General features: G+C 42.8%; 5 protein-coding genes across 12 annotated transcripts in view; 4 read left to right on the top strand and 1 right to left on the bottom strand.

Moving 5' to 3' along the window:
* Window positions 1–29,888, top strand: part of nhsl2 (NHS-like 2) — a 75,715-nt gene extending 45,827 nt beyond the window's left edge. For 3 of the 7 annotated variants that reach the window (XM_063187454.1, XM_063187459.1, XM_063187455.1), the window contains exons 2-7: window positions 11,359–11,511; window positions 18,292–18,440; window positions 19,324–19,513; window positions 21,868–24,519; window positions 25,124–25,265; window positions 25,841–29,888. In XM_063187454.1, coding sequence (XP_063043524.1) covers window positions 11,359–11,511; window positions 18,292–18,440; window positions 19,324–19,513; window positions 21,868–24,519; window positions 25,124–25,265; window positions 25,841–26,156 — 3,602 coding nt within the window. In that variant the 3' untranslated portion in view covers window positions 26,157–29,888. Of the gene's footprint in view, window positions 1–2,520; window positions 2,793–11,355; window positions 11,512–18,291; window positions 18,441–19,323; window positions 19,514–21,867; window positions 24,520–25,123; window positions 25,266–25,840 lie in introns of those variants that run through there. The other 4 variants (XM_063187453.1, XM_063187458.1, XM_063187457.1 and 1 more) reach the window with 3 other exon arrangements.
* A 2,518-nt stretch (window positions 29,889–32,406) lies between these two features.
* On the top strand, window positions 32,407–75,500 carry arhgap36 (Rho GTPase activating protein 36). 2 transcript variants are annotated; one of them, XM_063187448.1, is made up of 13 exons: window positions 32,407–32,766; window positions 51,317–51,473; window positions 55,449–55,517; window positions 59,116–59,402; window positions 62,554–62,785; window positions 64,408–64,463; window positions 65,099–65,249; window positions 66,089–66,237; window positions 67,529–67,693; window positions 68,128–68,216; window positions 69,311–69,507; window positions 69,866–70,236; window positions 74,400–75,500. In XM_063187448.1, exons 1-13 carry the CDS (start codon window positions 32,719–32,721, stop codon window positions 74,457–74,459), a joined length of 2,031 nt encoding a protein of 676 aa, XP_063043518.1. In that variant the 5' UTR covers window positions 32,407–32,718; the 3' UTR covers window positions 74,460–75,500. The 2 variants fall into 2 exon arrangements, with proteins under 2 accessions (XP_063043518.1, XP_063043519.1); XM_063187449.1 differs by lacking the exon at window positions 32,407–32,766 and adding an exon at window positions 42,380–42,707.
* A 2,704-nt stretch (window positions 75,501–78,204) lies between these two features.
* On the bottom strand, window positions 78,205–94,410 carry usp12b (ubiquitin specific peptidase 12b). The gene is made up of 9 exons (XM_063187450.1): window positions 94,178–94,410; window positions 90,601–90,681; window positions 90,136–90,349; window positions 86,559–86,839; window positions 84,584–84,660; window positions 83,146–83,229; window positions 81,475–81,672; window positions 80,870–80,948; window positions 78,205–78,566 (listed from the first exon to the last, which is right to left on the bottom strand). Exons 1-9 carry the CDS (start codon window positions 94,223–94,225, stop codon window positions 78,465–78,467), a joined length of 1,164 nt encoding a protein of 387 aa, XP_063043520.1. The 5' UTR covers window positions 94,226–94,410; the 3' UTR covers window positions 78,205–78,464.
* A 61-nt stretch (window positions 94,411–94,471) lies between these two features.
* rasl11a (RAS-like, family 11, member A) lies at window positions 94,472–99,700 on the top strand. The gene is made up of 4 exons (XM_063187451.1): window positions 94,472–95,279; window positions 96,023–96,079; window positions 96,372–96,454; window positions 97,259–99,700. Exons 1-4 carry the CDS (start codon window positions 95,159–95,161, stop codon window positions 97,727–97,729), a joined length of 732 nt encoding a protein of 243 aa, XP_063043521.1. The 5' UTR covers window positions 94,472–95,158; the 3' UTR covers window positions 97,730–99,700.
* A 7,380-nt stretch (window positions 99,701–107,080) lies between these two features.
* On the top strand, window positions 107,081–125,576 carry gc2 (guanylyl cyclase 2). The gene is made up of 18 exons (XM_063187634.1): window positions 107,081–107,960; window positions 113,683–113,984; window positions 114,180–114,534; window positions 114,639–114,810; window positions 115,481–115,577; window positions 115,771–115,905; window positions 116,054–116,134; window positions 116,282–116,458; window positions 116,949–117,105; window positions 117,812–117,961; window positions 118,340–118,491; window positions 118,747–118,910; window positions 120,145–120,337; window positions 121,324–121,498; window positions 121,976–122,074; window positions 122,460–122,554; window positions 123,025–123,107; window positions 125,449–125,576. Exons 1-18 carry the CDS (start codon window positions 107,216–107,218, stop codon window positions 125,567–125,569), a joined length of 3,453 nt encoding a protein of 1,150 aa, XP_063043704.1. The 5' UTR covers window positions 107,081–107,215; the 3' UTR covers window positions 125,570–125,576.
* The last annotated feature ends 6,924 nt before the right edge of the window (window positions 125,577–132,500 follow it).

The raw sequence follows: 132,500 nt of genomic DNA, 5'->3' as shown, positions 1-132,500 counted from the left end.
TGTATTCATATTTTCACTTTCAACTTCTTTGTCAAAAAATGGCACCCTTGTGTTCCTGTTTCATGTTTAGACAGATTAGTAAGAAGAATGTGGACACAGGATTAGCTTTGTCTTTTCATCAAGAATTCCTGGTTTTAACCGTCGCAACACCTCAGAGGAGGACAGCCTACCAGAGTAAACCCTGCCACATACAGTAGTTGAATGATTTCCTCCCAAAATGACAGAGAAATTGCTTGTCAATGCATAGAAGAGTATGCACGTAGCAGGACTTGTCTTTTCATTGTGCAGTGTATGGAATTGTTGGTCTTAGCTGTTGCAACTACTCAGAAGTGAACAACCTACCACAGAGTAAGATACTAAAACACCAACAATTTGGTTGTCACTGGTAATCAAGCAGGAAATCCAAGACTTGAACCAGCTATAACTGAAGTTAAGTTTGACTCTTATTTCTAAGCTACCGCGGAGTAAAGTCTGATTTCTCGAATTAGAGAAATCAGTTATGATACGTGTACAGGCGGACACAAAAGGGTCTCTACGGTAGCAGGGCTGGTGATTACAGAAGCAGCCAGAGCCTCCTCTGCAATCCCCTGTGCCCCCCTACAGATGGTTGCCATGCAAGCCGGATCGCAGGCAGGGGATACTACTGGGTGTGCCCCGACCTCTTGGGTCTTTCTCTATCAGTGCACAAGCTTGGTCTGACTAACTGGGTGCACTGGGGGTTGAGGTAAGGTTGTCTCCCCGCCCTCGGCACGTATCAGGCACATTGTAGCTAGCCACCTTTTCCATAGTTCTTTGTCTGGCCATTTTGGTTTCTTCTCTCACTCTCTGTCCACTATCATGTCTATTTTCTATAAATGTTGTAATATACGTAGTACTACTGTTGGCATGTTGTAATACAGTCTACAGTATACAGTATACAGTATCTCGGGCTCCGAGATGAGATGACACAAGGGGTGTGCGGTATAGAAGGGGGTATGGCAGAGGGGGGCACACCTGGGACGCCAGGTGTTGCTGTTGAACCCCCTTGAGGTGTTGTGGGCCTGTCAACGAAACTCCTGAGATGGCGGGCGCCAACCTGACAACCCCAATAACACCCTTACCCCCTACCCACCCTGTGATGAATATCAGCCCCACCCACCTTTCTAAGGTAAAGAAGGACTGTAACACCTAGTCCCAGGTATGCGGTCAGGCACAAGCTTGGCTCAAGGAGGAGGATGTCCCTGTCATGCAGAGCCCAAGGCACTTTGGGAAAATAACATCATATTCTGTGTTTTTAAAACTATCAGGACTATCAGTTGGTGGCCAGAGGGTCACATGCGGCCCAGACATGGCCCACATTTGGCCCCAGCTGTAGCAATAAACATTTCAGATTTGATACTGCAGTTCAAAACATTTTATTTGCAAATCTGTGATGTCTTGTACCGTACATTGAACATCCAATGCTGTCAAGTTTAAGGTCAGAAGAACATGTTTAAAAAGTATTATACTTACATGAAGTGCCATTACAATGTATTTGTGATGGCTGAAGATATGCAGACCAACTTAAGCTCTTGGCCCAAATGAAATTAGAATCAAATAACCCTATTATATATGATACATAAGTATGTAGTGGTGAGTATAAATAAAGTCTTAATGGCCACAATTCACAGTGGGTGGAAATTTTTGGTACCTCAGTCCATGAGGAAAAAATTAAGAGAAGATGCGAAGTACAGAATAGCCACTAATAGCAAGTTGTGAAGGATACATTTTTAGCTTACTTTTGGTAGTGTAATCAGTGTGTGAATATGCCTCTGTTAGGTTTCATTCACAATAGGCACTGCACCTTAGTTGGCAAAGTTTTGTTATTTAAAGTTGACCAATTCCCATAATGTGTGTAAGTTACTGCCAGTAAAGTGTATTGTGTAGATAGAGTTTTTATTCAATTCCATTACACTGACACATCTGTTGAATAAACACGGAATGCCCAGTTTGACTTTGAACTCTTGAGTGTGATAGGAGAGCAGGCTTCCTATTGGTTGGTTTTGGTGTTGGGGCAGGAAGGGATAGTGAGTTAAGGAAGGAAAGAGCAGGGCAGCGCTGACAATGGGCTGTTTTTGAAATGTGTGTAAGATAGAGAGTGAATATGTGTGTATGTTTGTAGCTGAGAGAGAGAGAGAGAGAGAGAGAGAGAGAGAGAGAGAGAGAGAGAGAGAGAGAGAGAGAGAGAGAGAGAGAGAGAGAGAGAGAGAGAGAGAGAGAGAGAGAGAGAGAGAGAGAGAGAGAGAGAGAGAGAGAGAGAGAGAGAGAGAGAGAGAGAGAGAGATGGTGGTCCTGCCAGAAAACAGACCCCAAACGCTTCCTGTCTTTCAGCACCAACACATTGGAGGAAGCATGTAGTCTCCTCCTTCAATTCTCTCACTTGCACTCTATATTTCTCTCTCTCTCTCTCTCTCTCTCTCTCTCTCTCTCTCTCTCTCTCTCTCTCTCTCTCTCTCTCTCTCTCTCTCTCTCTCTCTCTCTCTCTCTCCAGTCTTCCCTTTCTCTGCCTCTCCCTCTCTTCACAGTTGTCTGTACAACTTCATTTCCATCAGTGGCATACTTCTTTTCCATTTCCTCTTCTCTTCTTCACTTTCAATGCTCCCTCTCCTCTTGTCTCCTCTCCTCTCGCGGTCCCTCCTTGCCTCCACTCATGCAGTCCTTGCCCACCACACACTCAAGTTTCCAGTAACATTTGGAGTTTTACTCCAGGCTGTGCACTATTGTCCTCGAGTGAATTGGATTTAAAAAGCTGGAGATGTTGAGGAGCATGACAGGTAAGATAAGACAACCAGGGAGCAGTGGGGAGGATCTGCGGTTTTAGCTGCACTTAAGCTTTCAAAATGACTTTTGGACTGGGTTTACAGAAACTTATGTTGAGAAGGAGACAAAAAGCCATCGTCTGATTGTATCATGAACTGCTGAATTTGAACTGGTTTTGGACTGGATATAGGATATTGTGGCTGATTGCAAATTGTGTAGTCATCTGTTGATGAATTGATGATACTGTTAATGTATGCAAAATGTGTTTACGTAGCCTATTGCAAATATGGTATGGCCGTGAAAAATGATGTGGGTACATGAGAAGGGAATGTGTATTTGCCAAAACAAAGGAAAGTTCTCTGCGTAAAACATGTTGAAGTTCAAAATTGTTGAGCTATGAAAGCAAAAGAAAGCCTGTTTAACTGTAATACTTATTTTTCTTTGTGCCCTGTAGTATAGATTTGTAGATGTGAGTGTGTACATGCAAGTAAAGAAGTGACTATGCCGATGAAAGGGGCGATGGGAGTGTTCATGGAATCTTGGCACACCTACGAGAAAATGACCTTGAGGTCACTGGAGGTCATGGTGTGGCACGCACTCAAATACACACACGCACACACACACACGCACACACACACACACACACACACACACACACACACACACACACACACACACACACACACACACACACACACACACACACACACACACACACACACACACACACACACACACACACACACACACACACACACACACACACACACACACACACACACACACACAGTTAAAAGTCTACTGTTAAAAGTTGTTTCATAAGTCTCATCTTTTATCTTTATGACTAGATGTGTTTAGGTTCTGTGTGTGACGGGTGAGCTCACCAGCACTACCTCAGTAGCATTACTCAAAACAAACACAGAAAAAATGTGTCTCTATATCTCTAAAAATAAGTTTCTATATGTCTACTAAATGCATGTGAATTCACTAATTGCAGTGAGAATCAGCTGACAAAATAGTCAGAGCTCACAAACAAAAGACATAACTCTTATTGTTTGAAGCCAAAGTTGTACTCTCCTTTACATACCCTTGACAACACACTCAAAGAGACAGTCATATGGGCAAATTAATACAAGGCGAGTCAGAGGACTCCGAGAGGACCACAACTGGGTTGGCTTAATTACGTATGCGTAATAAATGGGGGAGAAATTAAGCTTCATATAATTTTTATGTAAATGACTTTCTAAATGAAGCCGGCGAGTACTGTCTCTCAGCCCTGACTGTTAGTTCCTGCAGTGTGTGTGTGTGTGTGTGTGTGTGTGTGTGTGTGTGTGTGTGTGTGTGTGTGTGTGTGTGTGTGTGTGTGTGTGTGTGTGTGCGTGTGCGTGCGCGTGCGCGTGCGTGTGTGCATGTGCGCGCGCCGGTGCCTGATTCTCAGTGCTTCATATGTGTCCTCACTTATTTCGCTCATTAGCCTTATCTGTCTGTTGCAGTAAAAGAAAGGCATAAAACTAGAGCGGAGAATAGACATGGTGATTAAATAGCCTATAGGCCTATAGGCTACCAGCTGGCATACAGTATGTGTGCAGTTCCTTGGTCTTGTGGTCCCTTGTATGTTGGCACGTCGAATATATTTCTAAATGTGCTTTGTGTGCAAACACTCGCTCGAAATAGTGATTGTGAACAATGGAGAGAAGGTCATGGTGTTTTGAGATGGTGCACGCGCATGGTGTGGGTAAAACAGAGTTGTTTACTGGTGTGATACCATACGTGTCATTGACTAAATGCGAGCCTTTCCAAGCCTTTAGATGTAGACATTGTGGCTGATGCTTTGCTCGTGTGCTTATTTGAAGTGTGCGTGTGTGTGTGTGCGCGCCTGTGTGTGCGCGTGCGTGCATGTGTGTGTGCGTGTGTGCGTGTGTGCGTGCGTGTGCGTGCGTGTGCGTGTGCGTGTGCGTGTGCGTGTGCGTGTGCGTGTGCGCGCACTACATATTTGTGCATGTGAGTGTGTCTCACTCCTTTTGTGCTGTCAGACCAAATTGCTTTTTCTGTATCTGTCACAAGCTTTGTGCAATCCCTACATGTCTGCTTATTTTTATTTTTCATTTTTTTTATTCCTTTCTGTGTTTATTGGCCAGTAAAAGCGTATTCCATCCTGCCATGTGTATCCCATAGGCCCCCTTTTCAGAGTGATTTTTCTTACCACTTCTGGAAAGAGCACCAGGCCAGTTCCCACAGGATTGTTGTCCAGTATACACTTTGTGTTTGTGATGGCACATTTCCTTATTTTCCAAGTGTGTTTTCTCTTAAAATCCCAATGTTATGTTTACAAGATAACTACACTGTACCACCAGATCATTTCAGCTTTTGCATACTGTGAGAAATCCTATATTAGGTATAGTCATTTATCTGGATAAGGCAAGGGTATAACTTTTCAGAATGTTTCACTTTTGTAACCGTTCACTCCTCTCCTTTTTCGCTGATAGACTCACCTACAGCATTTATGGTACAGATTTCCATGTCAAAGCTTTCTCTTTTCGCCCACCCGTGAAGGACTGAGACGGTGTCAAAAGAAAGAAAGACTTGGCCCAATTGGTCTGTCTTGTAAGTCAGGGGGGAAGTTCATCGGCAGCAGTTTCCTGTCCGTCCTGTCCTCCAGACAATGGGGCCTGGAAGTCATCTGTGGAGGTTTCCCATCCTTATTGCTGCCATTAGGGGAGTCTGGCTGGCATGTGCTCAGAGCAGCTGTGTTTATTTTGGAGAATGTGTGGACTATGTTACCTGGGTCTACCCATAAGCCTACTCCTTGGGATGCTATTTTGCATACAAGTCAGTGTGGCCACCTTATCCATGGTTTTTACCTACCTATAGTTGCATGCAGCAACTCTACTTGGTTACTTCGTCAGTGTGTCGGTCTGTCCATCCTTTGTAAACTGTTTTGTTTTTTGTAGGGCTTGTACGTGTGACTCGCATTAGGTCTGTTGGCCTTTGTCTCTGGTCTCTGTTCAGTAATTTTCACAGATCCCCTAATGGGCTGCGCTACAGCAAGAGTAGGGGTAAGGGGCACATCATCTGAGAATCAAGTTGTGGTTGTGCTAGGGGGTCCGGGGGCATGCTCCCCCGTGAAGACATTTTTGACAAAAACACTGCAAAATGCTGTACTTTGAGATGTCCAGACAGCCTTGCAGCGCCGCTGCTATACACGCCATACCCCTATGCCCAACTACTGTTATGCAGCTGTACCAGATACAGACTCCTCCATTTTTTCCTTCTACCTGACGCCCATACTGTTTCACTGTAATTTGGTTCATTATTTGCGTACCTTAGACCTAAATCAGGCTGAAACAGTGCTTATACTTACTAGACCCTCATGTGTTGATGTGCACCATATTCACCATGACAACAGGGTAGTTGTTGTGAAGCCAGCGATCAATGAATAATAATCAACGGCCTCTTCAAGTTAACACAGCATTCCTTCATTAAAAGTCACAGGGTAGGCTTATTTTTTAAGTGTTATAGCAACAGTATAATCATCCCATTCTTCAGAAGTGCCTCCAGACAAAGCGTTTAGCATAATGTGGCTTTTTCATGGCAAACAGTACCTGCAATACAGGTTTAATTGGTGGAGATTAGCTTCATATGAATGTGCTTTTAAATCATATTCAAGAAGCTTGTGCATGAGATGTGATTTGGGAAACATGACACCTTTGGATCAGCTACATTGAATATGTATACCAGAGAGGGTTGAAGAGTAGAATGTCTTGTATATTCTGCCAACTTGTTGAAGGATTTTACCTCGCCCCTTTGAATTTGTTAAATCAGTCAGACCATGAGGATCTTTGTTATTCTTGAGCTTTTCTCAGACTACACTGTTTACTGTAGTAATGATGCATGTTATTTTTAAAACCTCTGCACATATTTGTTACGCTGTGTTCCTTTGCTGACATGTGACCGATACAGTAGAAGCAGCTGAGTGGATAGTGTAGCCATGGAAGAGAGAGAAACGCAGAAACAGAATGAAAAGTATCAGTGCCATAACTGGGCGATCTCATCATCTCTGGGCCGTCTCCAAGGGCCTCGGTGGATTCATCACATTTTCCAGCGTTAGCCTGCAGCTATGCTGAGGAACCACAGTGGAAGCAGCATGCTGCACACTGCACTGTAAGCACAGCATGCAATATCTGGAGCTGCAGCTGTCTGTGTGTAGTGTTTCAGTGCAGAAGCTTGGTGAAGGTTTTTTTTTTACTGTTTTCTCTGCATAGTTGCTCGCTAGTTACTGATAAGAAGTTGTGTACTGTAAGCACAGAAATGTCTGGAGCTGGAGCTGTTCTCTACGTGTCTCAGCATTTCAACGTACATTAGCTAAGACGACGTTTGGTGAAGCTTTTACATGGTTTTCTCTTGAGCTTGATAGGTCACATTTTACAGATAAGAAAGTCTGTGGCAATTGTTTTAGGCTTTACATGGCTTCTATTGTGCATAGAAGCTCCTACAGTCACACATTAGAAGTTGTGTGTGTCATTTGTTCAAACCTAGGCTGTGACTGTTTTAAAATAGTCAAAAAGTCTGCGCCCTTCCGCGACTTTCTATGGAATGGGTAATAATGAGTCACAGTTCAAATCCCTCTGTCAGATAGAAACCTACAGCACTAGAAGAGACTTTAAAAAACACTCCAGCTCAGGGAAGTGACAGTAAACGCAATGATGAACAACACTTGCTCATCCAGAAAGTGTTTGTCTGTCAGTGTCTTCCCCCCGTTATCAGTGGAAAGAGGAAAAGAGGCTCCCCTTGTTGTGTGCAAGCACTTATTCTCAACAGGGAAGCATGCAGGGAGTAATGCCAGTCAGTGTTTACATAGGCCTACGTAGCCGGCTGCCACAGCTGTCTGCAGACCATTAAGCACTAACCTAATGCGGGTGTCTAATTGGAAACAGTGACACAATGTCAGTGCGGCTGTCAGCCTCCACGTTTCTTCTGTCTTACATATCATTCTTATGTCCCCTACCACCCTTCTTATCGGTCATTTAAATAGGTAAAATGTTGTTTTAGCGTTTATTTTTTTGTGTAAATATCTATCAACATGTAATATTATGTACACTGTACAGGACATACAGAGACTCAACATTAGACTTTACAACTAGATAATGCTACATAGTGTTACTGGTCATATTGCTCAAGTGTAACCGACTTTTCAAACATAAAGTTGCATGTTGTTACACAAATTGTTAGACTGAAACCACCTCCAATATTACAGACGATGAAGTGCAACCCAGAGTTCATGCCACGGAAATAATGCTTCATTTTGCCTTTGGCGTGTGTATTGCTTGTTGCTATCCAGTTGACAGCACACACACACATATCTAAAGTTTCCAAAGGAGAATCTCAAGGTGTTCATCTCAAACATCATCAAACCCGATAGAGGAGGTTTGGTCTGTGCCTTGAAGACAAACACATTTCATGTGAGAATATGTTTTAGGGAATGTTTGTGTGAAAACCATAGTAACTGTTCCAAATTCATGAATCTCTTCTGTTTGTTTTGTTTGAACTACCTAACTGCAGCAGTGCTCTCTCTGCCCACACATTGCTTATGTCAGACAAAATATATATGTGGAGGCTTTATTTCCTCCCATCTGTATCTTAAGGGATTAATCTTAGGGCCATATCCACAATCTTTTTTTTGTTTCCCTTGCTGCTGGATACCTATGGATGTAAAATCTGGAAATCCCTTAACTCCCATCTGGCCATTTGAGTCTTCTGATATTTCAGCATGTGTGGGCCGGGGGGGTCAAGGGAGATGATCAAAATAAATCCACAAAACAAATCCAACAAAAGCCGACATGATTTAATCAGACATCTTAACGTCTTAGCATGTTCAACGCACTCTCTGTTGCTAAACAAAGGCCCTATAGCCTACTGTATCTATATGCTGATCAAATGGGGCCTTTAAACCGTATAGTACTTTGTGAACTTGGAGGGAAGAAGTCAATCTTCCTGAGCTACAGTATTTATGTGATACGTGGATGAATTTGTTGATGTCAGAGATGACATGACACTTATCTGACACGCTTATCCAAAGCAATTTAGAGTTATTTAGGTACAGGGTCACAGTCACTGGAGCAATGTGCAAGTTCTGCTTTGGATTCCTTCAAATGGTAAGGAAATATGAGCCCGCAACCTTCAAAATCCAAACCCAAGTCCCTAACCATTAAGCCAGGCATGGCTTCCCACAAATTGGAGAGAAGTAAATTCATGTGCAAATTCAGCCCCGTCTCCATTTAATTTAGCATAACATTGATTTTGGACGGTTCTGGAAAAAAAAACTGCCTTTTTTAAAGTGTGCTCCTCCACCTCGGAACAAAAAACAATCATCCATGGTGTGATAAGCCATGTTTCTTTAAATAATAATCTTGGAACATGTCCCCGCTCATACTATTCATAACAAAATGGGGAGTATCTGCTACACTATATGAGTCAGCCACACACAAGATTCTTCCAGAGAATCATTCAAAATATTTGAACATTCATGTGACTTTAAACAAATTCCCCTTTCCAGTTCACTTCACTATCCGCCTCCTGGACACAATGTTCACTGTAAGCATTGCTTGATGGTTGTCCTTTTCATCTGCGGCTTCTCAATGTTACGGTTCCTCTCCAAATCATTCTGAGTTACGTAACAGCAAGACAAGCATATTAATTCATGCTTTGGAGCAGTGGTTCTCAACTGGAACAGTCTTGGGACCCACCATTTTCCACTCTCATTCTGTCGCAACCCAATTTTTTTAGCGACACTCAAATGACTGGTTGCATGCTACTATCTCTTGTAAATTGTTGCAGGAAAAGTTGGATGTTTTTTTTGTTTTTTTTTTAGCGAATCAATGAATTACGATTTTTTTACACCACGGCTCCGCGACCCACCCATGACCCCTACGCGACCCACTTTTGGGTCGCGACCCACCAGTTGAGAAACACTGCTTTGGAGAACCGTGGCTGAACTGGTAATTAAATGTACACAGAGAAACCACATGGGGGACGAGAATCCTCCCCAGCCAGCCTGCACACTTTCCCAGCTCTTCCTGTTTCCGCCCCTGTCTTCTCTCTCTCTCTTTCTCTCTCTCTCTCTCTCTCTCTCTCTCTCTCTCTCTCTCTCTCTCTCTCTCTCTCTCTCTCGCTCTCTCGCTGTCTCTCTTTCTTTTTCTTCCTCTTCCTTCTCTCTCTTTCTATCTCTTCCTGTTTCTGCCCCTCTCTTCTCTCTCTCTCTCTCTCTCTCTCTCTCTCTCTCTCTCTCTCTCTCTCTCTCTCTCTCTCTCTCTCTGTCTTCCTTTCTCTCGCTCCTTACCTCCGCTCCATCTCTGTGTTTTGTCTTCCCGCTCTCTTGTGATCTTGCCTGTACCTGCAACAAATGTGGCCATGGTGAAGATAAACTTTTTTGTGTGTGTTTTTTTATTTGTTTTCCAACATTCTTTCCATTTCGCATCTCAGAACAGTGTCTTTAGCACTCTACTAGTCTTCCCTGGTGTTATGCTCCAGGGTAACGCAAAGAAGGATGCCACAGAGGTTTACCTTTGTACATCAAATCCTGTAGCTCCTTAACGTATGCTGCTCCACCAGTGGACCGCTGTTATAGTCACTGAAAAAACTTGATTACCATAGTACTACACACCACTATGACAATGATGAGGGCCTTTGGTAATACATTATGACTTGGCCATTGCCATTATGGAAACAGCTAATTTCTAACAGGGGCTGTGTCTTACGGTCTTAAAACCCCCAAAATATTCAGGGGGCTTGTGTCTCTGAAGTTAAGTATGTCAGTGAGGGTAACCCTGGCTGTGGTGAATTCGCATTTTTTTTACTTTGAGCATTTAATTATTGGAGATTACTGCTCAGATGTCCTATCATCTACGTGCAAATTCTTGCCATTCAAACATACTTTTTAAACCAACAGTAATGCAATGCAATGTCTGATAAAAAGAAATGTCAATTTCCCAAAATTGATATAGCCTACAGTACATACTTTTGCAGCAAAGCTCTTCAGTTGTCCCTGCCTCTGAACTCTGAACACCTCAGGACGGTATTGCCCCCACGTCCGTCTTGGGGAGGAGAAACATGACTGTAGGTGTCAATAAAAAAACCCACATCATGATTTGTCATTTTAAACAGGAATGTGAACTGCACTAACAACAACCTTTCGCTGTGAACTCTCACATCCCGGTGTTAATCTTTTAACTGTAAACATAATTAAGGTCTCATCACTGTTCAATTGGGTAGGCAGCCGCTGCTTTCTCTGGCGTCGTACCGCCACATTCAAAGCGTATCAGTTCGGCATGTGGATGATATGAACAACCCAAACGTTTTGCTTTTATTCATGTGCGGCATCTCTGTGCCCCAATCCCCTCCCTTGTTCCCCCCTTTTCATTTATCTTCTTCTCTCCCTCTCTCTCTCTCTCTCTCCCATTCTCTCTTTTTTGCATCCCTCCATCCTCCTCCCTTCTCCCCTCCCTCTCTCCCTCCCTCTCTTCCCTCCCTCTCTCTCTCCCCTCCCTCGTCTCTCTCTCTCCCGCCTCTCTTCCTTCCTAGCAGCCAACACCAACTTGGACGCGGAGAGCAAGCGAACGGCCCACTTCCAATTGTCATGGCAACAGCATGTGAACGTGTTCGGCTCCTGGAGTAGGCCGGAGTGCGTGCAGGAGCTGCATCAGGAAGCCCAGCTCAACCTGCAGAGTCTCTTGCAAGGTAAAAAAAGACGCTGCTTGTAATATTTACTAATACAGTGTTTACTGTGGCAAGGTGAGAAGAGAGGAGAGGCGTGAGTTTACTGTAACTGTGCTTGTGTGATTGTTCAAGCCATCATGAGGATGGGAAGGGAAGTGAGAGAGTCTCTCTTGCAAGGTAAGAAGAGAGGACAGGGATGCTCTTGATATTGCCACTCTAGTGTTTACTGTTGCACGGTAAGATGCTGGAGGATTTCATTGTTACGGCGTTAGTGTTGCTCTTCAAGCTAACAAAAGCGTGGCGAGGGAAGACCCAGTGGGTTGCAAGGTATGAAGAGAAGAGAGGGATGCTGCTTATGTTACTGCTATAGTGTTCACTATTTGGAGAGAGAGATGGTGTCTGTATGGCTGCTTGGCTGGAGGATTTCACTATGACTGTTGTAGTGTTACTGTTCAAGGGAAGGGGAGAGAGTCTGTTTCAGGAGGAGGAGAGGAGAGAGGGATGCCGTGTTGTAAGAAGCGAGAGATGCTGTTTGGCTTTATAGGGGATTTCACACTACTACTGTTCACTGATTACTGTTCAAGCCGTCAATAGGAAGGCAAGAGTCTTTTGTCAGGTAGGAAGAGCGAGGGGTGCTGCTGGGCTGCTTTCACCATTTCACCATTCTGGGGATTGGGAGAATGTTGTGACAGGTGGGCTAGTGTTTATCATTCAAGCTACCATGGGCAAGGCAAGGGAGGAGAGGACAGAGGAGAGGGGAAGACCAGAGTCTTGCAAGGTAGGAGAGGAGAGGGAGCGTCAGTTGGCTGCTCTGGGAGATTTCGCCGTTCCGAGGAGGGTGGGAATGTTGTGACATATTGGGTAGTGTTATACACGTACTGTTGAAGCCAGCACCAGACAGCTGTCTTCCTCTAGTCTTTAGCCTGGTATGTCGTTGGATGATTCTCTACACGTGCAGCAGTAACGAATCTCGGATGCGAGCCTTTCTGTGTGTGTGTGTGTGTGTGTGTGTGTGTGTGTGTGTGTGTGTGTGTGTGTGTGTGTGTGTGTGTGTGTGTGTGTGTGTGTGTGTGTGTGTGTGTGTGTGCGTGTGCATGTGTGTGAGTGTGTCTTCCTGTGCATTCATGCACGCCTACCCATGCGCTGGCACAGGGCTTGTTGATGTGCTCCGTCTGTAAACGACGCAAGTGTCCTCTCGTGCCTTTTGCTGTCTTTGAGGAGAGCTATTTGTATTCCTGCTCTCCTAGTCGATCTTAGTCTATTTTGCCGCCTCCCTCTCTTTCCATCCTTTTGCTTCCCTCTTTCCCTCTCTCTCTTTCTCTCCCTCCCTCCTTTCCTGCCTCCATCGCTGCCCCTGTGACTCATTCATCCTCATGCCTACCCTTGCATGTGATCTAATAGGTTTCGTCTCCTCTCTTCTGCCTCTCCATCCTTGTCCATACAATTAAACGGATGCATCAATGTAGATGCCCATCGATTGCATGAGCATATTGTTTCCTCGCTTCCTCTTCTGTATTTGTTCCCCTGATCTGTTTGTCTTAGCCTTCTCTACTAGCCGTAGTCCTACACAGCTGATTGATGATGCTGACAGACACAGATACAGGATGGGATGCTATTTGCTGTCCAGCTTGTCTTATCCTACTTCGGTTTTGTGTTTATTTTTGGATGTGTTGTCGTTATGCATGATGTGAGTGCATAGCGACATCGTCAGCGGTCTGTGTGCACTCCATAACCTATAGTGAAGCCCTTGATACTCACCATGAACAGTGTGTACTTTTGTATGGCTACCCTGTCACTATAGGGGGGTCTGTGTGTCTGACTCATTCGGTTGGCTAGTCAACACACACACATAGAGAAAGGCTTGCATCCGAGATTCGCTACTGTTGCACGTGAAGAGAATCATCCGACGACATACCGAGCTAAAGACTAGAGGAAGGCAGCTGTCTGGTGCTGGGTTCAACAGTATAACACTACCCAATATGTTACAACAGAAATCACCCAGAGCAGGCAGCCAAGTGACGCTCCCTCTCCTCTCCTATCTTGCAACAGACTCTGGTCTTCCTCTGTCCTCTCCTCCCTTGCCTTGCCCATGGTGGTAAACACTAGCCCACCTGTCACAACATTCTCCCAATCTCCAGAATGGTGAAATGGTGAAAGCCACCAAGCAGCATCCCTCTTCCTACCTGGCGAAAGACTCTTGCCTTCTTACTGACAGCTTGAACAATAATCAGTGAACAGTTGGTAATAGTGTGAGATCCCCTATAAAGCCAAGCAGCTTCTCTCCTTTATGAGCCCATTGCTCATTCAGTTCAATTGAAATCTAATCGATGAAGACTATTGTGAGAAAGTTGGTTGTTCCCACTAATCAGGATAGGCTTTGCGGTTGGAGTTTCACGGGAGAAGATGAACGCAGCTCACGTATTGATTATGTTGAGAAGCTACACTAACTGTCTGTTAACACTTACCTGCCATTTAGTGATCTGTTGCACAGTATACTGTACTGTAGGCGAGTGTAAATTTAAAAATACAGTAGTCGATTGTTGTCAGGAAGAGAAAAAGTGACATGTCAGCTGTGTTTTACAGACTTGTAAAAGCCCTTTTTGGAGTAAATAAATTTGACATGTGGAAAGACCTAAGAATAAAAAATGAATTCATTGTTATCTGTCTGAGCAATGCCTTCTTGGAAATTGTATTTCGCAGCACATGTGTCTGAGAGCCATACTTTGGTCACAAGCTGTCAAAACAGCTTCATTAAAACTTGGAGTAGAGAAAATCAACTGGTTCACCAGCACAATTACCGTGAGAAATATGTCCCAAGGAATATCACTGTCTGTTGAGAAATTGGTGTCGATGTGCAGAGTGTCGAAGCTGCCATGTTTATGTTAAAAAGTCAGAACTTCAATGGAGGATGTAATATTATACTGAAAGCTAAGACTTGACAATCTCACCACAACACTTAGGGAGTAGGTAGAGACAATTGGCGTGCAAATTAGGGCAAATTACCATCCTGAACTGAGGCATGTGAACGACAATATGGTTTAATACATTTATCAGTGTGCTGAACTGAAAAGGCTTATTCAGTGGTAGAACTCTTTCACTTCAATCTACGGTGGAGTTCCTGAAAAAGAAAAAGCCCATATTTTATTAAGGAACATTTATTGCGTTCGCTTGTATTGTAGTGACTTTGTGATAGACTATTTATCAATTTGAAGCAGGCCCAGGTGAATGTAATTTCTATTAGCTGAGTTCTACTTGAAGATGACTGAAATTCTTTTAAGTGTGATGTAGTAGGTTGCCTTTTTTTCTATTCACAGTGAATGCTCATGATATACCCGCTTACATCCACCTCAAGATGATCAACAAGCAATGTGATTCCTATATGAAGCAGAAATTTGCAATATTTTGCAATTGCGTTACTGGCCCACTTGAGATCAAATTGACTGTATGTGGCCCCTGAACCAAAGTAAGTTTGACACCCCAGGGCGAACCTGTCCACATGCTAGCACAATGATCCCTAGCTGACACGGCTAATGTTGTTACCTGTTCCGCTTTCACCTAATTGTCCTGTGGTTTTTTTTTCTTTCAAGGAACTGTCCACCATTTTTGGAAATATGTTAATTTTACTTCTCCCCTCGATTTAAATAATTTAGTTTTACCTTCGGGTCTGGTGATCACTTTTCTGCATGGATCATTGAATTGGATGATACCAAAAACGTAGTAGCACCAACTGGTCCCATTGGCGCCAACTGGTCCCATTCAGTTCAGTGATACTATACTAAGGAAGTAATATCACTACAAATGGGCACATTTCCAGAAATTGTGGACTGTTCCTTTAATGGTATGGTCTGTCGGGGGGGGAATAGTTTTCCCTGACCACTGAATGAAAAGTGCCATTACTTGCAATAAAAAAGAGCCGATTAGGTTGTGGAAATGTCCAGACAGAGGTGGTGACCCTAGTCACGTCTGTATTGGACCTTGTATATGTGGGCAGCCACGGCCTCTAATGTGGCCGACTGTGGTCTAATGGTTAGGGAGCTGGTCTTGCAATTGAAAGGTTGCAAGTTCGAATGTTGTGGCCAAGGCACCAGGGACTGTAAACCAATACCCTGTAATAACTGTTTGTAGCTTTGGATGAAAGTGTTGACTAAGTGTAATGTGCTGTAATGTAATATGCCTTGCAGTTATTGTCAATGTGTGTGGCCAACTGACCACACAAACTTGGTATGTTTGTACATGCGTAGTTAGCAGCTGGCTTTGCAGTACCTATCTATAATGAATGGTTTCAAGTTTCAACAACGCTCTATGAATGTTTTATTTAGGCAATGTTTTGATCAACTGCTTTTGTTCAGCTTATGTATGATTTTGGCATAGGCTGTAGGAAACCATTTTCAGGACATAAACACTGAAAGGATTGGATAGGCTGTTGTTTTTGTGTATGCATGTGAGGACATAGAGACTATATAGGATACTGTATGCATGCTTCAATGACATTGGAATGGGAGCAGGGCTTTCAATGGTCACGGCACAGTGGAGGCCTTGGGCTGTAGTAGTATGGCAGGGCACAAGAGCATAATGGGCCCTGAGTGAGGAATTCATTCAGGTTAGCTGGTTCTCTGGGTATGGAGTATTTGACCTGACCCAAACACGTTTCATCTTCTACACCCACAAATCAGAAGACTTCAGATTGTACATGTTCAGTGACTATGGGAAAATGGCGTGCAAGACAAATAAGAGCAACAAGCAACCAGCAACACAATCAACTGACCTCAATAGACAAGAAAAGAGGCATTGTAGCACCCCCCCAACCCCCAGCCCTTGTTTCTTAACTAGGGGACACAAGGGAAAGTGACCCAATTTTTCATATGAAGGGGGCCTAGGAGCCCCAGCTTGTTATTATGGATTGGGTGGACTTGCTTGTTTTCATCAGGGACAGTTCAATTTATGAGCCCGTGGGTGCATGTCTAATGAGCAGATTCGGCCCGTCTGGACATTGCTAATGATTGGCTGATTGAAGAAGAAGGGGCGACACTGATTGGTTGTTCTGGGTGGGAGATGTTTGTCTCCAGTTGGTGATCAGCTGACAAACCCCAAGCAAAACAGTTAAAGGGGGGAGGAGGTTGAGGAGGTGTGTCTGAAAATACCTCCACATCGGTACTTTCACAGTTGTCCTGCATGCTTCCCCCTTGCCTTCAAATGCCTTTCTTACCTTGCATCACCTTTGATCCGCTTGTCTCTCCACTGTTGCACTTTGGTAAGTTCAGTCAGTCCAGCTACATTTTAGTCTGATGTTTTGCCTGTTGGTGGTGCCATGTCCAATGTGAGTGAATTGAATTGAGATATGTAGAGCATATCATATTCTACAAGAGTAGGATATTTTCTTACGGTTGCTAAAAATATAAACCAATATTTGGTCAATGCCAACATTTTACCTTAAACATTTAACCACTGATGCTGGATACCATTGCTGTGCATTGTATGTCCTATCTAAGTTTACTCTTCCTGAGAGCTCAGTCTTTTGACTGGAAGAGAAAGTCACCTGGCTGCGAGCGGTACAGAAGGAGCCATTAAAAGTGGATTATGGAGCCCATGGTGTGGAATGCCTTGTCCCGGGCGAGGGGGAGATGCTGTGTTTTTCAAAACAGCTGTTGGCCTTCTCCAGCATGTCCAGTAGTAATAGGAGTAGACCTTCACTCTGTAGGAGAAAGCTCACGTGTCAGTTTTTGGTCAGTTTTTTTTTGTCAAAAGAAATGTTGTTCTGAAGAAATGTAGCTTCTGAAGGAATACAAGTGTGTGTGTGTGTGTGTGTGTGTGTGGGGGGGGTGTCTTGTCTTAAAATCACAAGGGACACTTTGCACACTTTAGTTTAGTGGTGATCTTGGCTGGAAGGCTGGAAATGGATGGAGGCTCAATTTTTTTAAGCCCACAAGCAAAGCAAAAGGAAAGGAACATTGCAAAAACTCAGTCTACCATTCAGCGGGGGCTTAAGAAAGAAGGCAAAACAATGTGCACAGCCTGCCCCCTCTGGGTAACCTGCAGATTATGCCTCAGGCTATTGTTGACTCAAGTGGCATTCCATTTTTCCCCCCTACAACACCCCACCATTGCTAAGCAACTCGAGCAAGTTCACTTCCCCCCACCCCTCTCTCTCTCTCTCTCTCTCTCTCTCTCTCTCTCTCTCTCTCTCTCTCTCTCTCTCTCTCTCTCTCTCTCTCTCTCTCTCTCTCTCTCTCTCTCTCTCTCTCTTGCACTCTCACTCTCTTCAACTGTGGGGTGGGAAGCTTTGAGATGGGAGGGGTAAAAAGAGAGGGGTGTAGGGGGATGTGTCCTAGGGGTCGAACTGAAGGAATGGCTGCAGTATGTGGGATGGGAGTTTATAGAAACGCACTGTTGTGGGAAGAGCTGAGTGAAATGAAACAGTGTTTACCACGGCTATAGGGTAAGTTATATAATGGAGGAAAATATGAAAAATCTGAAAGATGCTTCTGTCAATTGTTTGTGCGATCTTGTGGCGTGTTATTTGTTTTCCATGTGGTATATTCTGTGCTGCACAAAAATTGCTCTCTCGGGGACAAAAGAGTAAACTGAATATCTCGGAATTAGATGTAATGAATTGAAAGAGAGAAGCAGGGCGTGAAATAGCATAACAGATATTAAAGTTGTGTTCTGTAGACCATCTTCTTCAACTCTTTCTTAGTGTTTGTTTTGATCTTCAAGAACTCTTTCTCTGTGTTTGGTTCGATCATCATTATTATTAACTCTTTCTTTCCTTTTGTGTTTTTTTGCGGCTTCTGGTGTGTGCAGACTTTGAGGAGCAGCTGTGTGACAACAGAGTGACAGGCCAGACATTCCGCCACCCCTCGTCTCAGAGCTCCTCAGAGGACGCCTCCTCCACCAGCGCCAGCCGCTCTCCTGCCGTGCTGAACAACAAGAGGCCAGAGTTCATCTTCCTGGTAAACTCTTTTGGGATTGGGAGTGTTTTCTCAAACACTTTCTTATAGTCTCCCATGTTTTATATTGTCTTGTTAACACCAGACCACCTCACTCACAAGTGAGATTGTTTGGAGGCTACCTATGCAAAAATTTTTGTAGGAAAGGTGTTGTTTTACGATTACCCTATGGCTGTTTATTGGGCGTTATTGGGCTCCCTCGCTTAAGTGTACATTTGTTGCCATGTTGTCTTCTTACACATTGAAACGATTGTACAAAGCAGCATGGGATTTCCCTGGCTATATTGTCTTTGCAATTTTAACTTGCTGTGTGTTGGTAAGTTAAAAAATAACATTTGTGGGTTACATGTATGATTTTAACAGTGCACAAGATGAAGACGATATTAAAATATACACTAATCAACACCATGTTGCAAACTTAATGAAATACACTAACATAAAAGCATGGTGTTGAGACACTGTTCTATGACTGTGATGGAGTACCGATCACCAGGGTTGTGGGTGTGTTCGAACCCATGCCTCCAGACCTGACACACATTATTGTACATTGCAGTAAATACAGTATGTAGCTCACACTTGAGTACAACATTCAGCCTTACAGCAGTTTGCGCACGCACGCACGCACGCACGCACGCACGCACGCACGCACGCACGCACACACACACACACACACACACACACACACACACACACACACACACACACACACACACACACACACACACACACACACACACACACACACACACACAGTTAAAGTCCTGTGAATGAGACTTCGAAAAGGTGAACCTGCAAACAGACTCTTTCAAGATATGTGGACCCTTGCAAAACATATCTGTATCTGCTGCTCACCAGACGTGTCTGTGTGTTTTTCTGTTCCCCTCAGCCGGCGAATAAGCAGCTGGGCGAGGATGAGGCGGACTTCATAGGGTCCCACGGTGCCCAAGAGCTCACCCCTGGCTCAGAGCACCCCATCCTGGGCTGGAGCACCTCGCTGGGCCCCCCTGTCGCAGAGAAACCTCGCTGGTGCCTGGGCCGCAGCACTCCCACGCAGCTCCTGCCCATCAACGTGACAGGTGAGGGCACAGAAGATTTGGTCACTCCGATTATGTGTGATTAAGATCATTCTTGCTGTTGTACATGTTAACATATCGTCGACATATTTGGTCAGCCCGATTGTGTGTGATTAACCCATTGATGCCTGAAGCACCTGCAAAAACGCCTGCTGAATGCCTAAACCATTGTTGGGAAAGTTGCCCTCGGTCTGTAAAAATCTAAATATCTTAGCCTCTGATGCACATAAAAACATCAAATAAGTTGCATTTAAACCCTACGACTCTCATCTTGCATTAGAATGTGTTCATTCAGCTGTAACATACCCACATTTTTATTTAAAAAGCTAAAAGCTCTATAGTCTGAATGCAGCCTATATGTGTCTCCAGGCATCAAAAATTAAACAACATATACGAGTCATCAGGCTAAAATGGGTTAATATAATGTTGTACATGTTAACATATTGTTTACATATTTGGTCACACCGATTGTGTGATGAAGATGAGATAACGTGTGTGAAAATATCGTCTGCGTACTGTCAGAGTGAGTTTGCTTAATATTGTCATCATTGTGAGTTGATTAAATAATTTGAAGTGATAATGGTAATTACTAGTGCAGATCGAGAGACCTTCCTTTCAGTGTCTTGTTCATCTGTCAGTTCGTTGTGACAGTCGTGTCATCTGTTAGTTCTGGATAGGACCAAACGTGGTTTGACACAGGAACAGCTCTTGTCGGTCTCATCCTCTCTATGCAGCATTATTCATACATTCCAAAGCTTCAGTCACTTCCGTTCAATGTCTTTCAATCTGTTTTCTTTTTTGATACTGTCATGTTCATTTCCGTCTGCTCTGGTCTCTCTCCTCTCTCTCTCCACACACGCACGCACGCACGCACGCACGCACGCACGCACGCACGCACGCACGCACACACACACACACACACACACACACACACACACACACACACTTCTTCCTGTCCATGTGGCCTCACCATGCTCTTTCCTCCATCCTGTTGACCCACCTGCTCTCTTGTGTGTTCGGCTACTTGTTTCAGTGCATTGTCACAACAGCAGATATCAAACATAATTGATGTCAATAGACCTATAACAAGGCACCTAACGCCACATTGCTTCTGGGATCAATTGTAAGCAATAGTCTGCAGGTCTACCTAAGTAACTGTCAACCGATTGGGGTAAAAGCATCCGCAAAGTGTAATGTAATGTAATGTAAACATAAATAATGTGTAGCTTGGACTTTTCTGGGAAAAACTGATTCCCTGAGCGGTGCCACTCCGCTCCCAGCATGCAACCGTGATGAACAGGTAGCTGTTGCCATGGCAACTTCCAGTTCTTTCTCTTTCTTGTTGGGAAGAGTTGTCAGGCAGGAAAAAAAGAAACTTGGCAAAGAATTAGTGGTGAGCTGAGGTGAATTTTCATGAATGAAAGTGGCACACATTCTGAGATGTGACCGTTGGAGAGGCTCGTTTGGTGCACTGTCAAAAAATATCACAGTGTCAAAGAAAGACGTGCCACAATAGAGAGGGCAAAGGAAATGACAGTGAAAAAGAGAGGTTGGCCTTTTTGTCCCCTGAGAGATCTCATATGGGAGAAGTTTATTGCATACTTAATAGATATGATGTATCTAGCCTTCTCGCTTTCTTGTTTCCTAGTTACCTTTCTTGTTTCCTAGTTCCTACTTCCTAGTTATAGTATTATGTCATTAGAAACATGCGTAAAGAGACATGATCCTTTTATATCATGTGGCGGAACATTTTATTTAGCAAATACAGATTCCTTCCGCAACACTATGTTCCCTTCACTATTCTGAGTACAAAACTGCTACCATAATATTCCTGTTGATCCTATGGATGAGGCATAATTTATACTTTTGTGGTTATGCAGTAATTCATGGAGGGATCTGTTGATTTGCATTTTAATACGGTTCATTCGTTTGGGGAAAAAAGAGATCTTGACATCTGTGCGGTTGCCTAGACATCCCATCAAATTACCGCAGAAGCTATATGTGCATTACTTTGTGGAAATACGCTCAGCTTGATGCTTCTTCATACATACTGTATGTCATTTTAGCATAAAACTATGAAGTGCTCCTTGCATCTAAATGCAGTGATGTTGCGTTATATTGTAGTATAATATGCTGCACCAGACTACTACTATTTCAAGGGAAATTAGTCATCTTTGCTTTCATGAAAATTAGGCTTAAGCAGCAGAATATTGGACAGGTGGAGATGTAGTAGTATCTGTTCCACATTTTATTGCAAGGTCATAGTAGAAGTACATAAAATCTGTGCAGCGTACTGTACTTTCCTGCTTTCCTGCTCCCTCCTCATGTACAATGTATTCTCATGTGATCTCTTACAGATGACGGCAAGATTCTGGCCGTGGACCTGATCCAGGGTGCCTGCTCTCGAGATTCCTCCCAGCCGCGCTCCCTGCAGCCCTGCAGCACTGAGAACCCGGACGAGAACCACATCCCTGTCAGGAAGACCCAGAGTGACCTGGAGCACAGCGTACCTCCCTCACCCAAAACCCTCTCTGGCATGATGGAGCAGGCCACCCTCATGTGCCCCAACACCTCCTGGAACGGACCCAAGGGATCCACCTTCTCCCCGGCCTGGAATAACTCCTACAACTACGCGCTGGCCCCCGGCTCCATGGGCAAGCCGTCCCCCTCCAACGGTGCAGTAGGAGGAGGAGGAGGAGGGCTGGCATGTCCTCCTCAAACAATGTCAGGAGGGAGCTCCAATTCATATTCCAGTTCTTACACGTCCATCAATGAACCGCCCATGCACCAGCACCAGGGGCACGCCAACTGCCATGGCATGGTGAGACGGAGCGAAACAGAGGGCGCTTCATTCGCGCCAGGAAATGGGCACATCGAGCAGGACAGAAAGACGCTACGGCCAAACTCTTTCAAATTTCGCGAGCGTTCTCTTTCTACGCCAACTGACTCTGGGTCCTTTTCCTCAGCTGACAATATGCACTGTTATGCCCAAACAGCTGGCATGGCTCCTCATGAGGGAGAGGCGTACGCCCTCCACTACCCTAGTGGCAGCTCGGAGGACAGCACAAGCACGGACAACATGTCAGTGACAATGGCCCCCGATCTGCTGCCAGACGGGCATTTGCGAATACGGTCGCGTAGCATCTCCCTGAAGAAATCGAAGAAGAAACCGCCCCCACCGGTACGCAGCGTGTCTCTCGCGAAGAGCCTGAGCGAAGCTGGTGGGGGTAGAGAGAGCCAGCACTTCAGAGATGGCCGACCCAAGAGCCTCCACCTTCCGAGGGAACATCTTCAAGAGCCCTTCCACCCAGAGTTCTTCACGGCAGTCAAGGTAAAGCCAGAGGAAGCGATGGGCCGTGCTGAGTACAACACCATAGCCCAAGGCCCAGAGCAGGAACCAGAACTGGCACTTCCACCTGCCCCATGGCAACTGAACGACTGGAAGCCCAATAATGATGCATACCACTCGCTGTCAGGCTCCAGCACAGCAACAGGCACGACAGTGATCGAGTGCATTAAGGTACAAGGCAGCTCAGAGTCACTCGACTCCAGGTCAACATCCCCGTCACACCTCTCCATTGAGGCTGAGGTGAGGGCCTCGCCTCTCAAGCCGCCTGGACTCATGTCTCCATCCAGCGGGTACTCCAGCCAGTCTGAAACGCCCACCCCCACCATTCCACCCACCACCCCAAACGCTGGGCCTGCTTTCCTGGGGTGCAAGATGCGTCCCAAAATCCCAGAGCGAAAGTCTTCGCTGCCGGCCACCTCGCCACAAGACAAGACGAGGTCTCGTCTGTCCTTTGAGCTCCCCAGCAACCAGCTGGATCTGTCGTCCGTCAAGCCCAAGCCCAAAGCGGGGCGTCGTCACTCTGACACTTCCGCCACGAGCAAACCGGGCAAGCAGAGCCCCGGTCAGTCCACGTTGCCCGTAGTTACCCCGAACGAACTGCGTAACATACGCCTACGCTCCGTAAGCCGCTCCGATCTTGAAGACAGCCCTGATGGCGCGTCGGACATCATCGAGGAGGAGCAAGGACGCGATCTCAGCCCCCCGTTTACTCCAGACCCCAAGCCACCCAAACCCCCGGTGGCGGTGAAGCCACCGCTGCCGAAACGCCCCCTCAACCTGATGTTCAAGTCTCCCTCTGCCACACCCTTGGCGTCCGAGTCCCCGCCGGCCTCCCCTGTGGAGCGGCCCGTGCCCATGGGCAACATCTACATGGTGGTGAGGAAGCCCAAACCGAAGAGGCCTCCTCACTCCCCGGTAAGCCCCTTGCCCCCTGCCAACCCAGAGCAGCAGTGCCAGTCCTACTTCCCTCCTCCGCTGCCTGAGTTCGATCTGGAGCATGGCATCCCCATAGAGGAGGAGGACAATCTTCTCTCCCCGGGTAGCCCTGAGAAAGAGCAAGAGAGCAAGAGCAAGACCCTGCCCAGTCACGTCACCATCTCCTGCTTAGCGGAGCTGGATAAGAAGCGTCCCAAAGTGCCGCCGCCGGTTCCCAAGAAGCCCAGCGTCCTGCTGCTACCATCCCCGTCATCCTCCCAACTCAACGGGGTCGCCAACCAGCAGCTGTTCTCTCCCTCCAGCAGCAGTTCGGAGTGTCCACTCCCTGCACCGGAGCCTGTAGCAGAACCCACAGAGGAGGCTCAGCAGGACACGGAGAGCCAAGTAGTCAAGATACCAGAGACTCCTGCCACTCCTGTTGCCCCTATCGCTCCCCTGTCTCCTGTCACTCCTCTGTCTCCTCCCATCACTCCCCTGTCTCCTGTCACCCCTCTGTCTCCTCCCATCACTCCCCTGTCTCCTGTCACCCCTCTGTCTCCTCCCATCACTCCCCTGTCTCCTGTCACACCGCTCACTCCTGTTACACCGCTCACTCCTGTCACGCCGCTAACTCCCATTTCTCCTGTCACTCCTGTCCCTCCTCCTGTCACTGCCGTCACTCCTTCCTCTCCTGTGGATTCGGGTCCTCCTTCAGACCAACCGTCGTCTGCTGAGGCAGTAGCAGGTGAGTTAAAGGTCAACATAATATTTTCACGGACCAGGAGTGCTTTACTGTTTCATAAAATGGCATTAAGAATTAATAGATTAAGTGCTTCAGTTTAAGTCTCTGGGCTGTATTCAAAGCTGATGTAAAACAAACATGGCATGTAACTGCATTATGCTACAAAGTGTTAGGATTTGACAGGATGTCAAACTTTGTTTTACAACTGTTATATCTGGGATTCATATGAGAGAGAGAGAGAGAGAGAGAGAGAGAGAGAGAGAGAGAGAGAGAGAGAGAGAGAGAGAGAGAGAGAGAGAGAGAGAGAGAGGAGAGAGAGAGAGATAGAGAGAGAGAGAGAGAGAGAGGAGAGAGAGAGAGAGAGGAGAGAGAGAGAGAGAGAGAGAGAGAGAGAGAGAGAGAGAGAGAGAGAGAGAGAGAGAGAGAGAGAGAGAGAGAGTGCTATGAATGTAGGCTAATGCATACAACCAACCTGATGTATGACTTGTGGTAGTAACAGAGTTTTCATTTCAATTGAACAACTAAAAAACATTCATGTGGGGCCTTCATAGACTGTGAGGCTGTCAAGGCTGTCAAGGCTGACTAATTGATGTCTCCTTTCCCCCAGAAATTCCAGAACCTGCATTGGAGGGAAGCAGCTCTGGCAAGGACAAGCATGAACTCCACATAACTGAAGAGACAGAGGATGGCGTGTTTGCCCACACATCCACTCCCCACACCACAGAGGACCTCTTCACCATCATTCACAGGTACTGTACAACCTTGAGATTGGAGTTAGTAAAGAAAAGCTAATCTGGACAAGAAGCGCCAGAGCCATTCCTATGCACATACACTACAGTACGTGTCAACCTTGTCACCATCTCTGCAGTACACAATGTACTCTGATTATTTTCCCCGTTTTTGCCCTTTGCAAATCATAACCCTACATGCTGGACCACAGTTGACAAGCTGTAGAGCTGGCTATATAGGAAAAATCTGTTCAATGTGTATCTCTAGGACAGACATAGTATTTGAACATTACCATGCATTTGTTGTATGTTGTCACATCAGAAGTCTCTTCAACTGAGGCCATCTTGTGCTAGCATGCCACTCTGGGCTGGAACCCGTGGCCTACCAGTTCATGCTCCAGTTGGGCATGGGAGGCACTGTACGATACCATGGAGCTAAAGGTCCCGACAGTTAGCTCAGTGCTACAGATACTGTATGGTTCTTCAGGAGGGAGGTTTACTAACGTTTCTCTTGCTGAACTCCGCCAGTTGGCATCCGTTACACCTCTCAGCAGACCAGTGCTAATGCTAATAATATTGTTTTTTTGTTGACGCAGGTCAAAGAGGAAGGTTCTGGGCCGCAAGGAGCCGGTGGACTCGTTCGGCAGTCGTCAGAACCTGGTCTCGCCGGTGAAGAGCAGCAGCAGCGATGTGCGGACACTAACCCTGGGCAGCACGCCCCGGTCGAGTGCTAGGAACGAGAACTTCATGGCCCTGCTGCAGAAGAAGGGCAGCAAGTCCAGCAGCGGAACGCGCGTCTCCGCCATGGAGCTTCTGAAGAGCACAAACCCACTGGCGCGCCGTGTCACGGAATTCTCCCAACCCGAGCCTGACTCTGGCACGGCTAACCCCCCCAAGTCACCCCAGGAGTGAGTGAGTTAGCCAGTAAGCAACCAGGAGGTATTGCTGAATCTGAATTGTCACATTGTGTTTTCATCTACTCTGCTCCGCCGAGAGGAAAGAGAATGATTCAAGAGGATCCTACAACTTCTGGATACTCTCAAATCAGACACCACTATTCACTCATTTTCTAATTCCACCTTCTGAACAAAAATGCTTTAAGTGGTGGTGGAGGTTTTTTTTTGTCTTGAAGAGGGAGCTCTTTGGAATAGGGTTTTTGGAATGGAACTACATACGTTTGTAGGTGTCCTCTTTTCCTCTGGAGAATGTATAGCGGCAAGTCATGAAAAAGTCTTTTTTATGGAGCTGAATACATCTGTGGCGCAATGGGGATGTTTTTGGAACTAAACAGTAAACTTTTAAGGACCAAAATCGCCCAGACATGGCCAAAATCAAAAAAATCAATTTTGTGCCTGCAGGACGGAACAAAATGAAATTATGGAAAAAATGGATTATGCATCTCACACAAAAAGAATCGAGCAAGTTTTCACACATTCCATGAAGTGTGTTAGGGATACAAAGCCTGATGAAACCTTAAAAATAATTCTTCAAAGCACTTTCATTCAAAGGAAAAAACAAAACAGATAACGATATATTATTTTGTCAGATTGAAGAAAACGCCATAGACATGTCTTTTGAATATCAGTACATCTGTATAAAGCTATACATACAGTCAGTATATACTTAAATTATCTAGAGATCTGTTTATTCTAAGAAATTACAAAATGGTTGTGTGTTGTGAGCTTCGTGGCCAATGGAAACTGTGTATTGAAAACAAACTCCTCATACTCTTAAAGCACCCGAATTACACAATATGCAAAACCTGATGAAACTGCTAGCAAAATGGGCCTTCCCATACTGCCAACAGTGGCAACTCAGTAGCATGTGTCTGTGACCTGAACAAAACTTAGCAAGAAAAGCTCAATCTGTACGCATCTGAACTTGAAACTGTGCCCGACTGCCAAGTTAACACTTCAAACAGTGGACCAAGACAGGTTAATCAGGGCTTGAAGTAGGGATAAAAGGGTTTCTGACTAGAGTGAGATGACTAGGATGTTTCCTTGTTTGGACTCTGAAGCGGTCCAAAGACTGTCTGAGAGGGAACTCACTCAGGGGGTTCGCATGTCTCAGGAGACCCAATATGAAGTTAGGTCCAAGTGTGCCACATCTCTCTAAAAATAGAGCGCCTACAATTGAACACACAGAGCAACTTAGGAAGATAGGAGGCAAATCTGACCCCGAATAAGTCAGCTCCGGCCTCGAGTTACGCAACCTACTATTACCCTCTGCCCTTTGCCCCTGCCCCTAACCCCTTACCTCTGACCCGCCCCTCTACCCCCCACCCCCCACCTACACCACCTTTAGACACACATGAATGGTGCATGCTGCCATATTCTTTGTTGCATTCACATACGGCCTCTGGTCTTATTGCTGGAGTTGTGTTGAGTGTTCTGCCTACAGTACTGTACTGTACTGTTGGTACTGGGTCATGCATCAGAATCAGAGCAGCCGATAAGCAATGTTGTGTAGCCTACTCTGCTGATGGGGCATGGGGAAAATAATGATTCCATTCTACATTTTATGCACTCTGTATGCTCAGTTTGTGCAGACAGAACGGGCCAAAGTCATTGACATGTGGAACAGGGTAACTGAGTGTGAGATACATTCATTATAAAAGCAAGAAATGATGCTATTTGTGTATGTTTGTTTAGACACCTGTCATTTCGCATTGAGGGGGAAAATCAGTCTATAGTCATACTCCAGGGAGTGTCAGTCCCCAAAATGGCAGTATTGGACACATAAGCCTATGGTTTGCTCCTGGCTTGTTTCTCTGGGCGGCTGGTCGATGAAATCTGATTGGGCACCTGCTAGAGTTCTGCGTTCGCACTTGCAATCAATCAATTTTCACTATGAACTGTGCTGTGACTTACTCGCAAAAAAAGTCAGAAACCTGTGGTGCTATCAAGTCAGAGCATCACCTGTGGTCCAGGAGACAAAGTTACAGTTTATCCAGTAGACAAAATGATTTGATTGTCTAATAGACAAAACTTATATGACTGTTCACCATGAAAGGAAGAGAGAAATGACAGTGTTAGGAATATTCTGTTACTCCAATTCTACCAGTCACCGCTTTTTACAACATTTGAAGACTTGAAGTAAAATGATGAAAGATTGAAATGCTCTCAGTTCTGTGAAATTGTATGTTCTTTGTTCAGAAAACGACACACAAAACGAACAACACAAAAGCATTTTTTGCCTTGTGATATGGCATGGAGCCCTGTGTTTTAATTGCCTTGGTATTGCACTTCTGTAGGAGTATGCCGAGAAACTCTTGTACTCTCTTTGTAATCACTATTTTCAATGAATCACTATATTGTGTACTCTGTTCTGTACTCGACGTCATCGCCAAACAAACTTTTCCCGGAGTACGGTACATACAGAAAGAAATGAGGAGAGACAGGAGAGGAGGAAGAAAAAAAGAAAGAGAGGGAGAGAGGGATGGATGAAGGATACATAAACTGGGCCTGTTGGACCAGTGAAACTCCTATTGACATGTACATGAACTCTCTTAAAAACTAAACAGTGCTCCAGGCCAAAAAAGAAAATGAAAATGGTCTTATTTCATAATCTTTTTTGCCGACCATGGTTCTGTCGTCATGGTTTTTCACTTTCAGATTAGAAAAATCCATTGGACTGGCTTTGCGTACGCAAATGATGATAATGAGGAAGGATGATGATTGAACAGGGAAGGGAGGGAGGGGGATTGCAATGGTACAGAGAGGCTTTCTGAAGAAGCAGTGTTTCCATGAAACTTAACGTGAGTGTACTGTATGTGGAGTGACCTTGCCTACATATGCAAGCTTCTTCTGTTCAACTCTTCATTTTCCCCATCATTCTTGGCCTCTCTCTCTCTCGCTTTCTCTCTCTCTCTCTCTCTCTCTCTCTCTCTCTCTCTCTCTCTCTCTCTCTCTCTCTCTCTCTCTCTCTCTCTCTCTCTCTCTCTCTCTCTCTCTCTCTCTCTCTCTGTACTCCACAACTGAAGACTCACAGAGATGCATTGAAAAAGACATTTATAATTCCCAATGGGACAGCAGTTGTCCCGCATGACTGTAGCACACAGGAAGGCTAGTTGGAGAAGAGGACAGGAAGGAGAAGAAAGAAGGGGAGAGGACTTAAACAGCAGAGAGAGAGAGAGAGAGAGAGAGAGAGAGAGAGAGAGAGAGAGAGATGGAGCAGTGAAGTCCTCTGTGAACCTTCAGCACCTTTTGAATCAAAGAAAAGGACGAAAGCTTTTCATGGTTTTATGATTGTTATTAAAAAAAGTTATCGAAAACATTCTACAATAAATAATTATATTACATCCACAAATAAAGCATGTATATAGCAATGGCATAGTAAAAAATGGCCCACTTGACAGAATCTATAGAGAAAAGTTTTAACACAGAGATAAATAAATAAAAATTGTACTGAAGAGACGAGTCAGCACAAGGTGCTCTCTTGCTGTGCAATGATCTAACCGATTGCCAAAACAAATAAGCTTTATAGAAGACAAATGTCACCCCCAAGAGTAGACATAGCCTACAGCAATGTTGGGTGGGTTAGTAAAAATATAACTGGGAATTATATTTTTGTTATTTTTATCATTGGAAAAATAAAACATATTTAAAAACTCTACATGTTATTGAATATCTGTCAACAAAAACCGTAAGGAAATATAGCTGTTATAAATATAAACACAGCTATGCCTTGCAAATGTATAAAGATATAAAAAATAAATTATTTTTCATGTGTAATGTCTTTATTTGTCATTTTCTTTCTCTGGACAATGATAACTTCTTCACTCTGCAATTTATTTCCTGTATTCTGCCAGTATCACTTTGGAAACCCTTGACATTGCAGCTCCCAAATTACATAAAGGGAAATGATATGAGGAACATGAAAACCACTTTTCCTTAATAACATTGGAGTTTAGCATACCCCTGCAGTTCAAACTGCCTGGAGGAGAGCAATTTTCGTCTATAAACCAGAGCATAGCATATTATTTATTCCAAAACAATCTTATGTAAGGATTTTCTTTTGAAGTGAAATATGTTGCAACACTGCACCCTACTGGTGAGGTGGTGCCCTATAGCCGTTGCACACACCGTAGAACATTGCAAGCCAGTTAAACGTAAAAACGTAAGTTGCCCTCCTGCTTTAAGTTTGTAAGTGAACTCAACTTGAGAAAGCTGCGAGTTGAGCTAAGCCTGGTCGAGATGAGTTCTTACAGCCGGGCAACTTACCTTTTTGCAATGTTTTGCAGTGCAGTGTGGTCCAACAGGTGACTGCAATGAATGCATCTCAACTTTCTGACATGGGCTCACATTGTTAAAGTTTATTTTATTTTGCATCCATTGACCTCTAAACATTTTTTTGCAGAAAGTGTCACTTTATTTGTCAATTTGTTGGTTATTTTTCATCAGTGAACAGTTAAACTGAGACCTCATATTGTTCTGCTATCTCTCTGATAGGTTTTAAAAAAATCTGATGACAATGCATAGGCCTGTAGTATAGATCTGACTACTTATCTTGTGGCTTTACTGTCAATGCCTTCTATTTTATTTTTCCTTGCAATTCCTCTATAACACCAAATTCATTAAGCAATCAGCTGTTTATGCTCCAAATTTCTCCCACGAAAAAAACTGCTTTTTTACAGCATGAGCCGTAAAAATATATGTATGGACTTTGCGCATATAGCCTTGGTTCTTTAACCAGAAAACAAACACTCGCACCATATCCTTACTAGCACACATGACACTATACCCCAAGCAAGGTCTCAGGTGAAAAGGAAGGAGATAGTTCAGCTCGGATATCAGCATTGTTTCTGCACAACTGCATTTTCTCCCTGTATGTCACAGCCATGGAGCCATAGCAAACTTTCACCTAAGGCAGACAGCCTTACATAGACGCAATGAGTGCATTATAATTCCTTATATACTGTAATCCTTGGGATGTCAGCAACTGGTTAAAAATATAAATAATTTGAGCCTTGTCAAAAAGGTTATGGAAGTCATTGAACATGTAGGTACTGGACGCAGTTTGTAGGATTATGAGACCATATAGTAGACAGTAAGGATTACGTCAAGCCTCAATATTACTTATATGACAATGAATGTGATTGCTCCAGGAGTGAGTGGACATCCAGGGTGAAGAGCACGTACAGTACATAGAAATACATCTGTGTGTGGCTCCAGTGACACACATGAGTTAACATACGAATTATGTGATATGAAATTTCAAAGCACAAAATGGGCTTTTTTGATAGTAGTTTTAGTATGTACTGAATTTTACAAATTAGTAAATTAGTGACTAAAGGTTCATGTTTTGCAAGTTACTCCAGGCCACCAGGTCTCCAGATGGCATTTTTGTATGTGGTTACCCTGGAGCCCTCCAGCATGCAAATTATGTGGCTGGTAGTTTACACCAAATAATCCTTACTGGTAATAGTTTATTGTGAATTGTGCCATTTGTGACTGGTAAAGGCTCATGTTTTGCAAGTTAATCTCCAGGCAATCCTCTTGTATGGATATATCATCTCTGAGTCTGTATAGTATGTCGTCTATATGACCCTGCAGCCCTGTGAATTATGAGGGTGGTAGGTTACACCAAACAGTTTTAGTCCTTAGTGGCAAAAGTTTGTTGTGCATTTTTCCGATTGTGACTGGTAAAGGATCATGTTTTGTAAATTAATCTGCAGGTAATCCCCTGGTAGAGCCGCATCTCTGTATGTGGTCTGGATGTGCGTGACCCCGCAGCCCTCCAGCTGTATGTTGCTGGTGTGTGCGGTAGAAGGAGGATTTAGCAGGGCGAGACCTCTTGTTGCCAGAGGCACACGCTTCCTGTTGCTGACAGACACAGCCACAGCTCCGAGTGTGTACGAGAGAGTTATGCTGCTGCAAAGCAAGACTCTGGCTTTTATCAGGACACACACACATGCACACACACACACACACACACACACACACACACACACACACACACACACACACACACACACACACACACACACACACACGCACGCACGCACGCACGCACGCACGCACACACACACACACACACACACATACACACACACACACACACACACGCGCACAGGCACAGGCACAGGCACACGCACGCACAGGCACACATGCGCACGCACGCACACACACAAGCTTACACATCTACTCATGCAGCGTCCTTCTCTACAGGAAGTATTCAATATCAAGCCAGAGGACCAAGCGACGTCTTGACAACCAATGTGCAATGTAGACCTGCTCTAAACAGATAAACTATCATTTATATATATAGCCTATATATTTTTAAAAAATCAAAAACAGTCGTGCAGTGAAAAGTGATGAGAGGAAGGAAATGAAAATTGATCTTTATCTGTGTTGAGGAGCTGAGATCCTGGAGCTTAAGAAGAAGAAGACGTAGAAGATTAATTCTCAACACAAGCAAGGTCTCTGTTTGTTTTTTATTCTAGGTGGAATTGAATGGACTTTTTTCAACAGTCATGCAGATCGAAAGTCCAGTCCGGCAGGACATGCAATTCTACTATGTGGTAAGTTGTGCTGTTTTTTTTCTCATTCTGTTTCATGGTCATGAAAGCACAAAACTGTAAAGTGTGCTGACTTGTCATCCCTGATTGAAAGTCAAAAACGCGTGTGGTCCACCGTCGGGTTTGGAACAAGTGCGCACATTACAGAGCGTAATGAACTGTCCCTCTACAGTACTGTTGCTTTGTAAACTGCTATTATCTTCTCGTGGCTTATAATTTACATGTGGCAGAATTCACAGCAGACACATCTTAGTCACTTTCTATTTGCTTATTATATTACACCTGTTAAAGCCCTCAATAAAACATGACCGCAATGTCTGAACTTTACACCATGACCATGGCCTTGATTACGTTTTGTACAACAGCTTTTATTACAGATATGATGGCCACTGCATTCTTTAAAGGAATTTAGAATGCCACTAGGGCACTGTCAATGACAGACGATGTGCTTGGATTTTTACACATCTGCTCTGCTTACAGCATAGTGACCTGTAAGCTGCAATTCTGCTTACTACAACACCCAGTGACTACATTGGTGATGAGTTAAAGTTGATTGCAGTGTCCAGAAACAGCACATTATAGATGTCTGCAGTGTAATGCCTCCAGTAAAAAAAAAAGACACGTGAAGGAACCTCCCTGGGGTTTGCAGGGTATGGGGGTGAGGACAAGACAAGTGTAAGCTTCTTGAGGTGAAGAGGTTAGTTCAGTAGTAAGGCTGCACCTCATCCTTGCTGGACTGCGGTGTGGGATTTTGGGGCTTAAGCAGGAAGCATTACTGTGCCATCAGCTTTAATGATGAGGTCTTAAGGATGTTATGCATTTTCCAGTATAACTTTGAACACCTATGACTTCCATGCTACACATCATTTTGCATTGCTTCAAGGTTAAATATACCATTTTGTTATCAAAATCTGCTCGATTTGTAAGAGGCATTCAGTTAGAGAATAAAAACATCATATGTAAATTTAGAGGAAAAGATGATAGTGATATTTATGATGTTAAAGATGTCTTCATTATGGAAGGTTTGAAATCTATTATGTATTTCTGCAGTGTAGCCAACAGTCGCGTGCACAGACATTTTGGGGGCAGGTGCTCAAGGGCAGACGAGGGGCATGTGGAACTTGAAATATTATCTCAGGGCATTATTATCACATGCTTTTCATCGTCAAGCACTTGTAGATGATAATTTCAACATGGACCACAACACGTCGTGAGAAAAAAACATTTTTGGTTTTTAAAAAAATAAAAAAACACATTTTGTACAGAAGGGCAAAGGGGAAGGTGGTTTAGCACCACGTCGCCCCTATCTGTTCATACTGTTAGGGAACAGCTACAGACTTAGGCACTTTTACAATCTCTTTACTCTGCTTATCACTCCGCATTAAGATTTATATCTCGAAGAAATCATTCCATGCACCATTGTATACTGTATGACCTTGTAGACTGGCCATCACTTCACTAAACGGCATAAGCACTGTTTCCAATTTGTATATAAGGCCATAGTTGGCCAGCTCCCTTTGTGTTTGCATAGCCTTTTATCTTTTAGTAATGAAGGGTGTGTAACCTACAGTAGGCTCAATTAGCTACATTCTTTTAAATGCCCCCATAATGAAGACAGAATTTGGTAAGAGCCTCGTGCAGGGAACGAGTTTCAAAAATCTCTCAAACTTGCTGTTTTTTGTCTGTAAATGACTTTAAAACATATGTTAACCACACATTCAAATCTGTTTGCATGTGTTTTTATTTTCTTGTTCTATGTATATTATTTTTATTCGTGTACTTTTATCCTTACACCTATTTTAATCCTTTCTGTTTTGACTGTGCCCTGTCCTTGATCATGTAATGTGTGCTGCTGCCTTGGCCAGGGCTCACTTGAAAAAGAGATTACTATCTCAATGTGATTTTGTTCCCTGGATGAATAAATGTAAAATAAAATAAAAAATAAAGTAAAATAGACTTCACATAGACAGAAGGGGACCTATTATGAGACAATTCTTTGCTTCAGTCTCGTCTGTTGAGTTATGGCTGTAAAACCACTAAGTTTGAAGCCATCAGTCTTGAGTTTGGCTTTGGCACCATGCAGGGACCTGTCTGGCGCCCATAAATCAGTAGTTAAATGAGGGAGAGCAAGGCAGATGGGGACACGCGCAACACGTGTCACACACAATAACGCAAAAATAAATAGTTCACATTTTCATGCACATGCTGCATGACCACAGGACTAAATGGCACAACAGAATGACTTCAGAAATGGACCTATCAAATCTGGCAATATTGTATATTGGAATGGTGGCGTACACATGTTATGTTAAAGCTGCATATCAGCAGACTAACTTCAATGCCTGCACTGTAAAAAAGTGGCGTAACTATGATTAAGTAAACTAAGAAAAAGTAAGGGTAAAGAGTTGCACATGCATGATCCAGTATACAGTATGAATATTCATTCATGGTATGTTCCAACCATAATGCTCAATACAGTACCTATATATTTCATTTGGTTATGAGAAGCCATACCTGTTGTGATAGTAGTAAACAATAGTGCCAGTGGTATAGTGTTAACTGAACTAGACACACAGTTCTGATGGATGGGTTATGTCAGCACGGAGTAAATCTGCTGACATAGTTCACCTCATGCCCCCAGCATATAACATGATGGGAGCATGTTGAAGGATTTATTTTTCTTACATAATTGGATTTTTTTATATTATAGCCCCACTCACACCCCCCCCCCCCCCCCAAAACCTCTGCATTGTCAACAGGATCTTGATGTTACATAATATTCTCTATCACACAAGCTCATGCAATCCTTTTTATTGTATGGACGTCCGAAGTTAACTTTCTAATTCCAGATAGGTTATCTTTTATATTGTTTGGCACATTTGGTGCAGACTTTGTTTAATCAAAATGCTTTTCTTGTTTTTTTTTTATATTAACCAGGGCAAAGTTGATATCACAAAGCTCAAAGAAGATTTTCTGCTATATTCTATTGACACTGTCATTGACCCTGGTATTTTTTTTTTTGTCAGATTATTTAATGACCTTCTGATATGGAAGGAATATTGTCTCCTCTCCTCTCCCATAATCAAATTTCTCCTCAATGAAACGTGGGCATAAGGCAGACATCGGAGTCTCAGATCTGAACATATATCTACAGCCCCATTGACACCTTTGTCATTTTTCTTGACAGATTTCCGATGGTACAGCGGTATAAAGTAAAAGTAGAAGTACTCTTACAAATGTAATTACAGTGGCATGATATAATTATTATTAACCTTGTAATATCACACTATGAGTATCATATGATGTGATTACATCTGTAAGAGTACTTCTACTTTATACAACGCTGATGGAATTGTCTCCCTTCTCATGGTCTACTCAGTACAGTAATTTCTGTAAAAATGGAAAGTGGCCACACTGCAGGCTTCTGCATCCCACGACTGGCTCCGAAAGCACTGAATCAGCTGCAGCTTTATCCAAAGGGTGGGAATGAACTGGCGGTTACAGTACAGTGTGCGCTGTGCGATATGGCTTCATTCCCAAGCATCTGGACCACAGGATAAAACCACTGGCCAGTAGACAGAGGAGGATCGAGCATAGAGAGAATAGAGCCGCGTCAGAGTCCAAACAGTGCCATCTATTCACTCCGATCCATCTGTTGAGATTTTAATAATAAGCTGATTTACCTGGTCGGTGACTGTGCTCATTAGGGTCAAATTGGGTTCAAATATGAGGGGATTGAAAATGTGGTTTGTGCTTAAAAATATGTTTTTACTTTCTCCACGCTAAATGTTGCAGTTTTAATTGCACTAGAAGAGGGTGACATTTGGTTCTATTGGTACTGAAGTCACGCTGCATTTTTTTTAACTGTGTGAAGCAGTGATCCATCATCATGCCAGATGCTTTTGTAATTTTGTGTGTGTGAGATAACAGCTGGGAGGATTAGCGTTTAGTGAGGAGTAGAGACGTCTTCGTCCTTCAACCAGTGATGTGAAAGGGTTGCATAACCTCTTGCCAGTGCAAAGAAAAACACATCACATTTGCTTACCAAAACAGAAGACCAGATTGACCCTAAGATAAAAGCATGAAATGAAATGTCCATACATGTTATCACTTCCTGCCATGTCAAGCATTTTGACACAATTTGTTGGTTGATGACGGACAACTTTTAAATATCAATTTGCTCTCGTATACAGTGTTTTACATTTCACACCACACAAACTTCCTTCACATCTTATTTCTGACAGTAATATGATTGCAATAGCATTCGATTATATCTGAGACAGATTGGAATTCATTGACTATGTGTACAAATACGGCATAATTTCTTAGTTTTCATTGTAAATAGCAACTTGGTTGAATGAGGTTACTATAAGTATGCATTTATGCTATTGACGCTACTTTGGAACGGTTTCATCATCACTGATGTTGAAAAGCCCGTTAGACAACATGCCACATGCGAACTTGAACTGAACGTTTGACACCAGTGGCACAAGATGTGGATGTGGAGGTTGTTGTTGGTGCATGGTGGCGATGGGTGGGGGGGAGTGGGGTCATAGAGGAAGGGCCGTAGTGATGATGGGTGGGGAATGTCCTGTTTGGAGTATCGTGGCATCCTCTATGGGTGTTTTTGGAAGTGGCATTTCCTGTCTATGCCAGCCCGCAGGGAACACGAAGGGGGGCTCGGGAGGTAATGATGGAGGCGAAAATGAGACGCAATTGACTTGACTTTCCACATCCTGTCACCTGGCAATCTTGATTCATAATAGCACAGCTCATCGTCTCATACTTTTTGTATCATCATGTAGCTTTATTTCGGATTCTTTTTTTGTTTCTGTTTTATCACCAAGGCCTACATTGCACAACCAAACAGTAAAGAACAATTCAACAGATTCTGTTCTGTGATTCAAATTAATTCAACGTATTAAGTTAACAGAAGGGCAAGTATTTAATTGGTTTGGTCTTTGTGTGATCAGATCACTGATTGCTAAATTAATGTTGACATGACATGCTTCATAGGTCAATGGTCATGCTTCATATCACAGATACTAAGACAGTCTCTTGTCCTGTACCTGCACATTTGATACAGCAGGGGGCAATACGTCAGTGGCAAATTTTATCATGTTTTTGTGCATGCATCTTTTCCTCTTGTTGGTTATATAATGTTGGAATGGATATGAAGCACTTTGTTTGCCTGGCAGTTAGAAGCTTTTATTATTATTATTATTATTATTAGGCTATTATTATTATCAGTAAAAGTATAGTAGTAGTAGTAGTAGTAGTAGTAGTAGTAGTAGTAGTAGTAGTAGTAGTAGTAGTAGTAGAAGTAGTGGTACTAGTAGCAATAGGCCTACTAGTGGCAGTAGCAGCAGTAGTAGTAGTATTAGTAGTAGTAGGCCTACTAGCAGCAGTGGTAGAAACAGCAGTAGTTAATAAACTATATAGTGTTTCCAGTGTTAAAAAACAGTCTCAGTTGGGACAATTGAGTAACGTGTAAATAACCACAATAAATCACCCCAACAAGGCAATGTTTCAGCTGCTTTTCCTATAGTTGCTCTCTTGATTACCCGTCTAAATCATCATGGGAGATGTATTATGTCGTCGTAATGCATGTGCACTACACATAGGAAGTGTGTCCTTTAGCGCTCTTGAAGGCGGCACACGTTAGATTCATCTCCATCCGGCCTCAGGAGTCTTTGATCGTACGTGGTGTCCGGGTCATGAGATCACATGCAGTCATGAAAGCTGCTCTCTCATGAGCAAAACAGGATGGATATGGCCTGGTCACCGGGTCAAAGGTCAGAAGAATGAAACCTCATGTGCTCTTTCTCGCTGTGTGTATGTGTGTGTGTGTGTGCCTGCGCGTGTGCATGTGTGTGCGCGTGTGTGTTCGTGTGTGCTCTCTATCTTCCACTCAGCGGGATGCTAAAACATTCTCTCCTTGGGGGATGTATTACTTCTATGTAGACACGCCAGACATTTTTTTGAGAGCCTATATTTTGTTTTCATCATCATGTGGGTTTAGTTGGACACCAGAACATGTTCTGCACATAACTTACCAACGTAAAAATATATACTGTAGGCCTACAAGGTGAGGTCAAGAAACCTTGACCTTCAATATGGCTCATTTTGTCATTTAGCCTAAAAAAGATGCTACAGACAGCTCAATCAGTTGTCCTCAATGATATCTTGGTTTATGACAAGGCAAGCTGTGGAATGATCACCGCGTGGGTTTTTTAAAACAGATCCTTAGAAAAGACAAGTTGGCATGTGCTTCATCACCATTTGTATTTCAATTCTGCCAGTATGACAGTGACGAGTTGAAATATCAATGGGAGGAAAGGTAGACAATGAATCATCTGTGGTCACCATTCAGTGTGGCAGCCATGACCTTAATGGCCAAGGAGATCAGAAGGAAGCAGAGGGTTGCAGCTCTGAATCCCATCCTTACTCAATCCTCATCCTTGCGCCTTCAGGGATGGTCTCACAAATGGCTTTTTGTCACGCTTTCCCCAATTCATATTCAAGACTGAGGGACTTGGCAATTTTAAAAACCTGCCCTTAAAGGTAGGCCTACACTGTGCAAGATTTGTAGTTGTTTATTTCCAGAATTCATGGTACCCATTCACTAATATCACCTTTTTCATGAATACTTCCCACCACCATCAAATTCTAAGTATTCATTATGACTGGGAAAATTGCACTTTTCATACATTGAAAGGGGGATCTTCTCCATGGTCCGCCATTTTGTATCTCCAGAAATAGACATTTTTAGCTGCAAAAATGACTGTACTTGAAAATATTGGTTTTTTACTTAGTAAACTTGCATGAAAAGATCAAATTTGGCAATAGCCAACCCAGTTTCAATGTGCAGCATAGTTGCAGTACTCTTTTGACCATTTCCTGCACAGTGTACCTTTAAACTAAAGGTCTAAACCTGCTTGTAAATTGTGTGCGCAAATGCCTGGGATGGCGGAAAGCGGGCGTGGCACCCAAACTTTGGAAGGTCTCTTCTCCAAAACAGTTAGAGGCAGGATGCTAAAAGTGTAATTGGAATTGTGTGTGTCCACCTGGTGCATACAGGTCGGTCAAGAGCCAGGCAAGTGCATAGGTATGAAGTGATGTAGAAGAGGAGACGCATTCCTGGCCAGGCAGGTTGGACAGTGTGTGCCAGGCCTGAACTCATATTCATGTCTTCACCTCCTTTATCAAACTACTCCCCTCATGGAAGATTACATTTCTGTGTGTGTGTGTGTGTGTGTGTATGTGTGTGCGCGTGCGTGCGTATGTGTGCGTGTGTGTGTGTGTGTGTGTGTGCGTGTGCGTGCGCGTGCGCGTGCGCGTGTGTGTGTGTGCATGTGCGTAAATGTGGAGAAAGCATAATATTCAAACGTAATAAAATGTCTGCAGAAAAAGATGCCTTACAGTATGTGCTTAGGAATTGATAACATGGTAGAACATGAAGTTGCTTACAATCTAACTCCTTTGGATAACAGAGTGCATAGCCCCTTACACCTTGGGCTGGTCCCGGGACAAAGTCCTCTGAAATCCCCCCAACCCAATACATACAATCTAATGTCAACCCAGGCCACACACACACACACACACACACACACACACACACACACACACACACACACACACACACACACACACACACACACACACACACACACACACACACACACACACACACACACACACACACACACACACACACACACACACACACACACACACACACACACACACACACACACACACACTCTTTCTCTCTCTCTCTCTCTCTATATCTCTCTCTCACACACACACACGCACAAACACACAGAGACACACTAACACACAGGCATTTGATGTATGTGTCTATCTGTTGCCTTGTGCTTTTATAAGACTAAGTTTTGCAGGACTAAAACACAAAATAGACTCATACCCGCAGATTTCTGTACTGAAAATTGTCTGCAGAGTTGTGCATGCAGTCTTAGTTTGACCTGACCAGCTCTGATGCCAAAATGTCCCATAGCCGCTGTTAGTCTCTCCGGTTAATCTGTTTATGGGCATTGCATGGCAAACCTCAAAGTAATCTTCTAAAGTTCTCAACGTTCATGACGAATTTCTTTGCTCCGATAAAAATCATCGGTCAAAGGGGGCCATCCAAAAGCTTAAAGCGCTTACGCATCACGTACAATCCACTTATGAAAGTCAAAATTCAATCTATTCTAAACATTGAGTGTGTGAAAACAATGGAAAATCAAAGACCGAAAAGGCTTTTCTAAAAATGCTGAACTTGTCTCTAAACCTCTCAGGTTAACAGACCTGAGCAGAAACCATAGGTCAAAAGGGTCACCCAAAAGGCAATTTGCCTGAGGCAATTATGCACAGAGCAATGCATTTATTAAAGTTAAAATTTGACCCAACAATGTATTCTAAAGTTTACAGTATGTAAAAGAAATGGAAACCAAAGACCTCAAATGATTTCCTAAAGTCTGCGCTGTCAGCACTGTGTGTTTATATTCTGTTAGGTGTTATGTGTTGTGCGTTATGTGACAGCTTTCATGAACGTCCAAGGTGAATTCCCTTCAGGACCAAGAAGTGAATCTTGAATCTTGAATCTTGAAAGTGCTTAATTTCTCTCTAAACATCTCAGGGAAGCATATACCTGAGCAGAAGTGAAGCTCTCCTCCACTACCACTACGTGTATTTCAGACTGCAGTTGCACATCCAACTGTGTGTTGCCAAGGCTGAGCTGTGCCGGTCTTCACTTCGCTCCCAGTGGCATTTGGAGAAACAGGAAGCCAGATCTGGAATTTTCCATCCATTTTCCGTATCTCTCTCCTCCTCTCTTACACAACACACAAGAGTCACATCTGAAACGAGTACACAATGTGCCCTACCAAGTCATATATAATGCCCCTCATCATGGTTATGAACTTATCCATTGAACTTCCACTTAAACTGCTTGCATAGTAAAAACAATGAATTGGACAAAAACACATTTCCCACTGTGAGTGGCATGTGAAGAATAACAATGCTGCACCCAGATAGGTATCAGTGCCCATTTGGAGCTTAATGCGGCCAGATGCCTGTGGAGCGGCTAGGAGGGGTGCAGCGCCTGTGTCTCTCTTTCTCTCTTTCTCCCCGATTCGTTTATGCTCTCTCTCTGCATCGGGCTGTCCCTTTTGTCTCAGTCTCAGTCTCTGTCTGCCTCTCTCTCTCTCTCTCTCTCTCTCTCTCTCTCTCTCTCTCTCTCTCTCTCTCTCTCCTCTCTCTCTCTCTCTCTCTCTCTCTCTCTCTCTCTCTCTCTCTCTCTCTCTCTCTCTCTCTCTCTCTCTGCCTGTGCTCAGTGCCTGTGCCTGTGCCTGTGACTGGTGTGTGTGTGTGTGTGTGTTTGTGTCTGTGCACACATGTATGCACTTAAATGTTATTGCCCTGGGAAGCATCAATTTCTCTCTCTGCCGGCCGTTGTGTATTGTGCTGCCACAGACTCCAGCCGTGAGGCACCAGAAGGTGCTCTGGATAAGGGAAGCTCCTCCAAGTCAGCCACTGTGTGTCTGCTTCCTCCCCTCCCTGCCCCCATCCCCCCCCCCATTCCTCCGCTCCTCCCTCGTTCTCTCAGTTCCTCCCTCCCTCACTCCATTCCCCTCCCCTTTAGCCTCTGTCTCGCCTCCATCTTTCTGCCTCCTCCTCCTCCTCCTCTTGCTCTCCTCCCATCCCCACCACTCTAGCGTGTGTACGCGGTACCAAGTTCTATCTTGGCAGTAGCGCTGCCTCGCTCTGAACCGAGTAAAGGGGGGCAGGCAGCCGATTAAGAGGGGCTGATCTCTGTCTTCAGTGGCTGCATGCGGTTGCATGCCACAAGCTTGGCCTGTCTGTCTCCTGGAGTTAGTTGGTTTGTGTCCTGGTGTTGTTGTGACTGATTGTGGTCATCAGTGAGCAGCTCCAGACGTCAGGTAGAGAGTCTATTTTTATACTTTGCCCTTTGTTGTGTCTACATAATTGATGTTTGCATTGGTGGCAAAATTGATTGTCAATAGTATTGAAAGTTGAGTGTGTCGGATATCCGAGGCATGTTACAACAACTTAACTTTTAGACTTTTAGACAACTTAACTTTTAGACAGCTTTATGGTACTTCAGAGAGAAATATTTGTATTTTGTCTGGAATGAGTTTCATAGCGTAAATTATTAATTGGTATTTTGACACATTTGTATACAATTAAGTTGAAACAAATAGCATACAGGTGACATCAATGGGTACCTCTGTGCTGGTTTACAGAGTGCATCTCTTACAGAGCAGCACAATGCCAGAGTTACATAAAGATTCTTGTTGTGTCTATAGCTCTTGGGCCCATCCAGTAAAACCACATGACACTTATTTCTTACAGTGTTTCTTTCCCACAAATGAACAACAAGCACGGGGAGAAAGAGCTATTGTACTACTGTGAATCCATTAGACTTTTAAAAGACAATTTTCTTTGGTCTCTATGTCTTATAGCACTGTACTGCTCTTGTGGATGTGACCTGCTTAATATGCCTCAGGATTGACTGTTGCATTGGAATAAATAGGATACATTACAGTTTACCGTATATCCATGATTTCAAGCATCTTGAGTTTATAACTTTGCACTTTGATCATTCTCTCTACTTCTTTATGGATGTGACGTTATTTCCTGTCATTATTTGCTTGTATAATTTTCATGTAGTGCATGGCTATCACATTTACAACTAGTTGTGAGGTATTCCTGAGAGTATTTCCAATCCCAAGCATGGCCATGCAAAAAAAACATTTAAAAGGCTTAAAGACATTCAAAATCTTATAAGGAGACATGTGTAACAAGATTTTTTTGATACCTACAATACAACAACTCATAGGTCTGGCATCATAGGTATGTATATGGTGACCAGTCTCCCTCTCTTTTGCTCCAGTCAAAGAACTTCTCGAGTTTGTTGTATCTTGTACACTCGAGCTTTAGCTGTGCAACAAACACATCATAAAACAAGTTGAGAATGAATGAAAAGCAGTTGGGTAAGCCACCCTTAATGAGTGGAGGATCTCAAAATGAAATTTGTTTTATGTTTATAACAGTATTCCAAACATTCAAGTGTCAATCACAAATCACAATATTTTACTGTGCAAAAGATGTCATCTGACCATATGGATTGCATCGCGTCGGAATTGAACTTTCTCCACAGTAATGGCTGTAATGTTCTGGGAGACATCTTGAATCAATGAGCAGCATATTGTGAAATTTCCACTGTATATATTATGGTCTGTTGATGAAAACAGCGGAAACGCAGATCATATACTCTGCCGCACATAGCCTACATGTTTCCCAAAATGCTCTGACGTCAAGGCGGGCCATAAACTATGGGAGTAACAGTACACTCAAAAGAAGAGGAGCAAAAGGTCAAGATAGTGCATCAATGATTGGCCAGCCTCAATTTCTCAATGAAATATACCAAATTGTGTTGTCTGACTTCATTGCATTGAATTCACACAGAAGAGAACTTTACACCGACTAAAAAACACAAATAAAAAACACCACAGAGCCTATATATTTGGCCATCCATTTTTGCATTTGTTGTCCAAAGTGATGCAGAATTACTCAACGATGAATAAGAATACAAGGGACAAATGTCTACTGTGTTACAGCTCATAATGGATGAGCTTACAACCTCGTGAACTGCAGGTAACCTTCCTGCCAATTAGGCTACAGCATTCCTAAAAAAACGTTTATGATTCATCATCCAGCCATTGCTGTATGCTTTCACTATAAATCCTTAACTCACTCTTTTTATGATACAAAATTACTACATTGTCATAAGCTACATTTACAGTTAATCTGGTAATTGATGGTTTATTACAAAGCATATGACTCTGCCTGCTGTGACAGAGTAGTTTAAGACTTAGGCTGAATCCCATTTCACCCCTGTAAGAACCCAAAACGTAATAACTGCCCATAACGTAATAACTGCCCATAACGTAATAACTGCCCATAACGTAATAATTTGGGCCCATTTGAAACGTAATAAAACCCATAATGTAATAACTTGCCCATAACGTAATAACACTTCCCTACCCATAACGTAATAATGTTCTGCCCATAATGTAATAAGTTATTACGTTATGGGCAGGTTATTACGTTATGGGCCTTACACTAAAAAAAACTTTGATAATGTAATAATGATGCCCATAACGTAATAACTGCCATGAACACAATACTTTGGGCCCATTTGAAACGTAGTGAAGCCAATAACATAATATTTCTCTACCAATAATGTACTGTAATAACTAGGGATGCACCGATACACATTTTTCACTTCCAATCCGATCCCAATATCTAAATTTGAATATCTGTCGATACCGATACTACTCTGATCCAATATCAAAGCCACATATATGCATGGGTTTCAACTTGAGGTAGGCCCAAGTATCCCATCCTGAAAACTAAAATGCAAGTGTCATGATTTCAAAATAAGGTTACACCTGGCTCAATGTCAGTACTGGGAAAATTCCAATATTTTGGGAAAAATCCAATCCGATAAGATCCGATCTTTGAATTATGTTGATATCTGAACCCGATACCGATACACTGGTGCCAATATCGCATCCCTGGTGATAACATAATGAGGTATTTGGCAGGTCATTACGTTATTTGGCTAACAATAATTTAAAAAAACTTTTATTAGCTGTTTTCCTTTTTTTTAAATCCATGGGACCCCCTCAAAGAAGAGATGGAACATCTCAAGGGGCTTTCCCTTAATAAAGAATTGAATTGAAAATAACTAAATATTTCCTCTCAAAGAGAGGGTTGACCAAATCTGTTGTCTACCTACATTATTAGCCTACATCATTGGCACCCAGGTAAGACTAGATTTATAGTTAATCAGTTCATTTTGTACCATAATTAGATTTTTTAAGATAGTATAGTAATCACATCAGCTAACCTGATTCAGTTTAGAAACAATATAAACATATATAGTATACATATACATATATATAATAAGCAATGTTACCATAATTGGTAGTTTGATATCATCATTAAACTACATTATCACAGCCCCTACGTAGATGTCTGTTCCACCAGGGCATAAGAACAACAATAGCTAATTCAATTTCAAATCTAATGAATTAAATTTAGTTAGTTAACAATGTAATATTATTAGCATGGTTAGCATACCTGTCAACCAACCTTGGCTGATGTTAACTTAAAACACTTGGCTAAACACTTGGCTACATATTTACCATTGTAACTAGCCTATGCAGTCACTTTCGATTTCCAATACCTGTTTTAATGGTTCACTATTACAGTGGATCTACCACATTAGGTCCAGTGTAATAACCAGTGTTACAATACTAAAAGCAACAGTCCACCCTTTTTTGATTTTCACATATTTGCAGTATTTCCAAGCAATATTCATGAATGTGCATACTGTATCGTTGTTGTCTATGTGTTTGCATTGCCTAGTTAAACGGTATAGCCAAATTAAGTGTAGCAATGCAAGTCTATGGGGGCGAACAAAACATCCTCAAATGTACTTATAAACTACTTTAAAATTAATTTAAAACCAGCAAACCAGCTATTTAACCCCGTGCCGCGGTCACTTGTGGCTTGATGCTATTGCCCCCATCCACTTCCAGTGATTATGCTAAGGTGTGCTAATAATTCTGATCCAATAAATGTAAGTACTGATAACTCTGAAAAGAAAATGATACGCACGTTCATGAATAATGCTCGGAAATACTGCAAATATGTGAAAATCAAAAATGGGTGGACTGTTCCTTTAATACCATGTAATACCAGTATAATACCACACAGTAAATTCTGCAGTGCTCATTTAACACTTAGAGAGTTCATTTGAGTCCATTTGGACTTAAATGAACTCTGTAAGTGTTGAATTAACACCACAACATTTACTGTGCATGTACCAATTTTGTACTTACATCATGTATTTTTGTGTAAGTGGTATTACATGGTATTAACAAGCATGGAAACGGGTCAGGGGTGAAAAAGGTGAGAAAGGTGCGGCGTGGCGCGGTGGCACGGAGTGGCGCGTGTGCTGCAGCGGTGCGCGCACATGTGTGGTGTGCAGTGGCGTTTTTGGGGGATTATGTTGTATAAGAGTCTTACTAGGGGGGTCTGGGGGCATGGTCTCCCATGGGAGAAAATTTGTTGAGAAAAATGTGATTATCCACAAGAAAACAGGCCACAATAGGCCGGGCGAAACTGAGAAAATAGAAAAGATTTTTTTGTTTTGGTTTTTTGCTTTCTTATTATTTACATTCTGGCATATTTACATGTTGTATCTTGATATAGCCTACAAATGTTCAATATCCATGGCCTCTATCTAATGAAATAAAACAATACATAGAACACAATAACTATCAAATATTCTGCTTGGCTGCTGCCACAAAAGCAGCAAATTGTGTTAGATCACGACAATGGTTCAATATACAATCAAGACCTCCCAGGGCTTCCCAGACTTAATCATGGCAAGCCCCCTTTACACTTTAGTAGCCAAGATCTCAGACTTTTTGTTTGTGCAGTAGGCCTGAATGGGTGAGGTTGCCAACCTCAAAATGTTCTGTTTGATGTGTAGGCTACTGAAACAAAAATAATATGCATAGTGACATTATCTAATGCAAAGTGAATGGGGAAACACATGCAGATAGCGCATGCATGTGACACTGGACGCATCAGAATTTAGATGGCCATATGTTAGGTTGTGGAAACATGTATATACCTGTACTTAAAGTTTCAGAGCCAAAAAGAGATTTATTGACCATTTAGTGAAGATATATAGTAGGAGGAAAACGCTGCAACATTTGCAATTTAAGTGTCTATGTTTATTGTACATCCATGTCCAATGCAAAGACATGGCAATGCCAGTGAACAAAAGCACCACCAATCAAGGTCAATGGCCTATTAACATGAAAACCATGTATTGGTCAGCGCACAAAAAGAGAACCTCAAACCACAGTGAGACGAGGGCAACATATTGCTGGCCTAGTTGATCTTTAAAAAGACCAAAGACCAGACCACACAGATAGGTCAAACTGCACGCTGCATTTCACATTAAGTTGAAATTAAAGTTAGGCCTATAATTCGTGTTTATTTAAATAGGCTATGTGATTTGGAATATAGGCTAATTAAATAAAATTGCACCAGGGTTCATTAATTTAGTTTAAAACTTCCAACTGGTTGAAGGTAAAGTTTACCAAATTATAAGGCCTGTATCTGAACAGGTTCTGAGTACAATTTCCACTTCAGGAAAAATCTGATTGTCTGGCTAATTTGTCTTTTAGTCTAGGGTCTGTGCTTAAAAAACCAAAATCGGTTATCTTTACACCCATATTAGATAGATAGATAGATAGATTCGGTGTGATTGAATGCCGATTCGGTGCGATTCAATGTTGCATAACGATAACCGATCCAAATTCGGTTATCTTTACACCCCTAATTGTTACACTGGTATTACAATAGTATTACATGGTGTTAAATATTGTTACACTGGTTATTACACTGTACCTAATGTGGTAGATCCACTGAAATGGTGACCCATTAAAATAAGGTGTTACTGGGCAAATCAATCCACCCAGTCAGAAGTTATGGGCCAAATGAAAATTCCGCAATCTTGAAAGTGTTGACCACCAAATTCAAATCGGTTCATGAACCTGCCCTACAGCACTCACACACCAAATCTGGGACAAATCCATCCACCTGGTCAGAAGTTATGGACCTAAAACAAATCGGCCATCTTGAATTCAGCCATCTTGAAAGTGTAAAAGTGTTGACCTCCAAACTCAAATCAATTCATGAACCTACCCTAGACCATTCACACACCAAATCTGGGACAAATCCATCCACCCGGTCAGAAGTTATGGGCCAAACAAAAATTCGGCCATCTTGAATCCAGCCATCTTGAAAGTGTTGACCTCCAAACTCGAATCAGATCATGACCCTATCCTAGAGCATTCACACGCCACGAAGGACCTAATGCGGCGGCCGACGGCTGACAGTGGATGTGGATGCAGTGGCGGTGCACGCGAAACAATTACATCCCCTACGCCCCGCGTTTTGGGGATATAACTAATAGCTGAAAAGTATTTTCCTTGCTACATTCTATAAAAAATGGAAGAAAAGAAGCCTTGAACTTCTTGAGCTGTCCTCTTCTGAATATCATGCACAGTCTGGCTGGGTTGCTTCATAGTTTACTATTACCTTATTGGCAACTGATAACGCTATTGGTTTTATTACGGTTCAAATGGGCCCAAATTATTACGCTAATGGCAGTTATTACGTTATGGGCATCGTTATTACATTATCAAAGTTTTTTTTGTGTAAGGCCCATAACGTAATAACCTGCCCATAACGTAATAACTTATTACATTATGGGCAGAACGTTATTACGTTATGGGTTGGGAAGTGTTATTACGTTATGGGCAAGTTATTACGTTATGGGTTGTATTACGTTTCAAATGGGCCCAAATTATTACGTTATGGGCAGTTATTACGTTATGGGCAGTTATTACGTTTTGGGTTCTTACAACCCCTTAGCCCTACGCCTTTCCCCATCCCCTCCGTTTTCCATGTTCACATGAAGGGCTAGAGCCGTACCAATTCACATTCAAACAGAGCGGAAAGGGTAAGGGAAAGAGCTTTCTACCCCTTCAAACAGAGATTTTCCGAAGGCATCCTTCAAACGGAGGGGTACGACCAATTTCCCTGAATGCATTGGGTGGATTCCAATCTGCTGACTTCCGTCCTCCCTTGCTCACTTGCCTGCTTGTGACCTCATGATGATGTCACTGACGACGGAAAATGAATTCAATATCGTGCAATATCACAATTTCTAATGTCATTTTCTCACTTGCAATTGGGATGGTGAATGAAAAACAGTCCCCCAAAAGTTGTTGTGGCGAGGCTGACAGCTGGGAAACTTTATTGTTTTCTTCACGGAGGAGGGGCCAGGAGGCGGGGCGAGGCCACAAGCACAAGTGGAGGACGGGAGTGTGCATATTGGAATGCACCCATTGTGAATGCCTTTCAAAAATGGCGGCATCCACAAGAGCACACCAATATAAGTATTTTGCCATAATTTACGGCTTTACAGTTGTCATAATTGTTGTAGTGTACTACGTTTAACATTGTCCCAATATTTAATGGTCAATTTCTCTATGAAACGCACATGAAAAAAATCGCTATTAACATCAACCTAATGCATAGAAGTCGTGAATGCTCTGAGTGTCATTCTGTGATTGTTCAAGGGGTGTCTCAATTAGTAGGGGTTGCGTTCCAAGCCCTACAACTTGCTTCTCCGTTTCAAGTGACAAGGGGCAAGGGGAAGGCGTAGGGGTAGGAGTAGAAATTAGAAATGGGATTTGGCCTTGGTCTAGTCATCTTCATGGGTGTCATGAGTTCTAATCCTGTATTAGCAAGAGTGGTGTGGTATCTGGGAGGGTTTTATAAATTATTTTGTGATTTTAGGTTGACTTGAAATGCTTTTCTGTGTAAAACAACTAACTTACAATGTTTTGTCGGCACAACAAAAATCCCCCCCACCTTTTTTTAAAAAGTGAATATGACTTGGGTTTTGAGAACAGGCAAAGATGATGTCTACAATCTGATGTTACTAGGCTATATGATATGACTTGAAATGTGCCAATTCTCTTTCAAGTAAATGCAATGGATTTACGCATTTATTATCGTTTCATTTTAAACTAAAAGAGCCTGATGTATATGAGGTAAATGTTGCATTCTGCACTTCTTCTCATGATTCTCTACTGTCCAGTCTTCACTCAGAGGCACTCATGAAACTGTAAACAATTCCAGTCCTGCAAACGTGGTGATTCAGGAGCAGGAGGGCGTGGCGTAATTTGATTTTCTTGTTCAGCCCAAATATCAACAGTCTCTTACCAGAATCAGACTTTACCCCTTGTTTCCCCTGGCATTTGACTTCCTCTATTGCCGTCAAAAGACCTGCAACTGGCAGCTGGCCTTTCTTTTGAGCTTGAGAATGTCTCACCTTTCATCCAAAAGGATTCTTTCATGTCTGGCCTATGACGTCTCCATGCTCCCCAAAGAACTGCATTTGCACTTCAATCCTGCCTCTACCTTGTAAAACACTGCAGCCAGTTAAACATAATAAATTAAGTTGCCCTGCTGTCTTAAATTTTCTTTTCCTTTTCTTTTTCTATTTTCTTTTTCTGTTGTTTTAGTAGGCCTACACGGTTGGATGTGTCATGATGCCAATGTAGCTGAGATAAAGTTTGATTTTTTTCATTGTATTGTTCCCTTTAATTCTTTGTAGGTTGACTTTGGAGGGCAAGAGTAATAATGTTCACTTCTACATATACCTGGATTCCTTGATTTTTTTTTGTTACTCATTTTATAGACAAAGGGACGAAAACAAAGTTTACAGTTTATCTCGACTTTGCACTGCAAATTCGTCATATTTTTTAATGTAATACCTCTATATCTCTCCCTGGATTTTATTGTCACTTGTGTAATGAAATTATGGATGTTAAATATTGGAGTCTGCTGCTTTTTTTGTTTCCAGGGGGACCATACGTGGACCACCATGTTGGGGCAGAGTGTGAGGCTGCAGCCGGTGCCCATCCAGAGTCTGTCGGAGCTGGAGAGGGCTCGGCTGCAGGAGGTGGCTCTCTATCACCTGGAAGAGAGGGACCTCGACTTCAAGATCACCATACCCAGAGGTCAGACACGCTCACACATACTGTTAAACATTGCTGCCAGTTTGACGTAAAAATGTAAGTTGCCCTGCTGCCTTAAGTTTGTAGTATAAGTTCACTCAACTTGAGAAAGCCTTGAGTTGAGATGAGGGACCTGGACTTCAAGATCACCATCCCCAGAGGTCAGAAACACTCAAAGGGAAGGGTCACAGAAAGTGCTTTCTTGCCTCGTAAAGTCAGACACAAACAAGACTGAAGCCATGCAGTGAATTTTCTCAGTGTTAATTTACTGCTTAAGGAGTAGGACCAACATTATGAGTATTACAATCAATTCTCTCAAGTGTCATCTGGAGGAGAGGGACCTGGACTTTAAGATCACCATCCCCAGAGGTCAGAAACACAAACTGAGGAGTCACTGAAAACACATAGGCCTATCAAGTGCTTTCTCATTTCTTACAATCAAAATCAAGATCTGTTGTCAGGTCAGACACAAACAAGTCTGAAGGCACACAGTAAATACTGCAGTGTTCATTGACATTACCAGAAGTCAGATCAGACAACAGCAGACAAGACTCATGGAAATATATCTACAATACTTTCTTGCATGTCAAATTCAAAGTCAACTTTATTGTCAATTCGTCACATCACATGTACTACACAGTATGAACTAAGCAAAGTACGTAAATGCGTAGACGCATGCACACTCTAAAGGGATGCCGTTCCTTCCTCGAAATGCTTTGCTGTTCTCTGAAAAGAACAGAAATATACACTACTACAACATCACTCACTGCAGCATTGCAGACATTCTTTTCCAACACATTACAACTTCATCAATGGCCATGTCATGCATAAACCTCTAATAGGGGTCGTGTCGGGGTTAAGAGCTACTTTCATGCCTTTTTGTCTGTAATTGGATAGGACGTTGAGAGAGAAATGGTATGATAAGCCAATGACGTTGTGCCAGACTTCATTTGGGGTCACCGCTTTTATGGTATGGACCTCCCTTAAGTGCTTTGAACTGCATTGTTTCCAGTGTTCTTCACTATTATTCACTGATCCACAAAAGGCTTTAGGTTCAATGCCAAGCAGTTATGCAATCATGAACCCTGCATTTGAAGCCTTATAACAGCTGACATGTCTAATTGACTGTGTGTGGAGACGTGGTGCTCTCATGTGCATTTAGCATGCCCACTTAGAAATATACTGAGGAGAAGAAGAAGAAGAAGAAGAAGAAGAAGAAGAAGAAGAAGAAGAAGAAGAAGAAGAAGAAGAAGAAGAAGAAGAAGAAGAAGAAGAAGAAGAAGAAGAAGAAGAAGAAGAAGGAGGAGGAGGAGGAGGATGACTGCTGCAGTATTATAAGTAAAACATGAACAATAACTTTTGTGATCTATCAGCAATGGAGGTTTTACAACAAGGGTAACGACGAAAGAAGGTAGAAGACCAGGAAAGATCAGTGATATAGCAAATTAATTATTTTTAAACATATTGTATGTCTTTATTTAGCATAGTGTGAGAGTGTGACAGGATGGGAGAGAGAGAGGGGAAGGATCGACAAAGGACCTAAGGTCATTGAGCCATTAACCATTGAGCCACCCGAAGCAAGGGAATTTTGTAGTGTTGATCTGAACACCAACTATTTCAAACACCACCACAACTACTTATAAAAGAATTACTGGATGACAAACAAGTGTCCCTTTGCCTTTTATGAATTAACAATGTAATAACATCAAAGAAAATGCTTAGGAGTGTACAACGGTAGAAATTAGGATGCTTTGCAGAATGCCAAAGTAAAGAAAATGAAATTGGCAATGGGAAGCTTTCACTGACTTGCACAAAGGGATAGGAGAAAATAAACATATACATACAGTATAGCATTCACAGACGTCTTAGCACAACAGGACTAGACTTGGCTTTGTGGGAATTTTTGCCTCCCAAGAGTGCAATTTGTAAGACACACCATTCTCATCGAAACAGATGGACATCTCTTCATCACTGACACCACTGCTTTCTATTTTAGACGCATAGCAGGGCATATGGTTTTCTGGCCCCCTAATAACAGCCCACAAGGCAGTTATAGTATTTTTTTTTCAAACCCGCTTCATGTTGATAGGCTGTCTGAATGGCATTATTCCAGAAATATTGTTTTGAACACCATTGTTTTGGTCTTCACTATTGATCACACTTGCTCTGCCCACTCTCTAGGTCAGTTCCATGTCAACTTCTGACTCAGCATGTTTGCTCAGTTCCATGTCTTTCATTTCTGTTCTTTTGCTGCTTTGTCTTTCATCTTCATATTTATTTTCCATACGGTCCTTTTTTCCTTATTTGTGTTACTTTCTTCTTCATTTTCCCATTCTCCCGCCTCAAGGGGAAGCGTGGCCAAGTTTGTTATGTCTGTTCTGTTCCCTAGCTCCTTGCTTGTCTCTTTTTTTCAAGACATTGTCCCTCTGATGACTGTTGAAGTGAGATTATCCCTTGACATTGATGTTTTTTTTTTCTTCTTTTACTTTTTTGTCGGTTGGGAGAATTGAATTTAGACCACAGAAAGAAAGAACGAAACGAACGCCACAGAAGAAATAAACTCCTCATTTCCTGCAGCAGTCATGGGAATATGACCCGGCCTGTGCCTCTTTCCATACAGCCAATCAGGCGTTTTGGGGACTCTGACCCCCCCACCGCCAAGCAGTCCCCCCTGTCCTGCTCATCAAGCTTCATCAGCCGCTGGGTCTTCAAGGGCCGAAAAACGCTGCCAGGAAATCAGTCCCCTGGGAGAGCCACATGCTTTAAAAACCACCTCATCGCTTATTGGCCGGCTGGCTTGGTGGATGGATGCTGAACAGAAATTGCTCGGCGCTCAATTATGCACTCTCATGCACTACACATCCCCCTCCCCCTACCTTCCCAAACCCCAACCCTGGTTTGTATACTTTAGGGTTCAAAGCATAGTTGGTTCTCTGTGTACGAAAACGACAATGTTTTGTTTTCCACCCTTCCTAAAGTCTCTCAGTGGGCTATTTTGAAGAGCCAGACTCCACCAGATGTCATCATGCTCTGCAGGCTGTTGCATTGCTTTTCATATGCAAAATAAATAAATCAGTTTTTTTTTCGCAACAGTTGGAAGACAAAGTTCAAATATGACCTTGTTAGGGCAAACTATCTGTACTTACATTGTTTTTGGAAGTACTGAGCAGTACATGCCAGTTGAAAGTTTGAGAACAACTGTAGAACACAAAATACACATACACTTCTCTAGCATATGACAAACAGATATGATCACTTCAGGTGATGTGATCTTTGAGCATGGCAGCAATCACGAGTTTGTATTCTATTGCTTAATGTGCTTCTTTGAAAAGTCACTGGCCTACCGCTATACAGATTGTGATCAAAGGACGGTTGGCCTTTTTCAGACCAAAAATAGAAGGTTTGGGGAAAATGCCTTAGCCTGTTCTCTGTCATTGTGTAAAATGTAAATGTGAAGATGTGAGGTGTGCGTTAAGTAAACTAAGCAACAAATCCTGCAACATGGTGCTTTTATCCTATAACATTACATTGCACAGGAGGGCAAAGCACTAACTACTGTTGTCAGACTGTCTACGATTGGTCTTCGCTTTCACTCCTTATACAAAGTACATGCGGTAGCAGCGCTTAGTTACAACTAGCAGGACGATTCCACAGAAAGCCGGGCATAGTTGGCTGAAATGTTATTACAACACATCCTGCCTTGTGTATGTTACAGAGCTCTGCAACCCCTGATGTGCTGTGTGTATGGGGGAGGGTGTGGGATGGCTGTTTTATGGTGGGGCAGGGTCTTTATGGGACATTGTTTAGGGTCTCTTTGTTATGTCATCTGTAGTGCTGCTCCTGACAGTTTTCCTCCAGCTATTCTTTGGTGCTGCTTGGTGTCTGGTCCATCATGCATCCTCATGTCTCCCTGCTTCCTGTGGCCATGCACCTCTCTCTGAAACACTTTCTTGTTGTCTCTGTGTGTTTCCTCCACAGAGACCCGCAAGAGAAGGAAATCGCTCAGGAGAAAGTTTGACTCATTCTCCAAAGAGAAGAAAGAACGAGGTGAGGCTCTCATTTAATATTTCACGTAAGATGAGAAGTTGTGCACAGTGCAAAGGCTTGTTTTATGTTCTGATTGACAGAGGTCTTAACGCTTGAAAGTATTTTAACGTTTTACTCCAGGATAGAACTATATTTTGACTGTAGTTCTGCCATGGAATAATTGTTTATAAAAGGATTTCAAGTTTGCAGAACCTCTGTCAATGAGGACTTTCATCGAATGCTTCTCCCTGGTTGTCCCGTTGAACCAAAAGGTTAGGACTCTCTTTAGTGTCCGTTTTCTATCCCTGGTAATCCTCTAACAGAGCGCTACAGTAGGTGTACCCCATCTGGATGGGCTCTCTGAGAGCGTGATAAGTTGATAAGATGTTCCCTGTGTCACCGCTCGCTCACCTGCTTGAGCTTGTGCCTCAAGGCTTAGAGAGACTCTCAAAGGCTTTTGGCTTGTCAAGAGTTTCAAACTCTTTTGGCACCAGTGTCCTTCACCAATGGTTTGAAGCCAAGTGCTCGCTTTCCATAAGGCAGACAAGGCCTGTCAGAAAGCTGACAACATAGGCCTATAGTCAAAAATGAAGGATTTGGGTTAGAAATCTGTCATGCATTTGCAAAATATGGTTTGTACGTTGTAACACAGATAAACCACCACATTTAGTCATTGACATGTTTCTTATATCAAAATTGAGGCTTCAAGTCAAGGATTTGACTCAAAAACTAAATTTCATTGCACTTGTCATTCGTCATTTCATTTTACACCTAAAGCAATCTTCAGGCACCCCAGGCATTTGGCACATTTTAAAGCTTCATCTTCACAGAGAGGGAGGGTTACACGGGTTAGGCAAAAAAAAGGAGCGGCCAATCTCAGTTGGATGAAGTCCCCTACAGGCTATCAAGGCTGGCTTGGGCACAGGGCCAGTGAACCAGATAGACCTGGCAGATAGCACCATGGCTGACATCCAGCCTGACATCATGCAGACACACACACACACACAGACACACACACACACACACACACACACACACACACACACACACACACACACACACACACACACACACACACACACACACACACACACACACACACACACACACACACACACACACACACACACACACACACACACAGCAATGGTGAGAGAGTATGCAGACTGCAGAGGGGTCGTCAAAAACACAAACAGTCGCTCTCTCATCAGGAGATTCACCATTCAGCAGGATCTGATTAAATTTAGGTGTTGATAAGGTTTATAGGGGTTAGGTTAGGTATGGTTAGGTGTGTGTGCGTGTGTGTGTGTGTGTGTGTGTGTGTGTGTGTGTGTGTGTGTGTGTGTGTGTGTGTGTGTGTGTGTGTGTGTGTGTGTGTGTGTGTGCGCGCGCGTGCGTGCGTGTGTGCGTGCGTGCGTGCGTGCGTGCGTCCGTGCCTGCCTGCCTGCCTGCCTGCCTGTGTCCGTTTGTGTGTTGACTCTGTGTGTGGGAGTCGTCATGCTCTTAACCTACTAATGGGATTGTCCTGTAAGCCTTACGTACCTTGTATGCCTTTGGCATTCTCTCAACCTCAGACTGATCATAAACAAAGATTGGGTATCAGCGGTTGGCAAACAAAGTCTGAGGTCAATCAATAGGTGAAACATCGGTCAACACAACAGGCTAAGAAATTCTGGGGTACTTTGGCTCCAAAAGTGTAAGGGATGTTTGTATTGAAGCAACACATTAGGGCCACTGCCAATTTTGGCCTTTTTGACTGAACAAAGGAATGGCTATTTGCTTTTCTTCATCGTTTAAAAGTTTCTGCTAGATGGAAGCGTACACTGCATGTACAGCGTAGACTGTGTGGATGAATCCTCTGTAATGTCACTCACTGAATTCGTCAAAGACCCAGTGAAGTCAAATCAGTCAAAAACACACAAGCCTGATTGACTCACCAACAAATCCATGCTTTTCTATGGCATAGAACCCATTACAACTTGGTACATGGTGCTGTTAAATTACAGTAAACCGTTACTGCTATTGTCTCACTTCAGGCTGGTTATGCTGAGTCATAAAAATGTATTTATTGAATCAATATTTTTCCCCATAACGAAAGTTTATGAGGGATGGTTAACTACAAGTAGCCGCTGAACACACGCCATTCCATCAGTGTAATGCTGTAATAGTCATTGAAAAAAACTCAAATAGTGCTACACCACTATGACAGTGCACAGGGCCTTACAGGGCCTTTATAACATGGGCTGTGTTAATTCAACTCATTCCTTACAGGTGATTTAAAGTCAGCTGCAGAGTTTTCTCTCAGCAGGCCTGGTGAATGATCATTCCACCCCATGTGTTTCATTGCCCTTTTCATCATTGACTCCACACACTCCATGTTCTTCTCACCATAAATATAAGGGCTCAAAGCAGACATTGCCTTCCAGCTAACCCCGATTACATCATTTTGGGACTAAGGCCAACTACCAAACAAAGCATTTTTACAGTGTAATTTGTCATTACTTGGTGTAATTGTCGTTTACAGTCATTAGCCCTTTTACAGATGGCAACTTTTTTGCCAGCTATTAGCTGTAAAATCTACAGGTAATCTTTAACAGTGTGCACTTTTTATACAGTAAGCATGTTTATCATCGTACAAGGTGAAATCAAGTGACTGGTCCATGACCATTGTTACAAAGACTTTGACAACATATTATATGAGTTTGCTTTAAGTCAACTTCAACCAATTTTTGCTCATGACGCTTTGTTTATTTACCATAATTTTATACAGCCCCTGGACTAGCTTTATATCATGGAGCGAATTGGCAGATGGCAGCACATTTGTGCTGAGAAATTCTGATGTCCAAATTGAGTTGGTTGATGGATGGATGGTCGGTGCATTGATTGGGTCGGTGGCAGACAGATGCAAAAGCACATACAAACAAACAATAAAAAAACAAAGAAAACACTAATATCATCATCAGAAATATTCTACCTAGACAATTTGAATTTTACAGTACGTTGGTTAGACTGTTGGTGGTCATGTTAGATTACTGCTGCCGTGCTGGGGCTGCGCGAACCCTGCTATGTGTTCCCTCCTGTTCTGGACAGTGGAGTCACTGCTGTTTCCTGTTTGGGAGTGTGAATTGTGTGCTGAGCAGATGGAATAAGTCAGACCCGTGAATAAATGAGGATGCTGAGCAGCTGAAAGTGCTGAAAGTTTAGGAAATTGCCTGCATTGGCGCCGGAATACACTAACACGTTGAGGTCAGCACTTTCCCAACAGTAGTGCAAATTTAGAACACACTTTTCTATAAATAAACTGTATAAGACACTCAGGATACATTTTAGTATGAAATGTAAACTGTCATTAGTAAGCCCATTAATCATTTGATTAACAATATAAACATTTGGCCCTACAGTAGACTAGTGATAAAGAAGAGGGAGTGATTTGAAGTTCTTCCAAGAACGTCACTTTGTTATTCTGAAAAAGAACTGCAGATATGAATTAATGCATGTGCTTACAATAGTGGACTTTTTATGTGCTTTCTCACTCTGTGTGTGTGTGTGTGTGTGTGTGTCTGTGTGTGTGTGTGCGCGTGCGTGCGTGTGTGTGCTGTTCTTTTCCACCCTTTAACAGAAACAACCGCCATGGCTTTTGGCTTGCCGCTTTGCCAAGTTATTGCAAACGACCGTGCGTTCAAACAGAGGCAAGACGCGCTGAAAGAGAGCAGGAGGGACTGTCTGGATCTGGAGGCCAGCGTGCTGCGCTTCCGTGCCGAGAAACACCACCAACACGTCACCGGCAACCTACCGCTGAGCAGCTTATTGGCCACGCCTGGTGCCGCCTCACCCCAAGTGCTGGAGCTCCACAGCAAGCCGCTCTCGCCCACATTCCTGGACAACAACTCTAGAGTGCACCGCAGGGTAGGCCCAGCCATGGAAAACATAATATTGTGTGCACATACACTCATGGAAACCGACAGGGGTGCACAAAGGCGTCAGGGGCCCAGGGAGACAGGGGACCCAGAAATGTGTCTCCATTTCATTATATGTGTTAGGTGGAGTGCCCTTTCAGAAGACTTTGTCCAGGGCCCAGGAAAACCTGTCAGTGGCCCTGCATACAATATTACAATTATTTCTTTACTTCAGACCAGGGGGATCCACATCACACCAAAAACACCATAGCACAGTAATGGGAAAAAACCACACAGATATTGCGCAACTCTCATTCATTGTCTCACATGTTCACCAGTGATTCACCAGAAGAGTCTCACAGAGCTACATGTAGGGCTGGCCAAAACAGCAATTTGCGGACAATGGAGAGGTTCCCCTTTTCATGTATGAAAAATGCAATTTCCCTGTCATAATGAATACTAAGAATTTGATGGTGGTGGGGTCAGGGTGTGAATGGGCAGCATTAATTCTGGAAATAAACTGCTAAAAATATTACACAGTGCACCTTTAAACCCGAAACAACATAGACAGTGAGGTCAAACAATCACCAAGGACATGGTAGACTGACAGAGACAGACTGACCTGGAACAGCCAGAGGCCCGACTGACCTAGTCCTTGGCAATGGCTCCCATGAAGCACCATCCACGGCACCTTGACTTCAGGCCAGCAGTCAGTGTGGAGAGGGACGTACAGTGGAGTTGTTTATAGTCTGGGCAGACTCAGAGCGAGCGGTCGGGTCAGAGGTTTGTTGTAATCCAATATAGCGTGCAGGGAGACCCAAAGCTGATGTATCAACAGTGTGTGTCACGTGTGCGTGTGCTATAGTATATCACATAGTCCACAGGACTTGACCACTAGATAAAGATAATATTAGGTCCATGTTGCTGATCAATGCAGACACCACAGGAATGCTAAAAATAATACTATGTGTTTTCATTAGAGACAAAGTTGACACCCCCACTCTTTTTTTTGTTGATGTCGATGTTTAGGTACAGCATGAGAAGCACAGGGCAGTACTGACTATATATGGAATGTGACACGCTTTTAATTTGTATATATTTTCCCGGTGATGTATACCCCATAGAGCTCGAAAGTCCCGCCCCTTAGTTCCGCGTTTCACGGGACCTAAGCTGACCATCTAACAACATGGTAGAGAGTAAATATCTTCTGATCTCAGTCATGATATGCGCTGGGCTACAAATATGCTGTTTAAGAGGCTAGATAAAGATTATTCATGCAGAAGTATCAATGTTTTGTTCCGAGGCCGTCGGCATGAAAAATGTGAAGAAACACAGCTTTCTAAAAAGTTTGGGGGTTCGTACGAAAAATTAAACAAAAAAATCAGAAACAACATATATGGAGCTCGTGGCACAACTCGAAGGGGATCGAAATATCATTTTAATACCGCCATTGGATAACATGCTACGATTTTCGGCTAAAAACGCCGTTGAGGTCCCATGAAATCGGGGGAAGTGACGTCACTTTCGAGCTCTATAATGCACGCTGTTCCACCAGTGGAATGCTGCAATAGTCATCGAAAAGTTAGCAACCATAGTACTACACTACTATGGCACACCACAGGGCCTTTAGTAACGCACTACAACTTTGTTATTGTCATTCTGGTAACAGCAAATTTATAATGCTGTGTCTTAACTCTACATACTTTATAATGTCATTGCAGTCATGCAGATGTCTTACAATCAGTGTTTCTTTAGGGCATAGATTTAATCAAAATAAGAATATGAAGTCAAATATCTTTGGAGCTTTAACTTTATTTTAGCCAAAATCCAAAATATGAAAGAAAACAAAATCCAGGTCAATCACTGAACACATAAAATGAATTTTAAGTTACTGTAACTGGTGTTCACTGTATATAAAGATTAAAAATGAACAGAGAGGCACATGTTTATAACTATGCCATTACTTCATTTACTTTATGTAGGCCTACATTTGATGTGTGTAAAGCATAGTATGTCTTGCCATTGTAACACAGCACAGTCTGTTCCCTGTCTTTCCCTCCTCATATTACTTTCTTTGTAATTCATGTCCTTCATAGTCCTTCATAGCTTTTATGAGACTTATACAGTATTTTGAGGATTTAGAAGATTTTCTATTGTTCTATTATATAACGATAATGCCTTTAAGACAACAACATTCAAGCGTCATCATCTCTTCCCCTGTTGTTGTGGCTCATCGTGAGTCGGGTAACGTAGATGTGGTGTAGCCCACATGTGGAGGTCTTTGTGCAGTAATCCACAGAAAGCTTGCATCAAACAGCTTACAGAAGTGGTGGGGTGGTTTAACCAGTGATCGTGGAGATAGTGCTGGAGATTGTTGTATGTTCAGCATTCCTCTAATTGCCATGTTTAATTTCTTTGGGATTAGAGATAATCACATGAAAATGACTGCTTACGGATCACCTGCCTTAGTCACGCAGATGTGTCCTTAAAATGACTTTTATTTGCCTACTCTGACACAAACCGGTGTCCTGACAAGCAGTCGAGCTGAGCTACAAAGTGGTCCTGGTTAGGTTTAGCTTTAGGGCCACAGTTTACAGGTGGCTCAGTTTGACGAAGTAGCCAATTTCATCATACATTTGTTTTAAGCCTTCTCTGAGATCCAGATTCCTGAGTAATAAAATAAAACATCACAAAAAAATAGGAAGACATAAATGCCTGACGGCTGTTTAATTTTGAGCTGTGTGGGGCCCGTGTCTTAGTTGCTGAGCGGGAAATTCATGGTTTGATAATGTTGTTGCTCAATTTGACCTCATGTACAGCAAATCCAGGTGTAATGCTTTAAACAGCTCAAGGAGGGGTGAGTTCAAATCCATGGGCGAATTCAGGTATATATGTATATGGTCCTAAGCCAGGGGAATGACAGTGAGCATTGGCACAAAGAAAGCTATTTTAACACAAAAACCCTGTTACTTTCACTAAGGTTCTATTTCATTTTTTATTTAAAGTCAACATAAATAAACATCCCATCACACACTGTGTTGTTTACATAGCCCACTTTTTGGATATGAAGTGCCTTGGATTTCCTTCTTCCTCTCCTAATAACATCCCATAACATGCACATGTTTCATGGCGTTTTCCCACACATTCTCTCTGTCCCGCAGGGTGGTCTGTCTGTGGACTCCATATCGGACTTGGTGGAGAGCCAGTCCCGCCTCCTGGAGGCCCTGCAGCTCTCGCACCCCAATGAGCTGGACATCAAGAAGGCCGCCGCCTCGTCCTCCTCCTCCTCCTCCTCAGCTGGGCGCGCCACCCAGATCAAGCTCAGCCTCAACCCCATATACCGGCAGGTGCCACGTGTCGTGGAGCGCTGCTGCATGCACATAGAGACCCACGGTCAGTAGCAAGCTGCACAGGAAAAGGACATGAGTCCAACCCATGTTTAGATGTTTGGATATCTAAATGCACATGAGTCCAACCCATGTTTAGATGTTTGGATATCTAAATGCACATGCGTCCGACCCATGTTTAGATGTTTGGCTATCTATAAACAAATGAGTCCAACCCATGTTTAGATGTTTGGATATCTAAATGCACATGCGTCCGACCCATGTTTAGATGTTTGGATATCTAAATGCACATGCGTCCGACCCATGTTTAGATGTTTGGATATCTAAATGCACATGCGTCCGACCCATGTTTAGATGTTTGGCTATCTATAAACAAATGAGTCCAACCCATGTTCAGATATTTGGAAATCTAAAAACACATGAATCCAACCCATGTTCAGATATTTGGAAATCTAAAAACACATGAATCCAACGCATGTTCAGATGTTTGGAAATCTAAATGCACATATAGGTATGATACAACCAGGGAGTCCTCATGCAGAGCAGCACTGCTACACAGTAAATGTTGTGGTGTTAATTCAACACTTGGAGAGTTCATTTGAGTCCAAATGATGTCAAATCAACTCTCCAAGCACTGCAGAATTTACTGTGTACGGACATAATGGAGACCCACCCACGGTCATTGAACACATCAGTAACGCTTTAATGTGTCAAAAACACATGAATGCAACTTATATTTAGATGTGTGCAGCAGAGCTAGAATGAAGTGGTGTAATGAAATTGCATGATGCTCAAACCAGAGAGTTCTCATATAGTTATAACAGCACTGCTGCAAACACCCAGTCTGTAAAAAAACACATTCATCAAATTTTCGAAGATCAACTATAGGCCAGCAATGTGTTGCTCTCCTCACTCTGTGATTTTAAAGTTCTCTGTTTATTTTGGTGTGCTGACCGATACATGGTTTGTAACATTAATAGACTATTGACCTTGATAGGTGGTGCTTTTGTTCTCTGGCATTGCCATGTCTTTGCATTGGGCATGTGGTTGCAACAACCAGTTTTAGATGTGTGCAGTAACAAAACAAACTGGTGTAATCTGGAACAAATTATATGATCCATTCCACACACCAGAGTCCTCATATAGAAATGTATGAGGTGATGGTTTCAGCTGTTCAAGTAGAGCTCTTGCTCACCCACATGGCTCCACACATCACTCAATAAACATCAGTGGACATTGGTGCACAACTGCGTCTTAAGCTTGCAGCAAGAGAGAGACAGAGAGAGAGAGAGAGAGAGAGAGAGAGAGAGAGAGAGAGAGAGAGAGAGAGAGAGAGAGAGAGAGAGAGAGAGAGAGAGAGAGAGAGAGAGAGAGAGAGAGAGGGGTCGACTTTCTGCTCGGCATTCCTTTGCAGCTGAGTAAACCACTATTAATAATAAAGGCGACATAACTCACAGACGTTTTGTTTTGAGTAGTACGTACGCATAAAATTCGCTCGAACCACGCTAACTCAAAATGTTGAATTATCTGATTCTTATCCCGAGATGGATCAGCTCACACACACGCACCATATAAGACAAAGCTGCTTCGGGTTGTTTGCTATGCCGTGCTGTGCTGTTCTTGTACAAATGATTTCCTCTCCTCCTCTCCTTTAACCCCCTTCTCTAGGCCTCCAAACAGTGGGGATCTTTCGCGTCGGAAGCTCTAAGAAGAGAGTACGGCAAGTAAGTGCCTTTTGTCCTCGCACTGCTCTCTAGTGCTGGCATGAAAGAATGCCTTGTGTTGTTTGAACAAATTTTGTCCTAAGCCCTTTTTGGGAAAGGGTGCCCTCTTCCTATTACATCCTAAATATCTCAGCCTCCGAAGCACATCAAAACATGAAATGAGTCACATTTAAAAGCCAAGACCCTCCTCTTGCATTATAATGTGTTCATTCAGCTCTAACATACCCACATATTTAATAAAACAGCTCAAATCTCAAATTTCTGAATGTAGCTACATGTGTCTCCAGGACACAATGGGTTAAACCACACTGAAGGAACGACATTCATAGTAAGCCACTATACTGTATTGATAACATGATACAGCCCTTGTATCATTCTATTGGATTACAGAATTAAGTTAAGATGAACAATTTGGAAATTTGTTTTTTTATGTGGTCAAACTGTGCATTTTTGAGTTTTCTATGTAATTTAGTGTGTTGTTGAAGAGTTTTGTCTACATTGATGAGTTATTAGCTGTCTGTTTCTCTCTCTCTCTCTCTCTCTCTCTCTCTCTCTCTCTCTCTCTCTCTCTCTCTCTCTCTCTCTCTCTCTCTCTCTCTCTCTCTCTCTCTCTCTCTCTCTCTCTCTCTCTCTAGCTGCGTGATGACTTTGACAGTGGGGTAGATGTGGCTCTGGATGAAGAGCACAGTGTTCATGACGTGGCAGCTCTGCTGAAGGAGTTCCTGAGGGACATGCCGGATCCACTGTTACCACGGGAACTATATAGTGCCTTCCTACATGCCAACCGTATGTATGGTCAATTCAACTGTCCATCACTTGTGCACATGCTCACCATCGGGTTTTGGAATAATAGCTACCCTTGTAGCAATTTGTTTTATCGGTTGTGTTTACGTGTTGTCCCATAATACATGTAGCGAAGGGGAGTAAAGTTGCCCCAGACCTTCTGGGGTAGTAAACTGGGGCTCTGACCACTACACCAAAGAGCCAGACTGATTAGCATGTTAGTCAGAACACACCCACAACCCTAGTGATGGTCACTCCATCACACTGCCTTCCCCTTCGGGAAGCGCACCCGTGCACTTCACACACTCATGGTGTCCCTCATGCAACTGCTCATCATGCTTCTCCCATCCAGTGTGCCCTGTCATCAATGCTTCACCCATCACTGGGGTCCCTCACACCAGGGTCACCAATTGGGTACACTTCCGATGGCCTCACGGTAGCCATCCCACTTCTGACACCATTTATAGCGAAGGGGAGTAGAGTTGCCCAGCTGGGACTCGAGCCCGGACCTGGGGTAGTAAACTGGGGCTCTGACCGCTACACCAAAGAGCCAGACTGGTTAGCATGTTAGCCAGAACACACCCACAACCCTAGTGATGATCACTCCAACACAATACATACCATTCCACCAGTGGCACACTTTAATGGGCATTGAAAAGTTAACTACCATAGCACTACTATGACATAACACAGGGCCTTTAGTAATGCACTTCAACTTGGTTATTGCTACTCTGGTAACTTTTTATAACGCTGTGTCTTAAAAAACATTTTTGACGAACAATAAATCTGTGTGCACTGCTGAGTATTACTTTGTGTTTATGTATGTCTATCTATCTGTGTAGTGCTGAGAGGCCCAGACCAGCTGTGTTACCTACAGCAGCTGTTGTACCTGCTGCCTCCGTGCAACTGTGACACCCTCCTGCGGCTGCTGACGCTGCTGCACATCGTCCAGGAGCACGCCCAGGACACCACTGGCACCGACCAGCAAGAGGTGTGTGTGCATGTGGAACTGAGGTGTTCCTGTGCAGTCCGCCACTCGGGTGGGGAGGAGGGGGGGGGTCAGTTTGCCCCAGGCCTAAGGGTCCGCCTGTATTGGTGATAGGGGCCCTATTGCACCCTTGGCAGGCCGTATAGAGACCCCTATCACTGTCTTGCCCTGGGCCCCTGTGTGCAATTGTTTCGGCATTTTTCAATCGTAAAATTATAAAGTTATTTCCTTCATCTCCTATGTCAGACAATCTAGGTTTGTTGTTAGTTTACCTGACATGTTTCGACAGTCAACAAGGGTTATGTGTGGAGGGTGCCTCTGAGGTAGCTGTGGCCTTGTGGTTAGAGAAGTGCTCTTTTGATCAGAGGCGGGTTACGGGGTCAAATCCCACCCTTCTCTCTCCCTGCATGTTAATGTCATTCCACTGAAGTCCTCTTGAGCAAGGCATCTAATCCCATTTTGCTCCATGGGACTATAACAAATTCCCTGTACCTGAATAACTTTAAGTCACTTTGGATAAAAGCATCAGCTGTGTAATGTAATCTGATGCGTGGGTCCTCTGTAGACAGGTCTGCTGTGCCCTTGCTATATTATACTACAAAATAGTATTGTGGTGAAAAGTCTGATGAAGAGCAAACATCGAGAATGTTACTGAGAGATGGGGGAAAAAATGGAAGGGGGAAAAAAGCAAAATGGGCGCGAGTGTGCGGACATTCCATTTTATTTCACTTCTTTCCCAGAAGCCATAAATCCAGAGACTGCTTCAGTTTGGGTATCTGTCGCACAAGCAGAGGCAAAAAACACATCATAGTAGCCTCTACACTGAGTAATACAGAGAGAAGAGAAGAACGTAGTACGCTGTACCATGAGAGTAGGGTCGCCCAAGGGTATTGGCATGGCTGGGACTCAGCTGTGGGCATCAGCCCAAAGGCCAAGTCATGTGACAGTGGTAAATGCAGCGTGGCAATGTCTCACGCCAACTCCATTAAGGAACCAGTGTCAACTTAGGTAAGGAGCTGGGTTATATAAGTAACTCCACAACCGTTCGTCTAAAAGGCATGGTTTGTCTGACACGAGTTATGGGGGAACAAGGTTAATGTACAGTATGTATTATATACGTGGATGTGAAAATGATGTTAAATAGCATTGTGAAGGTTATCTCGATGGCTGTTACATTATTAGATTTGTGTAACTGAAAGGCCTGTCTTCTATCCTATTATTTGAGGGTGGGATATTTCAGGATAATGGGCCATGAATGTCATGAATAACCTTGTTGCTTCTGCATGGCATTTAGATCTCAGGCAACAAGATGACTGCCACCAATCTGGCGGTGATCTTTGGGCCAAATCTGATGCAGAACGACAGAGAATTGAGCTCACAAGGTCTTGGCATCGAGGACAGCGCAGCCATTATCTCCGTCACCCTCTTCCTCATCCAGCACTATCAACTTCTCTTCACGGTAAGAGGGGGGCGAACACAAAAGAAAGCACTTGTACACAGTGACTTGCTCAATGCTCTCCATAGGCATTTGCGCTAGAACACTCCACAAATACATGTTGTTATGTGTCATTATGTGCTATCAGTATACTGTGCTGAATGTTGCTTTGTCTCACTATGTGCTGTATGTATGTCATGCTATGTGTTGTTTTGTCTCACTGTGTGTGTGTGTGTGCGTCCGTGTATGCACGCGTGTGTGAGTGTGTGGGCTTGTGTGTGTGTGCCTGTATATGTCTGTGAGTGTGCGCCTGCGAGCATGCGCGGGTGTGTGTGTGTGTGTGTGTGTGTGTGTGTGTGTGTGTGTGTGTGTGTGTGTGTGTGTGTGTGTGTGTGTGTGTGTGTGTGTGTCATGCTATATGTTCTTTAGTCTGAGTTTGCTTCTGTATGGGTCTGCAGGTATCAGCGGAGTTGCAGCAGGAGGTTCTAATGAGTCTGATTCAGACTGATCCAGACATCATCGACTACCTCCTACGACGCAAACTCAGGTTGGTCGCATTAATGGCATGCTGCACAATTAATCCCTGCTTTAACCTTCAGATACATAAATAATTTCTACATTTTTTTTTCAAAAGAGGGTTCACGTCACCTTTTGTACAGCTTTTAACATACGTACTGTATGTCGGATTACATTATACTTAGCTGACGATTTTATCCAAAGCAATTTTACAGATGTCAACAGGGTTACAGTCCCCAGAGAAATCTGGGGTTAGGTCACTTGCTCAAGGGTACATCAGCCATAGAAGGAGGTGTAGGGAGGTAATTGTGGGATTCAAACCTTCAACCTTTGGCTCTTAAGACCACCTCCCTAGCCATTAGGCCATGGCTGCCCCACGATGGATGAGGGCTCTGTATTTATGGCTTTTTTTGTTTTATGTTGCGTGTATGGAAAACAGCTTGGTAGTGGAATTTGTTCATGTTAAATCACTTAACATGTCCTTGATGGTGAAACTTTTCTGATTAGCTCAGCAGAAACATTTTTTATGTCACATTTAGCTCCTTCACCAGGGATGGACTGGTGATATGGCGTACAAGGCATTTTCCTGGTGGGCAGACAATTCCCAGGGGCCAATGCTGTTGTTTTTAGAGGGGTCTAGCATATTAGTACGAAAATGGTGTGAGAGGCCAGTTACAGACAAAAATGCACTGAAGGGATTTTTGGTCCTAGACCAGCCCTGTCCCTTCACAATCTTATTTTATAGCCATATCTATTATATGATATCATGCATATGTTGTGTTCTACACCTTAGTACACTGTGTACAGTAGGCATAGTTTTAAAAAAACATAACTGAACATGGCATGAATCCAATTATTTCAATGTGATATTATACCAAAATCTATTACTGGTAGATTATTGATCTACGTGTTGTGTCTAGGCTTAAAGATCTCTTCCAGACAACTAGTACACTGTGTGGGTATTATATGTTTTACTGTCTGCCCATATTTATGTGCTCTGCTGTTGTGTGTCTATGTCCATTATATGTATTTGATATACGGATGATTTGATTTGTTACGGATGTGCCAAAACATGGCAATAAACATATAGAATCTTGAACCTTTGACCTCCATCTGGTTCCTCAGTGGCTCCTCCCTGACTGTGGAGAGTGATGGTGGCGACAGGCAGCAGGGCGGCCAGTCGGTGGAGCTGGGGGGCCAGATGAGCGGAGACTTCTCCCCCCTGGAGGCTCCCTCCCCTCTCTTCCCCGACACCCCGGGCGGAGGCGGTCTCACCAGCGAGGTCCTCCTCAACATCCTGCGCTTGAATAACAGCAGGAAACGTCAGTAGTTACCCGAGCAGAGCATGATTGACATTATCCATCGAACAATTTCCACCTTTATATTCGACTTTAATTACGTTTGCTGTTATGAATCGGTAAATGTGTTTGTATGAACATGTCAATGTGAACTGCATGCAGATGTTTCACATAGCAAAACACATTCTGCAAGGGCAGTTAAAAAACATTTTAATGACATTGTGGATTTTGAGACCTCACGCAAGGCCTCACGCAAATTCACACTGCAGAGGGTGGCTTTAAGGCCTTCACTTAAATCCTTTCACCAAATTTAATTACTGATAAAAAGCAAACCGAAATTTCATTTAATGCATTGCATTGCATGTCACTGCATGTGTTCCAGGTTCCTCTGGAGGCTCCTCTGGAAAGTCCATGGGCCACATCCGGCAGTTCCACTCCCATCACAACCTGCTCAGCCTGGTGCAGCACCAGCAGCAGAGGGAAGAGGTCCAGGAGCAGGAGCTCCAGGACTACAGGGGGGCGGGGGGTGAGCGGGCGGCCCAGACAGCAGAGGGCGGCGTCCACTTCAGCCTGGGCCTGGAGTCTGGTAGCAGTAGCTCCTTCCTCCACCACCACCACCACCACCACCACCAGGGCTCCGCGGAGAACAGCATCTGGCTGAGGCAGCCGGCTCACAGCCCCTCCAGCAGCACCACGTCCCTAGAGGACGGCAGCAAGCAGCCCTCCAACTTCTGGGACTTTTTCACGGGAAAGGTGTCTGGCTCCGAGACTTTAGTATGATCGTGTTTGTGTACCTGTGCTGTGAGAGTGACTCGTGCTGTGGTTTCATCATCACCCCTGTGTGTTTGGATGTCATCGTGTTTGACCCGCCTAACCCTTCCACCGTCATTCCTTATTCTTACACTGTGCACAGCGTAGTCCCAAAATCATTTGTACAATATACGGACAAAAATGTCTTCTAGTGGGGAATTACTTTTTACTCACAAATTGTCTTGTGTTTGAGGTCACTAACTTGTTGGAAGACACTCAATCACATATTGGCTGTACATTTTTTATATATATATTCTGTCTTTCATATTTACACACCTTCTCAGACTGTACAAATGCTTTTCTGGCTACACTGTGCTTGTCAACATATAGTGCTATGCAGACAAGGCACTTTTCGATGCCAAGTAGAACCTAGCCTTTCTTTCGGTTTCTTCAAAGAACCGAATTTCGGTACCCAGTTCTATGTGCAGTCCTACCAGATTCCCTTATTTATGTTCTTTCTTTTACCCACTGGGACTCGTCCCTACCTTAAAACCATGTATACACTCACACCTTCAAAACCTTATGAACACCATCCCTGTAAGTCAGAATACAGTACAGAGTATGTGGTTTACTGCAAGTGGGTGCTAGCTCACACTAGTGACCACTAGGATCCTATAATCACAACTATAGTAATACCATTGATTGTGCTCCAGGATCCATGGTGGTCTCTCAAAGCCATGTGCAAACAGAGCTGAGACCATCCTTTACAGCCTTGAGGTAACAAACGCAGACGCAGCCCGTCTGGAATGAATTAAACCGACAGAAAAAAAAACAGTGGAAAATACAATTTACATACCATATAAAATATTTTTTAATGAACTGTTTAAACTATGCCGGTATTTAAAAGGTCTTCCTGGAATGTTTGTATTGTAGCCTTAAATGAAGTTGCATCAACTTAACTGAAGAGATACGAGTAAGGCAGGCGTGTCACTCAAATTCACAGTGGGCCAAAATCGAAATCTCGGACAAAGTTACGGGCTGAACTCAACATTTACTATTATTTTTAAAAGGGTTACAATTGTGCGTACATGCACATAATACTCAAAGACAAATTTCACAAGCACTCATTCTATTGAATATGGTAGGACAGATTTGCATGCCCTGCACACACTGTAATATCATGTTATAAATGAGTGTGAGACGTTCACTTGTTTTAAATGTGCATGTGCGCCAACTGTAATACACATTTGAAATGATCACATGGGCCAAATAATTTGATTCCACAGGTCAAATTTGGCCCTGGTGTACGGTGTCTTAGGTCCAGAGACCACAGTAGTAGAGATGTCCCTTGGGCTCTCTCTAGTGGCACTAGTCAGTAGTTTATGTGGTGCAAGCTGACAATTCTCTTTAAATATGTCGAGCTATACCATCCACAATCCTCAGCACGCAGAGACGTTATTTATTGCCGGTAGTTCAATGCACTGCAAAATGCAAGTTAACCTATGGACCTATACAGTTTGAGCTACAGGTATGGACCTGCATACTGTACAGTGACATGCGGCTGCTTGTTTTCATTTATTTGCTTGCAGCCTTTCAATTTTTCACTGAAGGTTTTTTGTTTTTACTTTGTTTGGAAAGCTTGCAGATGTACTACAAAAGAATGTCATCACAAATTCCAATTACTGTCTGGACGGATTTACTGGGCTAGTCTTCCTCAAATTCAATTAGACCTAAATCAATTGTTCATCACTACAGTATATTACAAGGATATTAACTGCCCAGTGCATATATAAATAGATTAATCAAATAGATTTAGATTAATACTTTAGATTAATCAATTCGTTTCGCCAAATGACATTTGATTGTATCTTTGTAAAAAAAATAAAAAATCCAAACATAATTTTTGCACAGGTCGTACAGCATTTTATATCAGTTAATAGTGAGCATGAGAGCCACAGGCTTCATTGTTCATCGAATAGTTTGCTCTATGAGGTCAATATTGAGCTGGTGGTTTCTTAGCTACAGCTGCAGTCTTGACTATTACAGTACCTATTATATGCGTAGCATGGAAACAAGTCAAGATCCACACATTAAAGGGTCGCCAAAAACATCTGTATTGTGCCATGGCAACTGGAAAAATGTTCATAGGCAGACAAACATTCTAAAGCCATCTTATAACAGAGGATTCATATTTGTATATCTTCAAATGAAACATGTTTATCTGGCAGAGCATTTCTTCAATCTTTATACAATCATGACCCATTTGTCATGACTCATGACTTGTATACACTATTGTAAATTGCATATTTTTTTATTTGATATGCATGGCATGGAATGAGCATAGTCATCTATACAGTATATACAGTATATATTCATTTCATTTCATTTTGTACGTCAAAAGAGTTGACTGCCGTTATCAATGTATTAAAAGTGACATTAACAAGTTATTTTCTAAACCACATCTCATTTCTGATATGGGTTTCCGAAGATCAGCCACACTTAGAAAGGGAATAAAGGAGAGAGAGAGAGAGAGAGAGAGAGAGAGAGAGAGAGAGAGAGAGAGAGAGAGAGAGAGAGAGAGAGAGAGAGAGAGAGAGAGAGAGAGATTTTATCTTACCAAAAGTTATTGTTTTGTTGGTTCAGTAAGTTTGGGCATTAGTTTGCGTATTTTCCTCTCCCTAACAGCATCTTGTTAGTCTGCCCATGTAAAGTGATTGTATTTGTATATGCAATGAGGTCACTGGTATCATCACATTATCATTTTCTGAACCAGCTCATTCCAATTGGTATGTATAGCACTTTCAGCCAGGCACAAGCTAATTACTAAAATGATATCCCTTAGTAACATAGGTAGAATGAATATATGGGAAGACCAATTCCAAGCCCGCTTGTCCACCTCTACCAAAAAGTGTGTGAAGCCAGATCCCTACTCAGAAAAGGGGCTTAACGTTAAAAATAGTGCAGTTGGGTCAAAGACGTCCAAAATGAAATTGTCCTTCAGTGTAACGGATACCTTCTGCTGACTGTAACTGTAAAACACATGACTCTTTTTATTTATTTATTTTTTCCAGTGAATTCATGAAAGCCTCGGCTGTCATCCATTCACTTGAAAAAGATTTAAAATCATGTTTTTTTACAGTCAGCAGAAGGTATCCGTTACACTGAAGGACAATTTCATTTTGGAATACTTAGTAGCAGCAGGTTTTCAAGTAAAGTGCAATAAGAGGTAAAAGTGACACCAGTGCTTGACACCCCCCCCCCAGCCCCCCCATTCTACTTAAAGTGCAGCAGAGATTAAGTGCATAATGCTCGACCCCCCCCCCCCCCCCTCTCTCTCACGCACACGCACACGCACACGCACACGCACACACACACACACACACACACACACACACACACACACACACACACACACACACACACACACACACACACACACAGAAATGTCCAAAGGATAGATGGATAACATTTAGATGTAACACATTAGCTTGAGATCCTCAGGAATGACCTGGTGTTCTGTTAGGACAGTATGCATATCTCCTCAATTGTTTATGCTACCACAATTGAATACCATTCAACTTATTCAGCAAGGGGCATGTGGATGTGCCACCAGGCAAGCACTTGCATCACATATGCAGTGCAACTTCCTTTTTCGAATCAACTAGAAATGACAGAATATGCTGCATTGATAGTCTTTTACGTTGGTTTAACCGTACAGTATTTTTTTAAGCAACGCAAGAAATATTTGCGTAGCCTGTTTAAGTTCGTCCTAGTAAGTAGCCTTTTCCAATACATGTATCTGAGAGAATGAATAAGTAGGCTGCCAGACATTACAGGTTGACATCTTTCCATTGGATTATTCTACACCTCCTCATTGACATGCCCGATATTTGTTGCAGCAGATCAATTATCTTTAACTTGGACCGAATTAGTATCAATATTTTAGGGAATCGATATGCGCCAATACCATTGTAGATGAATAGAATGTCTACAGAATAGATTAATAGAATGTATACATGACATGTAGGCAGAGGCGATTCTAGGGTCAGGTGGGGCCCCAAGCGAAAATTCAAAAGAATGAAAATTTGAACCAAAATCGGCACTACTGTGGTATAATGTGGGCTGTTCATGTTCCTTCTCATTTACATGCCTGTTTGTTGATGCAGAAGACCGTCACTAGAAGAAGTCCTCCTCCTCTCACGCGCCTCCTGAGCGACCACACATAATACAGAGTCGGCCGAAAACATCTGAGGAATTTGGGAAGACTGAAGGGAAAAGACAGATCACCCCTTGGATCCGATGTCTTGATTGAAAGCCAGTCCTCTCTCCGTGCGGTCTCAAAGGTCAAGCTGAACACTTCAACTGCTGGAGATAAGGGGAAGGGCCATCAGAGTTAACCAACACAACGTTTTTCGTCTATCATTTTAAAGGTTGTGTTCATGTGTAAAGACATTACTCATTATTCATTATCATGTTGTTTTTACTTGTCTTTCTTTTTGAACGCTGATTTTTTATTCATGGATATGTGATTAAGGCTCTTCTGTATATACTTTTGCACACACACTGTACATTTGCGCAAATAAATACAAGGTTTTTTTCTGAATTCTTAAGTAGACATCTGAAAATACACTAATGAGTAAATGGCATTGAATTTTCATGTTAAATGAGTTGATGGTCATGACATGGATGGTAATCTAAGTAAAATCCATAATTTCCAGAGCTTGCTCATTGAGCTGCCCAGTAAATGTTGCATTGTTAACTCAACGTGAGTCGGCTAACTTTTCATCTTCAGTGTAGAATTAACACAGTGAAATGTACTATGTGGGTGGAGCTCATTTTGGTATGCATGGACTACAAGGTGTATTAGGCCACTCTCGGTCAGGGGATATCTGGGGACATCTGATGGTGCTTCAGGCGACTGCTCATCCAGCCGGTAACTGTGGCAGTGACCGTGGAAAAGGAAATCATTCATCCAAACCCACTCGAAAATCACAGGCACAATTTAATTGCCTGTAGATTTTAATGGTCTGTCAAAGAGGATTCTCTTCATTCTAGTCATGCTGTCCAAATGGTTTAGTTGTATGAAACTGAATCAAGCTCAAGAAGTCCATTTGCTACAACTTAACTCTTTGAGTTTGGCTTGTACCATGTTAAGGCATGGGTGGGTGCAGGACAGCTGACAGGGGGGACAGTTGTCCCAGGACAAAGGAGAGAGGGACGTAGGTCCTTAGACCACTTAGGTCATTACATTGTATTTATTGGGTGGGGGTCCCTTTCTGATTATTTTTTCCTGGGTCTGGCCAAAGCTGTCAGCGGCACTGAGTGGGTACCTCACCTCACTAGATATCTTAATGATTACCACCCGGTTGTTTTATACTGAGCACCACTTGGTTTGATACAAGTTAATTTTTATTAATGAGGTAGACGTGCACTCCCTCTGGAAAGAAGCTGCATTCGGGCTGAGTGGACCTGAAGAGATCTGCACCAAGGAAGGAGCCATTTCAAAAATGTTCAAAAACTTGCATGTAGCGTTGATTTATTACCGGACAGGAAAGTGACACCCTATTCTCACCCACATATCAACCTTCTCGTAACTGATCAAAGTGGCAAATGGACAACTTGGTTATAATACGCCCGTCATACAGGAAGTTTATGTTTTAGTTAAAACAAAGCCATTGGACACTCTTACTATATATGCACTACTTGCTACGAGTCAACGTACTCTGGTAAGTGACTGAACCTGTTTTCTGGATAACTACAGCTCCTTTCCAAAAAAACAATGTAGAATATCATGGAAAAGTTTATTTATTTCCATAATTCCATCCAAAATGTTAAACTTTCATAGATTATAGATTCATGAACCACATTATAAACTATTCCAATAATTCATTTGTTTCATATTCTGGGCTTATTAAACACCTTGATTCCTTTGGAAAGGAGCTGTATAAGCTGCAAGCAAGGCCAATTCTGTGCCGCTAGCCAGTGTTCCCTACAAAGCGAGGGGGATTATCTTTGGCATCATGACACTCATACCACACAATCATTCACCTGCACAGGGGACAGTGGACATCAGTACACTGGGCTATGTGTCTGGTTGACTTAGAAACCAAATTACAACACAAACCCCAGGACAAGCTCAGGGGGTCTGGTTAATACTACCTTGATATCAGTCACTAAAATAACAAAGAGGAGATGGAATAATAATTTAAAATCTTGTGTAAATCAAGTTAAGACTATAATGGAGGGGGAACCTTATAGACCATCATCTAGCCGTCACGCTATTCTTGCCGTTACATGAGAGCTCACATACAAAGTCACTCATTAGCTGGCAACGGAAGAGAAGAGCAGTCAAGATAGAAGACAAGTCCCCAAACCGTTAAGGACGTTAAGTCCACACCTGCCAAACAGCCATGTCACCAATAAGAAACAAGTTGTGAAGAGAAAGACGCTCTGGAATCCATTCATACATTCTTTATTGTAATAGCAAGCAACAGTAGCCTCTACTGTAGCTGGAATTTTGTGCATTCATTGGTTGATTTTAACAGTAGGAATTAGAAGTCTTTTTTTTCTCTACAATTTTTAAGTACTGAGCAATAGAGCCCATTGCTTAGCACTGCGGACATTTTGATGAGGGTACAATGCATAATTCACTCCTTTAGGATAGCAAAATATTTTACATTCAATACTTAATACTGAGGCAGTATCCTTGGCTATTATTGGGGGAGGTGGGGTGGGGTGGGGTGCGAGAGAATACTGGAGTAGCGCTAGGGCCTACTGGAGAAGAGTATGTTCTGCAGCATCAAGCTAACTGTACTGATAGACTGACAGACACCTCAGATCTTATTCAGGGAGTCTGAAAGCCTTGACATGATCTTGTTTTTTGTTTTGTTGATCAACCTTTTTCACGTTAATTGTCCTTCATCAGTCCCCCCAAAAAATCTTTTACAATTCAAAATGAACAGAAAACTAAGAGCAATGGTTAAATTAAAAGTCCCACCCCACCCTCCCTTTCCAACAAATCATAGAAAATATACACAGAATAACAAGCCCCCCACCCCTCAAATCCCATGTGTAGGCCGCCACTCTTTTTTTTTAGAAGAGCAATCATTACACCACTGCCACAGTGCCGTCACCCTCACGCCACACACACACACACACACACACACGCGCGCACACAATCACTCACACTATTTGTGGTTACAACTGCTTTTAAAAAAGAGAGAGAGACAGGAAAATAGAACACATAATCTATATAATCTTGATCACTTGTTCAAGAGAGAAGCTCAACCATCCTGGTTATTAGAATTTTTGCAGTGCAGAATGTTAGAACACAGACTATTATATATTAGAATATATACCCCTTAAAAAATAAAATTTAGAATGTGGCTCAAACATATGACACATAGATACAAATTAATCATAATAAATAAGCTGTTTTTAGAGGCTTTAGTGTTGTACATGCACACAGAACACACCTTTACACTGTAGCTAAGACTCCAAGAGGAGTCCTAGGACTACAACTGTGTGCAATAACACATGGCATCATTATGCCATGCTTAAAAAGCATGCCTGAACACCACCATCCTTTCATACACACGCGCGTGCACACACACACACACACAAAGATCTCTTCATTCTCACGTTGTCGTTCTGCTGTCTGCTGTCCCCTCAATTCTACACAGTGACTTTATAAGAGACTGGGAGAACCTCCTATACACACACACCCAAACCTACAAACCCCAACAACTGAAATCAAAACATCCGGAGGGTGCAAAAAAAAAAAAAAAAAAGCAGAGCCATGGAAGTGGTGTGGTATGGTTGTGGTGTGTGGTGCGCTGTGGTGTGGTGCAGTAAGGTGGTGGTGGCAGCAGTTGCCTGAGGTGGGAGGTGAACACCTCCTCTTGTCTTTAGCTAAAACCGGGGCTGGTGAGGGGGAGGAGGTGGGGGTGGGTGTGTGAAAGTAGAGGAGGTGGGGGGTGGGGGGGGCACAGGAGGTGTCGCGCAGCGTCACGTTCTGACTGCGCTGCCGTTCTGCTTTGCTTCTGAGTGTCTAGAGGAACTCAGTCAGCCTCTTCCGTCCCGACACCCCGTCTTCCAACAATCTTGGATGACTAAACGGGGGAGAGCTTGCTAAGGGAGGAGCCCGGCCTTCTCCACTCTTTCCCTCTCTCCCTCTCTGAAGTAGTTTTTTAAAGGTCCCTTTCCAACTCAGCAGTCTCTGTCTCGTTCCTTCAGTCTCTGGACTGGTAGAAGAGGATGTATCCCGATTCAGAGTTCTTGGAAATGTCCGAGGTCAGGCCATAGAACTCCTCGATAGCCTGAGCGTCAATTTTCTGGGAAAAGGACAAAAAACAAACAAAACGGGTTTGTGAATCGTGATTTCAGTGCTCATCAACCAGGTACATTTACCGTAAGATTTTTTTTTTTTTTTTTACCAACCCAGCCTATAGCTACAGTACAATCACATGACAACAGCTTATTCCAATCTCAGCGATTGTTGGCAAGTCTTTATTCCTCTTCACGACCTTTTGATCGGTTTGAACTTTTTCTTGTTCTCTGCATGTCACTGACATTAACAAAAGCCTGCAGCTTGTCATTCATCCCTTTTTAAACAAGCTTCTGCTACTCCATCTTAGATCTTTTCCTCCTGACATATCACCAGATGAAAACTACAGGAGATAAACCGTCTGTGGTGCTAACAAAGGGAACAAAAAGCTGTATGCATAAAGAAAGCATAGACATGTCATATCCATAATGCATGGATAGCATACGGTAACATTGTGTACATCAGTGGTTCTCAAACTTTTTCCATCATTCCCCCCATCAGAGGGTCTGAATGCTTCCGAGCCGATGTCAGGCTTTTGGTCAAGACCTGTCACACTGTAAGCACTACAGAAAAGAAAACATTGCAAAACATGACAAGGAATACTAGCCTGGTCCTGACCATCCCATAATACTACCATTTAATTTCGTATTTATGGTCTGGCATTTGTTTGCTCTGAAGCAATTGTAGGAAGCAGGAAGTTTGCACTCAGTTATAGTTTGAAATTATTGGACACCTCTCACCCAATCGCTGGCAGTTACTCAACAATATAGCGCAGACCAATGGCTCTGGCGAAGATGTGTACGTCATTGTCACGAGCGTTCTCCCCCTTTCGTCCCCACGTGGGGGGCGTATTCGATTATTGGCTGTTTTCTGGGGGGGCGTTGCAATCAAAATTCTACTGCTCCAAACACTCCACAGAGAAGCACGGCCAGACTACAGTAGTGGAGCCAATCCTTTGGCGGAAGTACGTAGGATGGCTCGCGAGGCTAAAGGAATACACCCTCGATTTAAGTCGGTGAAATCATGTCCAAGATAGGAATTAACACCGTTTTTTTATATAAAATCATCTCATCTGTTAATGTATTTAACTGTTAAGTGTTGTCATTTGTTTTGTTTTTAGTCTTCCTTGGCATTTGCTGCCTTTGATTGTCCCTGTCCCAACTCTTTTGAGACATGTTGTTTTTACATATTCATAAATATCCCCCAAAACAATAATTTTGGTCAGTTTTGATGGCTGATATGTTTTCTTTGTGCCGTTCTCAATCTAATGTAAGAATCAGATGTTTTGAAAATGGCAGTATTTTGTTATTATTCACAATTTACCTTGTGTCCCAACTTCTATGGAGTTGGGGTTTGTACATAGTTTATCAACAAATCCTGGGAGAGTTGGTAGCCGACCTCCTGATTGAATGGCTTAAGTTTCCCAACGCACAAAGAATCTATGAGGAGCCATACTTTGTACTAAGAGGTAATAACTTGAAGTGGAAGTTTAAGTGCAAGTATATCACGCAAGTTTTGTTGCATTTGTTCCGATCATCAGTGTTGTTTTTGCCTGACTACCAGGCGGCATGGCGATGGAGTAGCCACTTCCTGCAACAATGAACTGAACTCGCATGACTTCAGAGCGAGACATGAGCTTGCTTTCAATATGTGGGATAAACCACAAGGCCAGAGAGCTTACTCAATGCCAATCATTATGCAATATCGTAACAATTGTAGATCTCATTAACTCACATCCAATACCTCCGCCACTCCATCTTACTCTGAAATTATATTTTACAAGGTTAGCAGTACCGAATGTTGTTACATGGTTAGTAATGTTGTTGTAATGTTTTAAATACTTGACCACAGCTGTTTTAGAGAACATAATCACTTCGTATATGGGAGTATCGGCCATCGAATCTTGTGGGCTTTCGCAGGCGAACACATACCAAAATAGGTATAAGAAAGACTACTTATGAAGTGGTTTTGTAATATTTCCATACCAATAATATGTGAACCAGGCATATAGTTTTGATAGTAAGGCTCATGACTGTTGTCGGATGGTTTAGAAAGCTATGACACGTTTCTGCAGTGTGCAAGTTGCCGTTTTACATGGGCGTTTACAACTTGTCCACATCACCATGCTATTTGACTAGCATGACAGGAGACGAAACAGCAAATCTTCGCACAGTGATCACCAATTTGGCTATGGTCATTACTTGACTACCTCCAGCAATGGGATTTTAGCTTCAAATGTGCCAGAGGTACCCTTTAAACTTGAGCTTACAACTTCATAAACTGATGCACAAATGTTGTATTGAATCTTACCTCTACAATATCGTCATCGAATAAAAGCCAGAACCCATGACTCTTTACTATGGTGATATAATGACCCCGGTTTGGACCACTGCAAGGAAGGGGAAAAAAGAGATTATGACCAATGCATGTTGAATTAACTTTGTATGACGGTTATATGTGTATTCTTTTCCAAGACAATAGGAGCTTATGATAGATGACAAATACAATACTTTTCACGTTAGATTAGATTGGGCTAAAAACTAATTAGAAGTTTAAGGAGCAGCAAGTGACATATACAGACAACCCCAGGAAACAGGACATTTAACCCGAAAAGAAAGGGGTTGCCTTCTCCATTTTCTCTTCTCGAGTGTAAGAAAGGTCGCATATTAAGTTAATTTCCCCAGCATTTCATAACATTTCGGCCATCCAACCTTCTTCAGGTAAAATTTTCACTAGGTGCAGGACTTTTCTTACATTTGAAGGAGACCCTCACTGGGGTAATATCGAATGGATCTGTACAACTAAAGAGTTATGCACACATGCTCTTATTTAACAATTTCTCTCCCTAGCAAAAAGAGAGTTCATGGGGTCTTTTTGGCTTTTAGTAGACTCAACACCTGATCCAGCAAGCCTACCTGCCACAGTGGACCACCACGGCCACCAAGTCGTACATTCGGTCGGGGTTGGTGGCGTCTCCGGAGGTGTTGAAGAGCCGCAGCTCCAGGGGGAAGACCACGCGGTAGGAGAGCTTGGTGTAGCGGTGCAGCTGGTCCATGTACTTGAAGCGCTTCAGGTGGAGGGCCAGAATCATGGGCAACTTCTTCACACACATCCTGGGAGAGGGGGGAGGGGGAGGGAAGACAGCGAATGTAGAATATGTTACGCGGCCAGGTATGAGGTGGTGTTTGTAACACGTTGATAACATTCTATACATACCATCTTCTAGACGTCCAGCTGCTAACAACTAAACTCTTTGGATAAAATAACCTGAATGGCTGAGAATCTTTACAGACATGTCGGTCATAGTAGCCATGTTGCAAAAGACATAATGTGTGGTAATATGTGGTACTGCATGAAGGGTTGGCTGTTTCCTGCAGTCATGATGCAATATCAGGGTTCCCACTCCATGTGAGACATATATTTTCATGACTTTCCCTGACCATAATACAGAATTTACATGACTTCCCGTAAAAATAAATGCCCAATGCCCATGCCGATGAGATGTTAAGACATTTAGCTCTATGGTCATTAATAGCCAGTCTTTCAACTCACCATTAGACAAAAACAAAAGCACTACGCTGGTTAAATTCCATGATATTCCCTGACTGTACATGCTAAGTGATCAAATTCCATGACTTTCCATGACTGGAAACACCTCTGTTGAACTTCCACAATGATATGGCATGATAATCCACAATTTCCATGACAAGTGTGAACCCTGTTATATGTATTGTGATCCATATAATAACCACGAATAATGATGAAGAAAAGTAGAATCCTTGTTAATAGCCATTCCAATTCCACATAACCATAAAGTCACAATGACTGTTATTGCACCTAAAATATTGCGCAGCCCACAGATATAAACTATTGTTAATATTTTGAGCGCAGGCCTTGCCGTGGCCAAACGGGTAGGGAACCCGTCTGCCATGCGCCCGACCCGGGTTCGATTCCCGGCCCGGGGCGTTTGCCAACCCCTCCCCGTCTCTGTCCCCATTCGCTTCCTGTCCACCTCTCAAACTGTCCTGTCGAATATATTTTGAGCACAGCCCTAGCAGTGAATGAGATCACAGGATATGTCCTTTCAAGAGAGCGATCTATATAGGCCACTACACCACAGCTCCGGAGAGCGCCTTAAAACAATGCTAAATTTATATCCCTTAGAATACGAGAGCAGAGGTCAGACCAAGAGCAATGATACACTTCAAAAAAGTTACACTTCAGCAAAGTTAGCCTGCAGTCGAAAAGTTTGAATCTTGCTTTCCCCAGCCAGTGCTTAATTTGAGGGGGAGCAAGGGGGAGCTAGCTCCGGAACCTCAGATGAGAGCTCCGGAACCTTGGATGGAAACTCAGGGAAAGACATCACAGACCCCACCTCGGGGGGGAGCCACCCATCCTCTGTGCTCCGCGACCTCCTGCTTGACAAATTAAGTACTGTCCCCAGCATTGTTTTGAACAAGGAAAACACTTGACCTTGTATTACATTTATCAAGAACACATGAGCCCATGGTTAACTGATTCCCAAACATCCTTTCTTGGTATTAATTGTGTGCGTCACCTAGACTGTCCGTGGTAAACATCTTTACCTTTTCTGTGCTTCCTGTTTACTCCGACACTGCTCGCAGTAGTACTTGTACTCGCTGCATAATGTCTCCGTGTTGCTGAAGCCCCTGGATGAAGAGAAGAAATCAAAGTTGACCTCTGAAGATGTGACCATTACTGTGCTTTACTGCTGAATTAATAAACAACTCGTTTTGGCTCAAAAGATGACAATCTGAGTTACTGAATATGTGCCCAGTATTGGCAGTCGCTTTCATGAAGTATTCATTTGATTATAAAAGCAATGATTAATAACACATTATCAGGGCTGGATTAACACACAGGCTTGATATGGCTGATGCCTAGGGGCCCCCTGATTGACCAAGAGTAAAAAATTGCAGAATTGTTGACACTGTCTTACTTAGATTTGTTGCTAAATTTACCTTCCGGGGGGCCCACAGAAACCTGTAGCCTAGAGGCCCCTGGCCATCTTAATCTGGCCCTGCAGATTATAGTCTTATATCAGAGATACTCCAGACAGAGATAAGTCATTCTAGTTCATTTCTGGTATCCACTTTCTGTAGGGTGAACGTCCCTTTAGATCACCTTTGGTTAACCCATTGATGCCTGATGTTGCATTGCGCAACATTGGCCCTGGCGCCTGGAGCTGCATTATGCAACATTCAGGCTCATGAGATTTGAGACAACTTTATTAAAAAATCTCTGTTTGTTTGAGATGAATGAACACATTCTAATGAAAGATGAGGGTCTTAGCGTTTAAATGCAACTTAGTGCATATTTTTATGTGCTTCAGAAGCTGAGATATTTAGGTTTTTATTGGCTGAGGGCAGCTTTCCTTAAAAAGGGCTCAGGCATTCAGCACCCTTTTTTGCAGGTGCCTTAGGCGTCAATGGGTTAAGAGACCTTCGGAGTCCTGAGGTTGAGAATAAATGGAGTACCCTTAGCACAGGGGTGGGGAACGTCTGTCTCGAGGGCCGTATTATCCGGCCCCTGATATGATTTTAATGTTATGCAGCTTCACATGAAATATGACATTTTGTGAGGGAATATTACAAATTACATTTGCAATACAATTAAGTTATATTCAGGGTTCCTAGAGAAGGTGGGGACTGTTTTGAAGGTAGTTGCCTACAATATAGGCTTGAAGTGCAGGGGGAAATCCTGGTTTGTGTTCATAATACGGCCCTCGGAGGACTTTTACGGCCCTCGGATGAATTTGAAGTGGCCCCTCAAACGAAAAAGGTTCCCCACCCCTGCCTTAGCGCTGTAGATGGCGGTAGCGCACTTCTCGTGGAAACACCTCAAAAATAGAAAAAGAAGGAGGGGACAACGCCCCCTTAGGAGACCCAACTTGAGCACACACTTTTGCATTGGGTGGGCGGGTTTTGAAGCCTCTTTATTACTCCACCCTCTTTGCTTATATCTTAAACGTATGGATGGGTAATAGTGTGTGTCATCTCTCACCTGAGACAGTGTGTTATAGACGTATTCTGCTCCACATCCACAGACAGGTCTAGGAAGTCCTCGTCTTTACTGCTCACCTGGACAAAGACGACATACATTACACAATCTTTTTGACTGACCATGGCAAATACTACAGAAGATGGTTCCGATCACAACTATCCAACAGTTCCACCAAGAGCCTCTAGTAAAAGCTGGTTTTACCACAAATGGTAATGACCAAGTCTGTTCCCCTAACACAACCCCTCACATTTTGCACACACCTTTGTTTTGTAGCTACATACTTGCAATACACTCTGTGCAGAATTATTAGGCAAACATGTTTTTTACCATATTGTCTTTTTTTGTGCACATTTTCCAATAGCAATCTATCTGAACATGAAATCCTATTGGATTTAAGCATTCCAGGTCATGCATATTTGTATAATAAGATGGGGGTGTGGTCGAAGGTGCCCAACACCTTATATTAGGTGTGCATAATTATTAGGCAAATTTGTTTTCTTCTGGGAAAATGGGCCACAAAATAGATCTAACATACTCTGAAAAGTCTATAAACAATTCTGAAGTGTTCTAGAGGGATGTGGCTGTCTTGAAATTAGCAAGATGTTGGTCATGTTCGTACAGAACTATCAGATGCACCGTTACAAAGTCATCAGTCTCTTAAGAAATGTCACTGCCAAACATTTAACGTGAAACTACAAAAAAATGATTGCCCTGCAGTCCTATCATATTCCAGAACAGAAACCAACACCAAGTGTCCAGAAGAACAGGGTATTGAGCGCTCAGAGACATGGCCAAGGTAAGAAGGGATGACACCAGACAACCATTCAAAAACTTAATTAAGTCGAGACTGGGTCAAAAATACCTGGGGACAGAGTTTTCAAAGGTATTATGGACTTGGGAAAGTGACTCTTGACAGACAGGGTGGATGAACCCATGGCTGGATCTTTTAGAGGGAGAAAATTGCATCTTTTACGAAGACAATGGTATTTATGCAGTAATCTGCTGGTATTTGAGTGGAACTCAGGAACTGATATGAGTGTGCACATCTAGCCATAGGCTCATCTAACTGGTCCATTAACAGTCACTTTCACTAGATCATAAAACCATTGAAAAAACTGTCCAAAGACATTTCTTGACTCAGTCTTGACTTCCGTTTCTTGTTGAGTGGTCTTCAGGTTTCAGCCTGTTTTACCTTGGCCATGTCTCTGAGTGCTGAATACAATGTTCTTGTGGACACTCGATGTAGGTTTCAGTTCTGGAATATAACAGCACTGCAGGGTAATAGTTTTGTGGTAGTTTCATCTTCAATTCTTCTCAATCTGGCAGTTACTTTGTGAGCACATGTCATGTGACACTGATGGCTTGTAACGGTGCATTAGATGGATGTGACCAATATTTAAAGTCAGCCACACCCCTCTAGAAGACTTCAAAAATGTTTATAGTCTTTACAGAGTTTGTTAGATCTCTTTTGTGGCTCATTTTCCCAGAGGAAAACAAAGTTGCCTAATAATTATGCACACTAATTTTGCCCTGATATAGGGTATTGGGCTTCTTCGTTCACACCGTCTCTTATTATACGAATGACCTTAAATCCAATAGGTGTTGATGTCCATAAAGGGTGGTGGTGGACAATATGCATGAAATGGACGATATTGTCAAAAAACTTGTTTGCCTAATAATTCTGCACACAGTGTATAAGTATATTTTCAACATTTTGTTAACCATTTATCCATCATAAATTCAAAAAGCGTTATTCCGTGTTTGGTCTTCCCTTCGACTGATACGTTCGCTTTGGGCATTGTGTAACACTTAATCTGTTGCTCAAGACTCTCTGTAATGTCATAGCTATGTCGTTTTAATGCAGTTACTGTTTTTTTTTTCAACGAACAGGTAGTCAGAACATCCGCGATCCCATCTACACCAAAGAAGTCCACAATAGTGTTTCACAGGAAGAACTTGACCTGGGTGAACTCACCGCTTCGCAGTTGAGACAGCGCGTCTCGTTGGTCAGTGTGCCCTGGAAGATCTCGTGGACCCATGTCTGCTGGACCTTCTCCTCTGTGTCGCCCTCCCCCGTGCTGCTGTTCCCACCTCCTCCTCCACCACCTCCTCCTCCTCCGCTCCCTCCGTTCTGCACCACCTTCCCGTTCTGCTGCCTCTCCTGGCTCTTCTCCTCCTGCAGCAGGTCGGCGATGGTGTTGAGCAGGTAGTTGAGGAACTCGTGGGCGTCCTGTTGCATGTAGTTGTCAAACAATTCTAGACAAACAGAATGGAGAACGGGGGGAAGAGACAGGAAGAACATTTACATTACATGTACATCCCACTTTACATCTATCCAAAGTGACATGTGCAGATATTACGGGCTATTGGTTTACAGTCCAGGAAACAGTGTGGGGTAAGGTGCTTTGCACAAGGGCACTTCAGCCATGGATGGGGGTGGAGGGAGAACATGTCAACCCTATTAGTGGCATTCATCCTGTTGTAGTTGTCAAGAATTCTAGACAAATGGAATGGACACCGGAATGAGACATGTTATGTTTACATCACACTAGATACTTCATTCAAAGCCACCTATTTACAGCCCTTACATTGTATTGGTTACAGTCCCTGTAGCAATATGGGGTTCGGTGCCATGTTCAAGGGTGCTTCAGCCATGATCGCGAGTGTAGGGAACCAACACATTCATCTAACTAGTAAAGGTGTGATTCAAACAAGAGACCCTTTATTCCAGGGGTGGGGAACCTATGTCTCGAGGGCCGTTTGCGGCCCTTGAAGCCGTTTTATCCGGCCCCTGATATAATTTGAATGTCATGCAGCTTCACATGAAATATGACATATTTTGTAAAGGAATAACATTTCCCATACAATTAGGTTATATTCAGGGGACCTAGAGAAGGTCCGGTATGTTTTAAAGGTGTCTACCTTTAATATAGGCCTAAATTGCACGGGGAAATTCTGATTTGAGTTCATAGTACGGCCCTCGGAGGACTCTAGCGGCCCTTATGGGAATTTGAAGTGGCCTTTCAAATGAAAAAGGTCCCCCACCCCTGCTCTATTCCAAAGACCACCTCTTTAACCATTAGGGCATGCTTGCCCATCATTTAACCATTACTTGACTAACTTCTGTGGCATGCTTCTGCATACAGTGGGTGGGTTGACGTAAACTGTATTTTGTCATGTGGACAGTGAGGCTACGCAGATATTTCTGTCCTTCAGAAAATGTAGAGGAGGAAATTGCTTGCATTGACCAAACATTATGCGTGTGAATACAAGCTAAGCCAGTGTTTCCCAACCACTGTGCTGAGAGATCGCCAGGTGTGCCGTGGAAAAATCTTGTTTTTGAGTTTTTTTGTTGTTGTTTTTTTTAACAAATTCATTATTATCAGTAAATAATGCCTGTCATCAGTGCCTACTGTTGACTGGTGTCCTAATCCTTATTCCTTATCACTAGGTGGCAGCAGGTAGCGAATTGCATCTGAGTAAAGATAAGCATAAACTCCGATCTGGGTCCTGGACAAGAGTTTGGCTACATTTCATTTGGATTTACTTGTACTGGGGATGCAACAGCACCGATTCCATTGTGCTTGGTAGCCTATGGTGAATAATTATCCAACAGTGGTACCAAGCAAGCTTAGATGTCATCTCCAAACGAAACACCCCTCACTTCAAAACAAGAATGCAGACTATTTTGTTGGCCTGCGTAAGCAGACAGAGAACCAGGCAACATTTAGGCAAAAAAAAAACAAAACACAAAGGTAAATGAGAGCGCCCTTAAAGCTACCTACCACGTAGCTGAACTTGTAGCTAAATCAAACCCACACAGTAGCAGAGACGCTAATATTAGGCTACTCGCCTGCAAAGCCGTGCGCTTTCTAGTTGAGTGTGTGTGAGGATGAGAACCTTCAAGCCAGACTAGCCAGCTGCTGGTAAGCATTAGACCGGTTTCAGGGAAAGGGGAAATAACAGCGATCACCTCCTGTAACCTCGCGGGGAAACTTGCACCTTTGACACAAATACCCCAGGCACAATTTCTGATAATATTCTGATAACAATATTACTGTAATATTTCGCACAAACTGACGTGAAAACATGAGATTTCTACATTGAGTTCAATGGAGCGCTGTCAGTACTGTCAGAGTTCTTCAGTCCGACCTCGTCCATTTGCTGCGTTGTTATTGGTCAAACAGCATTTTAGGGCGGGCCTTAGCCAAAGGTTAATTCAAGACACTTTGATAGGAATGACTATATTGTTAATATAGGCGGCTACAGAGTAGTCTATAATTTGTTTTCATCATTTCAACATTTTTGGTTGGTGGTGTGCCGTGAGATTTTTTCAAGGGTAAAAGTGTGCCTTGGCTCAAAAAAGGTTGGGAAACACTGAGCTAAGCAATCCACTGAAGAGAAGCAAGTGCAGGCAAGTCATCAAGCCAAAAGAACATTTTAAACCCACCAGCCCCAAGCAAAGCAAGCCTCTGTGACTTTGAGAAGGGGCTTTAAAACAAAATGAGGGGAGGAAAAAAAACAAATCTATACTGAATGGTGACAATCAATCTGATCCACGTTGTCTTCCAATGAAGAAATGAAGCGGATTAAGAATAGTAGTTGCTGCAAAAAGCGACAGCCAGGCACACTTTAAAAATCTGACAGAAATGGCTCAGAACTCTTGTCAACTTTCTGAACACTGATCAATTGGGCATAACGTGCATGTCTAAAGGTTACACCCATCAGCATGGAAAAAAATGAGAAGGAGGAGAAGAAAAAAAGACAAAAGAAAAGTAAAGTGAACAATATAAACTACTTTGTTTGTCAAGATCCGCAACACCACATACAGTAGCTGTGTAAGTGCAAACATTTTTCCTCTTTCACATATAAGTTGCTTCTTATCTGTCGGCAAATTCTGTGTTGTGTAAAGGGTTCAATAAGAGCCAGCTTCGATGACAACCTGGCCCCCTGCCCAAAACACTGTGGGTGGGTGGGCGGACACACGCACGCACACACACACGCACACACACACACACGCACACACGCGCACACGCACACACACACACACACACACACACACACACACACACACACACACACACACACACACACACACACACACACACACACACACGGGGTCATTGCAATACCTGGCCCAACCCCCTCCAGGTATCAATTCCAGGACTGCATCAGAAAGTCCCCACTGCCTTCCTATGTCGTAGTCAAAAAATAGAATTGACTAGAGTACGTCCAAATACCTTAGTAGGCTTTCAACCAGGAGGCGAATTGTACCCAATTGACTTTCTAGATCCGGTCATATTTACAGTCAGCAAGCGATTTCACTATCCCAGAAGTCTGCAGGAGGTCGACAACTGTACAGCCAGTGTTCATTAATGTGACCGATCCTGATCAAAGGTCATGTAAATGGCGGTATTGTAGTCGTCCGAATTGTGCTTACTATTGACTGGCTTTCTACATAAAAGCCACTGGTCAAGATGTCGAGTGGTAGCGACTGGTAAGGAGGCAGTGCCTACGACAGTATTCAACCGCAAGCCAGGTTTCCAACTCACCATTCTCCTTCCTTAGTCTTGAGATGAATTTTTTGGGTGGGATGACCCCCACTTTTTTCTTCTGGGTGGCGATGCTGTTGAAGAGGTCTGCCAGGCAGGTGAGCAGGCTTTCTTTCTTGCGCGGCTGGACCTTGTAGGCCAGAACTTTCTCCCGGAAAGGCCGGCAGAAATATAAGGCCTGCAATACTGAGTTACAGTAACAGGTGTTCCCAAACTGAGGTGTGGTCCGAAATTCCACAGTCAAACAAACAAAAACAAAACAAGAGAGAACACAAACAGTAAAAAGGTATTAGTTACTTTACTTCACAAGGAATGAAAAAGGTATTTCCTTCAATCAGCTCTTCCCATGGGCCATGTGCAATTACCACTTGCAATCAATGTGGCAGTGCCACTGGAGATGTCTACAGAGCACACTTGCATTGACCAGCCCAAAGTAGCAATTGTTGACGGGAAACTTTGACTTACATTGACCAGCCCAAAGTAGTGTTCATTCACGGGAAACTGTTCCGGTCCAATCTCCTTCTCCAAGGCAGAGGCATTGGTGCCCTGGAAGAGAAGACAAATCAAGACATTTCACTGTCTGGCCCTGTGTGCACACACCCTAAATAAACTACTGCAGGTTTCCCCCAGCACCTTAATTGTTAGGGCAGCCACCTAGACAACAAACATCTGAGTAGTTTACAGATGGGCAGCAAAAAAATATATAGTATGTTGTAGTATGACAACTAATATTTCAATGCAAGTGGCCACAATCTTGGTCAATTAATTAATTAATTAATTAAATTTTAGATTTTTTTATATTTATAATGCACTGGGCTGTAAATATGTCCTTAGATGTAATGTTTAAAAATATATTAATGTAGAAAAGGCTTGAGGCAGTTTTATCCACACTGTAACACTCTTATATGTATTGCTTTATTTTAGGGTCTTCATTTCATGGTATTTTTTCTCCCATTGGAGGCAAGCTTATTAGGAACTTTCAAGGTAATGCAGATATCTTTCTTGTTGTCAATTGTACAAAATTGTTCGATATTACACTAAAATTTCAGGGATGATCATTTTCTGTCCCTACAATATTCAATGTTCATCAAACATATTGTTCAGCTCAAACAAATATTAAAAAAAACGTCACACTGTAGGACATTCATGTCACACTAAAGGACAGAAATGCAAGATGGCTTTCCATAATGCCATTTGGAGTGCACTCCATAGTGCTGCTGATCCTGTGAGTCATATGAGGGACCCACAGGATAATGTGGTGTGGTGTAATAATAATAATAATAATAATAATAATAATAATTGTATTTGTATAGCACTGTGTCATACAAGGCATGTAACTCAAAGTGCTTAACAAATGGGAAAAAAAAACATTGTTAGAGATAGATTTAAAAGGAGAGGTATAGAGGAGAGACAGAAAAAGCAGGAAGGCAGAGGAAGAAGAGATAGACAGAGAATGTAGAGTCATAAGGTCAACGTAGGTTAGGACCAGGATTCTTAGATGCGTAAGGTCCATAGTGGCTGGGCCTATCATAAGTCATAGATAGTCACACAGAGATTGGACGCTCAGGTGCGGCCCCTGGTGGCATCAGGGGTGAGGAAAAACTCCCTTTCGCTTGATTCATAGTTTGTAAGGGGAAAAAAAAAGCTCAGTTAGGTCTGAGAAAAAAGACCCCCTATAGTCAGGAAGAAACCTCAGGCGCGAGTAGTAAGGGCGCTGCGGCAGCTGGGACACTATGACGCCTTGGCAGCTAGGAGTTGGCAAGGATGAAGAGGTGGGTCTTCAGCTGCTTCTTGAAGGAGTCGACGGAGGTGGCTGATCGGATCTCGTGTGTAGAACACTACACTAGTGATGGGTAAAGCACACTTTGTGGGGCATCCTGGATGTGACAAACTTAGGGTGTATTGATCATTTATTTTATTTAGTTAAAATATGGAATATGGCCCCCAGGAAAGATAGATTTTGTATTGTGAATTTAATTATTTCTATCATTGCTTCACTAACAAATATATACTTTTAGAGGTTCTTTCATCATGTCTCATATGAAACTGCATAATATTGCCTGTCAGATAATGACAGTCATGTGTCTGATACTGACCATCAGGCCAACCCCCCACCACCTTGACTAACATTATGTGGGAAACACTAGTTTCCTAACAGGTTTACTTGACCGCATGCTTTAATGAAATGGGCAATGATATTACCCCATCCGCAGTTTGACAAAGTAACCTTGTATTCAGACAGTTTGTGCACACAGGTGATGTCATTGATCAGCTGATTTCCCTGTGCACTCGAAGTTCAGAAACCATGAATCAGAATGAATGAGTGAATGGAAATGGGTGACGTATGCTTTCGTAAGGACGTCTCGTTGCTTGTAAGCATAGATTGTATTACGTTATACATTCTATGCTTGTAAGCAATGGCAAGCGAGCAAGCGAAGTATTGTTTTTGAGCAGTTGTTTGTGGGTGAGGCGGGGTTGTATACATTTCAAAACTCAAGTTGCTTTCCATGGAATCCTATGTATGTATACAAAGTAACTGGGTGTTTCCACATCACTGTACATTTTCATTGTAATGAAGAGCTTTTAAACTTTGGGTCATGACGCTGTTAATTTGTATTCTAAGCCGTGTGCATTGCACGACAGCAAGCTGGTCTGGTCAAAAGATGTTGAAGTCAGCATAAGTGATTTCTGAACTCAGGCCGTGTAAATAGAGATGTTAAAGGCACAATCATCATTGTCGTTTATGAGAAAATAGAGCAATCCATGCAAACTCAACCAGGAGAAAATGGAGTTAGAAATAGAATTTCTGGGCAGGTTTAGTCAGAGATAGCATCCCGCTAACCTGTCTGTCTGACTGACTAGCCAAACACACCACAGCAGCTGACTAGCTACATGCTGGAATTATGTTCGCTAACGTTAGCTGCCAGACTAATCTACTGCTTAACACACTAGTTGTTTGCGTTCATCGACAACAACAAAATACCACGCGCAGTGTAGTTCACTTGGTTATGTAGTAGAAACGTATGGGGAAGGCAAACGTAATTTCAATGGTTCAGTACCAGGTTATAACACTGATGATAACGCCACTGGGTGGAAAGGTCTGTAGCTGTCAGCTAGGTGTCTAGCCGCTACAATTTTGCGTATGAAGTGGGTTGCCACAACAATCAAGACAGTTTTGCTGAAAAAGTTAACTTCATTCAATCGAGAGTGGTTGCATCAGCTCCGTTATTGTCACCGCACTGTATCTAGGACCATCTGGTTCTTGATTTAGGGTGTAGGTCACAAGCCATGACAGATGTAAACATAGCATCAGAGAGGAATAGCATTGCATATTTAGGTAAGTTAGCAAGCTAGCTTACATTGGTCAGTCGGTAAGCGGATGGAGACTCCCAACTGAGATCGCTCCCGGACGTGCGGTCCCAGGTGTTTCTATCACTCCCGGACGTGCGGTCCCACCCGATTATATTTCACGTATTATCATATACTGCCACATACAAGCAATTTAGGGTTAGGGTTAGGGTTAGGTTTAGGGTTAGGGTTAGGTTTAGGGTTAGGGTTAGGGTTAAGGTTAGGGTTAGAAACAAAAAACTAACATCAACAAGATAACTGGCTCCGTCATATGGCGGTGGTACCGATAGTCTGGCTAGTGGGAGCGAGATGAATTGGGAGCGTCCTGAGTTGGGAGCGTCAATCTGGGAATCGGTCAGTCTACTGAGTCAACAAGCATTGCTAACGTTAGTTAGTTGTCTTCCACTTTGCCCTAACTTCACCAATGTATCAAAGGAAACTACCTTTACTATGTGGACATAGAATGATAAGACAACTTCATGAAATAGAAGTTAGATGGTAGATGGCATGCCGTAAACTTTGCAAGTCATACAACAATACCAGCCATCCTTCTGTTCGAATTTTAGTACAGGTAGCTTGCTTCAACTTTACTACAAGCACAGTGGAAGGACACCACCTCAACCAACACAACACTGGTTAGCCTGTAGCTAGCTATTCTTGAACAACGCACATACAAAATAAAAACATGACTTACCATCGTACAAATCGAGGCGATCTTTCGGACTGTCATCAGTATTTCCATCCGTCTTCCGCCATATTGGACCGAACCCCAATTTAAAACAATGACAGCCGCTACGGCTGATGTTCCCCAGACACCCTACGACTGTCCGGATCGACAACTAATAAGGGAGTGTCGCTGCAGAGCTTGATTCTGAAGCCACATAGCTATCGCCGCTAGTTTGTTTCCCCACAGGCCGTTCGCTGTCCACGCGCTCGGCCATTTCCGTGTCGAGTTCTACGTTACGTGCGCGCACGCGCGACGCCTATTATCCTGACGTTTTTGGCTACATTTAGAAACAAAGTATCCTCGTCATTAATTGTGTGAAAAGTAGCCTATTGTGTCGTCTATCTGGCCTTATCCAAATGCAAAATAGCCTACTTTAATACAGCGCCCATGCGACAAAATACGAATGCACTCTATGGCCTGAAAATGAAGTCTGTAAGATAGAAATATGCATTATGCAGAGATTAATGAATTTTCCACATTGGGCTTGGGCTAAACAGGCCCCATAACTTGGAAATATTGTTTTACCACTGAGTCTGGACTGAGACTGAATCCTCAGCCGTGGCTTATCTCATGCACTTCACGACCCAGCCCCATCTCGAAAACTTTCTTGCCAGGGCAAGTGATGTTGTGTCAGTCAGATCCATTAGGCCTACCTCCTGGCCAGGACTGCAGGAGCATCCCGTAGCAACTGAGGATACACCCAGACATATTATGTTAAAGCAATGGAGGAAATAGTTTGACTGCGACCGAGCAGACGCGAGTGTCCGAGGAAGCGGTAATATTGGTACGTCTGAAATAGGCTACGCTCTGCCGACTCCAGAAAACTGATGTCTGCCTGCGACACACAGTGGTTCTCCGGAATTTCATCAACTTAACGGAATCTTCAGAGGAAACGAAATTCAGACACATGACAAGATCTACTATGCTAAATGCGCCTTTCCTACAACAATGACCAGTGGTTCTGGCAACTTTTTGCTAGTTCCCATACCGGAGTATCCCGTTCTGGACTGTGATCCAAATAAAACCGTCAAGATTGTCGTGCTCGGCGCAAACAATGTGGGGAAAACAGGTAAAACTTAACTATCCAACTTTTCAAATTGATACTAGAAAACCATCTGTGCATAATTTCCTTTTGCTTAAGACACGCCATGTGGTTTCATTTAGAGCTTTTCATGCCCAACCATTGCCAAAGTCTGAGTTAAAATCAATTATGCATAACACATCAGACTATTAGTTTCATAAGACACCATTGCATGTAGCTTCACATCATTTGTCTTGTGCATATGTTGACAAGAAAGAAAATGCGTTTGAGCAAAGATGGGCTAGGGGAACATTAGGCTAAGCATGCTATTTTTTTTACAAGAATATTGTCCACTCTATGCTCCAAAAGTAGAAAGACAGGAAAGGAGTGTGCGTTTGGGTAAACAGTGTCGCCAGGGGGCGACATGCCTTCATTTCCAGAGCTGGGGCATGAGGCAGCCATCCATGGCCCTCAAACCCTCACCACAGGCTACTTATTTGGTGTCTATAGGCCTATTTAGCAGGTGTAGGCCTATCAAGTAGAAGTAAACCTAACATCATGATGTAAGTACAACACTAGTGCACGATATTACATAGGCGTTACTCCAGTTATTACACTTAACCTACACGTGAGGTTTTTACTTCTTTCACTTCTAAATGCAGACCTCCCATAGGCCTACACCTGTAAGTAGGAGCATGCTGTCATGTGACATCTTTGGAAAGCAGCTAATAATGCAAATAATATTTTTTCATATCCTTACTTGAAGGCTTTTTTTTCTTTTAAACCTGCAGCTCTAATTGTACGATTTCTGACTAAGCGTTTCATCGGAGACTATGAGGCAAACACAGGTAATAAGTATTCCATCTGGAACGTATTTTCATCATTTAGTCTTACTGTTTTTTTTTTCAATCTGACTTACAGTGCTGTGCGAAAGTTTTTCCTTTCTTCCCCTTAATTCCCACTATAACTTAGTCTAATCAAATTGTAAAGCACTTTGTGAATGTCTTGTTCTGTGAAAAGCACTGTAAAAAGAAACTACTTCCTTACTTATCTCTGACTAGTCCTCTTATTACAGTCTCCATGGTTTAGCTTGTTTGGTGTCTTCTTGATTGATGTGTTTTGTTGTTTACTGTATGTCAGGAGCCCTCTATTCACGAAAGATCACATTGGATGGAGAACAGGTGTCCCTACAAGTACAGGACACGCCATGTGTGGCACTCCAGGTAAATCTGTTCACTTGCTCTGATAAGATACGACAGGACAAGACAAGATAAGATAATACTTTGTTACACCAGTCTTACTGAAAATTATCTTTTGACATGGCCCAAGTCACAAATAACTATCCACCAGAGGCGTCAAAAGTAAAAGTAAAAGTAAAGTCTTGGTGTAAGTACAACACTTGCACATGATATTACATAGCTGTTACATCATTTACTCCATTGTACTCAATGAGGTAGATAGACTGTGTTGTTACTGAAAAATCCTTAAAACCTAGCAAGAACCCACCACAAACTTGATCCAACCTGCACAGTCAGCTGATCTTAAGACAAGTACACAGGTGCGCTTTTTACTCAGATAAGTTGATAAGTCTGTGTTGGGAGGAAACTGTGTTTCTTCTTTCTTTTACTTTTGACACCTCTCATCCACATAGACATTAAGACAAGACATGGTATGAGAAGACAAGAATGAATAGATGGATTTAGAGGCTACAATGAGGCTACAAAGACATGCAATTGAAACATGAATTCCATTATTGAGCAAATTCAAGTTACCATAATGTGTGGTTAACAATTTAGAATTGCTAATGGTTTTAGAGTGCAATGGGTTGGGTTGAGGAGAGCATACTTCTTTTAACCATAACCTCTTTTTATGGTGTTCCTGAATCAGAATCAATATTATTCATGTACTGTAGTGTCTATGAGTGATCATTTCTTCATTTGCACTGGAGGTTCAAGATGTCTCATGTACCTCCCCTTTAATTCCTTTTCTTCTATGTATTCATCTCTCATAACCTGGTGCTGATAAAGGATGACGCGGAGGGTCTGTACTGCCAGGAGCAGATCAACCGCTCCATCTACTGGGCGGACGGCTACGTGCTGGCCTTCTCCATCACAGACCTCAGCAGCTACCACACCATACAGCCGCTCTACCAGCATGTGCGCCGCATCCACCCCACGGGCAACATCCCCGTGATCCTGGTGGGCAATAAGAGCGACCTCCTGCGTGCCCGCCAGGTGGATGCTCACGAGGGCGAGGCCCTGGCAGCCGAGCTGGGCGGGACGTACTTTGAGACGTCGGCGCGAGAGAACCACGACGGAGTCCACTCCGCGTTTCTGCACCTGTGCCAGGAGGTTAGCCGCGCCCTCGGCGGGGGCAACGGAGAGAAGAGGAAAGGCGGACTTCACCTTGCCAGACCCAAGTCTCCAAACATGCAGGAGCTTAAGAGGAGATTCCGGCAAGTGTTGTCTTCCAAGTCGAAGTCAGCCACAGCAATATGAATGATTTGCAATGAGAAGAAGCCTTAAGTATTGAGGACTTGGCCCATCACAATAATGCCTTCTCAGCCTTTGTTGTTGCTGATTTTGCAAAACAGTGGTCACTTGAAGTGATTGGGCAACATGCTTTTGGCTCCCTCAACATCCTTTTCTTTTCTTTTTGTATTTTTTCAACTCTATGAGGACATAATGTTCACACATTTCATCAATGTAAAAATTCAATTAAGTCATTTCCAAGAAACTGCTTTGAGTATTTCTTGAATGTTGTCTGTCCTCTGAGAAATGTTTGTCCTGAACAATAAACCTGTTTATTGTTCCACAAGGATCCAGAAGTATTGATCTTGAGAGGTGTTTTAAGAATAAGGAATACTCATATAGTAAGTACACAATAACAAAATGTCACACAGTGCATTATTGGCCTGTTTCCACGTTGACTGCACTGTTTCTAAAATATCAGCAGCATCCTAAAGCTCAAGTGAAATCCACCATGTTTCAGCCCAATGCGTTTTGGATTGTTTTCAAATGTCCCGAGGGCGAAGGCTCTCCTTAATGGGCTTTTCTCATGACCTTTGACCCTTGTATGTGTGACCTCTGCGTTTTTCGGGAGCTCTGCAATCTCTCAGTTTCCCCGAGTGTCCCTTTCCTTTCCCCTCCCATGAAGGAGCTGTGGAAGGGGTCTCAGATAAGACCGGCATTCCTCTGTGGCCTTTAGAAACATGCATTCCTTGGTGACTAACCACCACTACTTGCTTGTTTGCACTCTCTCCCACATACTTAATGTGATCTAATGTGTCTTGTGTGATCTTGTGTCAGATCTGATGGTGCGAGATAAAGGTTTAGTTCTTTAATTGTCAGTCGGTTCATAGGAGGCACTCTTTTTGGACCATCTCTCAAAGTCTTTAACATGGGAAGTTCCTTGGTGGTTTTTGAGGTCCTGCTAGTCCATGAGATTTCCGTTCTTCACCACGTGTACAAAGGGGAATTCAGAGTACTAGCAGATGTACTGTATCTAGAAGAATAATTGGGTTCACTCACTGTGGCACCTCAATGAACTTGCAGCCACATTTAGAAGTGTCCCTCTTAAGTTCCAGGCCCAAAGTGGAATGGTCTCATTCAAACTACAGAGCGGTTGCTCTTAAGTGACGTAGCGCATCCAGTTATAGCCCGTGGACGGGGGGCAAAGTGAGTTTAGGAGTGCCCTCCACCGTCTGACAAGTTGAAGCACTGAAACAGATTTGGAAACACTATTTTAAGGTGGAAAAAAACCTAGTCGTACTTGTTGCTTTAACCCAGTAAGATACAGCATTATACATTTGCTGTTACCAGAATGGCAATGACCAAGTCGTAGAGCATTACTGAAGGCCCTGTGACATGTCGTAGTAGTGTAGCACCTTGATGTGGTAAGTGTTGCTAAACATGAAAGAATGTATAAAAAGCGCGTCTGTTCTCATAGCTTTGTGTACTATCAGGAGGAGGCTATCAGGAAGTAGAGTGTGGTCCTCAGAGAGTCTAAAAGGGAGTGGAGGTCCCTAAGGAAGTGGAGGAGGGATAGAGAGGGGGGGGAAAGAGGCGGCAAAAGGAAATGCATGAAGTGCATGTCTCAACGGTCAACCCAAGGATGACGTGCACACTGACATCACAGCTTTGTTTAAGTACCCTAAGTGTTCTGGACTGTGGATGCATAAACTCACTCATTTGTAATACCGTTATTCATCGTCATAGTAGCACTGAGAGAGGTCAGCAAAATTGGGAATGATCCTAACATCAGTAGTCAATATTAAACATGCCATGGCTCAAGCACATCTCAAGACAGAATAACTTTTCCAATGTATTTAAGAAATTTGTTCCTGATCCAGAACAATCAATAGGGAATGGCATGATAACATTAACATTGGATGTAATGTTCTGAATTAATGATCCCATGAATGGAAAGTATTTTCAAAACCAGATACTATTTTACATCCCAACCAAAAACATCCAATAACTACAATTGGCAGCCTTGCACAACATGAATATTTGCTTTGTCTCCACAGACATTTTGTAACAATAACAATATTATTCCTGGTCAATGACATCAGTTGCAAAGTGTGGGCTGCATGATAATGAATGTTGACATTCTTTTCTTGGATCATTTGAGGGTTTTTTAAAGTAAAGTCTTAAAGAGGTTTCTTTCTGGATGTCTGACGTCATTGTATGTCTGTTTTTCTTGGTCTTGTAGTATTACAAACATTTTATCTTACATTTAATCTGTTTTCCTATCTTTAGAAACAAAAATATCAGAATTGGCTTAAAAGATCTCCAAAGACAACTTGAAACAACACACATTTTTCCAGCTCAAGGTCTTTGTTTATTTGGTCAAGAATAGAAATGCTTGACTCTTTATTTTGAAAGAATTACAAAGGGAAAAAGTCCCCAGTTTCCAAACATACACGTTTTTTTCTACTTGGAGTAAAGATTTGTTGTCCTGCTTAAATTATGTTTATTGTTCTAGACTAGAGAACTGACTGTTATTGAACTACTGTAAGAGCCTTTTGCACAATAGAAAGGAAGAGATGTGTTTAATTTTGAAAGTGTGTTTAAGGTGGTTTTAAATGCAATGGTTGTACTTTTTTTATATCATACACATTTACTTTTACATTTGTCTATCTCAGTTTACTTTGTAAACGTTTAATGTGCATAGTTCTCTGCACAACTCCTCCGTGCAGGTGACAAATTAGGTGTATGGTTATTTTTGTTCAGCGCAGGTTTACAGTGCAGATTTTAATAGGCATAGTTAAGTTGTTCTTCATACAGTCTGTGCAACCCCTCTTCTATACAATACCCATGCTGGGAGCCCTCAAGAAATACGGTTCTCAAGACTGCTTTTGCAGTATGACATTTAAGGAGTTAGTTTACTTTGCGGTTTTTAATAAGGCGAACCGTCAAGCTTTACATGATGTTCTGTATATATGAAAATGCATATTCTTTTGACATAGAACACATGTTCATAACAATCAGTACTTATTCTTACCTGCTCACTTTCATGTTTCCTTTTTCTGCAGTGAGAAGATAATACATTCATATTTCTCACATAGGCCTATGTAGGCCTACCGGTACTTACTAAAACACAATGCTAAAAAAAATGTGCAAAGGCCTGGTAGAACCATAAGAAGCCATGGTAAAGGCATGGGAATTTTGTACTGCATTTACTCTTTCTTGTATAATTGCTGAGGATGAGTTTGAAACGGAAACCGTGGCAGAAAGTCTATAAAGTAGAGGAAGTTACAGCAGATCAGAAAAATCAAAGCCATGCCATCCAAAGCAGATAGCGATCAATCAAGCAGAACCAAAGTACTTTGGCTCTATGGCCACAGGTCTTGGGAATGGGAGGAGCCAGATTGGGAGAGTAGGGCCAGAATCAAAACTACTCTTTCTGTAACACTTTAGAATAACAGTCCCTTAGAAAGCTTTATTTTAATGCGTTATAAGTTTAATGAACTAGTTATGAACAAAACATTTATAGTGTTTGTAAATGAGAACCAACCTACAGTTTCACAACAGAGTAATCTGCAAATGCTGGATACGTCTATATCAGTGGCTTCATCTTTTTGGTCTTTGGAGAACAAACTAAAGTATTTCTTACTCATTTAACCTACAAACCAAGAGCAGAGATGCTGATTACAAGGGTGGATCAAATAGGCTGATATGTTGCAGAGGGCCCTTACAGCGAAGATGAGTGACAGGGTGCTGTGTCATTGTTGACAAGCATTTTGATTTATCTAAAGCCTTTGATCTTGTAAACCACTACATTTTACTGGACAAATTACAGTCGATAGGTCTTTCTAAACAGGCACTTCTATGGTTCAACTCTTACTTACACCTTAGGCAACAGTGTGTGTCTTTCCAGGGAAGTCTTTCTCAATATACTCTCATTGAAAAGGGAGTTCCTCAGGGGTCATCGCTTGGGCCTCTTTTATTCTCAGTCTTTATTAATGACCTCCCTGCTGTCTGCCAAGATTGCTCTATACATTTATATGCCGACGATACAGTCCTTTATAATTCTAATACTAATCTATCTAAGATTCAGTCTGATCTGCAAGTAGACTTCACCAACATTCAAAAGTGGTTTCAATGCAACGACTTGTTGCTCAATAAAAATAAGTCTTTCTGCATGTTTTTCCCAACAAGATCAGCGACAAGGAGTCAATTCAAATTGGCTGTGAAGTTTATTGATGGTACACCCCTGGGTGAAGTTGATGAGTATAAATATCTTGGTGTACGGCTTGATTCCCAACTGTCTTTCAAATCACACATAGATTCTGTAGTTAAAAAGCTCAACTGTAATCTTAGGATGTTGCACCGTTCCAATAATTGCTTCACAAAACAGATCAGAACAAGAATAATGAAACAACTTTTATTCCCAATTATAGACTATGCAGATGTAGTGTATCAGAATACCAGTGAGACTAATCTTAAGCCACTGAACGTTGCCTACAACAACATATGTAGGTTTGTGCTTAGGTGCCCCTACAGAACACATCACTGCACTCTGTATAACTCTTTAAACATTTTTTCACCCAAAGTAAGGATGCAGTTCCATTGGTTTCTGATCATCTATAAATGTCTACACCTCAACTATCCACTTTACCTAAAACAATATTTGATACCATACCATACAAACTTTCGGTTAAGGCACACCGAACACCTTTCTCTTACTGTGCCACACATCTCCAAAGAAAGCGGCAAGCGTTGGTTTAATTACAAAGCTCCTTTTGACTGGAATACACTACCTGGGTCAATAAGATCATCCTCAACCCTGGGGCAGTTTAAGACATCCCTGTCAATGTATTTGAATGCATGCAACACGTGTACATGTTTTCACTAATATTGCTGCAACTCAAATTAACTTCTCTTTTTGTTATTTCTGCAAGCTCGCAGTCTCACTGAGTCCAGGTTGGCATGCACTCCCAGTTTGCAGTGAATCTCTGTTTCCTTTTTTTTTTTTTAATGCCTTCTCGGATTCTGGATTTTTGATCTCCTGTTTTAATTTTAATTTTAATTTCATATCTTTTTATTATTTTTTTAATTTATTTTTTTAATTTTTTTAGTACCTATTATACTGCCTATACGCAACGCACTTGTCTTATCCATTACAAAGAACACAGTATTAAGGGGGTTGTACGGGAGGGGGGGGGGGGGGGGGGGGGGGGGGGGGGGGGGGGGGGGGGTTTGGGCTGTGGATTGAACGTGTGTGAATGTGAGTGAATGAATGTAAAGTGCTGTAATGTATTGTCTTGTATTGTTTGAATTGTCCAGACTTAAGGGGACCCTATTGAAAATGAGATGTTACATCTCAAGAGGCACTCCCCGTAAATAAATAAATAAATACATTTTGAAGCCATAGCTGAAGAAATGGAGTCGTCTTTCAGGGAGGAGACCACAGCTCTTTCTACTGGTTGCATTATTTCATTACACAGTTGCAATGACGGCTTCATTACTCATGGAGCATGTGCTGCGGTCTCACCGACATCACAAGGTGTTTTATGTACATCTCACAGATCAATGTTTCCTGTTTTATTTCTCTTGTCAACTATCATCTGTTCTCTGAACACACTATTTATATCCCAGAAATGCGGAGCGTCTGGGTTGTAATGGTTCTGCTTGCACCGCCACCGCGTCCGCCGCGTTAGGTCTTTCATGTTAACGTGATAACTTTTGAACGAATGGTTGGATTTGTCCCAGATTGGGTGTGTGAATGCTCTAGGGTAGGTTCATGAACTGATTAGAGTTTGGAGGTCAACACTTTCAAGATGGCCAAATTCAAGATGGCCGATTTTTTGTTTGGCCCATAACGTCTGACTGGGTGGATGGATTTGTCCCAGATTTGGTGTGTGAATGCTCTCGGGTAGGTTCATGAACTGATTCGAGTTTGCAGGTCAACACTTTCAATAGGGCTGTAACGATACAACTCACAATTCGGTTCGTAGCACGATTGATGACCTACGGTTCGATAAGCCCCACGATTTCTGAAATGTATGTCCACTGAAGTTTGGAAACACTATCACATTAAATCATAAGGTTGTTTTCTGGACTAATGGGTAATAAAACTTTGAAAGAGCGTATCACGATACAGTATCGTGACTCTGTGTATCACGATTTCTTGGTTCGATACAATATCGTTACAGCCCTAACTTTCAAGATGGCCGAATTCATGATGGCCGAATTTTTGTTTGGCCCATAACTTCTGACCGGGTGGATGGATTTGTCCCCGATTTGGTGTGTGAATGCTCTAGGATAGGTTCATGAACTGGTTCAAGTTTGGAGGTCAACACTTTCAAGATGGCTGAATTAAAGATGGCCGAATTTTAGTTTGGCCCATAACTTCTGACCAGTTGGTTGGATTTGTCCCAGATTTGGTGTGTCAATGCTCTAGGGTAGGTTCATGAACTGATGAGTTTTCAAATGGTGGAATTTTTATTTGGCCCATAACTTCTGACTGGGTGGATTGATTTGCCCGGTAACACCTTATTTTAATGGTCCACCATTTCAGTGAATCTACCATATTAGATACAATGTAATAACCAGTGAATAACAATATTTAATACCATGTAGGCTAATACTAGTGTAATACCAGTGTAACAATACCAGGTAGGCTACAGTGTAATAACCAGTGTAACAATATTTAATACCATGTAATACTAGTGTAATACCAGTGTAACAACATGCAATAGGCCTCCCATGTAATACCTTACACACAAATACATGATGTAAGTACAAAATTGGCACATGGTGTTACACTAGTATTACATTGTATTAAATATTGTTACACTGGTTATTACACTGTACCTAATGTGGTAGGCCTATATCCACTGTAATAGTGAACCATTAAAACAGTGTTACCATTTGCCCCATTTTTTCCATCATTTTCACAATAGTCGTTTGGTTTTAACCCTATGCACGTCATTGATCTATGTATAGACAAATAAATATATTTCTTTTATATTTTGTATTTATCATATAGGCCTACGTTTATGAAAAGGTGGACGAGAGTGGTAGGAATGATGAAGGAGGGCTGGAAGCGTTGCGTTTCGGGGATGTACCTTAAGCAGTCGAAAGCGACTGCACAGGCCTAGTTTACATCTGCTGTCCCCGACAGGACATAAACATAAAAAATAGAATCAGTCAATTTCTCCCGGGACATTTTGTGCGCTGGACCCTGGCACATTGGATGTTTCTTTTCACTTGATATTTCACTTGATATTTCATTTAATTTCACTTGATAGTGCATTCTACTGACATTGTGCTACACTACTGTATCTAGTATGCAAGTCCCTTTGAGGAAAGAAGTGGGGATGGGAGGTTTCTGATTGAACTGTCCCCGTGTGACCTGGGAGCCACTGGGGCTCATTTGCACACCCACTAATCCACCCCTACATGTCGATTGCTGAAATGAAATGGCAGAGATCTGAATAATGCAGTTCATTAGTAAATTTTACACATAACTTCACATCTTTCAAGTGGTTATTCTAAAATATCTGATCGTACCCAGTGAATGTGAGACGGCATGAGCGTTGCCTTCTTAATGGGATTACGGCCCTTCTAAAGCATTATTGTTACATGGGCTGCAACGTTATGAGCCCCAGAGGACACATTAGAGCTCATACTTGCTGACTATTTGGCACTTTGGTCCCCTCACAAATAGCAGACATTGATCGACTGTATTTGTGTTGGCCCAACATCACTGTTTCTTGAGACAAGGGAATTGGTCTGTGTCCCCAGCAATAAAGATGATGGTGGTCAACACTTTCTCTCTCTCTCTCTCTCTCTCTCTCTCTCTCTCTCTGTCTCACATAAACATAAAATAGGAAAGATTATACACCAACACATTTTGAATGTGACTGAGTTTTTAATCTTCAAATTTCTTGTTTGTTTCGAAAGATTGTGCAAGGGTAATGGAATGAGGTGATTGTTGGCTAAGAATGAGGACAAAGGCTTTGCCGTCAAAGCTTGTCATGTCCCACACCCCACACCCAGATGATCCAGCAACCTCCCTGCAGTGAAGACAGAAAAATGGAACTTAGAAAGTTCAATACTGCCATCTAGCCCAGTACAGCAATACTGCAGATGTTTTGTTTGGATATTGCTTCTACATAATGTAGTTAGCTATTGATTTCATATGCACACAAAATGCTGTATGTAAATATGCATAACCTCCATGTGTTCTCATGCAATTATGTCAGAAGCGGAATGAAAATGTAAGGCTACCCTGAACCCTTTTTATTGATCCTCCATACGCATAGTTGCTTGTGTTCTTAAATTGTTAAGACTAGCATGCCACTGGATTTAATATAATCTGTGGGCCACTCATCCTGGGTTAGTAGGACTGTCATACAGAGGACATGATCAGGATTAGACGCATAGCAATGAGAGTCTTCTACTGGGGCTCTGGTCACAGCATCCACCTCTATCATTACAGCAGTCTGAGCTGCATATTGTTTTGTTTTATTCTTAGCTGGAAAATGTACCAAATGTCTAATATTGCCTGTGGAACCATGAATGTGCCTGCCATGTAGAATGTGGAATTTATGACCAATATTGGCTCTAGAAAAGGACAATTTGATTTGAAATGTTTCAGGTTACAGCACAGATGACTATCGTGTCCTTCCATGGTAAGTACAATTCTGAAACACTTGGGCGCAAGTGTTATATTAGTAGGCCTATATTTTATGATAAAACAGTATGGCAACAGTGCTGTTGCAAGGATCCATCTCATTGTATAATTAGACCTGATCCAGCCATACTGAATACTGATATGGGTTTTCTGTTTTGCATCGTATGCACAGGCCTGTCTAATATGACACTATTAGTGTTCAGGAATTTGTGGAGAAATAAAATATTCTAATCTTGCACTGACACCAACACAGAAAGTGAAGTATGTGCATTTCAGGGAACAGATTACCAGAACTGTGTAACCTGAATTGTTTTTTTAATCAACATTTAATGGCTTGTTTATACAACATTCAATACCTCAATGGTCTTCTGAGTGCATAATGCTAGCATAAAACATTTTTGTCCTCAATGTTTCACGTCTATCTAACAAGGATTATAATAACCTCTCAAAGCTGCAGACACGTCTACGTAGCTAATCCTATTGTGCTTTTCTTTGTAGTTGCAATTTGTATAGGCCCTCAGCAAGCATTTCACCTTGAGTTTAACTTCTCAGTAAATATGTGATGTGGTATTTATAAATATATGCCACTGTTTTGTGCACTGTCTTACTACTATAGAATTAAGTAGTTCCTCACATGGTTAGTTTTCTAGACCGAAAATGATACCAACAAAAATATCTCAATGAATTCTTGTATGGATTTTTTTTGCTTGGCTAACACAGCTACCGTATCACACTCATTCCATTCTCAATTTTCTTTTCTTTTTTTTGCAGAAGTTCACTGATGGAACTTTGAGGAGGCCACCCAAAGCCTTGTGGTCTCTTCGAGCTGTATCCTTGAGATGCAACTCCCGCCCTGTGCCTTCCCCAGCATATGGCCAAAGAGAGAGTGTCCCGCTGCTGAACTGTCTCCAGACTCTGCTGCTTCTCAGTTCAAGTGCAAGGCTTGGTTTCTGTGGCTCCTTCTTGTTCTACTGACCAGCCTTCTCCCATCTCGCTCTCAAGCTGCTGTCTTCAAAGTTGGAGTAGTGGGGCCGTGGAGCTGTGACCCCTTGTTTGCCAAGGCCATGCCAGCCGCAGCCGCCCAGCTGGCCGTGAGCAGGATCAACCAGGATGCCACATTCCCCAAGATAGACACCTTTGACTATGTGATCCTGGAGGAGGACTGTGAGACGTCCCGTTCTCTGAGTCGATTCATGCGTTATCGCTCGCGTGCTTCCGCCTTCGTCGGGCCAGCCAACCCAGGGTATTGGGACGCCGCCTCTCTACTGGCCAAGGGCTGGGGTAAAGCTGTGTTCTCATGGGCTTGTGTAGGAAACGAGTTGGAACAGCGTCGCAAATACCCCAGCTTTGCCTGCACAATGCCCCTGCCCACGGGGGTGCTGGTGAGGGTCATGCATTACTTTCGCTGGGCCCATGTTGCCATCATCTCCTCCTCAGAGGAGAGCTGGAGAGAGACAGGCAGCAAACTGGCCATCGCCTTGCGTGGACATGGCTTGTCTGTCGACCTGGTTGCATCTGTGGGAACTGACTTAGCTAGCATCCGCAAGACCTTGGCTAAGGTCAAGAGAATGAAGGAACTACGGAGTAAGTGCCATGTGTTCTTATGTTTGGACTAGAACCAGAGATGGATAATCCCCTTCCTCTATTCTCTCTGCTAAAACACAAAGATGGATGGATACGTGTCATGTAACAATTGTCAGCTAGCCTACCTCACTCTTCCAACCAATATGGTGTGGATATGTTACTACAAGTCACTTTTAACTGAATTGGTAGAGCAGTTCTCCTATTTAAAGTTGCCATCGGGGGTTGTGTGCTACTTTGCTGGTTAAACACTAACTAGTAGATCAGCACCACACCATTGGTGTTGGCTAGCATGTCTCAGCATGTGTGGCATTAGGGTCATGAGGTCAAGAAATCAGGTTAAGATATTCTTTACCATAGTGATATCCAAGTTGTCTTTAGACCTAGTCTGTGGTAAGTTAACCATTTAGTACCACATTATTCCCAATCCAAATTCTTCAAGCTAATGGAATAGGTAACATTTGACACCAAGTGTTGATTCTTGGGTCTCTGCCTGTGGCTGTTTCATAGGCTACAACTGTGCCATTTGGTGTTTCCTGACCTACCCCTTCCCTTACGAAAATCAACCATGGTTTTGTTGTAGTAACCATGGTTTTGCCATGGTATGTCATACTCGAAGTACTCCAACCATAGTATTACTATGGCTTTTCCTTATTTTTATCTATTTTGGAGTAACCATGAGAACCGTGGTTCCTGACTAACCATGGATCATGGTTATGGTTTTCATGTTTTTTTTCAGCATGGTTTGTGACTATGGTTTTAGCCTGGCGAGCCAGGGGCGTCTAGATTTCTAGGCTACTATGGTTTAACTAGGTGGCAATATTCTGATTTAAAATTGGATGCTGCGTTCGGGCCTGCACATCCAAGAGCAAAGCATTAGCAGGTGCCAACTCAATAAATGTATGTGTAGGGGGGAATGGCAGGCTGCTTGCAACTTAATTTATTGGAAGTATACCTAGCAAAATTTCCTATCAGACCTTCTTCAAGCATCTTACAAAAGGTAAAACCACTACAACAAGTAGTGGAGGTCTACTGATAGTCAGCTGATAGTCTAGTCAGTTGTTCTAGTTAAGCCTGACAATTAGTGATTACAATCAATCATGGCCTGGAGCCAGGAAACACCTATTCTAACAGCACAGTAGTTAGCAGTGATGGTAAGTCCCTTTGGATTTCACAATAACAAACTGTGGCAGGATCACAGTATGTCACTGAATGCAATTGTTAGCCAGTAACAAATTGTGGATTCACAATACCTGAATTTTCTTGTGTTGAAGGCCCCACATGGTTAAAGTCATGATGATACTACATTTAGCGGACAGCTTATACCCAAAGTGATGTACAGTAATGTTACAGGATATTGTTTACAGTCCCTGGAGCAGTGTTGGGTTAGGTACCTTGCTCAGGGGCACTGTGACCGTGGGTGGAGCTATAGGAAGAGGTGAGGGTGGGATTTGAACCTGCAACCCTCTGATCTTAAAGGGCAACTGCAGTATTTTCAACGTTAAGCCTCTTTTCTGGGTTGTCTGCAATGTTTCAGAGTCCCCCTCACTGTTGTTTTGTTGTTTGCTACTGTCTCTGTGAATTGGCTATAGATTTTGTCTCAATTGTCTTTACAATGGCCGTCTATGGGCATGTCCAACTATGTTTTCAAAACCACTGTAAACAATTGTTTTCAAGACTGTGCAACTTACCAAGTGTTCAGGGGTATTCACTGATAATCCAGAACAAGTTTGAAAGCCAAATATGGCTTCTGTCGTTTTTTTATTAGCCGTTTTGTGAATTAAAGAAAAAAAAAGGTATTTACAAAATGCTACATAAAACACAACAGAAGCCATGTTTCACAAAAAAAAATGTTATGGCATATCAGTGAATACCCCTGAACCCTTGGTAAATTGCAGATCTTGAAAACAAATGTTTAGGGTGGTTTTGAAAACATAGTTGGACATGCCCATAGACGGCCTTTATAAAGCCAATTGAGACCAAATCTGTGGTAGCCAATTAACGGAGACAGCAGTAAACAACAAAAAACGGTGAGGGGGACTCTAAAACATTGCATGCAACCCTTCAAGAAACAAGTAAAGACCGTCCTCTTTCGAGAGGAGCTACTAAACTAATGCTTGAGCTGGCCTAGCCCCAGGGCAGACTCTTGACGTGATGTTTAGTTTAGTTTAGTTTGTGTGTGTGTGTGTGTGTGTGTGTGTGTGTGTGTGTGTGTGTGTGTGTGTGTGTGTGTGTGTGTGTGTGTGTGTGTGTGTGCGTGTGCGTGTGCGTGTGTGCTGTGTGTGTACTCTTTATTATGAAAAAACAACAACAACAAAAAAGCTAACCCCTCTTTGCAACTGCACTTGTTGTTCTGTATATTTCCTGTGCACTTTGTATTTGCTTGTGATGTTGGCTTGATTATGCCCTCTTTTGAAAGTCACTTTGGTTATAAAGCGTCTGCCAAATGCAATGTAATGTAATGTAATGTAACCCAAAAAAGAGACTTAATGTTGAAAATACTGCAGTTGCCCTTTCAGTCTACTAACCATTAGGCCATCGGCTGCCTCACAGCACAACCTGAGCCTTCAGAAACTTCTTGGACATTTACAGCAAACTATTTAGTCATCAACTTCTTTACTATGCCTTCCCATGCTTGGTCATCTCTCATTTTTTTTCTCACTTCCTCACTCATTTTGTGGAATTGCACCTTGGTAATTGAAATGAATACTGGCCTTATATCTGAAGGGGTGACCCAATTCACCTGATGACAATTATTTTATGTCAGGAAGGAGCACCTGACACTTAAATCATGTCAATAATGTACAACTGAGGGGGAGGGGCTTAAGACATACTGGCTGTCTTCAGATTGTGTCCCATCATGCAATGCACATATTTAGAGCCATTTATCTCGTAGGAATATTCTAAGTTTGCATCAAAATATTACTCATTGTTATATTCTGCGTTTATAGTAGGAGTTTTACATTACATTACATTACATTACATTACATTACATTGCATTTGGCAGACGCTTTATAACCAAAGCGACTTTCAAAAGAGGACATAATCAAGCCAACATCACAAGCAAATACAAAGTGCACAGGAGATATACAGAACAACAAGTGCAGTTGCAAAGAGGGGTTAGTTGTGTTTTTTGTTTGTTTTTTTTGTTTTTTAAAATATAAGGAGTAAATAACGAGTACACACACACAAACACACACTCACAAACTAAACTAAACTAAACTAAACATCATGTCAGGAGTCTGCCCTGGGGCAAGGCCAGTTCAAGCATTAATCTAGTAGATTCTCTCGAAAGAGGAATGTCTTTAGTTGTTTCTTGAAAGCTGCAAGAGATGTGCTCAGTCTTGCTGCCTCTGGGAGACTGTTCCACCACTTGGGTACCACAACGGAGAACAATCTTGACTGGGAGTACCTAGAGCGACTGGATGGCAGAGCCAGACGGCTTGTGCTGGATGAGCGCAGTTCTCTTCCAGTAACATAAGGCGTTAGTAGGTCCTTCAGATAAGCTGGGGCCGTTCCTGTGATGGTTTTGTAGGCAAGGGTCAATGCCTTGTGCTTGATCCGGGCGGCGATCGGTAACTAGTGCAACTCAATAAATAGAGGAGTAACATGGGTCCTTTTGGGTTGATTGAAAATCAACCGTGCCGCCGCATTCTGGATCATCTGCAGAGGCTTTAGCGCACAAGCAGGTAGACCTGTTATGAGTGAGTTGCAGTAGTCAACGCGGGACAGGACCGTGGCCTGGACCAGTCGTTGTGTAGAATATTGTGTCAGCACAGGTCTGATATTCCGTACGTTGGACATCTGGATTCGACAGCTCCGGGTGACCGAGTTGATGTAGTTGGAGCATGACAGCTCATCATCAATCATGACGCCGAGGTTTTTGGCGACTTTGTTTGGGGTCACGATGGTGGAGCCTATCTTGAGGTTGATGTTGTGACTGAGCGACTCTTTAGCTGGGATCACCAGGAGCTCTGTCTTGGCCAGGTTCAGCTGTAGGTGATGGTCCTTCATCCATGTTGACAAGTCGGTGAGGCAGGCAGAGATGCGTTCCGAAACCGTGGTGTCCTCTGGCCGGAACGACAGGTACATCTGGGTGTCATCAGCATAGCAGTGGTAGGAGAACCCATGTGTTTGAATGACACGTCCCAGGGAGGAGGTGTATATTGCAAACAGAAGGGGTCCCAGCACTGATCCTTGGGGTACGCCTGTGGAGAGGGTGTGAGTCGTAGACAGCTTCCCTTGCCATGACACACTGAAGGTGCGTCCAGAGAGGTAGGAGTTGAACCATGAGTGGACAACGCCTGTGATTCCCATGGCTCTGAGTATCCTCAGGAGGATCTTGTGGTTGACTGTGTCAAAGGCTGCAGACAGGTCTAGTAGTATGAGGACCGAGGATAGTCCTTCCGTTCTTGCAGTCCTTAGAGCTTCAGTCACTGAGAGTAACGCAGTTTTACTATTAAAGTGGTACACAAGAAAATGACCATATTCCCACCGTCATGAAGATGGTCACGTATATCTCCTCATTCTTCAATCTTATAGCAGGAAGTGAGTAAAATGTGAACCACTAAGCATAGGGACACGTGTTAAAGAGAAGACTTTATTAAGTAAATACTTTGCTGAAAATGTCAGCAAAATGTGTGATTGAAATAAAGAGTCTAAATTGTGTATGGATGAAGTTGTGCCCCGATGCACGAAGAATTCAATAGTTCAATAGTTATTCCACCCACACAGTAGTTTGCTGTGATGCTGTCCAGTTCAACACTTTGGCATGTTGGTAATCTTTGAATATCACAGTAAAATACTGTCATATCCATGTTAGGTGACAAACTGCAAATGATACAATGATTTCACAGAAATTTGCTGTGTGTCATGTGACCATTACAGTAGCATAGTGTACCAGAACATCACAGTAATTAGCTGCGCCAATTCACAGTAAATGACTGTGAAATCCTTGTATTTTTTTTTTACAGTGCAAGTGTGTACAGCCAAAGGCCTCCAGGAAAATATGTGTTTTGATGTGTTGTTTAAACCTGGCCAGTGAGGGAGCATTTTAAATGTAGTTGGGCAGTTTGGTCCAAAGGAATGGAACAGCTTGAATCTGGTGCAAGCTTGGAAGAGGACCACAGGGGTCTTAAGGTATTGCGGTATAGGGGTGGAGGAGGTCTGTGAGGTAGTGGGGTCAGGTGCAAGACCATGGAGGGACTTGAAAGTAAGGAGGAGGACTTTGTAGATGATGCAAGATTTGATGAGGAGCCAGTGAAGCTGTTTTGAGTGTGGGAGTGATGTGCTTCCAGGGCCTACAGTAGTGCCTGTGAGGATCCTGGCAGCAAAGTTCTGGACATGTAGGCCCATGCAGTAATCCATCTATGCATGTCTGTGGTATTATGTGATATTATGTGCACTAATGGGAAACCTGGATTCAGAAGCTACAATCGAGTGCCACATATTCCAAATGACCGACCTGGTTTTATCTGCCCAAATAGCCTAAGTGTTTAGGTAAAATCAGCTTATGTGGAATATTTTGCCGTGCATTGTAGCTTCTGGTTGTTCATCCCCGTTTATGTATTTGTGCATGAATTTGTTCCTCCTCATGCACGACAGTCTTCCAGCCCGGTACCTATGATCTTTGGCCTGATGTTTGGGTTCCTGTGGTGTGATATGCATGTCTGTTTGTGGTGTCATGTGATGTTATGTGTTTGTGCATGCGCTTGTTCCTCCGCAGCGGTCGTGCTCTGCATGCACTCAGTGTTGATTGGCGGCCAGGTCCAGAAGCGGCTCCTGGAGGCGGCTCAGGACATGCGCTTGACGGACGGCTCTCTGATGTTTGTGCCCTATGACACGCTGCTCTACAGCCTGCCCTACGTGGACGTGCCTCATCCCGCCCTGAGCAACAACAGCAAACTGCTGCGTGCCTACGATGCAGTGCTAACGATCACTGTTCAATCCCAGCAGCACTCCTTTTACCAAGCCTACCAGCAGGCCATAGACTCTGGGGAGCTTCATTGCAACATAAAACCTCAACAGGTGAAGGGCCACATTGAAGCATTGAATATCCTTGATGGCTGGTGGGAACATGTTGGGGAAATGTTTATTTGTGACTACATACCTTGCAAATAAAAAAGTTACACAGTGTTCTTTTTAGATAAGTTGTCATAGGATGGTATGACAGGTTGGACTTTGTTTGTGTTTCACGTGTGGTCTCTTGCTCTTCATTGTCAGGTGTCGCCACTCTTTGGCACCATCTACAACTCCATACTGTTCTTGGCCCATGCCATGCAGCGCATGAGGAGTTCAGACAAATGGGTTTATGGGGGGCACCTGGTCCGCCACGCACACAGTCTGTCTTTCCAGGGCTTTAGCCATCCAGTCCAGAGCAGTGCAACAGGCTTCAGTCTGCTGCACTTTGTCATCTTGGACACGGATGGCCTATCCTGGGAGCTGACGCCGACACACAGAGTGGAGATGGAGTCTGGAATGGTGAGGTATCTAGGCAACCCCATCCACTTCCCCAACGGACGGCCTCCCAAGCCGGAATACAGCTGCTGGTTCACCCCTGGAGTCCTCTGCACTGGAGGTTAGCATTTATTTAGCGTCAAGAAGAGCAGGAATCACAGTACATTTGATTTCCTGACTCTGAGAAGCCTCTGAGAATTTAAACAATGATTGTCTCTTTCAAAGGTGCGGATCCTTTTACTGCAGTCATGGTGGCCATGACTACTGCTCTGCTATTTTTCTTTTTCGCCGGGATCTGCTACTATGTGAGGTATACAACAGCATTCATAACATTTTTGAAACTTAATGAAGACTACATTTTCATCAATAATCTACGCAGTCTCTATATTTTATGTTTGCCATAACTTCATTACTGTAGACCTATGTGCTGTAGAATTGGCATATAGCCTTACGTTAGGGACACATAGACGCGAATTTGGCCAAGCGAAGCCAACTTCGCCATTCATTCCTATGAGAGAGGCGAAGGCAAGCGAACAGGAGCAAAGCGAAGCGAAATTATTAAAGAAAGTTTAATGTTATGCAAATGAGGAGCGAATTCGCCTGCCACGGCCCAATCAAATCAACAACATAACTGTTCCATTCCATTTGATTCGCTGCGACGACCTGATGACGGCTGAATTCCGCCTCTCTTCGCTTCGCTCGCTTCGCCTCCTATGTGTCCCTACCGTCAGTTCTGCTGAAAAGGCATCAGCACACATTGGCTACATTCCATTATCCTAACTCCTGTCCTTGTGACCTCGCGCTTCACTGATCCCCCATCTCCGTGGAGAAAACAACAAAGCTTCCCCGCTGTCAGACTAGCCACAACAACTTTTGGGAGACTTTTCCCCATTGAACATCCCAATTCCCAAGAAGAAAATGACCAATGAATTGTGCTTTTGCAAGATATTGTCGTCAATGACGTCTCGTGACGTCATCACGAAGCCACAAGCACAAGGAGTTAGGATAATGAAAGAACTCTTTATGTCATGAAAAATGAAAAAGAATAAATCTCTTCAACTCTTCAGGAGAAAGATCAACCAAATCGAAATGATTAGAGGTCCCAATAAAATCATGTTGACTCTTGAGGAGGTTACATTTGTTCATCCATCCCTGAGTAACAAGGTGAGTAACATTTGTCAGGACAATGCATACACTCTTATACATGACAAATGTAACAAAAAAAGTATGTTTACGATTTCATGACATTTGTGTAGTAAATACTTGGAAATGGTTGATTCTGAAGTTCTGAAGTTAAGTACATTGGTATTTTGTTTAATTTAAAATGACTCATGTTTACTTTGTAACGTCCTTTCAGAAAGTCAGTCTGAGTGACAGCCGGATCAGTGGGCTGACGAACTTGAGGAAGAGCAGTTCAGATCGAAGCTTGAAGTCCCAAGTATCCTCCCAATCACCTGCCACATACGAGAACTCAAATGTAGTACTTTTTGAGGTAAGACAGGCTTAATGCAGGGGTAATGAACATCAAGGTTAATGTGAGACCTAATCTAAGGTACAGCAGTACTGTTGAGATGTTAATACTTGGTTTAGCACCATGCACACCTGTTCATTGATGCTCTTCATGTCACCTCTTTTTATAGGGGGACTGGGCATGGTTGAAAAGATTGCCCGATGGAAATTTCCAAACCATCAACCCCAGCACAAGTGATGTGTTTGAGGTGGTAAGTGTGGATTATTCTTATTTCTATTTGGAGATGTTCTTCTTACCTAATCTGCCGCTATTTTATTTCAAAGGCAAAAATGACAAGGTATTTCAATGTGCTCTTGGACTACATGTTTTAATAATTTCTTTTTTATTTATTTCTTAGATGAAAGACCTAAGGCATGAGAATGTCAACACGTTCATTGGCTTCTTCCATGACTGTGGTGTGTTTGCCATCATGTCAGAGTTCTGTTCACGTGGCACTCTGGAAGACCTGCTGCTCAATGACGATGCCCCGCTGGATTGGATGTTCAAGTCCTCTCTCATAATGGACCTCATTAAGGTAGTCACTTGTCCAGACAATACAGCCAGGGGAGAGAATGGGTGTAGTGAAAGCAGTGGTGATCCTACAATGACTGGTGCCCTAGGCAACACACCCTCCCGGGTGCTGCCCCGGGCGATTGCCTAATTGGCCTGCCCCTATAGGATCGCCCCTGAGTGAGAGGGGGGAGTGTTGCCCTACCTAGCTTTGAGCCCAAGAACATGTGCTCTGACTGCACAAAGAACTAGCCTGGCAAGCGTGAGAGGCAGATCATAACCGTAGTAGTGATCAATTTATCATACAGCCTTTCCCTGTGGATAGCTGACCCTATACACACTCCCATCACATGTCTTCCATTGAAGATGGACAATCAATGAATGCTTCACCCATGGGGGCTTTTGCAACAGGACCACCAGTTTTTTTCCCTAAACATTATTCATCACAAGCCTGCATATGCATGACCACAACTTCAACACTAATCAAGCTCAATTTCATTGTACACATCCAACAGGGCATGAGGTACCTGCACAACAAGAACGTTTGCCATGGCCGACTGAAGTCAAGGAACTGTTTAGTTGATGGACGCCTAATGCTTAGAATCACAGACTATGGATACAATGAGGTGTTCAAGGCACAGAAGTTCTCCTATCAAGAGCCATCTGCTGAAGGTGAGAATATGCTTATGTAGGTATATATATAAAATTTCCGATAAAATATAAAATGCAAAATAATAGGCTTTTAAACACATATTATAATAACTACCGTTACTGTGAATAAATATTTGTAAATATTTAATACAAAAGCGATTTTTTTACATGTTAATATGAAGACTGAATCTGATATTTGAAAAACAGGACATATATCTGGAAAACGGTAATATATGAAGAGTTCAGATGCAAAACCCCCTAACTCCATTTCTGAAAACCTGCACTTCTATATTTTTAGAGAACCCGGTTGTTGGTTTGGTTTACATTCATTTACTTGATAATACATATAAATAGTTATATTACATAAATAAAATAAAAAAAATATGCAATTTTGATAGCTTTGTATTAAATAAAAATGAATTAAGATTATTTTCTGAAATGGCACTTAGGGGGTTTTGCATCTGAACTCTTCATATGCTCATTATTTTAGAGGAACGTTATGTTATTTGTTGACTCTTTGTGGTATACAAAAGTTTGACGCGTGCTGATGTTCAAAGGAACATTGGTTTAAGTTAGTGAAATTGGCAAATAAAGCGCATACACTTGAAATGTAGCCCTAATTATATAATGACTCTTGTATAACAAAAACATACGTGCAAGGTGTATTAATATTACTGTTATTAGTGCTACTATTACTACTAGTACTATTATTTCATTTGACACTCAGATCTCCTCTGGACGGCCCCTGAGATCCTTCGAAGTCAAGTTCCAGGCCTTCATGGCAGTCTGCCAGGGGACGTGTACAGCTTTTCCATCATAGTGCAGGAAACTGTGATGGGCGGAGTGCCGTTTTGCATGCTAGAGCTGTCCGCTGAAGGTATTGCTGTGTGTGTGTGTGTGTGTGTGTGTGTGTGTGTGTGTGTGTGTGTGTGTGTGTGTGTGTGTGAGAGAGAGAGAGAGAGAGAGAGAGAGAGAGAGAGAGAGAGAGAGAGAGAGAGAGATTCACCATAGCCAAGAAGAATATAAGAATTATTTGTGGCCTTGGCCCAAATGGCTAAGGCATTGTACGGTTATGCCAAGGGCAGAGGTTCGATTCCGGCCCGAGGACATTTCCGGAGGGGAAGGCTTCCCCATCTCTCTCTCTCCTAACCATTCCACGTCATGTCTTCACTGTCACTATCAAATAAAGGCACAAGAAGTGCCCAAAACTACTTAAAATAACTATTTGTGTTTTTTTTCTTCTCGTCTTCTGCAGAAATCGTTCAGAGAATTTGTAGGACTCCTCCACCTCTGTTCCGTCCAGTTGTGACCCCTGATGATGCCCCAGTAGCATGCATCGAGATGATGAAACACTGCTGGGCCGAGGAGCCTGAGAAACGCCCAAACTTCCAAGAGATTTTTGATCAGGTAGCGATATAAGGCATTTTTGATTATTCTGATGTAAAGAAAATTGATTTAGAAATGGGACCTACGTAGATCAGGTGGCACTCATTAATATGTTTTGGTTGTGCCGTTTTCCTTCTGTTTTATGTAACTTATGTTTGTTTGGTCCAATGCTCTTGAGAAGTTTAAACTCCTACTAGATGTGCATGCCTTCAATCTTCAAAGCCTTTGTCATATCTGTACGGTCTCAATGTGCCTGTGTTTTCATTTCATGTGAAGTTTAAGAACATAAACAAGGGCAAGAAGACAAATGTAATCGAGTCCATGTTTCGAATGTTGGAGAAGTATTCCTCTAATCTGGAAAATCTGATCAGAGAGAGGACTGAAGAGTTGGAAATCGAAAAGCTGAGGACAGAACAGCTTCTGACACAGATGCTTCCTCCGTGAGTTTCATACCACAGCAAGAACTTAGAATTTGTAACAAAAAATAACATCAGTGTGAAATAGCGCCATTTTCATAAAGACTTTGTTGGCAATATTCTTGTTACATAATCAGCAGATCATTTGCAGTTGAATAAAATAAATGCATATAAAACATATGCATATATAAAAAGTACACAGACACACACACACACACACACACACACACACACACACACACACACACACACACACACACACACACACACACACACACACACACACACACTGCGCGTGCTGGCAGGTTGAACAAGATTCAGATTAAAGATTCTTTTTTATTATGTCCCATTATACTGGAATGTGAGAGAGTAAAAATCTTGTGTTAATTAACATCAAGTGCTAAAATGTTTCGGTAACACTTTTTTTTAACAGGGCTTTAATTACAGTCTACATAATCATTAGGTAGGCTACAGTGGAATAACTGTTGTAATAACATGTAAGTACTGTACAACTGTAGTACATATTATTACCTCCACCAAGGAGGTAATGTTTTCGGTCGTGTTGGTTTGTTTGTCTGCTTGTTTGTTTGTTTGTCTGTCTGTCTGTCTGTTTGTTTGTCAGCAGGATAACTCAAAAACTTATGAACGGATTTGAATGAAACTTGGTGGAGTTGTTGGAATGACCCAAGGAACAAGTGATTAAATTCTGGTGGTGATATGGATCGCCAACCGGAACCAGGACTTAAAAAAAAAAAGATTCTTCACCATTGCTAGCGTACAAATCTAGACTCCCCTTGTGACCGCAAATTGAACTGTGGGACAGGGCGAATGTTGACGTTCCAGTTTCTAACTCGACAAAAATAAGGCAGAAAGACTTAAAACAAAAATCGGGTGAAACATAGTCAAATGTTGTAACAAACAGCTTCATTGGCGGAGGTCTGCACTCTCAGAGTGCATTCTAGTGACATCATATATTTTATGTATCTACATACCACACTGACAATAATTATCATAATATTACCGTAATTATAATACTTTGCAAAAGTGATGAATGGGAGGCAAAAGTGTATATGTAGATACACAAAAATACACACTGTGAATATGATGTAATAACATGTACTACAGTTGTACTTACATGTTACTACACTAATTATTCCACTGTAACTAATGAGTAAGTGCACTGTAATTAAAGCCTTGTTAAAATAAAGTGTTACCAATGTTTCCCATGTTTAATGCTTCATACCTGTTGTCTCTGCAGGTCTGTGGCTGATGCCCTGAAACTCGGTGCTATTGTGGAGCCAGAGCATTTTGACAGTGTGACCCTCTACTTCAGTGACATTGTGGGTTTCACAACCATCGCGGCGAATAGTGATCCTATTGAGGTGGTGAACGTCCTCAATGACCTCTACTCACTCTTCGATGCCATCATTTGCACTCATGATGTCTACAAGGCAATGCATTCCCCCTCGTTTCTCTCTTTTTTATGCCTTTATTCTGTCAGGACAGTGAAATATAGTCAGAGAACGATAGAGAGAGAGGCAGGTTTGGGTTGGGATCAGACCCATGCCAGATTCAAACCTGGGCCCCAATGGGCAACATGGTATGGGTCTTAGTGTACTGCATTTGTCTAGGTAGTGGGAAATGGAATATAGTAAAAGACTCTACCTTAGGTTAATTACATTTAGTACCTAAACCTAAGAATACAATACAATTCAATGTTTAGGGTTTTTGTAGTTAAGGTAATCGGTCATTGTATGATCGCAACTGCTTTCAGTACACACATTCTCTTCCCTGGCTCTTTGTCTGGACAAGTGATTATCTTATATTTTCATTTGCTGCATTTAATTTGCAAGCCCACCATTCCTCATCATGACCCTTCAAATCCTTAGCCTGGCTCTCACGCAGACCCTTCGTGCTTCGTGCATCTTCGTTAAACTTCGTGAGCTCGCATGAGGGTCTGGAAATCTTAGACGAGCCCGAACGGCATCAGATATTTCATGGCCTGTCCAATCAGAATCGCGGGGCGAGATCTCGGGGCGGGGTATATACAAGTCAGTGGTTGAAGTGGTAGTGATTCAAAAAAAGCCTTGTGAATTCTCCAATCGGGTTCGAGCTGTTTTGAACACACCTGCGCCTTTCCAGAGTTAAGCAGTTGCAAATGTTCCAGATCTCGTGAGAACCAGGTTATAAAATCCTCGCCTGACATTCCCATACCTCAGTGGTGTAGTGTACTTTTTTATGCTGGGTATACTGTATATTTGAGCATTTTTTGAAGTAGGTATACTGTGTATATTTGTGCTATTCAAAATAATGGATCAATCAATTTTAAGTGGGTATACTGAAATCCCTGAAATTTAGAAGTGGGTATACTCTGTATACCCGCGTTCTACGTAGACTACACCACTGCCATACCTTTCTCTTGGTTTGCCCCCTCCAGGTAGAGACCATCGGCGATGCGTACATGGTGTCGTCGGGCGTGCCCGTGCCAAACGGAAACCGGCACGCCGCCGAGATCTCCAACATGGCCCTGGACATCCTGAGTGCCATCGGAGAGTTCAAGATGAAGCACCTGCCAGACATGCCTGTCAAGATACGCATAGGCATACACACAGGTCAGAGAACGGGGCACAAGCAACCAACGTCTCAGAACTAGGAATATAGGATTAAATACATTTTAAATACACGATTAAATCCTTTGATTAGATACACATAATTAAGGCACAAACTGTCTCATGAAGTTTGATGTTACATTGTTTGATGCACATGTATAGCCATATTTCTGAAATTCGAAGTATAATAAGCATAGTTGTGTGTACAGGTCAAAACTATGCACAACCAACATGTCAGAACTATGAATATACCAGCACACCATATGATTAAAATAAAACAAGAGTCCGCACCTTGAATATACTCTTGTTTTTATTGCACGTATAGGTTGGCCAAAAGGTGTCATTAAAAACTAGTATTTGAAAGGTGTGGCCTGTTTTGTTTTATTTTATGTTTAAGCCAGCACAGTAGTGTATCCACATTAATATCTATTTATCTATATCTACAATGTGCCTTTCGGTATCTGTTCATATCGGCCATAGGTTCCTGTGTTGCTGGAGTGGTGGGGTTAACTATGCCGAGGTACTGTCTGTTTGGAGACACGGTCACTACTGCCTCCAGAATGGAGGCGACTGGAATACGTAAGTAGTGCATTGCAAATCCCGTATGGCATGGCTGCACAGCATACATGTAGTACTGTACATTACATTACTGTACACTGTAAAACTGTCGTATTGCCAAACATGGCTTTGAGACTGTAAAATAGCTGTCGTTGTATGGAATTGGTAAGTCTGTGTTGGGAAGATTGATGATGTGTTTGTGAGGATACGTCTCTGCTTCTGGATATGTCTCTGACTTGGGTTGAAGGTAAAGTGGGGTGATAACTCACTTAGCTGGCCCAGGTGTGGGAATGAAACATGAGTATTTGTGTGTGCGCATGCAAGGAGGGGACAGGTGGATGTACTTTTGTCAGATGTATGTACTTTGTCACTTGTTTGCTTGTTTGTTTTATTTTTTATTCTACAGCCTACCGAATCCATATTCACAGAAGTACTGTTGATGTACTTATGAGTTTAAAGGAGGGATACAAGGTGAAGCTAAGGGGCAAAGTAGAACTAAAGGTAGGCTATACTTGGGTTTGACATACGCCAAGTGTTCTTTTTGTGTGAATGTACGGATACTACATTAGCCCAATTTAAATGCAAAGAGGCAAAAAGGTTCGAGGGAACTCTGAAAGTGATGTACCTTGGAATGGGTCAAAAAAGGTTTTGAGAACTAGTGAGCGTTAACTGAGAAAATCCATATGGATCTTTCCATGCCGTACATTACTCTCACATTTCACACATTTTTCAGAGCCCCTCTTGCATTTTCACAAAATTTGTTTTATTTTTACTGGTGTATAGGCCCTATTGATGTGTTGTCATTTCTCATAATTTAATAATTTGCAAGTGCCCAATTTGCACAACTGAAACAATCTAATTCCAGCAATTTTCTGATACAAAAAGTTTCCAAATCAGAATTTGTGTGATAACAGTCAACACAATAGCCTACTTGATAATGTTTTAACTAGAAATGCTGACTCATTATACAGAACAACATTCCAGAAAAGACGTACTGGCTGATTGGAAAGGAAGGATTCACCAAACCCCTCCCTGAAACAGAGTACATATCAGGGTAAGCAGAACATCTCTTCTATACTCACACCCATGCCCTGCAAGACCCTTACAGCAGTTCAATATACGTACATGCACTCAAAGAAAGGTATTGCTTATTACTGTGCAATTTGGCATCCATGGCCAAACTGTGACATTGTGATATTGCCAATTCAAGGTCCAGAATGTATGCTGCCCATTCATTGTCATCTTGAATATTGAATATTCACAGCCACCATCAATTCTAAGTATTCATTATGACTTTGAAGGTGCACTGTGTAAGATTTTTAGTTGCCTATTTCCAGAATTCATGCTACCCATTCACTAATGTGACTTTTTTCATTAATACTTACCACCACCATCAAATTCTAAGTATGCATTATGACTGGGAAAATTGCACTTTTCATACATGAAAAGGGGGATCTTCTCCATGGTCCGCCATTTTGAATTTCCAGAAATAGACATTTTTAGCTGCAAAAATGACTGTACCTGGGCCATACTAGAAAATATGTTTTTATTACTTATTTTATAGTTTCATGAAAAGATAAAATTTGGCAATAGGCAACCCAGTTTCAAGATTCAAGATTCAAGATTCAAGAATTTATTGTCATTGTCAAAAAGGCAACGAAATTGTGTTTGGGGTACAATACTTAGTAGTAGCAGGTTTCCAAGTAAAGTGCAAAACGAGGTAAAAGTGACACCAGTGCTTGACCCCCCCAGCCCCCCCATCCCACTTAAAGTGCAGCAGAGATTAAGTGCATAATACGACACCCCCCCCCCCCTCTCTCAAACATGCACGCGCGCACGCACGCACGCACGCACGCACGCACGCACGCACGCACGCACGCACACACACACACACACAGAATGTCCAAAGGATAGATGGATAACATTTAAGACAGTAATGTTCCTCAGCAGTCCTGCAAATTCAAAAGTCTAATGGCCTGGTGGTAAACGCTCTTGGCCAGTCTTTCGGTGCGGCTCTGAAGGGACCTGTACCTTCTACCTGAGGGTAGCTGTTGGAACAGATGGTAGGCAGGATGGTGGCTGTCACGCAGGATGTTATGCACTCTCCGTAGACAGCGTGTGGTGTAGATGGTACTAATCTCTGGGAGAGGCATTCCAGTGATTTTCCCTGCTGTTTTCACCACACGCTGGAGTGCCTGCTGATCTGCTTTGGAGGAGCTGTAGAACCACACTAGGAACCCATAGGTCAGAACACTGCTGATGGCACAGTTGTAAAAGTTCACCAGCAGTGGTCTGGGGATGTGGTAGCTCCTCAGCTTCCTCAGGTAGAAAAGGCGCTGCTGGGCCTTCCCAACAGCAGAGGCGATGTGGGTGCCCCAAGACAGGTCCTCCGCCAGGGTCACTCCCAGGAATTTAAAAGTCCTGACTCTCTCCACCTCCTCTGACCCGATGGAGAGGGGTTTGTGATGCTTCAGCTGCTTCTTTCTAAAGTCCACAATCATTTCCTTGGTCTTTTTGGTGTTAAGAGCAAGGTTGTTACTGTCACACCATGAGGCTAGATGTTGCACCTCTGCCCTGTAATCCCCCTCGTCGCTGTTGGTGATGAGGCCAAGGACGGTGGTGTCGTCCGCAAACTTGACGATCAGATTGGAGGGAGAGGAGGCAGAGCAGTCATGTGTGAACAGGGTGTAGAGCAGAGGGCTTAACACGCACCCCTGGGGCGCGCCGGTGTTAATGGACAGAGTGGAGGAGATGTTGTTGCCAACTCTGACCCTCTGCGTACGGTTGGTGAGAAAGTCCACAGTCCAGTTGCACAGGGTGGTGTTGAGACCCAGTTGGTGGAGTTTATGGCGGAGTTTGTAGGGACGGATGGTGTTGAATGCTGAACTGTAGTCCACAAAGAGGAGGCGAGCGTAGGTGTTTTTGTGCTCCAGATGTTCCAGCAGTGTGTGGAGCACGATGGCGATGGCGTCCTCTGTGGAGCGGTTTTCCCTGTAGGCAAACTGGTGTGGGTCGTGTGATGGTGGGGTTGCGGCTTTGATGTGTTTTATGACCAGTCTCTCCATGCACTTGGCGGGGATGGGAGTGGGTGCCACCGGCCTGTAGTCGTTAAGACGTTAAGAAGTTTCAATGAGCAGCATAGTTGCAGTACCTTTTTTTGACTATTTCCGGCACATTGATTGCACCTTTAGCTTGAAAATGTTTTACACTTTTCATATATGAATAAGTGGAACCTGTCGATGTACAATAAATCCACCATTTTGCATTACCAGTCACTTTGTCAAATATGTGAATGGCAATATAAGCTACTGAAATTACACACAGGACCCTTAAGATATTTAGAATCCTGATTGATGCTATTTATTTGTTTGTTTATTTATTTGATCCACCCAAAGGATCGAGGCCAAAGAGTTGAAGATACTTCTCCAGAGAGCGGTGAGGAAGATCTCCACTGTGCGGCAGGTGGCTGCGCTTGGCATGATGGACGAAGGGAACGTCCTGATGCACCACCACTGAACAACCGCATCCCCCCCCAGACACACACCTTACCACCTCACCACCCACTGAGCAGCCCCCACCTCACCACCTCCCCCTCCACTACCAGTCTCACCATGCTGTCTCTTTAACCTCTCACCTCTTCCAAAAGACTATGGCTGGAATGCTGATTTGAAACACAGACCTTGAAACGCATTCCACGAAAACGAAACTTCTTCAGAACATGGCCACTCCTCATCGGAGGGGAGACATCTCGTCTTTGGCTGCTCAGATAATGGGTTCATTTCGCTACTGCTACCTGAAAAGCATGTGAACCTGTTGTGGACACAATGGATATGTTCACAAACTCTCAGAACAGTGTGCAGGATGGGACGCTGGCTGGGAGGAGCAGCGCCATTGTTTTGAGACGATCAACTCCTCTGGTGCACAGAGGGGATTAGGGGAGCGGTTTTCAGGTTTGGAGTTATGGTCACATGATGAGCAGCTAAATTTAAACCCTGTGGGATTTAATGACTCAGCAGGGGGCGGATAAGATGCGTCGCCAAAAGGACCACCCAGCTACATCCAAACCCTCTGGATGCTAATGCAGACAATGCACCTGCTGTGATGCTGTTATGCTGGTATCCCTCGTAATCTGTGTATTTTGACATTTCGTTCTTTTTGCTGTCAACACATGTACACAATACAGTGATGTTCAAAGTGATATCTGGACTTAATCTAGTTGTCTTCTCTATGCTGTGACTCAGTCTAAAGCCAGTGCACACACACACACAAAGACAAAGTCTCAGTCTGTCAGTGTTAATGCTCTGAGTCACACTCTCTCTCTCTCTCTCTCTCTCTCTCTCTCTCTCTCTCTCTCTCTCTCTCTCTCTCTCTCTCTCTCTCTCTCTCTCTCTCTCTCTCTCTCTGCCATACTGACTGGAATCTGCAGAGTATAAGCAACAGCAGGAGTCCCTGTGATGTCTGTTATGGAGGCACCACACCACACCAGAGAGTGATCTGTGCAGCCGGTGCCTAAGCCAACCTGCATGTGTTGTTCCTTGTGGCTCTTAGATGGTGCGTCTGGTTTTCAACAGCACTGCTAACTGGTATGCATATTGCCTTGAAAGGCACTATGTGTTGTCTCTGTTGTTATGACGGCTGGTATATTCCTTATAATTGTTTATTTTTTCAAATGATCATGAAGGTTAGGAGACATTCACTCAGATATCATAATTTCCCTTAATTAAATTGGTATATGTGGTGGCATGTCAATATTTACAGACACTGTTGGCACTCACTGTTTTAACGAAATTAATTACAAAGGCCAAAGGTTAAGACCAAAATAAGGAGGCTTAATAACCCCAAAAAACTACTATACAATTCCACTTGAGCCAAAATGAAAGTTTTTTATTTTATTTTTATTTTATTTTCATAGGGATAAGCAGGAAAGGTACGATTATGTCACACCACATCTACAATAAAGTTAATTTGGTTTTTAGTTCACTTCTTTCTATGTGCTCATCAAATATGGGAAAGTGCAGAAGAGCTGAAGAATCCTAATTGGAAAAAATTGCCAAGAGCAGACCAGCTGTAGTGAGGAGATTCAGAGCAGAGCCATATGGCTCTGATTCAGAGCAGTGTGCACCGCCCTCTGCTGGAGACTTGAAGACAACGCAGCAGATGGTGACCTCAATGCCCTGTGGATAATCTGGTACAAGAAGTTCATAAGAAGGACATGACAGGCCAAGGAGGAAATCACCCTCAAACCTGATTACTGATTGGTCTACACAACACTTTGCTAACAAATATACTGCAAATCTTAACTCCTGTGAACATTTGTGTGAACATTTAAGATAATGACAATGAAAATATTGAAAGTGTAACCGGCACAGCAATACACACGAACATAGAGTATGTAGTTTAAGTACTGTACATATAAGTTTATGCATGGAAACATTATTTTTTATCAATTATTCTTTTAATGTGTTTTATTATGTTTTACACTGTCTGTTATCAGTCAGATATCATCACGCACATCCAATTCCTTTTAGTTGAGTGCTGGGTCAAAGCGTAAAGTGCATGTAGGGAGCATGGCTGTAACAAGACATTTTCAAATACCGAGGTCAAATACTGCGTGCAGTACTGCATACTGTACATTTACAATGCTTCAAACTCTTCAGTCAAACTCTGAAACGTCCGAAGCTGTTCTTCCTTACCCTACACTAGATTGTCAGTTAACCTTTAACAGTTTATACTGGACAGTTCACTGTTTGCCCCTTTGGTCTTTTCAATGACAATGACGATGATACTAGGGCAGTTAAGGATAAATGGTTAGGGTATCAGACTTCTACCCCAAAGGTTGCTGGTTTGACTCCTGACCCGCCGGATTGGTTTCCGCAATGACTGAGGTACCTCCCTGAGCATGGTGCCATCCTGCCGTACTACTCCCTTGGGGGTGGCATTTGGGGCTGCACCCTTGCATGGGTAAGGCATAAGTGCAATTCATTTGTGTGCAGTAAGCACTGTGTGCTATCGAGTACTGTGTCAAAACTACAAGGGGAGTTTCCCAGGTGGGCTTTCAATATACATTATATGTTATAAGGAGAGTAAAAACAGTGCAAATGTATTTCTAATATTGGCGCTCTCTATGAAGGAGTTACGTACTACGTAAGTACTTACAACTTACAAAGTATTCTTTTTTTAAGTAAGCCTTCTGTTTAAGTTCAATTTGATTTATTCTCTGCATTTGACACAATCACAATTCTTTGGTTATTTTGTATTTGGTGACCTGCTACTACAACAAAAAACTCTTTGGTTTTTCATTTTTTTGTAGAAAACATTTAGCCTGCTGGTGAGCCAGACTACAAAATGAAAAAATGAAAATGAATCTGAATCCACACCAAGATAGTTGAGGACTGTATGTGGGGCCAAAACGTTGTCATAAGGTTCATTTGCAACCACACATCTATTTGCCTCACCACGAGGAGATCTGTTTGGTCATTAAAACAGACGTAACCAAACATCTGCTCGTAGAGTAAGATTGATACCCCAAACCCCACCTACCCAAGGCAAAGGAGTGTGCTCAAGTTTGGTCTCTTCAGGGGCCATTGCCTACTCCTACATTGACTACTCTTTCTGTGGCGTTTGGTGACCTCTTGCATAAGATATGCGATACCGCCATCTACGGCGCTAAGGGAACTCCATTTATTTTCAACCTAAAGTCTCCAAAGGTGTCTTAACCAAAGGTCTCCCAAAGGGGCGTTCACCTGACCTCACATGGATCCAGGAAAGGTACGGGCTTGATGTATGTATTATTTTACTCTGCTAGAAGATGTTTGATGTGACTTCCAAAAAGCAAAAAAACAGTAGTTGGGTGTACCAGGTCGCCTTCTCATGGAATTAAGTCATGTAGACATTTGAGGATCGAAACCTGATTGTAGCATTAAGGGTTTTTTTGCTTCAGTTAATTTAGTTACTTTCAATTAATCATTCCATCAATTACTCACTTTGGTCTTTTAATTTTGTGTGTTGGGACCCATGTTGTCATTAAGATGATGGATGATTAAAATGTAACATAAGCTGATAAGATCACCCTACGGGAATCGAACCCGGGTGTCCTGCATGAGACTCAACAATGGCGCTTCAACCACTCAAGCCACCCCAGTCAACAAGCACTGAACACCATTGCATGTCTTGGATCAGTTCCTATTTATAACTGCACTAATACACTATGGGTTCACATTTTCCATATGATGAAAATGGGACAGTTGACTCCCACCAGGGGTGTTTCTAGATTTACCACTGGCGGGCAAAAGCAAGAGATAAACCACTTCTGAGCTGATTCCATCCGGACATGAACATGAATACTATTCAAGCACTCTACCGCTACACCAACCCCTCAAGTCAGCACTGAGTGACATAGTAGGGAGAGTTTAATAAACTACTCATCAACATATTTTCCTTTAACATATGGTGAGGGTGGAGCATTTAAGTATTATCTGACGCTAGGATTGTTTATTTGCTGTCGGAAGTGGGTTGTGCGACCATATGGATGATACCACTCTGAGTATTCTGCATTTGAGCTCATGCCTTTTTTCAGTGGAATCAATGGTAAAACATAATTTTCAGTCAAAACATTAGGCTTGTGATTTGTATCAACAGGTACAATCAAAAGTATTTTGTATCCTGTGATGGGGGAGGTGCACTAATTGTGGGCAATCAACTAGTCAACAGGTGGAATGTTTGTCTAACAAAAGGCTTCACTGTTTCAGTATCACTATGCCCTGAAGAAGGCTCAACTGCCGCTACGCGTGGGCAATTTTAAAGTCCTTAATGGACATGTCATAATAATAGATATTTTTAACTATACTTTTTGGAGTGCCTTGGTGAAGAAAAGTTTTTTCTCTTTTCAAGCAACTTTTTTGACATTGAACCTTGAACCAAAGAGCACCCACAAGAATACTTTTTTCATCTTTCTAAAAGGGACTGAGCACGCCTCTGACTTTGAAACATTATTTTGTATCCTTGTTTTTCTTTAATTCACAAGGGAACTTGTGTATCAAAAGCATAGCCATTGTCTCACTGGAGACTACAACATGACAAGGCATGTTGCATGAGTATTTTGTGTTACTCTTAGTGTACCTTTTTGTTTGTGATATGGTGGAAGAAGAGGGATGCTGGAGAAATGGCAGGTTGTTCAAAACGGGTAGCTCTGTCTTTAGGATTGAGCTGGAGTCCCTATAACATTACTGGCAGTACCACAGGCAAGGTACTTCAGTGATGGTGGAGGATGGGGAGGGACCAGTACCACAGTCAGGGTACCTCAGTGATGGTGTCAGAAAGATGAGGGGGCGGGACAGTGACAAGTATAGTCATGGAGGAGGATGGGTGAGAGCACTGTTGTTTTTGTAGATGTTAACATTCTTGACCATAAAGCCAAATACATAAAGCCGCCAATTTTTCACTGTAAATGTTACGTGATTTTTTTTACAGTGTGGCTCGCTATCTACAGGTATACGTAGGCAAAAATATGCCATGCGATTCTGCGAAGTCCTTAATGCTGGTCAAACTAATTAAATCCCAATATTTAATATTAATCAAAGTTGTGCAGTGGGTTGTGGCAGTTAGGCTGTAAGCGAACCATTCAAATATACAAGGGGGTGCACAGGAAAACAAATTTTGAGAACCGCTGCTTAAGAAAAGCAGCTGAGCTGGATATCCTCAACAGTAACCCATGCCAGTGAGGGTGCATTTCAACCATCAATATCATGTGTTCATCATTGGCTCACTTTATCTGCAGAAGTGCATGAGGAAACAGCGCAAAATAGAACAAGGAAAACTGAAAAAATGCTCTGCAAATGTTTTTCGCTGGTGTAGACACTTTTTAGCTTTCCATAATGTGAGATGGTCCCTTAGGTGCAGCCTTAGGTGCCACCTTCTTGGGGGCTGCACAACACAGCCTGGTTTTGGTGGAAAACTGGTATTTCAGCATCACTGGTGGAAACTGAAGAGAAAACGCAACGCAAAACCAGCCCCAATCCAGGTAGGTCCGTCTCTATGACTACAGTTAGGGTATAGTTACAGTTAGGGCACACGCACACGCACACGCACACGCACACGCACACACACACACACACACACACACACACATAAACAACAAACACACACACACACACACACACACACACACACACACACACACACACACACACACACACACACACACACACACACACACACACACACACACACACACACGTAGAAAGAGAGACAGAGACAGAGAGAGAGGGAGGGAGAGAGAGGGAGGGAGACAGAGAGCTCCAAAGCTCCTACAACTTTATACTATCCTACAAATGGTATAAGCTCTGCAAAGGATTCAAACCAGATTCACCTTAGGATGATAGTCTCTTGAAGAGATACATGTTAGTCTGCCACTCTATTCTAATAGGGTCACTTGTCTGTGATGTCTGCCACTCTATTCCATTAGGGTCACTTGTCTATGATGTCATTATGGAGATGGTTCTAAAACCTCACCTGAGTATACAGACACTCATTTAGCAGCAGGACACTGAAGAGTACAGTTGGATTATTGTTTCTTCCTGGGGCCTCATTTATCATCAGTTCGTAGAATGTCTTCTAAATTGTCTCTTACGAGTGAAATTTAGAATGTTCGCAAGTACAGAAAAATCCGGATTTATCAAACGTGCGTTGGCTGCTCCTACGCACACGTCTGCATGATAAATCCCACACCTTCCAAATCACTGTGCACGCGCGCATTCGGGGTAATTTGCATCCCAGAACGCCTCCAAATAACCATATATGGTATTAAAATATATTAAAATGCCATGTTAATTCGAAGGTGCAACCCTGTTTGGACACACATGAACACAGGTGGACACACGCGCCAGTCGAAGCGCTGGCAGAAAGTGCAGAAATAGAAACATTTCCACGGCAGAAGTGGAGGTACTTTCGACTGGAGGAGGACAGTGTTTCAAAATAAGTAAACCAAGGAGACACACATGGACGAAAACATGGCCAAATAGCACACCGCCATACTCCATTGCAATTCAAAGCAAACTCATACGTTGCGGTCAATATTATTTGCAATTTCATGTTTCTTCCACTCGCACGCATGGTCTGAGGTGTGCGTAGATTTAGGCACATTTCTACGTTCAAGTACATGTTCATAAATCCCACACTTTGCTCAGGAATGATCGCACGCACGCTTTACGCACAGATCTGTGCCTAAGAACGCTTGATAAATGAGGCCCCTGGACATTTACACACACCTCACAGTATGGGAGCAAAAGTCAGGGGTGCAGGCCAATCATCATACTGTAAGTACATCAACATCAACACAGCATTATCATATCAGTAAGCATAGGTTTTATGGCTCAACTTCAACATGAAGACATGCACGCACGCACGCACGCACGCACACACACAGACACACACACACACACTCTGAAAC

Source organism: Engraulis encrasicolus, chromosome 21 (genome assembly GCF_034702125.1).
Source record: "Engraulis encrasicolus isolate BLACKSEA-1 chromosome 21, IST_EnEncr_1.0, whole genome shotgun sequence".
Classification (NCBI taxonomy): Eukaryota; Metazoa; Chordata; class Actinopteri; order Clupeiformes; family Engraulidae; genus Engraulis; species Engraulis encrasicolus.
The sequence above is the reverse complement of the archived record's forward strand: the minus strand, read 5'-3'. Positions and strand labels throughout refer to the sequence as shown.

What these genes read in the sequence shown, in the direction of transcription:
- rasl11a (XM_063187451.1), top strand. Translation starts at nt 95,159, where the DNA reads ATGACCAGTGGTTCTGGCAACTTTTTGCTAGTTCCCATACCGGAGTAT. An exon ending in AGACTATGAGGCAAACACAG is followed by an intron (nt 96,080 to 96,371) that starts GTAATAAGTATT and finishes ACTGTATGTCAG; the next exon opens with GAGCCCTCTATTCACGAAAG. An exon ending in CGCCATGTGTGGCACTCCAG is followed by an intron (nt 96,455 to 97,258) that starts GTAAATCTGTTC and finishes GTGCTGATAAAG; the next exon opens with GATGACGCGGAGGGTCTGTA.
- arhgap36 (XM_063187448.1), top strand. Translation starts at nt 32,719, where the DNA reads ATGCAGATCGAAAGTCCAGTCCGGCAGGACATGCAATTCTACTATGTG. An exon ending in ACTCTAGAGTGCACCGCAGG is followed by an intron (nt 59,403 to 62,553) that starts GTAGGCCCAGCC and finishes TCTGTCCCGCAG; the next exon opens with GGTGGTCTGTCTGTGGACTC. An exon ending in CTCCTACGACGCAAACTCAG is followed by an intron (nt 68,217 to 69,310) that starts GTTGGTCGCATT and finishes CTGGTTCCTCAG; the next exon opens with TGGCTCCTCCCTGACTGTGG.
- gc2 (XM_063187634.1), top strand. Translation starts at nt 107,216, where the DNA reads ATGCAACTCCCGCCCTGTGCCTTCCCCAGCATATGGCCAAAGAGAGAG. An exon ending in TCCAAGAGATTTTTGATCAG is followed by an intron (nt 118,492 to 118,746) that starts GTAGCGATATAA and finishes TTTCATGTGAAG; the next exon opens with TTTAAGAACATAAACAAGGG. An exon ending in AATGGAGGCGACTGGAATAC is followed by an intron (nt 122,075 to 122,459) that starts GTAAGTAGTGCA and finishes TTTATTCTACAG; the next exon opens with CCTACCGAATCCATATTCAC.
- usp12b (XM_063187450.1), bottom strand. Translation starts at nt 94,225, where the DNA reads ATGGAAATACTGATGACAGTCCGAAAGATCGCCTCGATTTGTACGATG. An exon ending in AAGACTAAGGAAGGAGAATG is followed by an intron (nt 86,840 to 90,135) that starts GTGAGTTGGAAA and finishes CTGTTTGTCTAG; the next exon opens with AATTGTTTGACAACTACATG. An exon ending in GCTGTCTCAACTGCGAAGCG is followed by an intron (nt 84,661 to 86,558) that starts GTGAGTTCACCC and finishes GTCTTTGTCCAG; the next exon opens with GTGAGCAGTAAAGACGAGGA.